The 144,179-nt window shown below is 35.7% G+C and overlaps 10 protein-coding genes and 1 long non-coding RNA gene across 13 annotated transcripts; 7 read left to right on the plus strand and 4 right to left on the minus strand.

The window, feature by feature from the left end:
• Window positions 1–7,623: 7,623 nt before the first annotated feature.
• LOC129940592 (abl interactor 2) lies at window positions 7,624–40,737 on the minus strand. Its single transcript, XM_056048976.1, has 7 exons — window positions 40,542–40,737; window positions 40,056–40,218; window positions 39,784–39,987; window positions 27,586–28,169; window positions 27,423–27,507; window positions 27,172–27,350; window positions 7,624–8,687 (listed from the first exon to the last, which is right to left on the minus strand). Exons 1-7 carry the CDS (start codon window positions 40,564–40,566, stop codon window positions 8,524–8,526), a joined length of 1,404 nt encoding a protein of 467 aa, XP_055904951.1. The 5' UTR covers window positions 40,567–40,737; the 3' UTR covers window positions 7,624–8,523.
• A 575-nt stretch (window positions 40,738–41,312) lies between these two features.
• Window positions 41,313–41,784, plus strand: LOC129941240 (uncharacterized). Its single transcript, XR_008780833.1, has 2 exons — window positions 41,313–41,450; window positions 41,522–41,784. It is a non-coding gene; the product is annotated as an uncharacterized LOC129941240 (long non-coding RNA).
• On the minus strand, window positions 41,444–42,552 carry LOC129941239 (uncharacterized). Of its 2 annotated transcripts, XR_008780832.1 has the most exons (3): window positions 42,368–42,552; window positions 42,027–42,277; window positions 41,585–41,712 (listed from the first exon to the last, which is right to left on the minus strand). XR_008780832.1 is itself a non-coding variant. In XM_056049825.1 (2 exons), the coding sequence occupies exons 1-2, from the start codon at window positions 42,295–42,297 to the stop codon at window positions 41,516–41,518; spliced, it is 468 nt and encodes a 155-aa protein (XP_055905800.1). In that variant the 5' UTR covers window positions 42,298–42,552; the 3' UTR covers window positions 41,444–41,515. The 2 variants fall into 2 exon arrangements, 1 of the variants encoding a protein (XP_055905800.1); XM_056049825.1 differs by having other exon boundaries at window positions 41,444–41,712; window positions 42,027–42,552.
• A 5,893-nt stretch (window positions 42,553–48,445) lies between these two features.
• Window positions 48,446–54,127, plus strand: LOC129940271 (glucosidase 2 subunit beta). Its single transcript, XM_056048555.1, has 4 exons — window positions 48,446–48,871; window positions 48,934–49,536; window positions 52,894–53,477; window positions 53,543–54,127. Exons 1-4 carry the CDS (start codon window positions 48,695–48,697, stop codon window positions 53,787–53,789), a joined length of 1,611 nt encoding a protein of 536 aa, XP_055904530.1. The 5' UTR covers window positions 48,446–48,694; the 3' UTR covers window positions 53,790–54,127.
• An 8,587-nt stretch (window positions 54,128–62,714) lies between these two features.
• Window positions 62,715–65,905, plus strand: LOC129939427 (wolframin). Of its 2 annotated transcripts, none has more exons than XM_056047432.1 (4): window positions 62,715–62,872; window positions 62,946–63,044; window positions 63,118–64,700; window positions 64,756–65,905. In XM_056047432.1, the coding sequence occupies exons 1-4, from the start codon at window positions 62,809–62,811 to the stop codon at window positions 65,596–65,598; spliced, it is 2,589 nt and encodes an 862-aa protein (XP_055903407.1). In that variant the 5' UTR covers window positions 62,715–62,808; the 3' UTR covers window positions 65,599–65,905. The 2 variants fall into 2 exon arrangements, with proteins under 2 accessions (XP_055903407.1, XP_055903408.1); XM_056047433.1 differs by having other exon boundaries at window positions 62,985–63,044.
• Window positions 65,906–79,336: 13,431 nt separating this feature from the next.
• LOC129940897 (GDP-fucose transporter 1) lies at window positions 79,337–88,061 on the plus strand. The gene is made up of 5 exons (XM_056049419.1): window positions 79,337–79,595; window positions 79,670–79,874; window positions 79,938–80,163; window positions 87,442–87,734; window positions 87,795–88,061. The coding sequence occupies exons 1-5, from the start codon at window positions 79,519–79,521 to the stop codon at window positions 88,002–88,004; spliced, it is 1,011 nt and encodes a 336-aa protein (XP_055905394.1). The 5' UTR covers window positions 79,337–79,518; the 3' UTR covers window positions 88,005–88,061.
• LOC129940896 (39S ribosomal protein L1, mitochondrial) lies at window positions 88,000–89,643 on the minus strand. The gene is made up of 4 exons (XM_056049418.1): window positions 89,360–89,643; window positions 88,980–89,289; window positions 88,402–88,707; window positions 88,000–88,341 (listed from the first exon to the last, which is right to left on the minus strand). Exons 1-4 carry the CDS (start codon window positions 89,548–89,550, stop codon window positions 88,078–88,080), a joined length of 1,071 nt encoding a protein of 356 aa, XP_055905393.1. The 5' UTR covers window positions 89,551–89,643; the 3' UTR covers window positions 88,000–88,077.
• Window positions 89,644–107,339: 17,696 nt separating this feature from the next.
• On the plus strand, window positions 107,340–132,571 carry LOC129938998 (uncharacterized). The gene is made up of 15 exons (XM_056046850.1): window positions 107,340–108,664; window positions 117,585–118,141; window positions 118,196–118,326; window positions 118,730–119,124; window positions 122,363–122,475; window positions 122,542–122,817; window positions 122,882–123,038; window positions 123,111–123,314; window positions 123,380–123,688; window positions 123,754–123,913; window positions 128,824–129,050; window positions 129,114–129,435; window positions 129,502–129,760; window positions 129,819–129,939; window positions 130,355–132,571. The coding sequence occupies exons 2-15, from the start codon at window positions 117,629–117,631 to the stop codon at window positions 132,436–132,438; spliced, it is 5,271 nt and encodes a 1,756-aa protein (XP_055902825.1). The 5' UTR covers window positions 107,340–108,664; window positions 117,585–117,628; the 3' UTR covers window positions 132,439–132,571.
• A 2,713-nt stretch (window positions 132,572–135,284) lies between these two features.
• Window positions 135,285–139,573, plus strand: LOC129942443 (uncharacterized). Its single transcript, XM_056051370.1, has 2 exons — window positions 135,285–135,371; window positions 138,528–139,573. Exons 1-2 carry the CDS (start codon window positions 135,285–135,287, stop codon window positions 139,494–139,496), a joined length of 1,056 nt encoding a protein of 351 aa, XP_055907345.1. The 3' UTR covers window positions 139,497–139,573.
• LOC129940622 (uncharacterized) lies at window positions 139,559–140,439 on the minus strand. Its single transcript, XM_056049010.1, has 2 exons — window positions 140,285–140,439; window positions 139,559–140,222 (listed from the first exon to the last, which is right to left on the minus strand). The coding sequence occupies exons 1-2, from the start codon at window positions 140,324–140,326 to the stop codon at window positions 139,581–139,583; spliced, it is 684 nt and encodes a 227-aa protein (XP_055904985.1). The 5' UTR covers window positions 140,327–140,439; the 3' UTR covers window positions 139,559–139,580.
• A 2,436-nt stretch (window positions 140,440–142,875) lies between these two features.
• LOC129940970 (uncharacterized) lies at window positions 142,876–143,997 on the plus strand. Its single transcript, XM_056049503.1, has 2 exons — window positions 142,876–143,005; window positions 143,070–143,997. The coding sequence occupies exons 1-2, from the start codon at window positions 142,961–142,963 to the stop codon at window positions 143,973–143,975; spliced, it is 951 nt and encodes a 316-aa protein (XP_055905478.1). The 5' UTR covers window positions 142,876–142,960; the 3' UTR covers window positions 143,976–143,997.
• The last annotated feature ends 182 nt before the right edge of the window (window positions 143,998–144,179 follow it).

A 144,179-nucleotide genomic window follows, 5' to 3' on the forward strand; every position in this document is an offset into this window, starting at 1 on the left:
TTATTTGGCTTCATTGGTAAAAATTAGTGGTATACCTTTTATTGAAGGAGGTACAATTACTGGGATCTTGTATTTCCGTGTGAAAAGGACGAGGTTTGTTTTTTGAGGATTAATACTAAGTCCGCAGTTATCAGCCCATCTAGTGAGCACATTGAGTGCATTTCAACGTTGTTGAAAGCGCCCTCAATATCCAAGAAGGCCACCATAGTGTATTCCTTTTTATCTAGGGAGTATTCGATAGTTCTTACCAGAGTGTGCAAGGCTGTTTCTACCGATTTCCCTCTGCAGTAAGCATGCTGAGACATTGATAGTCTCTTCTCAATGTTGTTACGTATATGGATATCGATCAATCGTTCCAGAGTTTTGAGAATGAAAGATGATAGGCTAATAGGTCTTAGGTCCTTAGGGTTGACATGCGAGCATTTGCCCGCCTTGGGAATGAAAACTACCTTTACATCTCTCCAGCGCCGAGGTATATAGACCAGATTTATACAACTTTTAAAGATCATCTCAATGATGGCCGAAGTTATATCAATGGTATATTGTAGCTCAGCTGGTATGATTTGATCTGGACCTGGAGATTTGTAAGGTTTGAAACTATTCAGAGCCCATGTCAATTTTTCTTTTGTAACCAGACCTTGAGGAAAAATTAAGTTAATATCCGACCCAGGACTGTATGTTGTATTAACGGATTGGGAGCTATCTGGGAAGTGGGTGTCTAATAGCAGGTTTAGCGTTTCTTCGCAAGAGTTAGTACATGTACCATCTGAGTTTTTAAGACAACTAGGCATGGTTGGACTTGTGGAGAGAATCTTCCTTATCCTTGATGCCTCCGCGGATTCTTCTATTGAGTTGCAGAAGGATCTCCATGAGGATCTTTTGGCTATTCTCAATTCTAGTTTATACTTTTTGAGAGATTCTTTATAGGAATCCCAATCTTGGGGATGTCTAGTCTTTTTCGCTCGATTGAAAAGCCTTCTACAACCTCTCCTGAGTATATCTAGTTCAGCAGCCCACCAATATGGTTTCTTCTTTCCTCGTGGTGAGGGGGCAGGCAGTTTCCATGGCTTTATTGAGGGCTGCTGTAAGTTCATCGACCTTTTGATCGAGTTCAAGAGCGCACAAAGGCGGATCCGAAAGTTCTGGTTTAATCAGATTTTTCAGAGTCGCTCTATATTTTGGCCAATCTGTTTTCCTATAATTCCGGAATTGGATCGGTTTTGGGGTCCCTTCAATAAGTGAGAATTGGATGTATCTATGATCGGAGACCGAGTTCTCCTTTGATACTCTCCAATTCAATATTTTATTTGAGAGATTTAACGAGACAAGAGTCAGATCTAAAACTTCTTGTCGATTTTTTGTGACGAAGGTTGGTTCACTACCTACATTACTTTCTACCAGATTACTTGTTAGAATATAATCAAAAAGAGACTCACCTATGTTATTTATATCGGTACTACCCCATGTAGTATGGTGCGCATTGGCATCACAACCGATAATTAGGTTTGTTTTCTGTCTTGTTGATTCAGCGACCGTCTTCTCAAGAATGGTACCAGGCAGTGGACCCTGGTGGTCGTGGCCCAAATATGCTGATACCAGCCAGTAGGTATGGTTGTCTATTACCATACTGGCTGTGGTGACGTCTTTATCACTGAAATGAGGGAGTAAAAATACATTTAGATTACATTTTACTAGTATGCAGGACCTTGGGTTACCTTTTCCTGTTACATATAGTACGTAGTAGCCAGGAGTTCTCAATCCTCGAATCAGGGATTTCACAATCCAAGGTTCTTGGATGAGAACGACATCTTCTCCAATTTTTGTCAGGCGGAGAAGAAGGGAGGCCGAAGCCGTTTTAGAGTGTTGGAGGTTAATCTGTAGTATTTGCAGCATTTTGGCTACAAATAGGCAGATCAACCTCCACCACTGTTAAATCCAGCTCATCCAGATCAGACGAAGAGGAACCTAATAGTTCATCTTCTTCCTCACTGGGAAGAGCTTTGTCTATTGAGTCATCGGTCTCCATTAGGGATAAACCTTTGACGTTTTTGGGAGAAGACTGTGCTGCGACAGAAGAGGGGCCCGCCACATTTTTATCCACATCCAAGGATGGGAGGGTGATGATAGCACTGGGACCCATCACGTCTTGCTGCACAGCTTCGGAAGAAGACTGTACTGCGACAGAAGAGGGCCCAGGTAGATCATCAACAACTTCCAAGGATGGGGAGGTGATTGCAGCAATGGGACTCACTATGTCTTGCGACACAGCCTTCGAAGGAGGTTGTGGAGGCTCGCATGAAGCGTCTGCCTCATCTTTTTTATATACGCGGAGCGTGACTGACTCGAAGCCGTATCTTATCACGCCCTTATCTCGCGCCAGAGAAGCCACAGAGTCTTTAGCAGGCGAAGTAAAAAGGGGGTCCATCTGTGCAGAGATTCGCTTACACAGATAAGGCTAGCTAATCCAGAGGTCGCCTGGTATCCGGATACTCCGTTAACGACTGAGTTATTTTTAAAAATTGGGCCCTCAACCTGGCTGATCATCGGCACGGGTCGTATAACACCTTAGTTCCAGCCCAATTGGGAAGTTGAAGGGAGGGATATGTATTGGAAAAGGAGAGACGAACAGCAATTGAGCCATAAGCGTCCCAGGAAGGAGACAGGGTATTGACAGACAGTGATGCACTATACAGTCAGGGAATAAGGAGCCATTAGCCAGCATAGTAGCACAAAGCCGATGTAGGAGTTGGTAAGGATTGGGAAGGGGAGCGGCGAGCGACCTTTAGTTTCAGGGCTCTTCTGGGGAAATAATTCCCGAGAATCATTGACCTTACTCAGCTTCTACAACTCGACAAGTTCGACGCTCAGGTAGAAGCCGTGCACACTAACTCAAATTTTGTCAGATTTCAACTTGGCAAATTTTGCGTCGGGACTTAAGCCTACACCCGCACAAGATCCAACTGACCCAAAAGCTCAAATTTAATGACCATAGACAACGCCGTTTGTTCGCTGACTGGGCTTCGAATTCTTTGGAAGAGGACCCAAATTTTTGTCGAAAAATCATCTTTAGTGACGAGGCACATTTTTGGATAAATACCTGTATTTACAATCAAAATTGCCGTAGGTATATGGGGCAACATCAACCCACACGAGGTTTACCAGCTGATAATGCATCCTCAAAAAGTTACCGGATGTTTGGCCGGTGCGCGGCGTAATTGGTCCGTACCTGTTTTGAAAACTACGTTAGTGATTCGGTCACCGTCAACAGCAAGCCCTACATAACGATGATAACTTATTTCTTATGGCCCAAATTGAACCATATGGACCTAGACGACACGTGGTTCCAGCAGGACGGCTGTGGCGGCGCTACGTGTCACACAGCACTCTATTGGCCCAGTCGAAAATATTGTTTCTACATTCTGGCTGGCTTGGGGATTAAAGATTATGACTTATGATGATGATGATACTTCTAACAAAGTGGACACCGAGTCACAAATTATTTAAACTTTATTACTTTATTGTGTTGAAAGATCATGCGATTCGAAGAAGTAAAATTTGTTTTATGCGGGTTTTTTGTAAGGATTATTCTGTGAGGCGTCTCAAACGACGGTGATAACGCGAACGATCTCCGAATTCTAGACGCATTAAAACAGAACTACTAGATCTATTCCAGAGATACCGCCTAAAATGTGCGAAAAAGTCATTAAAAAATAACCGCATACTAGAAATTTTGTATATATTGTGAGTTAATATTTCAATTCAATAATTTAGATTCTCTTAAAACGAATTTTAAATTAAGAATTCATTCAGTTACACCATTTTGTGTTCTTGAATGAAACAGGGACAGGTACATACTCAAATTAAAAACAAAACATATTTACTTTCGAACATGCACCAAGGTAATTACGCAATCTTCTACATACTTTATTAGAAGATGTCAATAAAACCTAGCATTGAACTTATTTAAGATTCGTTAACGTTCGATAATGTTATCTATTCCATAATTCTTAACCAACAACGTATAAGCTCATTTACCCCTAAATCAAATAACGTGCAACCTTGAAAAAAGAACTTAACATCTTTCTATGCATTTGGTAATATTTATTCAACTGCACCGTCTTCTTGTTTTGTGAATGTTAGTTTCAAGTTAAAAAGTATAAAAGCCAAAGAAAAAGTTTTTCTCAGCATAGTTACAATTTTAATTTTAGAGGTTGTTCCGAAAAAATGAAACAGCGTGTTCTGTGTGAATTAATCCTTGCTTTATTGCTTGGGAGTTATATTCAATGCACATCTCCAAGGGCAGTTGAAAATGAGGATACAAAAGTAAAAGGATTGCTGAATTTAAACTTTGGAAATAAAATTGCTGGACTTCTTCAAAAACAAACAATCACAAAAAACAACGAATATCCATCGCTTTTAAATAGATTTGCTCCGAGCAATAGCACCAAGGATGTTAAAGTTTTTGAGAAATTAAGTAATATGACAAGTTCGACTATGTGGGGTATAAAAACGAAGATCAACGAGTCAAAGACAGCAATAATGGATCTACTTTCAAGTAATTCAGAATATTTTGATAGCAAAAAGAATGATGCAACCATCATGATGGCCCAACTTGGCAATACTACCAGCCCCTTTGAAAAATTTGGAGACATGACTTCTTCGGCTATGTATGACATGATGATGAAGTTCAATGAATCCAAGACTGCCTTAATGGACCTGATTTCGAATAAAATGCAACAAATGTCAGATGACTCCGAAAATACAGACATTTTGATGGCTCAACTTGCAAATACTACCAGCCCCTTTGAGAAATTCGGAGACATGACTTCCTCGGCTTTGTATGACATGATGACGAAGTTCAATGAATCCAAGACTGCCTTGATGGATCTTATTTCGAATAAAATGCAGCAAATGTCGGTCGAATCCGAAAACTCAGACATCTTGATGGCCCAACTTGCCAACACTACCAGTCCCTTTGATAAATTCGGAGACATGACTTCCTTGGCTATGTATGACATGATGATGAAGTTCAATGAATCCAAGACTGCCTTGATGGACCTGATATCAAATAAAATGCAACAAATGTCAGTTGACTCCGAAAATACAGACATCTTGATGTCCCAACTTGCCAATACTACCAGCCCTTTCGAGAAATTCGGAGACATGACTTCCTCGGCCATGTATGGTATGATGATGAAGTTCAATGAATCCAAGACTGCCTTGACGGACCTAATATCAAATAAAATGCAACAAATGTCAGTTGACTCCGAAAATACAGACATCTTGATGGCCCAACTTGCCAATACTACCAGCCCCTTCGAGAAATTCGGAGACATGACTTCCTCGGCCATGTATGACATGATGATGAAGTTCAATGAATCCAAGACTGCCATATTGGACCTGATTTCGAATAAAATGCAACAAATGTCAGTTGACTCCGAAAATACAGACATCTTGATGGCCCAACTAGCCAATACTACCAGCCCTTTCGAGAAATTCGGAGACATGACTTCCTCGGCCATGTATGACATGATGATGAAGTTCAATGAATCCAAGACTGCCTTGATGGATCTTATTTCGAATAAAATGCAGCAAATGTCGGTCGAATCCGAAAATAAAGACATCTTGATGGCCCAACTTGCCAACACTACCAGCCCCTTCGAGAAATTCGGAGACATGACTTCCTCGGCTATGTATGACATGATGATGAAGTTCAATGAATCCAAGACTGCCTTGATGGATCTTATTTCGAATAAAATGCAGCAAATGTCGGTCGAATCCGAAAACTCAGACATCTTGATGGCCCAACTTGCCAACACTACCAGTCCATTTGAGAAATTCGGAGACATGACTTCCTTGGCTATGTATGACATGATGATGAAGTTCAATGAATCCAAGACTGCCATGTTGGACCTGATTTCGAATAAAATGCAACAAATGTCAGTTGACTCCGAAAATACAGACATCTTGATGGCCCAACTTGCCAATACTACCAGCCCCTTCGATAAATTCGGAGACATGACTTCCTCGGCTATGTATGATATGATGATGAAGTTCAATGAATCCAAGACTGCCTTGATGGATCTTATTTCGAATAAAATGCAGCAAATGTCGGTCGAATCCGAAAATAAAGACATCTTGATGGCCCAACTTGCCAATACTACCAGCCCCTTCGAGAAATTCGGAGACATGACTACCTCGGCTATGTATGATATGATGATGAAGTTCAATGAATCCAAGACTGCCTTGATGGACCTGATATCAAATAAAATGCAACAAATGTCAGTTGACTCCGAAAACACAGACATCTTGATGGCCCAACTTGCCAATACAACCAGCCCCTTCGAGAAATTCGGAGACATGACCTCCTCGGCTATGTATGACATGATGATGAAGTTCAATGAATCCAAGACTGCTTTGTTGGACCTGATATCAAATAAAATGCAACAAATGTCAGTTGACTCCGAAAATACAGACATCTTGATGGCCCAACTTGCCAATACAACCAGCCCCTTTGACAAATTCGGAGATATGACTTCCTCTACTATGTATGACATGATGATGAAGTTCAATGAATCCAAGACTGCCTTGATGGACCTGATTTCAAATAAAATGCAACAAATGTCAGTTGACTCCGAAAACACAGACATCTTGATGGCCCAACTTGCCAATACAACCAGCCCCTTCGAGAAATTCGGAGACATGACCTCCTCTACTATGTATGACATGATGATGAAGTTCAATGAATCCAAGACTGCTTTGTTGGACCTGATATCAAATAAAATGCAACAAATGTCAGTTGACTCCGAAAATACAGACATCTTGATGGCCCAACTTGCCAATACAACCAGCCCCTTTGACAAATTCGGAGATATGACTTCCTCTACTATGTATGACATGATGATGAAGTTCAATGAATCCAAGACTGCCTTGATGGACCTGATTTCAAATAAAATGCAACAAATGTCAGTTGACTCCGAAAATACAGACGTCTTGATGGCCCAACTTGCCAATACATCCAGCCCCTTTGAGAAATTCGGAGACAAAACAACATCGGCCTTATATGATATGATGATGAATTACAATGAATCCAAGACTACTTTGATGGACCTGATTTCAAATAAAATGCAGCAAATGTCGGTCGACTCCGAAAATACAGACATCTTGATGGCCCAACTTGCCAATACTACCAGCTCCTTTGAGAAATTCGGAAATTTAAACAGTCCAAAAGATATCAAAGTGTTTGAAAAAGTCGGTAACTTCACAAAGTCAAAGCTGCAGACGATGTTTGACAACAGAACTTTTACAAGGGATAAAAATGAAGTTTATGAATCTGACGAAGATCAAAACGCAGATGAAAAAGATTATATAGAAATATATTTAAATTAGATTCAAAAACAAAAGTTGTTTTTATTTGGGGTTTCTTTTCAACGTTCGTCTTTTAGATTAAAGTATTGTTGTAGGCTTTCCATTTTGTTGAATGCGGGTAGTAACGATGCTGTCATTAAACTCACCATTTATAGCAAATGTCATTATTTAATAATCGTTAATCTTGGATTAAACAAACCACTTTAACCTTTAAAGACTGTGCCCAGAAATACAAAAAATAAATAAACATTAGAATTACAAACACCAGCAGTTATTATCTCTGCATTTACTGATTTTATTTATTGTATTTGTCTAAAAAATTGTAAACCTTACGAGGCAACTTGTAAATTCTTAACTTTTTGAATATAAAGTGTATTTTTGTATTTTATTTTTAAATCTCATCGAGTCTATTGTTTGTGTAAAAACATATAATTGTATTTTTATTTTGTTTATTCTTTAAAGTATGGAATTAGCAAAATAATAAAGTAAAAGCTATTCGAAATGGTATTTTGCTAACTAAGGAGAGATATATTATATTTATAATATTTATTTAATTATTTACTTATTTATTTGTTGTTGTTGTTTATTAAACGAAGCTTAATAAAATATTTAGCTCACCTATTTGTTTAATTAAATTTCTTATTTTAATTTGCCAAACAATTAATAAAAAGCGCATTTGTAGAAGAAATTCGTATTTTTGAAACAACATAAAATTGTATGTTCTTTGTGTGTTTTAAAAAGCCTCATTCACCCTATAAATAATAATAATTAAACAACATCTACATATATTGAAAAATTGTTTTTCTTTTCTTTTGCTTTGTTTGTTAAAAAAAAGAACACTTTATCATCTTTGAAAAATGTATGTTAATTATTTAATTTGTGGTTTGAATATCATTTTACTGCTTAGTTATAATTTGTATGGATTTTTGTATAGTTCTTGGTTTTTAGTTCTAATTTGTTTATTTCTTTTTGCTTTTGAATTCCCTTGACTACTTTTATAAAAATGTGTTTATTTGAATTTGTTTTTAGCTTGTTATGTTTTTGTGTTTTTTTTTTAATTTTATTTTTAAAGGTATAAAATTGATATTGTCTAAATGCTATTTTAATTCATATGGAATACTGGAAAACATATAACGCTGTGTAGTTATGAAGCATTCAAACGCAAGGTTCGACATAATTTCCTGGAAATAGGCCGGTTACTCCGTCCATCACGCCCTCCCACCAGCCGTCATCGTTTTTCTTGAGCACATAAAGAACAGAACTCTCTTGGAAACTCAACTCGTCATCTTTGTCAGCATAGTAGTCGTAAATAGCCACAACTGTAATGAGAATAAAATTAATTATTGAATTATTTTTTTTAATATTACAGTTTGAAATGATTTGAAAATGTTTCATGATAAAAAAAGATGAGCTTAATGCAAAGCCGTTAAGAATGCAGGTATGAACTTTATAAAGCGTTATTTTTCAAAATCAATTCGTGAGCTATAAATGTAATAGTAGCAATTCTACAAGCAGTAACTATATTATGGAAATAATCCATTCTCATCAATTCCATGCTCAGTGGTAGGAAGATTCGAGCCTCTCTAGGCAATACAATCGCAACAAAACACGTGAGTAGTGGAACACCCCAGGGTGGGGTCCTTTCGCCTCTTCTATGGCTTCTGGACATGGATACAATTCTCGGCCTGCTCTTAGGAAAGCCTATAATATTGATAAGCTAAAGTAGGTTCAGAGAACAGCTTGCGTGGGCACCACAGGGGCCATGCGTACTTGCCCAACGAACGCTTTAAACGTTATTTTGGATCTTCTACCAATCGACTTTTTTATTAAATACATAGTTTCCTACAGGGCTATTAGGCTGAAGGAATCAAACAGCTGGTTGTCAAAACCTTATGGTCACAGCAACACTACGAAATTGATTCCCTCAGATATTATCTCGGTAGACACTGACTATTGCACTCCTACTTTGAGCCTTAGTAAGGGTTTTAAGGTTATTTTCCCATCCAGAGAAGATTGGGAGGATGACATCGTGTCGATAGGTTTCGACACAACCATCTTTACTGACGGCTCAAAGATGGAGTGCGGAGTTGGTTCTGGGATCTTTTCTGAGTCCCTAAATGTAGCCAAATCCTTTAGGGTTCCTATCTTTGCTAGTTTTTTTCAGGCTCAACTGCTGGCAATAAGGGAGACATGTAAGATACTTAAACAAAACCCAAACCAAAACCGAAATGTAGTCATCTTTACAGACAGTCAGGCAGCTGTCAAAGCCATTAACTCGGCAATATCCTCATCTAAATTGGTCCAGCAATGTCGCGATGAGCTTGCGAACCTGAATATTAACCTCGGTGTCACCCTGATCTGGGTTCCGGGCCATAGTGGTATCGTGGGAAATGAACGGGCTGACGAGCTAGCCAGGCAAGGATCGGCCCTTCATAGCTCACTTACGGAAATGGTTAACATTCCTCTTGGTGCTATGAAGGGTAAAATCTTTTCTATCTACCAAACTGAATCAAACCGAAGGTGGAGCAATTTACCCAACTGCATTATATCTAGAAAGATATGGCCCACCTATAACAAAACCCGTACAAACGATCTTCTATGCAGGCCAAGGCAAGACATACCCAGGTTTGTACCGGACATGCAGAGAAGTTGGGTATCTCTTAAAACACCTTTTGCCGTAGCTGTAGTGACCAAAGAGAAAGTGAAACCATAATCCATTTCCTCTGCAAATGTCCTGCTTTGGCAAACACCAGAATGAAATGCTTTGGAAAAGCATTCTTTCAAGAACTCGATGAGCTATCTGAGACAAAGATTAGAGACCTAATATTTTTTCTCAATGCGACAAAATGGCTCTAACATAATCACTATGAAGCTTCTCTATCAATCTATCCCTTTCAATCAAATGTCAAACGATTTTTTGGTATCAAAACGGCGCACTACATCGCTAATTGTATTCGATGAGTAATGACCTGGGGAGTCATTCCGTAATTTCCGGAACGATAATCGTCAAAACGATTATCATTAACGATATCGTCAATAATTTGCTTCACGTAACTTTATCACTATCGTCTCGTTCAATCGTTTTCGGTATAAGTTCGTTGGGTATATTATACTATGACTGAAATGTCAAAATGAACTCAACGAAAGATAATGCTTGTTCAATAGCTTGAAAATATTATTAAACTTTGTTTTTCTCTTTGAGAAATTTGGAAATTTGCAAAAAATTTATTGTTAATAAAGATGCCACCTATTTTGTGATGTTTATTCTTATTGTCACTTTTTGTGTCATCATTTATTGCTGCCGAAGATAAAACAATAATATCAAAATGTTTGTCCAATTACTGATATTTTTGTAAATCAACTGCAGTAATAAACCCAATTTTGTCCAGGGGAAGGAAGTGAAGACTTCATTTTATCGACAGGGAACATAACTAGGCTTCTAAAATATTTTTTTGTTTCCAAAACTAATTTGGATTAGTGCCTTGTGCAAGAGCGATACTAAAATCGTTGCCTGTCGAATATACTATATACCAATGTTCCTCCGCCCCAAAGTTTCAATAGTTACAACAAATTTTAATATTGAATTATGTACAACATTATGTATGTAGAACGACAACCGTCTGGCAAATTTATTGTTTATAATATCATTATAAAGTCCTCTTTTGCAATTCCAAAACTACAATTGTTTTATTTATTTAACAACAATTAAGATCCAATTCACCTCTTAATTTTCTTTGTAACAAAAATTAAATACACCTAAACTTTTTTACTTCAATTTTCTTAGTTGTCAATTGAAATAAATAGCAGACGATACCTACTTAGCTATCGTGCAAACGCTATGGTTTTGACGATATTACTTTGACGATTATCGGCTTACGTGAAGTGAGACTATCGTCGAAACGCTATCGTCTAACGATTATCGTTTTACGGAATGACCTCCCTGGTCAAACAGAACGCTGTCTGACGGGACGGTCAGCTGATACGTCAAGCAGAATATACATAGTAATTTTTCGGCATTCTAAAAGTCAAATCAACTTTTTTCTTTGATTTTATAATTTACTGCCACAACAAATAATTCAGCAATCAAATCTAAAAAATTCCAGTGTCCTTATAAATTCAGATTTTTCATCAACAGTGAGCAGCATTTGACATTAAAAAAGGTTGTGTTTGACCGTCGCGTTCTTTGTCAAAATCCGCAAATTCAATTTGGTCGTATTGTTTTTACTCTTGGCAATGGGAGCTTTGTTTTTAAACAGCAGCATATAATTTTCAAGACGCCCAAGGATGGACCGCGTTCTGTTTGAACAGGCCTTAAGCTGCGGAGAAATTATATGTCAGTGTTGACATTTTTGAAATAGTAAAAATGTCAATAAATTACTCCGAACTCATCTTCAACTATTGATTTGATTTTATAATCAATTTTTTTTTAGGAAAACGCGAGTAATATTTTTTTGAACTGGAGCATTAAACAAACCCTATATTTATTCTCATGGTTTATCAAACATGTCCCCATTTTGTAAATTATGCTTTAAATCATTATTGAAAAATAATAAAATACTTTAAAAAAATAATTTAATCTTGTAAATAAAAAATGTGTCAAATTGACAGCTGTCAATTATTCGTGAATGATATGACTATAAGAAAAGAAACTGATTTGAATTTTATGAATAAAAACGATTATTTCGAAAATAAACATTTTGTATCGAGACATCACTGATTTGGTATCAATCCCCCAAATAAGCTCGAAGAAGATTGGACATTACTAAGTAAAAAGTTGAAATTTCCCTGGTTTTCATAAGTACTGACGACAATTTGTCCTTTGCATAAGGAAAATTGCTTTTTTTTACAAACAAGCCTTTATAACTGTTTGCAAACAATTTGTAATGCTATCTTATTTATCTGTCAGTTATAATAACTATGAAAATTATAACAAATGAAATAGAAGGGTTTTAAGCGTGATGTTTTGGCAAATAAATCATGGCTTATATATTGAAGTGATTCGAATATGCAATTTTTACATATACAAACACGAGTACATACTTATACATACTTATGACCAACAGTCGCTTTGTTTTGAAATGAGCAACTTATTTTTGCCTCTTGTAAGGAATGATAGTTTAGTGATCCTTTGTTTTGCAGCTTAACCAATTAATAAGCAAAAAAAAATCAATTAACACTAAATTCGTAATTATTTGAATGCATTCGTTTATTCATTCGCTCGTTTATTCAACAATTAAACGTCTTTGAATAATTTTTTTTAATAACAACAGAAAGAAACTTAACTAATACGCTGAATAGCTTATATGAATGTATACAAACCAATTGCAATGTGAAGTTTCCTTAATAAAATGAATTAATCTTCCTGCGCAACAATTCGTCAATAACTAGTGTCTAGTGGCTAACGGCTTCCAAATATGCGAGTAATGTCAAGGATGGATGTGATCTTTAGTTTTTACGCTGAATCCGAACAACTTTGCATGACAAGAATTACTCTCGGAGAATTTGTAAGTTCCTCACAAGTACCCATGAAAAAAGCTTTAGGTGGCTAAGGCAGGAATTGACAGTTTACAGGTTTCTTAATAAGAGGTTTTATTTTGAATAGCCTGTTTATTGGAAAGCTCTTTTAACATTTGACAAGTTTAAACTACACCTTAACTAAAAATCGCAACGCTTCAGCAATGAAAAGCTGAATTTCATTAAAAGTCATTTACCTTTTTTGACAGCTAGCAATTAGACAAAAAGACATATTGAACAAATCAATTTTGCAGGTTTGAAAGTTAAATAGCAATCTCTTAGGAGATATCTTGTATGCTTATTAGGCATTTATAAATCCAGCGACTACGTAGTCAAAATTCAACTAGCTTTGTGAATGCATTTGGAGTTTTATTTTTTTAGTTCAGAGCAGAGCTCGAACTGTCAACAAAATAATTGTGTTTCTTTTTGAGCTCTGATCGTTCATGACATGACAGTTTAGTGCTCAAGTTGTTGCATAATTAAATCAGCTCTGAACATACTGTGCTCAGAACTCTACTCTACTCTACTCTGTTCGCTCAGACTCTACTCAGTGCTCAGCTCTGAACTAAAAAAGAAAAACGCCAATTGCATGAATTGTATATTAATGACAAATAAAAATGTATAAAATACGAAATATTTTTGTTTTTAGAACTATAAATGATTGATTTATATGTATTTGTATTTAAATACTGACAAAATTCATTTCATTTTGAATGTTTGCGTCCTTACCGAACAGCTGATTGTGAAACTTAAAAACCAGTGTGAACTAACTTTGTAGCCGAAATTTTTACACTACGTTGGAGGGGAAATTTTAACTACTTTTGTAGTTGCATTTAGCGAATCAGAATCTCTTGACTACGTAACCACTAGCATAGTGAATGCCCCCATTGTAATCTACAACATCTCGTTGGGAGTTAAATCATATATTCATATGTGAGGTATCAGTGAGCTTTGTCAGACGATTACTGTTAATTTAATCGCGCCAATTAAACAAAACAAACATGTAATTTTTTTTATTCGCACCATAGTAAAAATGTTAAAAAATAACTATGCATCCATCCGCAATCCAATAATTAGATTTTTTAATCGGCTCCCCATTTTGAATTGCAATTGCTGATTTTCGCAAACCCACCATACTTCAACTTTAAAACCATAAAAAATGTATTCACCTTTTTTGGTGAAATTCGCATTCGTATGTGTACAAAATACAAGTTGAGTAGCAAGTGCTCTATTCTTTTTTACTATAGTTAACTCTTGTTGTTATGTCAAAAAAGAGTACGAGTGTCATTGTTAGAAATTGTTTTTGGAACGAATGCTTTCAGAAATTGCTGATCTGTCAAATTAATTAATAATGAAGGAAAAATTGTTTCTCCATATATATTGGATGAAATACTTTTTTAACAGAATGATTTTTATGAGAAATTGCTTTTTAATTTCAATGCTTTCTTCCGAGCTAAACAAATTAAAATGTTTGTAAGCAAACCATTCACTTAGAAAGTATCGACTCATCTCCTGAGCTTTGTTGTGAATAGAAATATTTTAAATATTTTTGTAGAAAATGCAATTGATCTTGTGAGAAATATCCTTCAAGTTCCAAATTGAGGGATGTTGCCGTCAAATTCTTTTTTCGCGTCAAAACGCGCATTTGCTCCAAAAGATATTTTCAAGAATTTAATCCTAAATATCCATTTTGTTCAAGCACTGCACAAAATAAACATACAAAATACAATTATTTCATGAAAGAACCCTTTCAGAAATGAAAACACAGTTTTCGTGTCCAATTCAGTTAAACATAGCCATATCAGATTTAACGAATGTACCGTTTTGAGATTATTTTTATTAAAAAAAAACACTATTAAAATACGTTTTTTTTACGAATAATATGATATGTATTTGCATTTATATTTGCAATATCATATTGTATTTGTTAAACAAAATCTGAAGATATTCAACCCCGACCTTTCCCTATTTTAGCTACTACGCACGTTCAATAATCTGTCAAAATTTAGCTCAAAATAAATGCACCGAGCTATTTATTGGCCAGCACAATTTTGAAAGCTCAATAATGCACAATTGCACACTATGGAACAAAAATATGAAATTTTAGCTGAAGATGCGTATTACTCAGCTAAAATGGTTTGTTAAATTTTAGTTTGGAATTAAATTTTAGCTCCAGCTGTATATATTGTACAATGCTTAAGACCAGAGAACTGAGCAGAGCTTGAGAACGTCGAATAGGCTATGATTAGAGCTATGTGATTAATTTATGAAAAAATATTGAAGAACTGAACTGTCGATAGTGTTACAATTTGCCATCTGTCTCTTTCATTCCACACGAAACAAACGTGAAGAGCTCATGGAGCGAGATCCTAGCTAGCTATTATTGAAAACACTGATTTTTTGTTTGACAGCTCAATTATCTAATCTGATGAAGAAAATAACTAAATAAAATAAAAATGTTCTGTTCATAATCTAAAACATTTGTAGACCAATATCGAGAAAAATAAAAATAAAAGTAGCCAAATTTCAATTTAAACAACAAACAATGTGATACCTTCAAAAGAGCACTTACTCACTTAAGGTGGCGCTACAGTCCTGTGTGAACTAGGGCCTCACCCAACAAAGCTCTCCATCTAGCTCGGTCCCTAGCTGATGTCTCCAGTTTCGCGCTCCAAGTTGGGTGAGGTCACTTTCCACTTGTGCGCGCCACCTAAACCGCGGTCTTCCTCTACTGCGCTGTCCTGTGGGTGTGGATCCGAAGACTTTCCGGGTCGGAGCATTGGTTTCCATGCGCTCTACATGACCCGTGACCCAGCCATCTTAATCGTTGGACTCTTACCCTTCTGGCTAAGTCTATGTCGCTGAACAGCCTTTACAGCTCGTCGTTCCATTTTCTCCACCACTCCCCTTCGATGCATACGGGACCGTAGATCACACAAAGAATTTTTCTCTCGAACCGACCCAAGTTGCTTTTATCCGCTTTTGTCATAGTCCATGCTTCTACACCTTAAAGCATTACGAGGATGATAAGGACTTTACTACTCAATTTCTTTCTTAGCCCAAATAAACAGCGGTTAGCAAGAGTTATTCTGCATTTACAGCGGAGGCTAGGTAGACGAAGTGACGTTTTGACCTTGACGTCGGTGTTGTACGTCCTTTCTTGACGACTGCATGTACTTTGTTTTGCCGTCATTAGCCGTTAAACCCATTTTTGCCGCCTCTACGTCAATACTCACAAAAACCCCTCTGACATCACGCTGAGTTCTTCCCATTATGTCAATGTCATCAGCATATGCTAGTAATGGACAGACTTTTGAAATAGAGTGCCTTTAGTGTTGACGTTTGAGCTCTGCACTATTCTTTCAAGCACGATGTTGAAAAAAAAATCACATGACATCGCATCACCTTGTCTAAAACCTTTTCTGACAATGAAAGGTTCTGTTAAGTTGTTTCCAACCTTTATGGAGCAGCGTGAATTCTCCATGGTCATCCTGCACAAACGGACCAGTTTTGCGGGGATGCCAAAACTAGACATGACTCTATACAGCTCGTCCCTGTAGATGCTGTCATATGCGGCCTTGAAATCGATGAAGAGATGGTGGATGTCGATTTGGTGTTCTTGGGTTTTTTCCAGGTTCTGCCGTAATGGGAATATTTGATCAACTGTGGACTTTCCTGTTGACCTATCAAGTTGTCGACGATGGGTTTTAGACGTTCACATATTACGGCAGAGAAGATTTTATAGGCGATAAAAAGGGCATATTTACATTATAAAAAAAAACAACGGAATATAAAACATGCACATGACTTCAAAACATAATACAAAATTTTATATTTTTATCATTTTTATTAGTTCGAAGAAAAATATGAACCAGGACTTTATTTGGGGAACTTAAAGCCCAATTACTACTGGACTGTCATACTTAGTTTTTGTCCGCAATTTTGGGAAAAGAAAGCGTGGCAAGCCTATTTATTATTGTTAACGAACCGGGAAAAACAATTTTGCCCCTCGCGTTCCCTGTCTTCTATAGAATTATCCGCTGTTGTTCAGACAGACCGAGATTTAAGCCAGCGCCAGCGGTTAAGAATGGAAAGCGACGACCCTCAAATTGAAGCTGTAGATTGGTGCGTCTTGAAAATAGAGTTACACAATTATTCGAGAAGTTTGAAGTAGCTTCCTCAGCTTCTTCCAAGCTGTCACCACCGAATGTTCAAATTCTTTGAAGAAAAATTGTATCAAATTAATCTCTTGACATTCGGATAGCAAAGGCGACTTCCTTGATACAAGGGAAAAAAGGAGAATTGCCTCATTCACGAAAACTTTGAATTCTTCAGAATATTTTATCTAAATAAATTGTAAAAGCAAACAAAACCTGACTTTTAAACATCATGCACATGAGCTACGAACTGCGAACTGTGGATGTTCAGTTGTCAATTAATAATTACCCTTTTCAACAAATAAAAGAAGAGTGGTAAAATTTTGAGTTTAAGTTGAGCGCGCCAAACTGCAATTCGTTTCTACCAAATTGTTTTTACAAAAATGTCTTGTTTTAGACAGCAAAATGCAAATTTTATTAATCCTAAAATGAGTGTCAATTGGTTTCTTATAATTTAAATGTGATTTTGTTTGAAATTGACTTTTTGAAATGTGTAAAATCACGTTTGTTCGTCCATTCGTTATTCGCTTTCATGTGCAAGGCCCTTTAGAACTACATAGGTCAATAGAATACCGAATACTGACCGCGTTTTTTGTCCGAAAAAATCAAGAAGGGCAGCGGCACGTTCTGACCGTCCCACTGGGCCCCGTTTTGTTTGACCGAGCCTTTAACCATAGACAGCTTACTGAATTTTCGATGTGAAAATGTTTTACTCTTTCTTGTGAGCTAAGAATAATAATTATTTTTGTTTGACAGTTCCGGTTCAGAAAGACGCCATTTGTTTCCAACCAAATGCATCTTTGCCCTTTTCACCACACTACAATTCATTTCTTAAGTTCCAAAAATTCAGTTGGGTTCGGCTTCGGATTGAGAGTTTGGTTTCGGAAAAGCAAGGAACTGTTGATCCGTTATTCTCGTGAAGACGTATTTAGTTAGGACTGGACGCCAATAAATACAAACAAAAACAATATAAAATATTTGAATTGAAATAGGAAATAAGATTTCGGAATCTAAAATAAGAAAAATAATAAAAACAAGAACATGGATGAAAATAAACTAATTGCATTGGAATCGACTCAGTCCAATGGGGAAGTACAAGCAGCGGCGGCTGCGGCAACAAAATCTGATACAAGTGGCCAAAGAAAACTAACATCGTTATCGTTACAAAAGTTTATTACAACCCAAAGTCCACAACATTTGGAATCTGATTTGACGGATATGACTGGCACCACCAAGCAATTCATGCGATACGAACAATTTGTGAACGTTGATACTCCCACCAATCAGAGGCATTCAGTTGTGATCAAAAGGATTTCGTTGTCAAACAACCAAGCACTTGACGCCGATACCGAGGCCGACGCCGAAGCCGACCACACAAATCGAAATCCAATCGTAATTCAATGGCATCAATTAAAAGCGGCTTTGGATCTGATGACTGGAAGGGATATCAAAGTGAGTCGAGATCAAATTGATTCATTGCTATGCATCGGCCAAATGCCAAAAATGAATTGGTTACTGTGCCCGAATGGTGACGGACAAACAACTTTGAATATTCGTCTTGGAAGGAATGAGAAGTTGACAATTTGTTGCGATATTCGAAGCCTTTTAAGCGAAATACCACACTTGACACCTTCGCTAATACTTGAGTCTCAATTAGCATCGAGCTTCAATCGATTAAAGCTTCTGCCTGAAATGATGGCAAAACGAGAACAACAAAACGAAGGTATTGTAAAATGTTTGACACTAAAACTTTAATATGCAATTATTGTTTCAGAAATGTCCGCATCTTCCATAAACGGATCAACATTGACTGTAGCACAAAATGAGGATATTAGTGAAGAAAGCAACACACAATCAACACACACAACTCCAAATACTGGCATAGGTACGCGTTCTGTAGGAATAAACACCGAGCACAATCTGCCGACCGATATAGCTGAGAATAACGCAGCCTGGATTCCCCAGACTCTTAAATATTTTGGACACATAGACCCGGAATATACTGTAAACAAAATGCGTGGTATTTTCAACAAGCTTACACCGGCAAACTTTGACAAACTAGCACAAAGTGTTGCCTACTTGCCCATAAACTCGGTTAAAACAATCAAAAAGGTGGTGACTTTGATTGTTGAGAAGACAACAAGCGAGTTGGCCTTCGCCATGATATACTACAAATTTATTAAATACCTATTGTCCATGCAGAACTTAGGTAATACAATGTTTAAGGTAATGTTGATTGATAGCTTAGAGGAGGAGTACTTTATTCATGTTAACAATGTAGCCGAGGCAAAAGTCGCCAAACTAAAACCCATCATAGACAAATTGATGGCCGCTACAGATCCCAAAGTGATACAAGATATAAAAATCGAATTTAATGACGAGGAGTACCAGTTTAGACGTCGTGCATGGGGAATTGTGAGTTTTATTAGTGAGTTATGTAAAATGGGTTTACTAACAGCCCAGATAGTTTGTATGTGCATCGATAACCTCATTAACCCAATATGCGACGATAAGTTGGAGTTTATGTGCAAGTTGTTGGCTACATCTGGACATCACCTCGAAACCGACGGCCACCAGCAATGGTGGACAAAACAACGATTGGATGTAATTTTTGTTAAATTGCAACAAATTATTGAGCAAAGTAAACAAGGTACTGGACCAAAAATAAGTAACAGGGTTAGATTTATGATTCAGGATATTGTGGATTTGCGTGCCCGACGTTGGAATCAACAGCAAAACCAAATAGGGTCACTTAATGCAACAGCACCAGTTCCGACTTTTTCTAACCGAAAACAACAGGGAACTCGTACCTCCAGGGCTTCTAAGCCGGATCGCAGAAGGAAGAATACACAAGAAAGCAGCTCCTAGACTGAAATGAATCTATATATGTATATCTCTATATCTCTTGCACTTAATAATTTTTTATGAACTATGATTTTATGTTTTAATCGTCAATAAAATTTGTTTATTTATTTCCTTGTTTAAATTTTTTGATTTGAATTACTAAACAATGTACTTATGAAAGAAAATGGTAGATCTTAAAAGGATGAGCCAACACAAGACATCATGAATGAGAATTTTAGGGTTCTTAAGAGATTGCTTGCTCCCCTTATATGTTATAAACAACAGGGGTATGTTTAAAAATGTAAGTGGAAAGAAATCGACGTTGTTGGAAGCTTTCATTCAGCATTCTGTAAGCAAAACAAACAGAAAGCTATGAAAGAAAAGGACGGTATTTCTCGTTTAGAAATTTGCTAACGGACAAATAGCTGCTCGCAAAACTGTAATTAGTTTTGTTAAATTAAAATTTTATCAATTGTATTATTTTTGTTTTGAAGTTGAAGTTGATGCAGCAGAACGACAGTTGGCTAAATGGAATACAAAAGCTGAAAAACAAGCGTCTTCCCTCCTATAAGAGGTGGAGATGGTTTGCAAAAGATTTCAATTGCTTTTTCCATTAGTATACGCAAATTCTTAAAGTATGTTTTTATGAAATTGGGTGGCGCAACAGTCCGTTGGGAACCATTCCTGTGTGCGTGTATTGTTGTCAGGAATGGAAAGGACCTACAATTTTAGGCCGAATCCGTACAGCTTATTTGAGAAAGCACTTTTTCATGACAAGAATTACTCTTAGAGTATTTGTCAATTCCTCGCATGAGGCAGGTCCCGCGATTCAATATATAATGATTTGAGGGTGAAGGGGTCAGAAAAATCCCTAGAGTTCCTTCCTATAAACCCTAGCATCCCATTAGCTTTACTGACTATGTAATCGATGTGCTTATTAAACGAAAGCTTTTCATCCAATATAACTCCCAAATCCTTTTTTGCCGTAACCCTATCTAAACTCGTATTATAAATGTAAAGCTCTGACATTTGGCAACATTCAAGAACAACTTGTTGGATTCACACCATTCAGCCAGTTTTTGGATATCCTGTTGTAGATACAGACAGTCTGTAGAAGATTTTATAAGTTGGAAAATCTTAACATTATCGGCATACATAAGATAATCGAATATTTCAAATTTACCGGAATGTCATTATAAAAAGGATAAATAACAAAGGGCCAATATGGCTTCCTTGCGGAACACCTGAAGTTACATCAATACTTTTGGATTTAAACTTTCCCAATTTTAAATAGGAAGAAATCCATTTTATGAAATTAGAATGGAAACCTAGTTTTGAAAGCCTAAAAATTAGTATATTATGATTAACTCTATCAAAAGCTTTTGCAAAATCTGTAAATATAATATCAGTCTGTAACCCATTTTCGAAACCCAAAAGTACAGAATCGTATAGCAATAAAAGGTTTGTAGCAGTAGATCTTCCAGAAACAAAACCATGTTGGTATTCGGATATTAAATCCTTAACAAAAAATATAATTTTTTACAGACAAGCATTTCGAACATTTTTGGGATCACTGATAATTTGCAGATAGGCCTATAATTGGTCACATTTTTCTCGAGCCAGATTTAAATATTGAATTTATATAAGAGATCTTCCAGCACTCCAAAAACTGGCCACTTTTTAAAGACTGATTGAAAATCAAGCTGAGCGGGAATGCCAAAGAAACAGCGCAGTTTTTTAGTGCAACAGGGGATAGGTTATCTGGCCCAGCACTTTTATTTACATCAAGACTAGCTCGAGCTTCAAAAACATCAGAAACAGAGGGGTCAAAACGAGCAGAAGGCAAATAAACAGATTTAAAATAATCAGCAAATAAATCGCATATAACGTTCATATCAATAGATACACAATTGGAGTTCTTCATACAATTTAAAATTCCTAAAGACTTTCTTTTAATATTTATAAATTTCCAGAAGTGTTTCGAATCTTTTCTAATTTTTGGCTCAGCAGAGAGAATAAAATTATTCAAAGGAAAGCTATTGAGACAGTAATATTCAAGGTGGTACTGAATGTATTTCTGCTTAAGGGCCAGATTATCTTTTGTTGTTTTATAAGCTTTATATGCTTTATTTTTTCTATTTTCAGATTAGATAATCTTCTGTTAAACCAAGGTGGGTTTGAATTGGGTTTAACTTTTTTTTTAGGAGTATACATATCAAACGTTTCATGTAGATACATTGCAAATTTTTCAAACGCATGATCAAGGCTTAAATTAATCAAGGTATTATCAGAAGCAATTGACAAAAAATGTTATTGATTGCAACAAAGTTTGCACGTTTATAATCAAAATAAAATTGTCGTACATCAATTGTATCTTTTATATAATTTAAAAACTTACACTCTACATTAAGGCATATATGGTGAATTGAGTTTTTTATAGCAGGAAAATCAGTCTTATCGAAGCCTTTATCCACAAAAATTAAGTCTAATATACGATTTAGATTATTATGAAAGTTATTAACTTATAATTAATAAATTGGGTGGCGCAACAGTCCGTTTGAGCCTAGTGACTGACAATTCTCAACCATTTCTGTGTGCTAGTACTGTTGTCAGGGATGGAAGGGACCTACAGTTTTTTTTTGCGTTGAATTTGTCAATTCCTCGCAAGAGGCAGTACCCGTGAAAAAAAACTTTAGATGGCATAGGCACCGATCACACCCAAGACCTCTCGCATGACAGTCCAACGCACTAACCATTATGCCACGGGTCCTACTAGTTATTAACTTGAATCAAGTTAAATTGGCTATAAAAATCTATAACTGACGATTCTATTTCAGTATGAACATTGAATGGCACTAAATATTTATCGTCCAAATCTGGTTCCCAGCTTATATCACCAAGATTGAAATCTCCTAAAACCATATCATGATCATTTTGACTTAAGTTATTAAGGACTGATTGATATAACTCCAACGAATTTACTGGTCGAATATAACTTACGCTCACAAATAAGTTTAAGTTTCTATTAAAATTAATTTTAACTATCAACTGATCAACATCGAAAACTGATCGATTGTTATCGGAAATTAGTTCAACTTGACTACACACAAAATTATGTCTTACTGCAATATTTACACCCTCTCCTCTGTCAAAACCAGTTGTAAATGAACATCTATCTTTGCGTAATACTACAAATTGATTATAATTAAATAATTCAGAAGTATGATGATTCTCGCTCAACCAAGTTTCAGTAAGTACAATTATATGGTAATCTTGAGATGCAAAGTATACATACAGTTGACTCAATTTAGTTTGAATTCCTAACACATTTTGGGAGTAAATACATAGATTATTAAAATTTGAAACATTAGCAGGTCTTACAGCCACAAGAGAAGAAACAGGAATATTAGGTACAGCATTAACTAAAATTTCGTCGGTAGTTAAGTGCGAAACGCCAGTAGCAGGAACGAAATCGAATGCAGCAACTTCACTAATAGCAGGAACAGCACCAGAAATTACAGGTATTTGTGCAGAGGTCAGCGGTGGCTGGATCAACAACAGCAACAATATCTATATTATCTTCAACAACAGCAACATCATCAACAGTGTTATCAGCATCAACAACAACAACATCATCATTAACTTCATTAGCATTAGCATAATTATTAGCAATAGTTCAGATTCGATGTTTGGTTTGGCAACGAACGATAACTTGTAATAAGAAAAATTGCCTTTCTGAGGTCAAACACGAAAAGCGTGGCAAAATTACCGATGTCGATCTATTCGATGTTGACATTCTGATTTTTTCAAATAGATAAGCTGGGTGGCGTGTTTTCAAGATTTTAAAAAACAGTATCAATGTTCAAAGCTTCATGAAGCCATTAAAAGGCATACTAAGCAGAATCTCTTGCAAATGTGAAATATGGTCGTACCTTCTTAAGCCAAATATGTATCGAATGATACTATTAAATGCTATGTTTCATTTATGTTTGCTGATGGAATCGCAGTTATAAAAAATTTCGCATCCATGAGTGAGAACAGGTATTACAAGGGTCCTTGCAAGCATTAGTCTGGTTTTAAATGGAGTGATGTTTTGGGCGGTCCACAGCGTTCTAAGCGTTCCATAAGTTTTGCCTACTAATTGGTTGATGTGGTCATCCCAGGTCAATGTTTTATTGAAGATTACTTCTAGATTTTTACTGGAATTTACGAATTATAATGGATTCTGGTTTAGAAATATGGAAGGAAAGTATGTTAAGTCTAATTCTTTTCTTGATATAACCAAGCATTTGCATTTGTTTGCGTTGAGAACCAACCCATTGCACGACGCCCAGTAGGATATCTTTTCTAGTTTTCGGTTCAGGGTGAAAGCGTAGTCGTCAATTAAACCCAAAGAACAGCTTTTGTAAATTTGAATGTCATCGGCATAAAAATGTTTTGATACTTTATTTATAATGAAACCGATTTCATTCATATCTAATGAGAATATAAGGAGGGATAAAATTGATCCTTGAGGAACCCCTTGTTGAACCAGAAGAAAATCGGAGAGATTTCCATTTAAGAAAACGGCTTGCTTTCTATCATTCAAAAAGGAAGAAAGTAGTTTAATAGCTTCTGAAGATATGTTGAATCTGTCACGCAGTTTATTCAGAAGTATCGAGTGATTCACCCTGTCGAATGCTTTTGAAAAGTCTAATAGGACTAAAATAGTTACATTATCAATATCGAGTTCAGTCCTTATGTCTTCAATTATTTTAGTTAGTGCCGTTATACATATATGGTGCGAACGAAAACCTGATTGAAAATCGACTAAAAGGTTGTTGCGACTGACGAAGTTGCTTAATTGTTTTTGCATTATTCTTTCACAGACCTTAGACAGAAATGGAAGTATTGAAATTGGTCTAAATTCATTGCAGAGCGAGTTTTTGGGGATGGGAATTATTTTTGCTTTTCCATTGATGTAGGAAAATGCCAGTCGTAAGGTTTGAATTTATTACATGCGTAAAATAGGGTATAAGCAAAGGAAGAATAGCTTTAATGACAATAGGATTCAAATCATCAGCACCAGTGGTATTGGACTTTATACTTATGCAACTTTCAACTATGTCTAAGACGTTCACACAATCGAAATTGAACAAAGTGTCTGTAGAAGGTGGAGGTATGGTATTAAGAGATACATGGTCTCTTAGAGTTATTATAGGTGTAAAACAAATTTACTGTTTAGCTCATTAATATTCAATTCAGCTGGAAAATTATTTCTTTGCATGCCTATTCCTAGCTTGCGGAGGTTGTTCCATATTTTACGACTATCCGATTTTAGTTCTAGACGGTTAGAGTAGAACTGTACTTTTTCGTGTCTTACCTCCAGAACTACTTTATTTCGCAATGATTTATACAAATCACCGAGCTCGTAAACACGGAACCGTTTCCAGCGTCGGTATCCTAGATCACGCTGATTTATAAGTTCTTTAATCCTACTAGTAAACCATTGTTTATTTTCGCGGATTCTAGTTTGTGCTTTCAATGAAACGTGTCGATCAAATAAAATATTAATATTTGTGTTTAGAAACTCGACTTGGTCATTTAGTGAAGGCATTAGGAAGATGTCATTTCATGCTATCATGTTTATATCATTTTCAAGATGTGTTTTATTGATATTCTTAAAACCTCTAAACTGAATTCTAGAAAACACTTGGTTTACACTTGAATTAAAATCATAGGTAAAAAAAATAAGATCATGTCTAGAAAAAACTGGTTTTTCAAGCTGATAGTATGACAGTACTCTATCTTTTTCACTTACATAGTAGTCTAGTAACGTACAGGAAGACTGGGAAAAGTGAGTAGGTTGAGTATTGTTCACTGAGTGCAAGTCAAAGGATTTTTTCAATTAACCTTTTGTCAGTTAAATGGTCACAGTTAAAGTCACCGCATATAATAACGTTTGAAGAGATAACAGCAATTTCTTCAATAACTCTATAGATTTGTTCCAAATCGATAGACCTATTACTATTATTGACTCACAAGAAGAGCTGGGTGACGAATAGTATAACTTCTTACAGATAAGGTTTTCCTTAACATATATAGCAACACCTCCTCCGCGGTTGCAAGTATCAGAACAGAAGATCCTATATCCACTAAGAGTGTATGCTTTTGCGTTCTCTTTATCAGAGGCGCGAGTCTTAACACCAGACATAATTTCAAAGAGAAGGGAATACAAATATACGAACTGATGGAGTTAATGTACAGAAAAAAGAAGGCGCGTGACACTTGTGAAATTTAATTATTTTTACTTTGTTTACTAAGCGTACTTTGATTTCTGGGCAGATTTGTCGGTTTAAATGCAGTAATATCGTTTTCCGCACACACTTGGACTTGTAATGATACAAAATATGGGTATAAATTAAGCTGTTTTGCCGGACAGTACTATCAAACACGTCTATTCACTCATGAGAATGTATGAAAATATCGTTTGGGCTCATATTTCCGTTAAATGCGAATTTATAGTGGCTTTATCTGTAGTAAATGGTTTTGGTACTTAATTATTATCTCATATTTTACATAAAAGTTCCTATGTTTAATTTTTAATGACTGGATGTAAACTACCTCCTCTCGATTTGTTTAAGTTTAAAATATTCAACCTTGAGCATCTTGCGAGCATAAACTTAAGTGAGAAGAGAAGAATTTGCGTCCAAAGGACTAACTTAAAATAGTATCTTAAAAATAAATTTGACTTTTTGATCTTATGGTTATCCGATTCGGGAGAGAATAATTAAAACACCTTAAAGATAAATTCAAAGGGATTAAATGGTTTAGAGCAAAATACTTCGACTTTTAAGTCAAATAAAGAAATATTTTTTTTGAAAAAATAAGTTTCTTTTAAAACCCAAACCATAAAAACAATAATTTCATTTGATACAAACATTTTCTATAGACCATCCATCAAGTCTAGGGATTTTCTTTATTATCTAGATGATAATTAACTTGACGTATTGAAATCAGTATCAACCTTCAGTTCATGGACTACTCTTTGGAGAACAAGTAGTCAATATTAAGTTCATTAGGAATGATTCAAAGCATTTAGTTCATGAATTATTTTAATATAAAAACCATACAAAACAAACAATTGTATTAACAAAAACTTTTCAATATAAAACCTACATACATAAATATTTCTTAAGGAACATAACGTATATAAAAATGTCATCTTTTAGTTCATTAACATTCAAGACAAAAACATACAAATTTACACATTTAAGAGACCAAAATTAACTTCACAATATCAATTTACCTTTTTCAATATAGTTTTTGGGCACCCAACCTGGAAGATTTTGATCATCTGGCACAATTGGCGCTAATTGTCCATGAGTAGTAGTTGTCCGTGGTCTACCGAAGTCTTGATGTTCATCTTCTGGCGGTGGTGGCGGTGGCAGTGGTGGGGACTGCGATCCTGGCCGAGTGAAGTTCAAACTAAAAAATCAAAATTATATTAAATCTTTCAATCTAAACAAGAAAACGAAATCCCAAATAACAAGCAAATACCTATTGATATTCCTTCCCAGAGTGTGCATGCCAACGTGACTCTGTTCAGTAATCTCATGAGAAACAGTCAGCGGCGATGGTGGAGCTGTTTGAATTAATTAAAGAATAATAAAGTTAAGAACGACAATTTATAGATATTTTTCTATACGAAATTTAAACATACGAGGCATACTGCTACGATCGTCATAGGTCGTTGGAGGAGGTGGTGGCAACGACTGCATCATACCAGCTGATGGTAAATTAACATGCGTGGCAACTTGTTGACTTGGAGGCATTGGCAATGAACTATAGCCCGGAGCCCGATCACCACCAGCCGAAGAGGAGGAGATTCTCTTGGGATGTCCAATTGGATAGTTGGGAGCATAGTGCGATGGGACTTGTGGGGGATTCACAACTGGCGGAGTTCGATATTCTCGGGAACTCTTTCCCAGGGTTCCAGTATTGCTGACCGATTTTCCAAGAGTACCAGTATTTCCACGTGACATTTGAGGCGGAGTTGGGGGTTTTGTGGTCGGCGGTGGACCAACTGATACTGAATTGGTTGTAGCCAGTGATTGAATCGAACCATGCGAAGAGCCACGGTGCTTTTGGCGTTGTTGTGTTGAATTGATGCCGTGGCCGATTTCATCGAGAATCGAGTAATCAATTGCCTTGCGAACATACTTTATGGGCTTTTCTGGATTAATTGGGGCTACAATTTTGAATTGGCGAGAACTAACTTTGTTAGCCGTGAGTACACCAATTTCTCTGAAAAAGAAAATTAAATTATTTTATTTTTTATGTTTTAAGTTTAGTTTAATAATAGTTTAAGTTTACTAAATAGTAAATAGAGAGTAGTATTGAGAATTTTCAAACCCAAAGTCAACAAATCATCATGAATGAGAACAAGTAAAAAATATTGTTTAAATTTTAAGGGCCGATGTTACTTCTAGCATGAGAAGTTTTACTACCACCAGATCGGTGAATACAGGTACCCCCCAAGGTGGGGTCCTTTCGCCTCTTTTATGAAACATGGTAGTAAACGACCAACTTAAATCATTGGAAGCAGAGGGTTTCAGGGTGAATGCCTATGCTGACGACGTTGCAATATCTGTATCTGGGAAGCACCACCAAGTTCTCTCGGAACTCTTACAAAATGCCTTAAATAGGCTAACAAAATGGGCTAAGCAATGTGGCTTGGACATCAATCCACTTAAAACAGAATTAATACTCTTTTCGAAAAGATATGAAATTCCTCAGATTAGCCCAGTCAAGATTAAAGGAATACCATCAAGCTTTTCCGACCAAGCTAAATATTTAGACAAAAAACTAAATTGGAAGCAAATATTGATGAAACAGTAAAAAAGGCTACTGTAGCGCTTTTTACTTGTAAAAAGGTCAAAGGATCAAAATGGGGCTTCTCCCCAAAAATAACCTACTGGCTATACACTTCGGTAATCAGACCGATACTCATTTATGGAGCTCTCGTATTGTGGACCGCACTGGACAAGATGGAAAATCTAAATAAGCTCATCAAAGTCCAACAGTCAGCAGGTATGTGCATCACAGGAGCACTTCGCTTAACACCAACCGCAGCACTGGAAGTGCTTTTAAACCTAACACCTCTTGACATCTTCTGCAAAATGGTGGCAGCCAAAGTCATGTGTGAGGCTTAGAGCCACCTCTCAATGGAACAGTAACAATACTGGACATACTACTATTCTAGACAGTTTCAGATCCATCCCAAATCGCTTAGACTATACCACCCCAAAAATGGTATTCGGTAAAAGCTTCCATGTGTCCTTCCTTTCAAGATCCTCCTGGGAAGAAGAGAGACCCCTGGAAAACGATACGGTACACTTCTATACAGACGGTTCAAAGACCGATTACGGAGTTGGAAGTGGTATCTATTAGGAACAACTGAATCTCAGTCTATCATACAGACTTCCCAATCAATGTAGTGTATTCCAGGCAGAAGTAATGGCGATTAAAGAAGCACTATCATGGCTCAAAGAAAACGTTATATCTTGCAAGGATATACGAATCTTCTCGGACATCCAAGCCGCTCTTAAATCTCTCGCGTCAATATCCACAAACTCTCAAATAGTCCACGATTGTCGAACATCTCTGAATTAGATGACGGAACAGTTTAATATTCACCTCATTTGGGTGCTGGGCCACAGAGACATTTCGGGAAATTGAACTCGCCAAAAACGGAACACTTCTGCCTAATGTTAGACAAAAACATAACATAGGAACACCACTTGCTACATGCAAATATCTTCTCAAACAATATGCTCTAGAATCAACAAATGCTAGATGGCCACAGAGTACCACCTGCCTAGCAACCAAGCATAGACTTAAAACGGTCAAAAGGCTTGATATCCCTGAGCAGACAAAGTATAATCTCTACAGTTGGAGTAATAACAGGACACTGCCTCAAAGGAAGACATGCTCTCAGGCTAGGGGTCTACACAAATGACTTCTGTAGAAGCTGAATGAACGAGGAGGAAGAGGAAACAGTCCAACACCTTCTATGTACATGTCCAGCACTCTCCATAAGAAGGAATAACTTTCTCGGTAATCCCTTATTTGAATACCAGTGAACTGGCAACGATTGACACAAAATGTCTCTCTAACTTCATTAAAAGTACATAAAGGTTTGTTTAAGTTCATTACTCTCCCATGAGTAACCTCATTAATAGTATCACAATGCACCCTTGAGGTCTAGGTGGGTCAATGACTTCTGGACAGCCACTCCAACCTAACCTAACCTAAGGGCGGATGTTGAATGTGAACCACCCCGAAACGTCAAGTTTTGTCCGCATTTCTTTTGGCATTTCTTAATTGCAGACTAACTCAATTTGAATCATGAAAAGATAAACAATCGAGCAAAGCTATAAAGTCTACTTATTACGAAAAAAGGCGTCGAAATCAATCATATCGTGCATTTTTTGATTTTTCCGATCAATTCAATCTTCCAAATGTGCGTACAATCAAAAATATCGTGCAAAAGTTTGAGCAAACCGTACGAGATGTTAAAACACTAGTGCATACGGGTACAGCTAGTACTTCAAAAAATATTGCAGCTAACGAAACAATGGCTTTTCAGCGCGACAAATTTAATGAACGTGTTTTATCCCACGTGGGGTGCCTGCGGCATGGCAGATCGGGTAGTTGGTGATTGCCTAAAACTTGGCTTAGGCCAGCAATGCAACTTTCTTGCCATGTCGAAGTTCTTGCTTTGCTTCCTCGTGGTGGCCCCCGGGTAATGATTTGTGTACCCCTTCATACATAAGTTAGCAAAATTTGCAAGGAGGAAGTTTCTTGACACTCCAGGATAGGTTACGGAGATTAGCACTTTTCGTATCTGAACTCCATCCCGCTATGGAAACCGAAATTATGCATCGGATAATTAATGATAACTTGTTGAGGACTTTTGGCTATTGTATCCGGATAAAGAGTGGTTCCTGGAATGTTAGGACGCTTCCGGGCGAAAGAAGTGAAGGTCCGCACAATGCAAGATTCAATTAGAAAGAGAATTTTTAGATATCTTAGGGTTAAGCGAAGTGCGATGGTTGGGATCGGGCAGATGCAAGTCACCGCCACGTATTACTTTACTGCTCTACTCTGGTCACGATCCAGGAAACGCTCGAGAAGCTGGAGTTGGGTTGGGTTACTCCTTACAAAAATGGCAACCAAAATTCTTATTCCGCGAGAGCCCTTTAGAAGCAGATTACACAGAAGAGGCGCCGATATGGGACTTGCCTGTGACCACCACTTAGCTAACTTAAGATTGCGTACAGCTACAGTTCGAAGATCCAACGGAACAACACGAACCCTCAAATTCAACATCGCCAGACTAAAGGATGCCACGAACCGTCAAAAATTTAGGGACCACCTGCCACACGAAATGAGAACAATCAGCACCACAGTACATGACGACATCGAACACCATTGGAATGCTGTAAAAAAAAATTTCATTTCAGGTGCTGGCAGAATAGTTGGTCGGAAAAAAGGAAGCAACAACACTTGGCAACGAACGCAAACAGTTAAGGGCTCGAATAACTGCTGCACCTGAGAAATAAAGAAACGAGCCAGAGTCCTCGTAACGCATAAAAAAGAGAAGCGTAATTACATCAACGCATTGGCGCAAGAAGCAGAAAATGCTGCAAACAGGACCGACAGCAGCAACGTTTACATAATAACCAAAGGGCTGACTGGTACACACAGCTCAAAGCAAGATCTGCTGAAAGAAGTAGACGGAACAGTGATAAGTTCGGTGGATGAGCATTTCAGAAGATGGAAAGAACACCACACTGCAGGACTTCGAATTACAAAATTGGAGTGGATTTTGCGTTCTACCTGCCGTTGCCATTGAGGTTACACTCGATGCCGAACAAGCAGGATTCCGCGCTGAATCCTCTTGTATTGATCATATCAACTCCCTGCGAATTATTATTGAATAGTGCGTCGAATTTCGATCACCACTACACCTGCTGTTCATCGATTCATAGTGTTAACAGGGAGTATATCTGTTTAGCTTTGTGGAGGAGTAGCATCCCAGAAAAACTAATTGCTATTATTAAAGCAGCATATGATGGATTCAAGTGTCAGATGATTATGAAATCCAAAGAGCAGTCAGACAGGGTTTTTTTTGGTGATAAGCGATGTACTGCGCTCAGCTCTGTCAGGTCCGATGGACTTTGACATCCTATTTAAAGAACTTGGATTACGCGGACGATGTTTGCTTACTCTCTCATAGGATCATCGATCTCCATTAAATGACAGCAAGTGTAGAGAGAGAAGCAGAAGTTGTGGGGCTGAAAATTAACTCCGGCAAAACAAAAATAATCAGCCTCGGAACCAGACCATCCTCCCAAATAAATATTTTCGGCGTTCGGTATGCTGTCAAAAATTTAGAGGAATAACTCTATCAGCTTAAGAAATGTCGAATCTGTGCTTCTTTATGGGTGCAGCACTTGGAAGGTTACTTCAGCCATAACAAGAAAGCTGCAAACCTTCGTGAATAGATGTCTTTGTAACATCCTAAGGATTTTCTGGTCAAACCAGGAACCTATAGAATCTATAATACGAAGACGTAAGGGGCAATGGATTGGATATACCCCTCGAAAAGGTAACGACTGCATTACAGGCAGTAAGTAAGTAAGTGTTATCTCACGTGATAGCGATGTCAATTTTCCGCAAAGATCATGTGATTTTACTTCTTTCTTTGGGGTTATTTAAAAAAAAAAGGTGTAAGTCAATAAGTCAGCAACAATAAAGAGCAAAAAAAAGGAGATAATTGGACACATTAACGACATAGAACCGAGGCCACGAGCGCTGATTTGGCCTATATTTTGTGCTATTCATAATCAAACCGTACCAATATTATTATAACAAAAACAAATGACAATCATTTTCTTAATAATTTTAGTTTTATTCAAAATTAACATCGGTCCTTAAGAATGACAAAAAAACACTAATGAAGTTTCTGACAGTCTCATTAACATGGATAGGGGTAGACCAAAGAAATCCTTTTTTTTAATCCCCGGAATTATATAGAACTTCCAATAAGCCCCATCTTTTAAAAAGATTTTTTTTTCTTAAAGTTTACTAAAGAATCATGTCCGCAAAATGTATTGACGAATTAGGGAACACTCTGTATTTGCGACAAAGAAGGATTCGTGTAGCTTTAAAAATAACCTTTGTTCATCTAAACGGAAACATTACAAACTCCCTGACATAGATGTAAGATAATTACGCAAAACACCCTTAAAGCACAATTATTTATAAATGTTTGCCAAATTGTATGTTCATGTCGGTAGCACCACATTTGCTTCTTACGCTAACAAAAGAATTAACTCCATTTTACCCTAGGTAATTGTATGGATTCCACGTTCTCATGACATTCATTACAATGTATATTGGAGTTTTGGTAATAGTATGCCTGACCTTGAGTTTTGTTTCACATTATACGCCCAACATTATAATGTTTAGCACAGTACGAGTAATTAGGAAAGAGGAATAGGATTTTAAAGGATATACCAATGGACTTTGGTTTCGAATGTCTGCATACGGTAATGAATGGAAAATATTGAACCGCATTTTTTGAAATGAGAATAAACAAAGAATTGTTGTTCTTGGCAGTACTTCTTACCTAATGCAAACTGAATAATTGGACTCCTTTGTTTAAGTGGCGTTATTAATTCAGATTTCTTTAGCATTATGTTAAACGTATGATAGATCCTTGATTAAGCAAGCGCCGAGTTGTAGGACTTCGAATTACTAAAGGTTGATTTTTTAGCTATTATCTTTTTCTCAACACTGGTTTAAACTGGTTTAAACAGCACATTTCGTGTTTTGTTTCACTGTCAAACAACTTCAGTTTGGTCTATAATTTAACCATGAATTGTCTTACAAACGGATAACGCTTGCAAATTATTGAATTATATTATCATCGCGCGCTTCTTCCATTTATGGTCAGTTTAATCGACCCACTGAATCGGCTATTCGGCTAAATTTTGCACCAAATTTACATTGTTGGACATTAAACCGAGCTAGATGGAGAAGTTTGTTGGGTGAAGCCCTAGTTCACACAGGACTGCAGCGCCACCTTAAGTAAGTAAGTAAGACCTAATGCAAAGTAACATTTTTGGTGAATGGGCTCTTGAAAAGTTGGCCGAAGATTCACTCTTTTACCGAAAAATTGTGTTCTTGTTTTTTTTTCTCAAGGGGTAGGTAAATAAGCAGAATTGTCGATTTTGGAGTAAATATCAGTCAAAAGCATTGCAAGAACTACCAATGCATCCAAAAAAAGTCACAATTTGGTGCGGTTTATGGGCTAGTGACATCATTGCACCATACTTCTCAAATATGATGCGAATCGTAACGTAACTGTGAATGTTGAGAGCTATCGTGAGATGATATCCAATTTTTTTTTTCCCAAAATGCAAGAGCTTGACTTGCATGACATGGGGTTTCAACAAAACTGTGCCACATGCCACACAGCACTCCAGATGAGTCCTGAAACTAAAGGACGTTCTTATCCCTCTACCTTCCCAAAATCATCATCCATTCCCACATAAACAACGCATACCAGCATACGTTTATGTCACCAACTCCCATCCCACCTCCCACGTTGTAATGGCGAAAAAGCTAGCAGCGCTCCTATATGCTGTGCTCCTTCTCACTCTAGGTAACCTAGCTGAATTGCTGTTACCGAATCCCAATCTTTTCCTTACACATCAGAGTGATGAATTAACATCAACTGACTCCTCACCCTTTCTCTTCCTCCCCAACCACCTCTCATCTTTATTGGGCTGAATATAAGGTGTTAAACGACCCGTGCCGATGATCAGCCTGGCTGGGGGCCCAATTCAAAAATAGCCCAGTCCCTAAGGGAGTATGCGGATACCTGGCGACCTCCGGATTAACTAGCCTTTTGGTAATAGCATCTTATCAGTACTTACGAATCTCTGTGCAGATGGTCCTTTTTTCTTCGCATCTCATGGGACCAAAATGAACAAAACCAAAAAAAAAATTTAAAAAAACAAATGGGACCGGTTTCTCTTCAGGACCGGGCAGCAAAGCCTGCTGCCATATCTCTTGCGGCCAACACAGAGAAGGGAGTAGTGGCTAACTATGGACCCTCCTCTGCTGTTGGTAGCAACGAGAATATAAAGGTAGCGATACCTAATTTCAGTAGTGGCAGGATTGTGAAAAATGGCCCTACCACTACTCATGAGAGTACTTCCAGAAATGGAAAACTCTCAAAAAGCCTTTATATTTATAGACAAAGGCGGCAAGCGGCGAAAATCTTAAAGGCCTCTGGTGCATCATCGGGGGCTGAAAGGACACCGCAGCAAATCGGTAGCGTCGAATGGGCTAAACTCATACTTGCTACAACAAGGTCCAATAAGGACTTTTTGAGCATTTTGAGGGAGCTTCCAGGACCACTTCCTTCCAAAAGCGGTGGGGGTTGGCATCAAGGCCATGTCAAACTCATGGTTTGTGGCGACCAGAGATCTTGTGACCTTTACAAGCTTGCTGTCAGCCGGTTAGGCGAAGTTTGGCCAGGTGCGAAGCTCGAGGTTGTCGCTATGGAAGACATTCCTAGCAGACCTATAGCCCGCATTTGGATACCGATCGAACCTGCTGGTATCGAGGACATTTTCGAGATGATCAGAGTTTGCAACCCGTCCCTTCCGACGCATAACTGGAAGATAGCCCAGCCAGAGGATGTGAAGGGTCTTTATAGGAGTGCCATTGTGGTACTCAATAAAGAATCCTTGGCTCCTCTAGCCCTAAACGAGGGCTCCATAAACTTTGGCTAGGAATCCATTAAAATTCGAATCTATAAAAAGATAAGGTTAACGCGGAAAGCGGGCCTCCAAAAACAACCGAAGGTGAACTAGAGGTTGGTTGGCCTGGGACGTCGTCTTCTCGGACGAACTCTTGGGTTCATCCTCACACTCAGAGGATCAGAACAAAACCGTGGTGGAGGTTGATCTGCCTAATTGTAGTCAAAATGCTGCAGTTAGTACAGATTAATTTCTACCACTCCATAAAGGCCTCGGCCTCACTTATTCTCCGTCTGGCAAGAAACGGTGAAGACATTGTTCTGATCCAAGAGCCATGGATTGTTGTTCGAGGACTCAGGACTCCTGGATACTACACACTGTGTGTGACAGATAAAGGTGAACCTAGATCTTGCATACTAGTGAAACGTAGCATTATTGTATTTTTACTCCATCATTTCAAAGGAAGTTTCTGGCTTGTGTCGGCGTATCTTGGCCATAGCCACCTTGGACCTCTCCCTGGAAAAACCCTGGAGAATATCGTCGCTGAAGCGGAAAGGCAAAGGATCCGCCTAATTATTGGGAGCGATATTAAAGCTCATCACACAGAGGTGAGTCTCTTTTCGATTATATTCTTGGTAAGTAATTTTGGAAATGAACCAACCTTCATCACTAAAATTCGACAAAAAGTCCTAGACATAACTCTTGTCTCAGATACTATATGATCTTGGACTGGAAAGTATCCAAAGAACACTCGTTCTCTGATCATAGATATATCCAGTTATAATATAAATGTGGATGATAACCCGAGTCACTTGACTTTTCGAAACTATCGGAAAACTGACTGGGCTTCATACAGGAACTCATTACAGAGTTTACTAGAACCTGGACTATCTAGTCCTTCCTCTAACGCTAATGAACTTGACAACAAAGTCAATGACCTTACCTTAGCTATGAACAGATCGCTAGAAATTGCTTGTCCACTTATACACATAAGACGAAAGAGGAAACCAGGAAATTCTTCAACCGAGCCAAAGCCGAAAGACTAGCCTCTCAATGGGTCTCTTACAAAGAATCCCTATGAATTTACAAGAATGCACTAAGGAAATCTAAGCGATCTTCTTGGCGATCCTTCTGTGGCACGATAGAAGAAACTTTTGAAGCCTCTCGGTTACGGACAATTCTTTCAACGAGTCTAGAGATGCTCAAGTCCCGACACAACATACCCACAATGTCTGGTCACAAGGCACAAGCTACAATGAGCTCTCAGCTGCTTCAAACAACTTAAATCTGCAGGACCAGATGGAATAATACCAGCCGAGCTACAAAAGACTTCTGACATAATTGCTGTCTTTACCTAGTCCATGTTTCCTCGGCATGGTGAGAAGTTAAAGTTATTTTTATACCCAAAGCAGGTAAATGCTCCTAAGTCAATCCTTAAGATCTACGACCTATAATTCTTTCATCATTCCTTCTTAAGACCTTGGAAAGATTGATTGATATCCATTTAAGGGCACGTATCGATATCTCAACATGACTACTGTAATGGTAAATCAGTGGAAACAGCGTTACACACCTTAATACGCACCGTCGAATATTCCCTCCATCATAAACAGTTCACTATGGTCTAACAACGTGGACCCATCTGCAATCACATCTGCACTAACATCTCTAAATGTAGAAAGTTCGCTTCGGGAGTTAATTCATTTAATGCTTGCTAGCAGAATAATTAACTCAAAACTGGGCAACTCGACGTTTCGTTTGTAGAGACACCGCAAGGTGATGTTCTATCCCCTCTCCTCTGAAACCTAGTGGTGAATGAAATGCTAACTAGTCTGGATGCGGAGGGCTTTAGAGTGATAGCCTATGCGGACGACGTTTCTATAACAGTTTCAGGAAAGCACTTTAACAACTTAAAAGAACTCTTACAAAATGCCTTAGACAGACAAATACTTTGGGCTGATCGGTGTGGACTGGGTGTTAACCCACACAAAACCGATTTGGTCTTATTTTCGATGAAATACAACATTCCATTTGTCAACCCTCCCTATATTAAAGAAATCCAATTAAAATTCTCAGACGAGGCTGGGTCTTGTCTTAAATGAAAAACTAAATTGGAAACGCAACGTACAGGAAAGAATCAAAAAAGCTACTGTAGCTCTCTTTTCCGGCAAAAAAGCTATTGGTAATAAATGGGACTTACAACCCAGAATCACGTATTGGCTATGCACATCGGTAATCAGATAGATTTTAATGTACAGTGTGGCAGTATGGTGGACTACTTTAGAGAAAGCTATAAACCGAGATAAATTAAATAAAGTCCAACGTTCAGCTTGCCTATGTATAAGAGGACCGCTTCGCACGACCCCATCTGCGAAAGTGGGAACCTTGCTCTACCTAACACCTCTTGTCATATTAAGCAAACAAATAGCTGCAACTCTTCTATTCGTCTCAAAACTTCGTCGCAGTGGATTAACAACAACATTGGCCACTCCGTTATTCTTAGGTATTTAAAATCAATTCCAAAGCACACAGACTACACCATCCCCCAACTGCAATTCGACAGAAATGTCCAGATTTCTATACCTCCCAGATCTTTTTGGAAGGATAGGACACTCTTGGAGGATGAGTCAATGCATTTTTACGCATATGGCTCAAAAACCAAAGAAGGGGTTGGTGGAGGTGTGTACTCTGAACGACTGAAATTAAGTCTCTCATTCCGCCTTCCCAATCATTCTAGCGTGTTCCAGGCGGAACTTTTGGCGATATGAAATCTCTAGACTCTGTCTCTACAAACTCTATAACAATCCATAACTGTCGATCATCTCTAATGGAGATGGCGCAACAATTTAATATTCACCTTTGCTGGGTGCCGGGCCATAGAGACATTTCAGGTAAATGTAAGGCAGATGAACTCGCCAGGAACGGTACAGTACAGCCTATCCTACCACGTTTGGCACATACTCGCATACCAATCGCTACTTGCAAACTGTTGCTAATGCAAGACGCTGTGAGCAGGACAGGCACCAGGTGCAACAATTTGTGTCAACTCACAAAAAACATCTGGCCAACACTGGATTTAAAACGTTCAAGGTGCTTGCTCTCGCTAAGCAGATCGCATATAAGCTCGATAATAGGTGTCATAACTGGACACCTATTTCTCAAATGACTTTTGCAGAAGCTGTATGGACGATGAAGAGGAGGAAACTACTCTTCATCTTCTCTGTACATGCCCTGCTCTGGCTCGAAAACGCTTACTTACCTAGGAGAATTCTTCTTTAACGATCTAAATCATATCAATATAATCAGCTTCTCACGTTTCGTAAGGGACTCAAACTGGTTCCATTGAGCTTAGGAGAAAGCCTCAAGATTCCTGTGCAACTATAACCTAACCTACATACGTACATATTTTATTAAATGGCAAAGTTTGACCTTTCGTGGTTCCGCAGTCAGCAGTCAGCAGTTTGATCTTTCACGGTCCGGAAACGGATCGCGGTCTGCCTGTTGCTGAACGCTGGCATAAGCGTTTGTATAAATATTAAGTTTCGTTTCATCAAATGGGCCTTACCAATTAGGGTCAGGCATATTATCTTGATAGTAAATAATGAGTTGAGTCATAATAAAAGGGGACTAAAAGCTTTGAATAAGATAACAACTTATTACGGTCCATTTAGATTTAGTTTGAATTAAAAACATCGAACCGGAACTATACTACTTTAACAAAAACAACATCATCTAAACAACGCACTTTTATGTGTCAACAAATATGACTCACAGCTCACTTCTTTTAAATGAATGAATTTGTAGGGCATAATCTTGTGCAGAACCAGGGCCTAGTGAAATACAACGCTCAACCAACGAGACCTAAATAGCTTATTTGAGAAGTACTTTTTAAGCCAAGAATTACTTTCGAGACTTCCGTCAATTCCTCGTAAGAGGCTGTACCCATCATATAAGGATTGAACACAAACCTTTGGCATGACAATCATACACTAAGGATATTACACTTCTTCTAATTGTGAAATCAAAACGTAATCATTCTAAAATTCGACTTAAATATCATTTTAAATCAATATTCTTACCTTCGGGCAACCTTCTCCTTGTGAATCATTACTGTTTGAGCGATATGATTCATTTGCGACTCCATTTCATTCAGTTGCGTAGCCTGCAGCTCCAACAACTGCATGTAACTATACGCCAGCGTATTGATCTGGTATGCAACACTTGCCAGCGACTGAGTTGTGTAGTTCTTGGTTGCTTCCAACGCTGCTTTCTTATTGTCAGCTCTACAAAAAAAAAAATACCAATGTCAATTATGTCTTAGATAAAAAAAACCAGACTGATTTAAACAAACCTATAGTAAGTGTCCTCACAATAGTCAGCGACTCTTTCTAAATTTGTGAAACTATCCCTCAGGCTCTGGCGGCCATCGGGTATTTCGGTGCGAGTCAATGATGCTAATTCGTCCATTAGATTTTCACTGTCCATGACACTATGGTGATCCTGGTAGGAAGAATCTTTAAAAATATACAAAAACCACTAAAAATAGCATTTGGAAACGAGACTCAAGTCACAGAGTGTAGTTTAATTGGACAAATAGATTTAGATTCAGATTTAGATGGAAAACAAGTTCTAGATAGGTGGTAATTTAGTTCTAAAGTTAAATGGTAAAATGTTAAAGAGAAATTATTAATACACAAAAATATATTGATGGTTATTATTTAAAAATTGGTCATTTAGGGCTGCGAGGGCGACACCCAAAATTACCTCTAAATGCAATTACAAGGTTTTTGTGTTTTCTTTAGTTTTCTTTCTTTTGTTTTAACAAAATATAAATTACCTGTGTTGTATGAATACCTATTCATAATACAGACATTTATCAAGCTCTTTTTATTTATTTAATATTTTGCTTTGCTTTTGTTGGGGAAGTTTTGACTTTTGAGGGATTTAAACTTGAATTTATTTTAATAAATTTTCAGCTTCAGCCACAGGCGACATTTTCGATTTTCCGAGTTTACACCGATTTTTTGCTATTTTTGACGTCACTTTTCTTCTTTCATTCAAGAAAAAGAAGACGGAAGAAGAACTCACAAAAGAAATTTTGACTACTGGAATTTCAAAATTATTGCAGTTTAGTTAGGTCTTGGTTACACTTGGTTGGTATAACGTTCGCTCAGATGCAGTTTTAATGTGTGATTTTTAAGAACTTTAAATATTAATACAAAGCAAGAATATGGTTTTAGTAAATTTTGTATTGTGATAATCTGGTAGATAATTTCATGATATTTTGATTTTTAAATACAGTGGTCGGCAAAACTATTTTTACAGATTATGTATGTTTGAATTTTTGAGGCAATGTTCAAAATTCGCGCGAATTTTAAACATTGCCTCAAAAATTCAAAAAATTCTGGATAACTTACTTCTCCTTAACAAACTTATAGGCTTTTCACACCAACCCCAAAACCCGGTTTTCGAGAAATTATCGGTTTTCGCCGAAAACCTACATCGAAAACTCAAGTTTTCCCATACATTTTTGTAAACGACAAGGTTTCGTAAACAACATGTTTTATATAAAACCTCTCGAAAACTAGTTGGAATTCAAAGTTGAACAAAACAAACAAACCTTTCGGAACATTCAGCGATCAAATAAATGTAAACAAAACAGGCTGCTGTCAAAACAAATATTTTATTTTGAAATTTTGTTCAAAACAATTACATATATTCAAACAATCAAAACAATTTGGCCGTGGTAAGTAATATTATTTATACAATTTATCTTTACAAAATAAGAATTATTGCTTTTTGTTTTTTTATTTACAGAATATGGAAGAAAAAAAAAATAAAAAAAGGAAACTGTGGGGGAGCCAGGATGAGGAGTACCTGCTCGAACTCTGGGCTGAAAAGGAGTCTGAGCTGCGGGGCAACCTCATCCCAGTACGAAGAAGATGTAGAAACTCCGTCGGCCGAGTCTGCATCTAGTTCATCGCGGGCTACTCCGTCAAGGCTCCGGGCTGCAAAGAAAAGAAAAAAACTTTAACTCTATTTTTTTTAAATTGTTCCAAAAATAAAGTTTTTAAAATAAATGTTTGTTTAGTGTTTTTTTAGTATATTGAAAATGTTATATGTACATATGTATGTATGTACATACAAGAAGTATTTTGCGCGGGAGAAGACGGTGGAGTGTGAGCTATACAAATGCACCACTTCACCATGCGTCGCGACGTTGCGTTCGTCGATATGTTGCGTATTGTAGATATGTAATGTGTATATACTTAAGTATGTGCAGTATGTGTACATTTGTTGTACAGGTATTTTGTGATCTTACCTAATTGCATTTTGATGGCATTTCGGATAATGGAAGGTGTATTTCTTGCATCATCTACCTGTGTTGATTGTTCCGATTGCTCTCTATGCGAATTATTGTTTGCATTTTGCAAGCATTGAATGTTGATTTTATCAAGTCCCTTTCCGATTGTCCTAAATCTTGCTTTAAGGTGTCCGAAACAGTTTTCAACAACTCTTCGACATTTCGAAAGTGCGTAGTTGAAGTTCTTTTCTTCTTCGGAAGCTGTGGTACTGAAAGGAAATGGTTTCATCAAAGAAAAGAACACGCCAAACTTCCTGACAAAATGTTGTCACAATAATGCATACTGTGGATATTCCAACCCCAAAGATAGCTGAAACTGTCCTGTATTCAGCGGATGATCCCAGTGTATATATTGCAATGGCTATTCTTTTTTGTAATGGTATACACTTCCTAAAGTTTGTATCTTGCATTTCCAGATCCTTTAGTTCATTGCAGAGTATATTGAAAGTTCTGCGGCTCATTCTGAAATGTTGTTTGAAATACTCATCATCTTTTTCTAACATTTCATGTTTCCAAAACCTTACCTTTGTCCAAATCTTCATATTTTGTTCATCTTTCTTTTTATATATTAAAAATAATTTCAATTTTTCAGAATTCATTTTTTTCACAAATAATTTGAATCTTCACAAATTACAAAACTTTTTACTCACAAATTTGTTTTATCAATACAAAATTTGACAGCCGGTTTCAAACAAATTTAAACGTCAAATGAAAACGTGTAAATGTTCGGTGTGAACGATTTTCGTGTTTTCGAAAACTTTTTGCCGAAAACCAGGTTTTGAGTTTGGTGTGAAAAGCCTATTAAAGTTGACAAGTAAAGTTATCAATCATACAATTGCACATTGCTACATAAATGCACCTTTCTTATTGTTTGCAAAAATTTTTTTTCTTGCTCAGATAATAAAATATTGGGTAAATTGATGTAGTATTTGTGTTTTATTGACTTTTAACTGTTAAAAATAAAAAAAAATCTCGAATTTATTTTTTTTTTCGAGATGTTTTTCTAGATAGAGTCTTTCGATATTTTTGTTAATTCTGGATTTTTGTGGATTCGAGATTTTTGCGTTCTAGATAATTTTTTTCATTTTCGAGATTTTCGGCATTCGTGATGTTTGGCATTCTAGATTTCGTCATGATCCCTTAAACGTTGTGTCAAATGTGACATTTTGAGGTTGCTCTTGGAATATGCCCAGTCAAAAAAAAAAAAAAAACACTGGATTGCGGTCAAGATTGCGGAAGAGAAGTTGGATTGAATTTTATTCTTGTAGAGTCTCAGGGTAACCTCATGTCTGATTTGACAGAAAATAAGTTTTATTCTTCCGCTGAATGAATATGGTTGTTTATACGCTGAGAACAACGCTTAGAGAAGATGGCAATTTTGCCAAAAAAAATCTTCTTTTCAGGTGAAGTTTATTTTGATCTTGGCGGGTATGTAAACAATATACACCCCAAAACAAAACACTATTTGAGGTAGATTTTGGTCCAGAGCCATAATTGGGCCATTTTTCTTCTAAAATGAGCAAGGAGTGGCCTTTACAGTTAATGGCGATCGTTATTGCGCCTGTTGAAAGAATTAAAGAGCAGGATATTGGCAACATTTGGTTTCAACAGGCTGGCGCTAAGTGCCATACAGCCGAAGCTATATTTTTTCTGGCGTCTGAAGTTTCAATTTTCAAATTTCATAATTTAATTTTTGTACCCAAAATTTGAAAATTGAAACTTCTATTGGCTGGCTCCTACTAAACTACCGGTTTGATTGAAGTTATTCATAACTTTATAGAATACTGAAAGCATGTACCCCAGATTTGCATCAATTATTATTGCTTTTACCTCAAAGATCTAATCATAACAAGCATTTTTCATTAGAACAGAAAACAAATTACTTATAAAGCGAAGGGCTAGGTAGCGATTGTTGAGAGACAGGTTCTTCTGGGAATCGGCACAATTCTGCAACACTATCATGGCTTGTGCAAATAGTATCTCGAATTTCAAAACGAATTGATGAAGTTACTATTGAGTTTGAATTTTTGTTAGTAAAAAGGATACACACCCATTAAATTATCCGGGTTTATACTGCCATTCATAGCTTGGTTATCCACCGCTATAAGTTTCACACGAATAATAGCGAACTTATTCCGAGTGTCTCTTTAAATATCCTCACAATTTGTTTTTGGGATTTTGACAATTCTAAAGCATCTATGACACTTTTCTTCTCGTTAACGAGTCTGATGGCGATATCCATTTATCCTTCAAAAATATATTTTTTTTCTCTGTTCGAAATTTAAACACAACGGCAGGCACAAGGAACAATTTTACAGTTTTTTCCTTAGTTTTCTTTTGTCAAAAGATTTTCAACTGGAATATTGGAATAACTAACAAGTAGTTGGAATGTTGGAATAACTAACAACTTCGTATATTTATTTGAATAGTTCTATCATGAAGAGGAACGCTCGACCTGGCATCTTTTTACGACTTCCTATAAACAGTTCGTTCCACATGCTTTTTTCATATTATTAAAAAACAGAAGGTAGAAAAGATTATATACAAACTCAGCAAAAGTTCGAGGAAGGCAATGAAAATACATTTTGTTTTTTTTTTTGGTTTGGTTGATTGAAAAAAAAACACAACAATGCAAAAAAAGAATTAAAATATAAACTTTTTGTGATTGCCAATTAGAAAAATTATTTAATTTTTTCCAATCATTTTCAAATGAGACAGATATTTTTAAACCATGCCATTATGGTGGAAAGATTTTTTGTTTAGTTTTCTTTTAGGGATAAATAGATTAAAAGAATTACTAATAAAAGGTACATTAACATCATACATTTCTTGAGAAAATTCAAATGTTATTAACTTCCCAAAGGAAGTTATTGTAATTGGTCCGATTTGTCGAATTGAACATTTTGTTTAATCGTGTGATAGTCAACGTTTCAAGCATTGACGCTGACGTTGACGGTGCGTTGCACAAATGCACACCGACCATCTAGATGTTTTTTATGACGTCAGAGAGTCAACGCGTTGAAACTTTAAGTTGATTGTTTAATTCTAGCTTGAGTCTGGGCTTAGCTCCAAGTACGAAATGACTTTTCGCGAGCAGTACGATTTAACAGAACTTTACTTATACATTGTGAAACAGACCCTGAGTACAAAAGATAAAGAGTCGGATGATCGGCATATGTAATTCCCGCCACGTTGCAGTACAATCACGTTGTTGTTGCCTTAGTATTCAAAACCCTCTATTATTCTATACATGAGTAGGGTCATTTACTCATATGTTAATTAAGGTTCCTAAAGAGTCTCCATATTTCCGCTGAACTAACAAGGAACCTAGTAGCGTTAAGGATTGATTATATGACATCAACGTGAGTTTTGCTACTAGCAGTTCATATCTAGCAGATAAATGGGGCCAGGTTTATTAATTCAAAATAAAGCAGTTGAGCAAGATCATCATTCATTAATGTAAATAAAGTTTACATTAGAGCAGTTGAACTATTTGTTGGGTTTTAGAAATGGTGTAGTCTTATCTTGTCAAGTGTCAAAAAAATACAGCTTTTAACAGGTGCCTAAATAGCGAGTTCAAACATTTGAAATAAAAAACAGTGGGGCAAAATTTTTGACGATTTAGTACGATGTAAATCATTTTTAGTATAATACTAGGTTAAAAAAAGGATTTTGATAATTTTAAACGAGTTTAGTATCGTACTATCTTCTTAACATTTTACTAAAGTTAAAATCACCAAATGGCTACTTTATAAATAAATCTTTATAGATAAATCTGTATGACATATGTCATTTTTCTCAAATGTGAAAAAGTGTCTTAAAATTGATAAATTGTGAAATGAAATTTATTTATAGATATCATAAAAAGTTAATTAATTTAAAATGTTTTCGGAGGAAGAAGATTTTGAAATGTGTTGTGTAGGAAAGTTAAAAGCTTTAAAACTCGAGCTGGACAATGGTGAATTTTACTCCAAGTATAGATTTGATAAAACAACTGTTCGGTTCTTGGTTGAAAATCTTGACATTTCTTAAGATTTGCAAGTTCTAGTAATGTTACACTTTTTTGGAGGAAATGTCCATCAATCTGATGTTGGTAAACAAACTTTTCTATTACTGGTCAATAAACATGTACAACTTTTCGCATACTTTTGGAGCATTACATGGAATGATGCAGTCTATATTGGGAAAAATAATTAAAAACATCGCAAAAAGAATTGCTTCACTACTTCCACACTTTATAAAGTTCCCATTTTCCCCTGCGGAGTTGAATGACATCAAATCCGGATTTTACAATATCGCCAGGTTCCCAAAAGTCATAGGTGCAATCGATTGCACTCTTGTTCAAATCAAGCGACCAGCTAGGATTGTGGGACCTATTATGGCTGGCTAGTACATAAATAGAAAAGTTAGATATTACTTTCCTAACTAAAAAAAATCGATAGTCAAACATTAATGTCATTTGGTCTATGTACAAAACACTATCAATTTCTTAAAGGTTATTATTCATTAAATGTCCAAATTGTACCGGATCATAAATGCAGAATTATAGATATCATTGCAATGTCTCGTAGGTCTCTTCATGACTCCAACATTTGGAACAAATGTCGCCTTAAAAGTAAGCTTGAAGAAAGTATTAGCATCCATCAGGGTATCTTGTTAGGCAATGCTGGATACCCATGTTCCAACATTTTGCTAACCCCTTTAAGAAATCCGAGCTCCAGAAAAGAACAAAAATATAAATATTCTCATACTTCCTCAAGAAGCCGTATAGAATGCCTAAATGGGCAGCTTAAGTTCAAATTCAGGACTTTGCTAGCTCGGCTACGAGTGGATCTGGAAACGGCAAAAAATGTTGTTGTTGCTGTGGCTGTGCTTCACAATAATATAGCAAAGGAACTAAATTTTCCTTTTTTCCATGAAGATAATGAAGCTCAAGGCCAACATACAAATTCAATTTCAAATGGGAATAATGATGAAACTCAAACAGGAGCAGCATTATCAATAAAAACTTTTAACATTAAATGCAATTCGTAGCTTTTAAATTACTTTTTATTATTAAGAAAATGACTATAAGTTAAAAACGAAAAAAAGCATAAAACAACAAAACTCCATAAAACAAAAAAGTAATTATTTAAAAAAAAAATAGAAAATAAAGATTAAATTAAAACTTTCGCATTCTCTTTTTGTGGTATTCTTTCATTTGCTCCAAATCCAATTAATGCTTTTCACGAGCATGAGCATTAGCTTACTTGGAATTCAATAAGTGTTGTTCGTCTAGCACTGCTTAGCATGCTCGATCTGCAGCAAATGAAGCTGAGCTGCATGAGATGTACCCTCGTCGATTTGGTTAATTCTAGAAGTCATCACGTCGCGTCGGACTTTGTTGCCGCTGTTTTTGGCAGTTGTCTCAAGCTATAAAGCAGGTCTCTTCCAGCATGTGGAACCAAATTCTTTAAGGAGGAGCTCCTTTTCTGGACAATGCTTGTCTTTATTGTCGCAACCTTAGATACCCTCCTGAGTACCCACAACCACTGCTACCAACCTTCACACCGAAGCCAACAGTTGTAGCATTGTGTGGATATTGAAGATTCTTCACGGGGAATAGATCTATCGCAGATATTCAAAAATGTAATGCACATTTCATTTAAAATTTTTCACTAAACAATAATTCTTTTAGCTGGTAGAATACATTTTTAATATTATTCGCTGTTAATATCCAAAATAGTTGCAACGAAATTAATAAAATTAATTAATTAATAAAGAAAATACAAATTCAATGTTGTCACTTTGACATTTGCAAAAATATTAAGGTATGTTTTTTTTTGTTTGCTCCACAATCTGTCATTATTTAGATGTGTTTATGTTTTTTTTAATAAAATGGTTTTAGCATGATACTAGTTAGCAAAACAATAAAAAGTGTTTAAAATTAGTGAAAAGTTAGTAGATTACTATGTATATAGTAAATTGTTAACTAGTATCGTGCTAAGGCCTTAATAATAGGTTGTATAAAATTTTGCGCCAGTGTATTTCACTTATGGTTTTAAAATTGAAAATACTGCTTTCAAGCCAAGTAAGTCTTTGAAAAAATCGATTTCGTACCTGAAATTCGTTTAAATTTCACTTAAACCATGAATTTTGTATTTATATCATAAAATAAACCGCCACAAAGCTCAATATGAATTCTTGAGCTGCAAAGCAAACACCTTTTAGACCCATCTTTTCTATAAAATGTTTAATCAGGAATTTCAAATTCTATTCCAGTGTAAGGGGGGACTTAACCTACATAACTTTGTATTTCCCTTTAAAAATCATATCTCCATCTGTTGCCAAACTGAAGTAACTAGTAGATGACGTTTGCTCTGATATCCCATATCTGCTGATTCGTGATACTCTTGTTGAAGTGTTGCGGCGAGGAACTCGGAGAAGGTGACGATTTTTTAAAGAAAAATTTAAGTGCGATTTGTCCATCATTCTGAACCGGCTTAAAACTTTAGATATCGCTTCTTTTTTTTTTGTTTTTGAAAACCATTTGCATGACAAAAACCATTTACAAGAAACAAGAAAACAAGCAGATTAAACTTACCGCCGCCGTACAAAGGAAATTTGTAGTCTTCTTGTGATAGAAAATGCAGCGCTCATTCCACTTTGCGTTCGGCATTCTTTGTGTTCTTAGTTTAAGCAACAATTCGGCTTTGGGGACAATTCCACGTCCTCGAGGTGTTGCCATATCCAAAACAAGTCTCTACCCACCCGGCGAGCATTTCGTGTGTTTAAATGGACTGAAGACCATAAACTACCTCCAGGTGAGTTCGACGCCGACTTAACTTTATGATTTCTTGATTTATGACAATGAATGTTTACTTAGATAAATGATGACTTTTGCGACTGCTCCGATGGCAGCGACGAACCGGGAACGTCAGCTTGTCCAGACGGAAAATTCCATTGCACAAACGCTGGCTTCAGGCCGAAGAACATTCCTAGCTCTCGAGTAAACGATGGCATTTGCGATTGCTGCGACGCCAGCGATGAGTACGGCATTCCAGATAGCAAATGTGTGAATACTTGTCTGGAATTGGGCAAAGAGGAGCGCCAACTTAAGAAAAGCAGGGAGGAACTAGCTAAACGAGGAATTGCCCTAAAAGCAGAGCTCAGTTCAAAGGGCAAGACAATGCGAGATGAACGGGATGTCAGACTAGCAGAGTTGCAAAATCGAAAACAAGAAGCCGACAATATTCGGATAGAGAAGGAAAATATCAAGAAGAGAGCCGAGGGCGTAGAAAATGAAGCTCTACAAGTATACAAAGAAATCCAGGAAAATGAGAAGCAGGAGAAGACCCAACAACATGCATACGACAATACAAACGAAGCAACGGACACTTTTATTAAGTTCGACTCAAACCAAGATGGATTTATTGAAATTGCTGAATTGCAGTCAAGAGCCTCATTTGATAAGGATCGTAATGGAGAGGTAAATTTAATAAAACAAAAATGTTATATTCAGGCAACGATATAGTCTGCTAAAAATGTGGTCACTCTGGGTGATGCAGGTGACCTCTAAGTCACCTTGTCAGTCGTTAATAGGTAAAAACTGTGAAACTACTGGTAATCCAAACATATTACTTCTACCCAGCAAGAACATCGAGCAGCCTGTATTCGAAGACGAAGATGGTGTCATGCTGTATTCTCATCCATTCCTTCTTTGATGCTGCTTCTTGATAACAAATACCCTAAGAGTAATGCTTGTCATGAAAAGTCTTTTCCAAATTCGACGTTCGGATTCGAGATAAAAATTCGATGCTCGAGTTTACTATTCAATTGCCTTCTAAGTCCGAAGAAGCTGCGATTTTCAAGAGTTATTCTTCGTTTGATTTCAGAGCTGGTGTCGTTATCTGTTATATCTTTATAGCGGTGCCTATGTAGACAAAGTCCTTAACTACTCCGAAGTTATAGCTGTCCGTGGTGACGTTTTGTCCAAGACATCTTTGTTCAGTGTCCTTTTTTGATGACAGCATATACGTGGTCTTGGCCTCATTGACCACTACACCCATCTTCTTCGCTTCCGTCGCAATGCTCAAAAACGCTCCACTGACATCACGCTTTGATCTTCCAATTATATCAATATCATCTGCGTATCCGATTAATTAGATGAAACTTTGAAGATTGTGCCTCTAGTGTTGACGGTTGAGTTTTGCACAATTCTTTCCAGAACGATGTTGAAGAAGTCGCATGGCAGTGCATCGCCTTGTCTAAAACCTTTTTGACATTAAATGCTTCGGTGAGATCTTTTCCAACCTTGATAGAGCAGCGTGCATTCTCCAAAAACTAGACATTGCTCGGTGAAGCTCTTCCCTATTGATGCTGTCATACGCGGTTTTAAAATCGATAAAGTATCGATGTATCGATTTGAAGCTCTTGGGATTTTTTTTCAAGACCTGCCGTATTGTGAATATTTGGTCGATAGTGGACTTTCCTGGTCTGAAGCCACACTGATAAGGACCTATCAGGTTGTTGACGAACGGCTTCAAACATTCACATAATACGGAGAGGATCTTATATGCAATGTTAAGGAGACTGATGCCTCTGTAGTTGGCGCAGTTTAGAGGGTCTCCTTTCTTATGTATCGGGCATACTATGCTGATTTTCCACTCATCGGGCATGCTTTCCTCCGACCATATTTTGCAGATGAGTTGGTGCATACTCCCTACCAAGTCATCACCTGCTGAAGAGTTAGTCAGCTCCAGCGGCCTTGTTTGACTTACTTTTAGTTACAGCTATTTTCACCTCGTCAAGGTCGGGTAGGCGGAAATGTTGATCTGCGTCGCCGATGTTGAATGGTTCTATCTCCCTTACAACGGAATTCAGTTCGTCATCGCCGTTATATAATTTTGAAAAGTGGTCTTTCCATATTCTCAACATAAACTGCGGTTCCACTACCATGTTCCCCTGATCGTCCTTACAGGCTTCGGTTCGTGGCTTGTTCCCTTGGTAGGTTTTTTAAATCTTTTGGTAAAATTTACGAACTTCATTACTGTTGTGACATCCCTCTATCTCCTCGATCGTCCGGTTCTCGTGCTCTCTTTTTTTCCATCTGAGAAGCCGGGTTCCTCTCTCCTCTTCTGCTCGTAGAGCTAGCGAGCAGCTCTATTCCTCCTGTGCAGCGCTGTTTTGTATGCCTGTTGTTTCGCTGCGTGCGCTTGCCGGCATTCGTCGTGAAACCAGCGGTTTCACTGTGGTGGACGTGTGAAATCTAGCACTTTAGAGGTGGCATCTCTGATGGCTGCAAGGCAATGTTGCCACTGGTTTTCAATGCTTAATGCAGGCAGCATAGGACTCCTTAAGAGGTTATTAAAGACTCGATCGGCAGTCTTGCGTCTAACGTCGAATCTTTTCACAGTACTTCCTTGTTTTGGCTTGGATCGGGATATCCGTAGCCATACCTTGGCTACAACGAGGTAGTGGTCCGAGTCAATGTTGGTCCCTCAGAATGTTCGGATATCCTGTATACTAGAGAAGTGTCGTGCGTCGATCGCAATGTTGATCTGGTTGACAGTTGATTGATCAGGAGATTTCCATGTCCCCTTGTGGATATTAAGATGTATGAACTGCGATCTAAGTACCAGAACGTCTCGCCCCCCAGCGAAATCGATCAGCCTGAATCCGTTGTCGGAGGTGGTGTCGTGCAGGCTGTATCTCCCGATTATGGCACCAAAGATGTCTTCTCTTCCTAGCTTGGCGTTAAAATCTCCTAAGATAATTTTAATGTCATAGCCGGGGCACTGCTCATAAGTCTCTTGGACAACTCGAAGAATATTTCCTTGTGTCTTCATCTTTCTCCTCTGTTGGGGCATGCGCGCATATTAGGCTTATGTTGGCGAATTTAGCCTTGATGCGTATTGTCGTGATGCGCTCGCTCACACTGTTGAAACTCAAGACTTTTTGCCTAAGTCTAGTTTCAACAACAAATCCACACCCAAATCTGTATTTGTTCTCGGTAGCAGTCGCCGTAGTATATATCGCAGTCTTTTAGTTTGCGTTTGCCCGGTCCATCCCATCGCACTTCTTGGATGGCTGTAATATCTGCCTTGCAGCAGTTTAGGGCTTCCGCTAATTGTTCGGCTGCACGTGGTCTGTTAAGGGACTTAACATTCCACGTACAGATCCGAAGTTCGTTGTCCTTATTTCGTTTGCTTGGGTTGTCACCAGTAAATCTGTCCGTATCCGAGGCTTGTTAGTGCTTGGCAAATTAGGTATTTTTTACGTGGTCAGGAAGTCACCCCGACGCGTCGGCACAACCCCCAACCTGGAGGGCCAGATCCGTAGTATAACTCCAAGGACGGGAAGCAGGATAAAACCGCTCCTTATTGGCCTGGGCTCCGAATAAGTTGTAGAAGCACTATTAGGTGTTCACTAAGTAGTTCATCCTTACTGGAACTGTTGATTCCATCTCGAGAATTCGTCCGCTGCCGTCTGAAGTCCACATCGGCAAGAGTCGGTACATGTTTATTTAGCTTGTATCGGTCCATCCCATCTCTTGTCTAAGTCATAATTCTTTTGTAGTAGTCTAAGAGTCATTTGCCTGAACGAAACTTAAGAAGCTTAGGTACAATATGACGACAAAGTAGAACATAACCTCTAAGGTTGAGCGTAAATAAGTTTATTTTTAGTGAATGGGCCTAAACCATCTTATGGTTGTCCAATTTAATTGGTAAAAGGTGCCAACCTGGCTTATGTTTCTCTCTTTTTGTCCACCTTTTCAAACAACAATATTTTCTAACACATTCCTTTAATAATTTCCTGACTTTCGCTTGGTTTTGTTTCCAAAAAGGTATCTGAAGAAGAAGCTCGTTTATTCCTCGATGAAAAGGATCGCGTCGATATAGATCATTTTATATCCATTTGCTGGTCCAGAATCAAGCCATATCTCATGTTGGATGCCGGACTCTTTAAACCACCACAATTTGATGCCGAAGAAGTCGATGATCAACATCAGCAGGAAACCGATACAGATCCATCGTACATAGAACCCTCTCATGCCGATGAGCATGAAGACGAAGGAGAAGCAGGATATGATCCCGAGGAAGAAGAAGAAGAAGAGGGCGAAGAAACTGGTGAAGGCGCTGCTGAGGAAGTCACAACATCTGCACCAAATTATGACCCCGAAACCCAGAAGATTATCGATGAAGCAAATGCTGCAAGGAACGAATTGTCTGAAGCCGAACGTCAGTTGCGTGAAATCGAACAGGAAATCAGAGAAATCGAAGAGCAAATCAACAAAGACTACGGTGCTTCAGATGAATTTGCTTCCCTGGAAGGCCAGTGCTTTGCGTATGAAGATCGTGAATATGTCTACAAGCTATGTCCATTCGATAGAGCATCACAACAGCCAAAGAGCGGTGGCTCAGAAACAAGGTAAGAATGACAGTACAACATTTCTTTGTTTTGTGGTGAATTGAATGAATTGATCTTTTTTTTAGATTGGGATCATGGGATCGATGGTCTGGATCTGAGTATAAGTACAGTCATATGCTCTATTCTAATGGAGCCTCATGCTGGAATGGTCCACAGAGATCTGCAGTTATTCAATTAGAGTGCGGATTAGAACACAAGGTGACCGGAGTGTCTGAACCAAATCGATGTGAATATCATTATGTTTTCGAGACTCCAGCTGCCTGCGAAAATCCTAATAATTCCTCTGATGACGATATGCACGATGAGCTCTAATACTAAGAATATTAAACCCAGTTTTCATTTCTTATTTATTTTAAACAAACAAACAGAAAAGGTCAAGATGGTTTTGAAAATCCCACCATCATTAATTTATCTTTTTATCTATCATTCACAAGAAAACAGTTTTTTAAGAACTAAATTGAGTTTTACTTTAAGTTTCTTTTCATTTCAGTTTTTACTTTATTCGGTTTTCTTCTATTTTGTAATCTTTTCAACAAAAAAAAAACAACAAAAATCCATTCCTTTGTATACTTCAATTAGTTTATGTATACTTTGCGTAATTAGCTCATTGTAGAAAAAAAAACAAATAAACTGTATTTTTCCTTTTTAAATTTCGTGTATTTGAATTTAAAAAAAATGAAGAATTTAATTTACAAAATTATACTTAAAAACGTCGTAAAAATGTTATTGTTGTTTCCTTAAAAGAATGGAAGAAGTTATTTTTGGTTTTTGCTTTTAAAGGGCAAAAGGAGGCAAGACATCTAGAGAAGCGTTTTTTGATTCATCAACGCTATCGTCTTTACTTTTCATGAGTTTGATATATTTGAATTGATGCAGTGATTCAAATGTAATTTGGAATAACATAATAGATAAAAGGAAAAAAAGGTTTGCTGCAGCCATTAACACAATTTCTACATAAAAACATTATAGGAAGTGCTCATAAAAACGATAAGAAACAAAATTGATAAATCATACTCTTTACTATTTCTACTAGGAATGGCGTTATTCAATATAAAGATAGATATTAGGTAAACTCTATTTTCTTCATTGATCGCTTCTAATTAAAGAGTATCTCATCTGTTGACTTAATGTTTCTCATAGGTACCTCAGTCTATCTATGTACATTAGTTTACCCACTTTTATGTACTTTAGTGAAAAAAAAAGAAATTTAATTAACCTAATTTTTCTTTGTTTTGGTACAAGTGTTTTTTTTTTTTGTTATCTAAAAATTCCAATAGATCATCAAAACAGTAGATGACGGTTATGAGAATGGTGAAAATTCCTAAACAAAATTCTATCTTCGATGTTTCATTTGAATAGGTATTCGGCTAGGTCCATGGGGGCGCTGCCTGAAAATTAAGTTTGGAATCTAAGAGCGACTCAAAAAAATCAAATGGGGTGGCGCAACAGTCCGTTGTGAACCAGGGCCTAGTGACTTACAACTCTCAACCATTCCTGTGTGCGAGTACTGTTGTCAGGAATGGAAGGGACCTACAATTTAAGGCCGAATCCGAACGGCTAGTTTGAGAAAGCACTTTTTCATGACAAGAATTACTCTTGAAGGATTTGTCAATTCCTCGCAAGAGGCAGTACCCGCGAAAATTAATTTTTTAAATTAAGCTGGAACAGGCAGGGATTGAACCCAAGACTTCTTGCATGACAGTCCAACGCACTTTTTTTTTCAAATTCATTTTTATTTATTCGATCTTAAACCTATCTTAAAGCTAGACAAAAATTCATAAAACTAGCCTAATTATCCATAACTTACAACTAACTTAATGGTCCCATACGGACACTCTAATTTAAACTATAACACTTAAAACTAATGCCTTTTGGCCCTAAGATCTATTTTACTTCATTTAAATTTCATTTCATTTATTTTTGTATTTATTAGAAAAGTTTGAGAAAAAAAAACTAATATCAATATCCTTTTTTACTTTTGCTTACAAACTACTTAAAGTTAGGTCCTTAAATAAAACTTAAAACTAACTTAAACTACCTATTCTACCTATAAACTACTTAAAACTAGAACAACCACAGCAGCAAATCTAACATTTTTTGTTTTTATATTTTATTGTCTTTTTTGTACGTTTTTTAATTTTTTTTGTTTTTTTGTTTTTTATATTCCTTGTTTTTTTTAATTTCTTTAGTTTTTTTTTTGTTTGTTTTTTTTTTTGTGCCACCATGCCTATTCTACTTAAAACTAAACCCTAAAACTATAAAGCAAGTATGTAGGCCGGCCAAGGCTTAAAAACCCCATCCCGACTACCCACTATCAAGTGCCGATTGAAGCCACCAAAACTGGTTCTCCTGCTTCACCCTATCAGTTCGGTCCCGCTCGGACACAGCCCTACTGAACCGAAGGAGCTCCGCTCCACCTTGTGCCAAGACGTCCCGATTGTACGGGAGTCGCCTATCTACGGTTCTTCGTCTGACGTGGTAGATTAACGGACTGCCAATCTATCCTGTATCAGACCGCATTTGTCTAAAAAGAGGAATGCCTCTGGTGGAATGAACCCGCTCAAGCGTGCACTTTCAAAATACTCGTCGTTCGGATAGAACGCCCCGAAAATTAAATTGTTGGTCGAAGACATAGCTCTTGCAATGTGACCTCGAACGAGTTTTATCACGAAATTGTCAATTCTGTTGATTCGAGCCCCGTTGTATAGGACCTCGTTTGAATAGTAATGCACATAAGAAGATTCGGCTGTTCGATATAAGCCGGTACAGCGTCGTAAACACTGCCGCTCGAACACCCGAAACTTCTCCATCTGGGAAGGTCAACGTTGAACCACACAGGACAACCATAAACGATCATTGGCCGTATGAGGGCCATGTAGCAAATTACCTTCACTCTGGGGTCAACCCGACTGCTAAAAAACAGCCGTTTCGTCAGAGCAAAAGCTCCTCTGGCCCTGGTCAGAGCAGCATTTATATGTCTGTCGAAATATAAATATACTGATCTAACCAGATACCGAGGTACTTCACTACACTTTTGCTCGCTAATGGCTGCCCGTGAAGATCAACGATGACCATCTTGCGCCAATTCTTGCACGTATCCCTCGTGGCCCTAGCCAACGGAGTCCGGAACAGAATTGTCTCCGACTTCTGGACATTTATTTTCAGTTTCCAGTCGTCGCAATATCGCTGAATCTTGTCGAAATCACGCTGCAAGAGAATTCTAATAACCTCAACCTTTCGGGCCGTTCTGTACGCAATTAGATCGTCGGCGTACGCAATTGCCTTTGTAAGACTACCTATCAGATCGCTGGTGTAAATGCTGAAGAGAATCGGCGAATTCACCGCTCCCTGTTGAAGACCATTTTTAAGTAGGAATGTTGTGGTAGAAGTTACATTGCCACTTTTGACAATAAAACTTTCTACCGTTGAGCATATCATAAAGTATATACAACAATAGCTTGCTTATGCCAAGCCTGCTCAGTTTTAGGTAAAGACCCTCTAACCATACGGTGTCAAAGGCCTTTTCCAAATCAAGCAGAACAGCACCTGTGCATTGTTGTTTTGATTTATTCCATTGGATATCAGAAACGAGTTTAGACGCGGCATGAATTGTGTCATGACCCGCCTTGAACCCGAACTGTTTATCCGGAATTATTTTGTTGTCCGCAGCCCACTTAGTCAGAGCCCTATTAATGATCTTTTCGAAAACTTTGCTGATGCTCGGAAGAAGACTTATCGACCGAAGATTTGACGGGTTGGAGTTGTCCTTTCCCTACAGTCCAACGCACTAACCATCATGCCACGGGTACTACAAGCTACTAAGAGCGACTAAGAAGAGATGCATATACGTACATTTAGCTGTATGTGTTTTAGATTTGTTAGCAGAAAATCGTATTAATTTGATTTAAGATTTTCTATTTTTGTGAAATCTGAAAATTTTAAAGCAACGTTTTCAAATGTAAGTTTTGATACAATGCTTCGTTGCCATATTTTGAATTTTTTCATAGCAAATTCATTTGATGTAGGTCATAAAAACATCTAGATGTTCTGTGTTCAGCACACCGTCAACGTTCACAGCGTCAAGGCTTGAAACGTGTGAAAGAATGTAAAAATTAGTACAATATTATTGCGTAGTACCTACATAATTGTAGATCTAAAATTACGTTTACATTAATCTTCTAATAGTAGCTTCAGAATTTTTTCTTTAATATTTTGCAGTGCGAAACAAATGTGTTAAAATTTAAAAAATTGAGAATTATGCATATGTATATCCTTTTGGAAGCAGATAGGTAGGTTTAAATAGAATAAAATAAGTACGATAGCATCTGTTTAGGTTGGCAGGTTGTTGCGTAGATAAAAATGTAAGGCAGTTTCTACCAAAAAGGAAAACAATTTAATTTAAGAACCTACAATCCTCCTCACCCTCATTTTGGTTGTTTCAAAAAACGGACCAATGGCCAGGGCCGTCTTTACCCTTTTGGGGGCCCTGGGCACTTTATGAAAATCGGGTCCCTTTATGATTATATAAAAATGTTATGTTATATAATAAAGGCATACAGAAAAAATCACATAGCTTTGAATTGATATTAATTCTTTTTGTTTTTGAAATAAATACATTTTTTTAATTCATTAAAACATAATCATAAACAAAGTAAAAGTAAATATTTCATATAAAAATTCAAAATACATAAAATAAAAAAAAATTTAATGAAGGGGTCTTTTTCTTGATTTGAGAATAGCAAAATCATTGATTACATCTTTAAAATCTATGCCTCTGAGAATGTCGCTTTCTTCACATCAGCGACAAACATGTCAATCTTTCTTGAATCATTGTAGCTCTGAGCTCGTTTTTGATTTTTTTTAATTTAGAGAAGGAACGTTCCACACTGCAATTGGTCAACATCATACTGAAGAAAATTCTTAGTGTAATTTCAACATTTGAAAATTCATATTCAATTTCATTAGTTTTTAAAAAATTATAAAGGTCTACAACGTTGTCAGTTTTTTTCATTTTCGTGTCAACTAATTTTCAAGTAGTCTTTTAAATACATGCATTCAGCATATAGCTCATCTCCGTACTCATCTTCGGTGTAAAATTTAGCAAAAGATTTTCAGTTCTCTTTAAGTCTCCTGAATTCAGATTTTTTAATCGAAAAAAAAGTCAAATCGTTGGCCAGTCTTCGTCTGTTTCAAATGAACGATTAGTGTGTCGACAATGGAAAGAAGGGTTTCAAATTTAAATCTTTCTTTCCCAGTCAGAATTACTGAGGGTCTAGAGCCGTCAAAAAAAGTATGGCGTGAGCTTCTGCACCTCATCCTTTCAGAAAGGTCCTTATATTGTCTGGTCGATGAATCAAAGACCTGAGCCCAATTATAGATTCATCTATTGAACTCAGCAAATTTATTGCAACATCCAGGGTAATATTTTGGTTTTGAAGTAAAGTAATTGTTTTATTAATTCTTTGCAATACCGAGTTCCAAAGTTCTGTAAGTATGGTAAATTCAAGCTTGGACATTTTTTTGCGAAGACTATGCTTCCTCTCTGGCCTCTCGTGCCTGTCCTAAATCGTTCACTGTAGACATCAAAGCTTCTTCAATTTCAAGATGACCTTTATGTAAGGAGCTTACTGCATCAGCTCGCGCCGACTATACGTTGCTTGATTTGTTTTATTAAGAGCAGCTCTGTTCTGAATTTCCATACAAACTAACATCATAAATTGGTGTATCATTAGAAATCCCTAAATTATAATGGAATAGCTAATTCCGAATTAAATAAATAATGACGACTTATTGGAAACCTCACTCTTTTGGATTTCCGAAAAAATAAAAATTTTATATGTATATAAAAGTAAAACTCACAATAAGTCTGAACACATACGAATACAATGATGTTTGTTATTCATAAATGAAAATGTTCCTTGTATTATAATTTCACATTGTAGCTGCATTAATTGAGATTTCATGTTTGTGTCCACGGCACTTTATTGCCGAAAAATTTAATGGAAAGTCTATTTGTCTAAAATATGGAAAATTGTTATAGATTCTATGGTCATTGGTAATGCAATGCCGAATTTTATTCATAAACTCATAATGTGAAACCATTTTTTGACTATGTAAGTCCCCTTTTCAGTAAGGTGTAGATAAGTGTAGGGATTAATGTATTGATTATTAATTACTTGCAGACGTTTCTCCTGCAATTGAAGTGAAATACGATGTCAGTTTTGATAATTTTTCAATTTATTCTTCCTGTTGTTTAGATTTCTTCCTTTTCTCGGATCCACATATGTACATATAATTTCGCAGGGAATGTGATTTAAATTGTTCAGCAAGGAAAGTACGAATTCTGATCATTCATTATGCATCTAAAATTTTATCTAAATATTTTTTTTTCTTGAAAATAGACCAATAGAGGTTAAGTAAGGTTTCAGCAATGTGGGGGCTCCTGGTGATTGCAGGGCCCTGGTAAAGAGGGGTCTAACAATGGCTAAAGATAGTGTAATAGCTTTTTGCGTTCTTTCTTAGGAAAAGGGGCATTATACAAACAATCCTTTTTAAGTAAAAAATGTACAATGATTGTCTTGACTTAACTTGATTTAATGAAAAAATTATAGTTAAATTCAAAATTAAGATTTTCTCCAAAATTGGAATAACATTTTCATTCATTTAAATTTTTTTTTTATTTTTATTTTAAGCTATTGATTTTCACGGGTTTTTCAATGTTCGCTTGAACTAAAATGACCCTTTTATGTATAAATATGTTAATTGAAATGCAATTTTATCGTTCACACAGCATTTTTAAAATGTTTTTAAACAATATGATTTAAAATCATGAAAATGAAATCTTTATTTTTAAAATCATGAAATGAAAATAAATATAAAAATAAACCAGCATAGGTGTTCTTATATGCGTTTCGCCCCGATGTAATGGTTGGGCTCATCGGAAGATGACCATTACATCTTGTCTTGACGCATATTTTTAAAATGGTTTTGTATGTCTGTCAGGTGTATTTAATTATTTAAATAATCACGTTACAAAAAATGTCATTCTAATTTTATTCAATTTAAGTTAGGAATTAAGATCAACAAACCTTAGAATTTAAGAAATGCACTTCAAATGTTATATTAAAATTAACTTAATTCTGTACATCTAACTAAATCTTCGTCAATTTTAATTTTAACCTCAATTATTATTGATTTATTTGTATGGTGCTAACATCACATCTACTAAAAGGAGTTTTTAAATAAGTGACCATTAAAGCTGTTATTTGAACATGAATGTATGTATATATTATATAAATATATATTTAAAAAAAAGGCTGCGATGCGACCCACACTGATAACTTCCCATTCCGTTTAATTATTCTTAAAAAAATAAACATTGAATAATATTTTGATTTTAAACGCGATTTTAGTAAAAATAATTTACCAATTTTAGTACTATTTTTCCGATTTTTCTTATAATTTTAATTATGTTGAAGAAAAAATATTTCTTTTCAGTTTTTTTTATATTTACGAAAAACGGTTTTTTTTCCAAAAATTAACTGGTTTGGTATCACGTAACAATGTCATTGGTTCACTTTTTTTTAAATTGCTATGGTAGAAAAGCACCCACTCAATTTATTTGAGAGTCCTTTCTGCATGATTCTTCATTATTATCTATATAACAAAATTTATTTGAAGTCAATATCTCCCTTGGTTCTTGAGCTATGGGCGACGAAAAAAATTCCAGAACTTACGGAAATACGGACGCTTTTACGTACGTACGCACAGACATCTCTCTAAAAATCTTTTATTTCGACTTGAAATGTCAACATTTTCAATTCGACAAATTAGACCAATTACAATAACTTCCTCTGGGAAGTTAATAACATTTACATTTATAAATAACATTTTTTTTGTATAAGTCATTGTTTTTAACTATATATCCCTAAAAGAAAACTAAACAAAAAATATTCCCACTATTATTAGCATGGTTTAAAAATATGTGTCTCATTTGAAAATGATTCCAATAGGTACCTACAACCTTAATTTTTATTTTTATTCATTTTTTTGTATTGTTGTGTTTATTTTTTTTTTTAACAAAAATGTCTTTTCATTGCCTCCCTCGAACTTTTGCTGGGTTTGTATACATTCTTCCCTATCTTCTGTGTTTTTAATAATCTGGAAATTTATTATTTTATATTGGAATTTTCGCTGATTTCCACTCACACCCCAATACATTCCAGAAGCAAAACATGTGGAACGAACTGTTTACGAAGTCGTAAAAAGATGCCAGGTCGAGCGTTCCTTGTCAAATATAGATTCAAAAATGTTTCCAGTTCGATTTCAATGACTGGTATATGAATTGTTTTTTGTGGCTTGGGAGAAATTAATAAACTTAAAATCAATTTGTTATTTAATTGGACCACTTATTATATAATACTTATATTACATTTCTCTTGCGCTTTATCTTTTAGCTGAAAAAAATGAACATTTGATTCAAGATAGACTTGATATTAAGGGAGATTTTTCTTGACTAACTTTCCAGTCAACTTTACGATAAAGTTGCTTTAACTGGAAGGCTTTTTTATGTAAGCTGGCCAGTCAGATGCTAGAAACTTCCCTTACTTTCAAGTCCCTTATGTCGGCTAAACCTGCCCAGTGAAAATTGATCAAGTTTTTTCGTTCAACTGAAAGCTGAACCCAATTATTGTGAAGTAAACCAGAAATTATAAAGTCATATAGAACTACTTGACTCGTTGATACCCCAAGCACTGTATAGCAGTATCTTGGCTTGTTGGCTCGGGCTCGTTGTTTTTAACTTGCTGAAAATGCAAATGGATCAACAGAGCTAAACCGAGCTACTTCAGTTTTCTAACACATATTCGAATTTGGTTCGGCTAGGGTCCATATGGCTCTTTGCCTTATGGCAAATTATAGGAACTCAAAAGGAGGATACTATTGAGCGCTTTATGTCTGCAGTGTAGACACATGTAAATCCACTTAAACAGATTTATGACTAATTGAGCTTTAGACTCCAATCAATAAAGGTGGTCAAGAATTTAAAAGAAGCACTGTTGTTAAAGCTAGTTGTTTGAAATTAAAGTGATTCGTATTAGGTCCATACACTGCTTTAAACAAAAATTCACCACACCAGGTTATTGGTTAATCTGGCAGTACCTCCATCAGCTGCTTTAATGGGCTTCATTTCCGAACGTTGTTTCCTGCTTTGCCTTCACCTGTTATCTGTCAAAAGTGTCTAGTACAGAAAAAGAAAATAGAAAATTTGTTTTGGAATTTTTAGGGTGTCGTGTTATGAAGTGCTTCTGTTTTTCTTTTACAAATTCCATTAATGGCTAATTGGACGAAAAAACCTCCAGCGGGTTCGTCCAATCGCAGAAAATGGAATCTTGAAGGTAACCATTGCCCATGTCCATGTCCACGCCACATTCAATTATTCTTTTGCTTTGCTCCCATTTCCTCCACCAGACCGAACCTCGCTGAATAATCTCAAATACCACTTTGCAGCAGATGGTTGTTCCGACGTCCAATACGACCTGGCCAGGCAGTTATTAGATACTAACATTGGTAACTATAGTTGGGATTTTTTGTTAAATTTTCTATTTACGACGACTTTCCTGTCTTATTCTCATTTGTGAAGAGCACAATGAATCTTCATCACATGTCCAAGGCGTTCATTGGCTGCTGTGTGCTGCCCAACAAGGTCACGAAGACGCCCTGCGCTTGCTACAGGAGTGTTTCGACAGTCGCCGAGGCATAAGCGATGCGAACATCGATGACGTAAGAAGCTGTCTGGGCATGACTACTGGCGAACGAGCTGCCCGCAAAGCAGCCCGAGATCTATTCGCGTGTCTGTCGAATGGTGGCGAACACATCACACCCAAGCAACTCGAACGCAAAATGCGAGAAATATACAAACTCCAAAAACGACGAAAACGCCACAACGATTCCACCTCTGAGGAAGAAGACGAGACGGAACAGCTGGAGGACGTGAACCACGCCAATGGCGACATCTACCCCTGCCAAGGTGCAGACCTGAACGTATCCCAGCCTGAGAGGGTGATAACAGAGGCAAACCTTGTCACCGCTGCTGTGAACTATGCGAATGGCCGTTTGCCCGCAGTCAACGACGAGCTAACGCTGTCGATTCCTCATCCAAACTCTCTGGACCACGTTCCGTGCTTCCATCGTATTATTTTCCATCCGATTGTGTTCTGCAGATTACTCTATCATCGCCTGATTAATTTGATTGCATCGTTTCCTGGAACTCTGTCACCCAGCATGAAGCTGGCCTTAATATTCCTCGTTTACATCGCGGTGTCCAGCGATAATCTCACAGTTTACCTCCCCATCTGCTTCTACTACCTGTGCATGGGAGTGATGGTCTGGTCAACTTGCAAGATGCTCAAGTCCAAGCATGACTTCATAGATTTCCGGATCTGGTCGGGACTGTTCTTAAGCTATGGGGACAACAATGTCGAAGCAGGTATTTCCGAGAACCGTTTCTTGAAGAACAATATGAAGCCCTATTTGTATTTCTTCTGTGCTTTCGTGGGAAACCTGATCGTGTGTCCTTTGATCAGTTCTGAATGGCTGCCTCATTCCGAGATTACCATTCTGTCTTTTATAATGGTGTTCATCTCAATGGTGGCATTTATGTACACGTCCACGCAGCGCAGCTTTCCCGACGTCCTTGTGCTCTTCTCATTCGGAATTAATGTTCTGGCCAAGTATCCCTACGAAATGGATGAGGTGGTTAGCACGGGTTGGAGATTTCTTGACTTGAAAGTTCCAACTTTCAGCTCATTTGTGATTGGCAACGGGATTGAGTTCTGTTTGAACTGTCGGACGGTGTTGTACTTGATGATTCCTCTGTTTCTCGTCCACCTGGCCAAACGGGCAAACTGGCATGGAACGTACACATATCTCATTCCACATTGCGTCACTCTAAGTTGGCTCCAGCTGTGCATCACCAGCTCACAGAGTGCCACCATGTTTGGAGTGGTGCGAGCAGCACTGGGTTTGGCTGGAATCCTCTTGTTTCTGCCGCTCTTCGGCATCGTGTCGCTGATGGTGCCAGTGTTCCTGGCTGTTGAATACGTTGGCTTGACAGATCCGCGAATGAGGTTGGTGACAACAATTGTGGCCGCAGCTTTTGCTCTCCTGGGATCCTGCTGCATGGCTGTCAATCAGAACACACAAAAGTACATCACATTCCTTCAGGTGAGCTTTCCCTCGGCTAATAGTTGAAAATTGAATTGATTTGAATCGTTCACAGGTTGCCGTGAGCATTGTTGCTGCCGCTATCCTCACTCTTCCCTATATGACCTCCAGCTTCAAGGCTGTTCACACTGAGACATCACTCTACTCGAATCTGATTAACGACAAACCGATCATCACGTCCGAAGAGGATACCAGGCGTCACATATCTTGGGAGAAATTCTACCATCTGTGTGGCCAACCTTCGTGGGAACAGAATAACAAAATAAAAACTCAACTGCGTTGTTCGTATCTTACTGGAGCCACCATCTCATGGGAGGGCACAATCACAGAAGTTCAAATCGCCAGAGTTCATAATTTAAGAGCAGAGCTCATCAGAGACTACCTTCCGTCGTGGCTGGCTAACATTGTCGAGTGCGTTTATGGGGAATCGAACCGGCTGGAGTGTTCGAAAGCAGACGCCTTGTGTGAGGAACTGCGCAAGACAACGAAGCTTCAACATCGGTGCAATTTGAATCGTTGGAACGTCTATGAATATGAGATGTTGCTGCGAATGAACTCGGGTCTTCTCAGCAAGCCCATTGATGTCCGTGTGCATGCAGATGATCGCTTCCGGAACTTCACCACACTCTTGCGTAGCGGCGATCGAGTTCATATCTATGGCAAACTTATGAACACCCGGAAGCAAGCGAATGAACCGAGGGAAGATTTCGTTCTTGGCTCAGGAAAACCCTCTGTTCAGCTGACAGGTATCGAGTGTACAGTGTGCACTGAGAAGGATATGCCGGCCTTGAATTTCAACCAAATGACTTCAGCTGTGGACGCAAGGATGCGTGATCTTACTCGAGGGATCAAATATTTGCTCAATGTTCTCCTCAATCCATTGATTACCATCAAATAAATTGGTAACACTCCAAAGGGATTCCCATGACAAATGGCGAGGGCTTAATTTATAATTATTATTACAAATAGTAATTACATTATATTATGGTAGGTAATAATATTATTATGTACACGCTTCACGGAAAGATTCCAAGATAACGTTTTTTGAGTTTTACATAATGTACACATGCAGTGTTTTGGAGTTTTGTAGACTTACATGTTTTTTTGTTGTGTTCAGGACAAAACTGGATTACTTAGTACCTAATCTGCTTCTATTAAATTAAATGTCTTATTTTAGTGAAAATAAAAAACAAAATATTTGTGGATGATTGTGTATTGGAAATAAAATTATTTAACTTAAAAGATGATGACTTCCCAGTGCCTGGCGACTTATAACGCTCAACAACTCCTGTGTGTGTTTTAAGACGAAGCCGAAATATCAATAAGTAGTGTTGTCTAGACTCAGACTGATGAAGGGGATTCTGGTGCTAACTGCTAAGTCGTACAAGAGTCACAATATTCTACTCAGAAATTCTCAATTTCAACAGAATAATTATCTTAGAAAAGGGAATTCTGTTAACGTTGTATGGAAACTTCTTTTATTACAGTGAACTATTCGCAATCCTAAGCTATCAAGAAATCACCTAACAACCACTTCTAACTCTCTTGGCAAATAAATCTGATAAGTGTTTGTTTTAATTTAATTCCAATCTTTAGTTTTGTTCTTTGAAGTTTACCCAAGGTTAACTGTGGTTTCATTTTCAGCCCCAAAGTAATTATTCACGAACTTTTTCTTTTGTCAGGTAAATATTTTATTTTCTGCAAAGATCTGGGTTGAAGAAAAGTACCTATTTGCTTCAAAATATTTATTTATTTTATTTATTTATTTATTTATTTATTTCGTCAATCAAGTTACAAACTTTTTATAGACTAGACAAGAGATGATTATAGTGTTTTAGTGTATAAGGATCCCAAGAAGTTTTGAATTTCGAATTATGAAGCCCAACATTGAGTTAGCTTTGGAAATGACGTGATCTATATGAAATGAAAAACTCATTTTGGTGTCAAAAATCACTCCTAAGTCTTTCTGACTATCAAGTCTCTGCAAAGAATCAAACCCAAGTTTTTATTCAAAACACAAGGGATTAAAGATTTTTAAATAAGTAACAACACTACATTTACTGTTGTTAAAATTAAACTCATTTAATTTACACGGCGGAGCAAAATCGCATCGTCACCTCCAAGTGGTGCCCGCTGGATAACCGTAAGGTGAACTAACGACGAGCGTTGGATCTATTGAATCCAAGAGCTGAGACACCTGAGCTACCTTCTCAGGAATTAGGAGCAAAAGATAAGATAATCGCTCTGAAGAACCAGTTCTGCAAGAAACCTAAATAGAAGAGGTAACTGAGCTATTTATGGAACTAAACAAAAGTTACAAAAATAAAAACAAATATGGCAATGAGTAAAACAAATAGATATAATACCCCAGGTGGCAATCCAGATAAACTGGTAAATCCACTCTCTTCGGAGATCGGTCCTATGGATTCTGGGGAGGACCAATTATTGCTTCTAGGAAATAGACGGAGTTCAAAAACACTAAGAACTCCACCAAAAATATCACCAAGGGTTACTCCATCGAAACCCCCAACGCAAAAATCAAATGACATAGAAGTCATTAACGAAAAAGGAACCATCCATGAAAAGATCGAAACAAAAGATCAGCAGTGTTTCACAAAAAACAACGAGATCCACCAAGTTGAATCCGAAAATTATTTCGATAAATGGCAAATAGAAATCTTAGCCAGAAAACAACTTGAAGCCCTTGTTGAAAGTCTTCAGCAACAAGTGAAGAGACTCGAAGAAAAAGTCAGCTTGCTCGATAAAAAGTCCGTGAAAGACAATATATCAAGTCAAAAGTCACCAGTAGTGAAAAGCCCACAAAAAACTGCTAATGAGTTTCATACTGATGAGGAAGAGCTCCTCCTTGAAACTGAAGGAAACCGAAATAAACGTAAGTCAAAGAAACGAAAAGCAGAGAGTAGCCCAGAGGCTGTTATAAAATGTCAGCAAACAGGTTCAAAATCAGATACTGCTACAAAAATGAGAGCATCCAATAAAGAAATAAGAGATTTACCCCAAAATAAGTCTCACGTTAAAGGTACCAGGCAAACTGCCCCACCCCCAATTATGATCTCCGGATTGGCAATGTTTGGCGAGCTAAAGAGCATAGTAGAAAAATGCACGAATAAGGCATGTAAATATACATCATACAATAAAGACAATTGGAAAGTCATTGTTGAAGACGCCGATGCGTATAGATCTGTCACTGAAGAATTGAACAAAAAGAAAATTCAGTGGCACTCGTACGAAAACAAAGCTACAAGATCGATAAAAGTAGTAGCAAGAGGCCTTCACTCTTCATGTGTTGCCAAAGAAATTGTCGAAGACCTTATACAAAAAGGCTTTCAAGCTCTCGATGCCAATAATCTTATTAAAAATGAGATAGTAAAAGACTCCACTGGGGTATCAACGACAAAAAAGAGATCTCTACCTTTATTTATGCTCACGTTTGAAAATAAAGAAAGTCTCGATAAGATTTACAGTATTAAATCAATTATGGGCATAGTTGTCAAAATTGAACCACTGCGAAAGTCGAAAAGTGTTCCACAATGTAAGCGCTGTCAAGCCTTTGGGCATACACAAAAATACTGCAATCGCGAGTTCGCTTGTGTTAAATGTGAAGGCAGACATGCAACCAAAAACTGTCCCATGGGCAGAGAACAGAAAGCGAAATGTGTTAATTGTCAAGGCAATCATCCTGCAAGTTACAGAGGATGTCCAGTAGCAAAAAAGTTCCAAGACACAAAAAGAAAAAACAAAACTGGGAACAAGTTTAGAAACTCAACCAACACAAAACCAGTAGTTGAAAGCAAAAAAGTAACGGTCGATAACATTACTAAAAATCAACCGGGAAAAGCAATTGCACTAAGCAAAAGTGATGAAAATAAATCCTATTCCCAGATTGTAAAAAATGTGCGGAAGAATGAGGAAACTTCTATAAAAGAAATGCTGGAACTCATCCTGAAAAGGATTGACCAACAAGATTTAAACATAAAACAGCTAAGCGAAGAAGTCGCTCTTAAAAAACAATGATGGACAGAACACTCAAAATCGCAACATGGAATGCAAACGGTCTCTTACAGCATGTATCAGAACTAAACATCTTTTTAGACATAGAGCATATAGACATTTGTTTGGTGTCCGAAACCCACCTCGCTATTGAACAAAATCTTGATAATAAATTACCAAACTATACATGTTATCACGCTCCGCACCCAGCTGACAAAGCTAGGGGAGGATCAGCAATACTTATAAAAAAGTGCTTAACACACTTTGAAGAACCAAAGTTTACTAAAGAAAACATGCAAGTAACAACAATTAGTATTGGTATAAAAAAGAAAGAATTCAAAATAGCAGCTATATACTGCCCTCCGAGGCGCTCTCCAACTGAAGAAGACTATGCAGAACTCCTACATTTGTTAGGACATAACTTTCTTGTTGGTGGCGACTTCAATGCTAAACACACCCAATGGGGATCTAGGCTCATAACAACAAAAGGTAAACGGCTATACCAAGCAGGCCGAAAATACAACTGCGAATTTTATTCTTCTGGTTCGCCAACATATTGGCCATCTGATACTAACAAAATACCAGACCTTATAGACTTTTTCGTAGTTAAAGGTATTAAACGAAATCATATAAGTGTCGAAGGTAATTATGATTTATCATCAGATCATACTCCAGTAATTTTATCACTGAGCGAAACAGAAATAATAGAAAAAAGTAATCCCAAGCTCGTGAATAACAGAACAAACTGGAACGAATTCAGAGACAAACTTGAAAATTTTATAAACCTAAGATCCCCTATGCAAACAATTGAACAAATTGATCATGAAGTAGAACAATTTATTGCTGATGTGCAGCAGGCTGCAGAAGAAAGTACTCCAACTATTTCGAATGCGAGAGAAAAAGAAATAAAATATCCTATCGAAATAAAGGAGTTGATATTGGAAAAAAGAAGAGCTAGAAGAAAATGGCAATCCACGAGATTCCCAGATGATAAGGTAGTTTTTAACCGTCTTAACAACGAATTAAAAAAAAGAATCTGTGAGTTTAAAAATGATTCACTAAGTAGATTCCTGAAAAGTCTGACGACGGATGCTTCTACAGAATACTCCTTATGGAAAGCAACTAAGCGTCTAAAAAGACCTCAGACACAAAACCCGCCGATAAAATCTCAAGATGGTAAATGGATCGGAAACCCGAAACAAAAGGCTGATCTCTTTGCTGAACATCTCGCGAATGTTTTCAAGCCATTCCCAGCAAGCACAGCTACAGATCCCTTACAGTTTGTTGACAGAAACGACGAATGTGAAATACCTTTTGTCACGCTCAAAGAAGTAAGAAGCATGTGTCAACATAAGCTGTCAAACAAAAAATCACCAGGGTACGATCTTATAACTGCTCAGGTTCTGAAAGAAATGCCTCTTATAGCCTTCAAGAAACTCCAATTTATAATAAACGCATGCCTTAAACTAAGATATGTGCCACATCATTGGAAAATTGCGGAAGTCATTGTTATACCTAAACAAGGTAAGCCACCAACAGAAGTTACATCTTACAGACCAATATCGCTTATACCAATCATGGCAAAAGTTTTTGAAAAACTGCTACTTAAAAGGCTTAACAAAATAATTGAAGAAAGAAGACTAATTCCGAGCCATCAGTTTGGATTTAGAAATAAACATTCCACGATAGACCAAGTGCATCGAATTACGGATGTTGTGGAAAAGGCACTTGAAGAAAAACAAGTATGCTCGTCTGTATTCTTAGATGTTGCTCAAGCTTTTGACAAGGTTTGGCACTTGGGACTTGAGTACAAACTGCATAGGGACTTCCCCAGGCAGTACTACGAAATACTGAAATCCTATATTACGAACCGACTCTTTAGAGTACGGTACGACCAAAATTACTCGGAACTTAAGAAAATTGAAGCCGGTGTACCACAAGGAAGTGTCCTAGGACCAACCCTGTATCTGTTATATACAAGGGATATTCCAGTGGACATCAACGCTATCATGGCCACCTTTGCTGATGATACTGCAATATTGGTGCCAGATAAATCCGTTACGAAGGCTACACAAAAATTGCAAAATGCAGTCGATAAAGTTAGTGATTGGACGCACAAATGGCGTATCAAATTAAACGAAACAAAATCGACGCATATAAACTTTACAAACAAAAACATAAACAATGTTCCAATTTTTATAAACAGTACAGAAGTACCTTACTCCAATACCGCCAAATACCTTGGAATGAATTTGGATGCAAAGCTTAAATGGAAAGAACACATCAAAAAGAAAAGAGAAGAACTAAACTTGAAGTACAGAAAAATGTACTGGTTAATAGGAAAGAACTCTGACCTATCTATCCAGAACAAACTAATGTTATATAAGCAAGTATTGAAACCCGTTTGGACATATGGCATCCAACTATGGGGCTGTACAAAGAAAACAAATGCTGAACCCATCCAAAAATTCCAAAGCAAGGTCCTTCGTGGAATAATAAATGCCCCTTGGTATATAAGAAATAGCGATCTACATCGTGACCTTCAAATTGAAATGGTTACAGAAGTGGTTAAGAAACACGCTGTATCACACAATAAGCGGCTGCAAAGTCATACTAACTCTGAAATGGAGACCGTATTAAATGTACGAGACAATGTTCGGAGATTAAGAAGAACCAAGCCTCATGAGCTGATGGGCTAAAAGCTACGGGAAAGTGTTATAACCTTAAACTTCCCCCAATGCGATTTTAAAAATTAAGAAATAAAAATCATTTGTCGATCTTTCATAGATTGGTCCTGATTCACCGGTGGTTTTAGTGCGGTAAGAGTCCCACACTACTCGGTACCGATTCTTACCGAGTGTCTTTTGAAGATTTCCATCGGATATAAAAAAAAAAAAAAAAAAAAAAAAAAAAAATTTAATTTACACCAAAAAGGACTTTATTTAGATCATTCTGGACATTTTCCGCATCTTCAAGACATCTTATACTGCTAAAGAGTTTAAGATCATCAGCATAGAAAAGACATTTTGTGCGTAGAAGATATTGCGGTAGGCCGTTAATAAAAATAATAAAAGGGAGCGGTCCAAGATGGCTACCTTGTGGAACGCAGGAAAAGTTCATTATTTCTTTAGAAAACACAAACTACTTATAGGCCCCATACACTACACATGCCTGCATGCGCAAGCACAAAAATGCGCAAACACTCTTTCCCCATACACTACGCATGCAAACTGTACAAAATTCAGTTTTGTGTTCACCGCTGAACAGAAAACTTTAAAAAATGTCAAGCTCCGACTCCGCTGCTGCGGCAATTTTGATTGCTTTAGCCCTTGACTGAGCAAATGTAGCACACACACCACTCATGCTTGCATGCACAAGCAAGAAAATATCAAAATTTTTTGATATTGCTCATGCCGCTTGCACAAACACACAGTTCACATCATACACTGGCAGTTTGCATGCGCAAGCACTGTATGCGCATGCAGGCATGTGTAGTGTATGGGCCCTATAACCGAGAAAGCAACCGTTGTAGATTCTCATCGAAACTTTACTCTTATACATACAAACATGGTTTCGACAAGTTGTTGGATGTGTTTCCAAAACTTGCCGAAACGTAATGGCGAGTTCAGACCCCTCTTTCAACTAAATTTTCTTTCGAGAAAAATTGAATAAAAAGAGAATCAAATCGAGAAGGGGCCTTAATTAGGCTTTTTCCTACTACTGTATTATTAACGCGGAATTCGAAGTGGGAATTCAATAAAAATAGGTTTGGATATGTAGAAAGGATTGTTATATAAACTACCATTTTTTCTAAATGTCAAAACTCATTCTTACTATTAAAATTTACCGGCGTCAAAACCCATTTTGTACAATTCATAATTTAAGTAAATTTAAATGAAAAAATTATATACTGCTTTAAGTTTATCACACAAAAATCAAGAACATTTATAACTTTTCGGCTCGTCCGCCGGAATAAAATATGCTGGAAGGCGAGACCGCCCGCCCGTCCGCATATCAATTTCGGAATCACCCGTTCCATTTGGTCATCATGATCGCTGGAACACCTGTTTTATTGCTTTTGCAACATATTGGCTAAGTACACCACTCGCTGATGGAACCATGGTTGCCCTCAACCTCACCAATATTTTGCAGCAGCAAAGAAAGCAGAATAGGGAAGTCAAGGAATCGAAGGCTAGTCATTGTTGCGGTAAATTTTACCGTAACAACAATACCAATTTTAACATATTGTTTTCGCCCAACTACGTAACTTTGAATTCATTTAAGAAGAACATAGTGAAATCCAAACAATTCAAGTTTTCTTATTAGAATATTATGTTGCACATGATCAAATGCCTTCAAAAAATCGGTATAGATAGTGTCAACTTGTAATCGTTTTTCCATACAGTCAAGGCAGAAGCTTGTAAAAATTGATAAATTAGTTGCTGTCGATTTGCCACTCATAAATCCGTGTTGAAATTCAGAAATATAGTTCCTAAATAAAGAATATAATTTGGTTTTTCACTTTTGCTTCAAATACTTTAGGGACTAACTTTAGCTTAGCAATAGGTCTATAGTTTTCGACAGAGCTTTTAAATCCTGCTTTATGGAGTGGAGTGATTATAGAAGACTTCCACGTGTCTAAAAATATTCCTTGGCTTAAAGATAGATTAAAAATGTAGCAAAGTGGACCAGCAAGGTTGTATCTACACTCCTTTAAGAGAATTAGTTTGAAATTATCAGGTGCTCTTAATAAGCTTTTAATAAACCAAATCGGTCTTTTAGAATTTTTAATTTTTTTAGAGGAACGAAGTTTGAAATAGTTTAATCTACAGTATTCTGAAACATAGTATAAATTCTAAATTAGTACAATGAAAAAGTTGTTGCCAGTCAATTGATTCTAAATAAGTATTTATTGAGGCATAATCAGCATTTTTAAAATAATATTTTTGAACATAGTTGCAAGAATAATTTGATTCATTTAAGACAGACTAATTAAATGTAATTTCAAGTGCTTTGTGATGGACACTATTTTCTAAGAGTTTAAAATTTAAATAAATATAAGATCCAAAATACGACCAATCGAGTTGTAAATATTATTAATTTGGTACATATTTAAACTTGTAATATTGTCAATCACACTGTTCTCGAAGTTTTTATTAACATTACAAGGAAACATTTTTTTGAAAGTGAAGAAATATTAAATTTTAACAAATATTTCAGCGAGTATAACTTACACTGGCTACATGCCACTCGTGAGCACAATTTCAGTAGAGCTATAGGTGGATCTTTGTTTGGCTTTAAAAGTAATAGTAGACTTTTTATGGAAATGCGTCAAATAAACGATCTTTTTATTCTTAATGGCTGTAGTAAAAATGATTCACTCAATTCAATTGATTTCTGCGCAATTCCAAGTGAATGGATACAAATCACATCTTTCGAAGTAAGAGTAAAAACATTCTCATTTAGTAGAACTCAGCCTCAACAACCCCTCATATCACTACGAAATAGCGCTACCCCCAAAACTCGTATGGAAAGATAGTTAAAAGAGATTTACGCAGCAAAGTTACTGCACCAGATCAACATTACCTTTTTAACTATATTTGAACTTTGAAACGAGGAAAAAATACGTTTTTTAAACAACTCTATAAAGGAAGTCGTACACATAAATTCTATCCCATCAAAATCTAATAACTACCGTCAAAAATGGTTCCACCAAAAATGCTTCACCGCAAGAAAGCTATCATTTGATCTGCTTAGAAAATTAAGGACCACCATCGATCATAACGAAACCCTAAGAGGAAAATATATCACCGCAGATAAAAATTATAACGAATTATGCCTTCATAAACGCAGACATTACTACAATGCAAAAGCTATAGAGCTCTGCTGCACAAGAGATACCAAAGGTTTTTGGGCAAAAATAAAGTCACTAAAAGGCTTAGACTTCGTTTATGGGATACACTTAAAGGCAGGAAAATTGGCCAAACACTTCAAACTATTGCTGAATTCATGATACTTGGAAGAGCACAACTTTCACTACGCAGAACTACTTTTTGAAGATGATCTACTTGATCGGGAAATAACTCTAAATGAGCTACAATTGAGCTTGTATAACTCTAAGAACAGAAAAGCACCAGGTCCTGATCGAATCCCTAACGAATTTTACAAAAATGCTCCTATCGAGTTCCTAACGCACATGCTTGACGCCTTCAATTTCATCTTCAGAACCGGTATGGTGCCTCTGGAATTTAAAGATGCTGTAGTGTACCCGATTTATAAAAAAGGTAATTTTAATTTGGCATGTAACTACAGGGGTATATTGTTTATGATCTCACCAGCAAAAATTTTCTCTGCAATTCTACTTAATCGAATAAACGAATGGATAGAAAAAAAAACGAAGCATTGAGCGAGTATCAAGCAGGTTTTCGTAAAGGCTACTCAACGATAGACAACATTTTCACTGTGACGACCATTGCTCAACATTTTCTGAAACAACATACAATATTGTACATGTTTCTTGTCGACTTTAAAGCAGCTTTTCACTCTATTGATCGCAATGCATTGTCCTGCAAACTGTCACAGAAAGGATTGTCTACGAAGCTGTTAAAAGTCCTAAGAAATATGTACCAAAATACTCGACAATCGGTGTGGGATGGCAAAAGTATGTCAAAATGGTTTAACACAACATCCGGAGTGAAGCAACACAGTAGACCTGCAATAAATTTAGAAAAATCAAAAATTATGATCATTCGCAACAGGCAAACGAAATTGGGAAACGGCGAAAAATGGTGTCTAGATGGTGAATCAATTGAAACAGTCACAGAATATAAATATCTTGGTGTTATACTGCAATCAAACATGAAGTTTTCTTTTCACCTTGAGAAAAAACTGATTTCCGCTAAAAAGCTTATAAATTCTTCCTGGCAAGATATAATCGGGAACAATGAAATTAAGACCTCCATGAAATACAAGGTTTGCGCTCTGTTGTGTGCTATAGTTGCCAAACTTGGGGTTACCGTTCATATGAAGAAGTTGAATAACTGCTACGATATTTAAAAAAAAAACTTTTCCGCCTACCGATGAATACGCCAAATTACGTTCTTACACTAGAAACAGAAACACTATACTCTCAAGCTACATTTTGATTATATCCTAAAAACTCTTGGATCACCAATGCACAGAATACCCAATATTCTTAAAAAGTTTGTAATAATCAGGAAGGTGGAATGGGTTCACGAATGGAAAACTCTGTCTGAATGTGGATTCAACTTAAACTTGCAATACGAAGACCGGGGTGAATTGAAGCAAATTCTGTATAAGTTACTCGATCTTCACGACACTCATCAGCACAACGAATGCATTCAACAAGCTACCAACTCTTACTCTATCTACAGACCGATCTACCCAGAGCTCAGCTTTAGCCTAAACTGCAACAACTATTTTAACGAATCGAATAACATCCAATCGATATCTTTAATTTGCAGAGCTAGGTGTGATATGCTTTATGTAAATGGTTTAACATACGAGTACATAAATAAAGAAACAAATATATGCACAATATCCAATATATCTACAGAGACTTAAGATGCAATTACTTCGGTGAGTTGACTTTATTTATGTATTCAGCTTAATACAAGCTATCATGACTTAACTTAACTTAACACTAGCTTAACATTTTTTTTTTTGCGGTTATTGTTATCAGTTTTCAACATTAATTCATGTGGGCCTTAGGGCCACATTAAAAACTATTTAATGTACAAGAACTAACAATTTTGATTTTATTTGACTTAACATTACAAGGGACGAGGAATTCGGACTCAAAAAGGGAAAAAGTAGCGGGTATCTTTCAGATGGGATTTGGAAATGTTGAAATCGATGACTACCATATCAGCGTTTTTGCGTCTAATATATAAGGGCTGCCAACTTATCAGTTTTAGTGGATCGACATAAGGAGGCAAGTTGCATGTGTCATCCCAGGGGAGGCCACGAAAGGCAAATCGAACGAAACGTCTTTGAACATTTTCAATTCTGAGTGAATGGTTTTCATAAAAGGGAGACCATACTTGGCATGCATATTCAAGATGGGGACGGACTAGGGAAATGTAAAGCGCTTTAGTTACATAGGGGTTGGAAAATTCTTTTGACCATCTCTTAATAAAACCAAGAGATCTATTAGCTTTATTAATAATTTGGTCAAAATGGGAATGGAAATTCAGGTGTTTGTCACACATAATACCAAGATCTCTAATAGAATCGACTACGTTGACGGCGTCATTAAGGAAGTAGTATACTCTATGAGATCGTCAAACAGACAGACGATCAATGAACAGCGATTCAGATTCAGAAGAGATGTTAGTTGGAAAGAAGGATGTCTGATCATCTGAGGTGGACCAATTGAGATGGGGAAGATTAAAGTCTCCAAGAACGATGATTAAATCATTAGGTTGCACTAGTTCAAGCAGATAATCAATATGGCATTAACAGCGGCTTGGTATGCTTTAATTTGCTGGGCTGGTCGAATATAACAACAAAGGACAAAAAGACAAAACTTAATGACTGTAACCTTAGCTGATACACCTTCAAATTCGATTGAAGTTGGAATACGGAGTAATGAACTTTCAAAATTACTAGTGATAGCTAAAAGCACACCACGACCATGTGTATTACTCGCATATTCCACGTCATCCATTCGATAGATGGAATAGTAAGGGCAAAGATGTCATAAGGAAGGTTTTGGGAGTTATTAAAGATGGCAGACGTTTTAGATCTTAACCCTCTTACATTTTGATAGTAAAGGCTAAGGCATTTAGGTTTAGTTGTCTTTAGGTTAGGAGCGATAGTATTTCTTCATATCTGTACGGGATTTTTGGATATGAGATAGACGTTTTTAAGAGATAAATGACGCAAAAGAGGTTAGGTCTTCTCTCACGTTTTGAGGATAAATTTCAAGAATATTTCCATAAGTGCATCACGTTTGGTAGAGAGGGCTTCTTGCGAGATTAAAACCTTAATGTTTGTATTTGTTTTACCTTCAAAGCAAACAGAATCTGGTTTGTGGTGCAGGAAAGCTAGGTAAAGACGAACATTATTGTAGATTTTGTGGTCTCTAAGACGGGACATAACATACCGAAGTTTCCCGTTTAAGGGACGAAAGTTGGTTAGAGAGAGAAAAGTTTGGAAAGACTTGTGTTTTAAGAGTCCAGTTAGTTTCAATATTTTTTTGGGATTGGGTTGGGGATAAGGTTTAGGATTAGGTTTGGGATTAGGTTTGGGATTAGGTTTGGTATTAGGTTTGGAAATAGGTTTGTAATTAGGTTTGGATTTGCTAGAATTAATTAAATTATTATTGCTACTCATTCTGGAAAGCCGCATTCGACCAATTCGTATATATCCTCTTTAGTGAAGAAACATCCAGTTATATTTGGAGGGAATCAGGAACTTGAATCTTCTTTTGACACAGAATTCTCGTTTAAAATAGGAGCGAATCCATGTAGCATCAGCATATCCGGGACAATTATTCAGCACGAACCATGTATTATTAGCAGATTAAAGCCTGCTTAGTCTCAAATTCCAGTCCGATAACTTCCAGGAATGGCCACATTTGTTGATTATTTCGTCCTACGCAATGGTATTCACTGAGGTGGTTTGTTGCAGAGAGTCAGCAGCCAGGTTTGCCGCATGAATTTCATCAAGAATGGATACGTTCGCGATATCACACGACGGTTTGCCGGGTTGTTTCATGATGTCGTAGAGAAGCAATTCAATTTTTTGAGATTTGACCAATGGTGGAACAAACTAAAACCAAATATAGACCCTACATAAATACTGAATTTACATAGTAGTTACATCATGTTCTTGCGACAGGTACTTTTCATCACGATTTTAAATTTTTGTTCATTTTATTCTTGTAAAAGATCCAAAATGAAATACATATTCTCTTGTTTTTTCTCTTTTTTATTTGTTGTTTAATTACAAAATTCTGAATTAGAAGTTTTAATTTTCATTTAAATTACTTTAAATTTTGTTGTTTATAATACATACATACTTACAAAATGTTTAACGAATCAATCGGGCAGACGCAATGCCACACCCATAACTTTGTATTTACTAAAATTTGAATTGTAAATTTTGTAAACTTTATTATTGAAAAAATAAAAAATCTACTTCAAAACATCAAACACAAGCAATTCCAACACAAACTCGTCAGCCAAAGCAGATATTCTAGAAAACTTCAATCCAGAAAACATCACAAAAATACATAATTTTAAAATTTAAGTTGGTAAATATATGTACCTATTACATCTTCTTATTCCTTAGAGTCAGAAGCCTCAGCAGCGAAGTCTCTTAAAAATATTAACATTTATAGATTTCAGTTTATATTAAATAAAATATAATAATTATAATATTATTTTGAAGGTCGTTGTTATACTGTAAAAATAAAATTGCTACGTTATGTAGTACATAAATAAGTTGTTAACAATAATTTTTGAAACATTATTTCCGGTTTCCGCTTATTAAATAATTTCACCACTGTGTAAATGAGGTGAGTAGCCAGCGGTCAGCTGATAAATTGTTGCTTGACACTGACAGAAGTAAACGTCCAGCCTGCACCTCGCCCTGCGGCGCGGCTGAACACTCGAACGAAGTCGACAAAAGTAAATACACAAAACTGCCGCGGCCGATGGTGAGGTGTTAGTTTTCTCGATGTAAAATAAAAATCCGACTTTAATTGAATAATTTGAGAAAGAAATGAGCTCAACTTAAAAAGTATAACCCATACAAAAAGTGAACTGAAACCACAACCAAAATGTACAAACCATTGGGAGAGCACAACAGACTAGCATTTAAGTATTTCCAAATATTTATGGTCGTAGCTTTATATTGGTAAGAACCTCTTACTAGAACCTAACTAATTACACGAACAAATCTTATTTAATATTATTTATTCTATTTCTTAGGATAGTTTCGATATTGACAGTGTTTGTAAACAAAGCACTCCTAAGTAGCAAGGATATTGATTTGGACGCACCACTTTTTGTAACTTGGTTCCAATGTGTGGTCTCGACGATAATATGTTTTGCCATGAGCCGGTTGGCGCTCATATTCCCCAATACAATACGATTTCCCGAAGGAACGCCACTTGAAATTGATACATTTCGAAGGGTGATTTGAAAATGTTTGACTATCCACAATAATACTTACTTATTTTACTTTACATTATTCTAGATGCTTCCGCTGTCTTTCGTCTTTACATCAATGATAGCCACAAATAATATGTGCTTGAAATATGTGGGTGTTGCATTTTACTATGTTGGACGATCACTTACGACAGTCTTCAACGTAATTCTGTCGTATATTGTTTTAAAACAGAAAACAAGCTTCAAGAGTATATTATGTTGTGCTGCCATAGTTCTTGGATTCTTTTTGGGTGTTGATCAGGAGAGTCTAACAGGTTAATTTATTATAAACTTTATATAATCTTTATTTATTTTTTCTGCCGTATTGCGAGCTTCACCTGGTAAATAGGTGTTTCTCCAAAATATGTATGTTTTCTTTGCTCGAAATTTTCAAGAGTTACTTTGAGTTTCACCTGAAAGAAATTTCGCTACAAACTAGAAATAAGATTGTGATGAATCAAATGTCTGGGTTTTCGTACAATTACAATTACATAAAGTTCCATTTGTAAGTTCGATTTGATAAAACCAATTTGCTAGCAGCAAAATTTACTGTAAGGGGGTATTCTGATCTAGAAATAAAAAAAATCGATTTTTTTTTTCATATTTTCATAGTTTAACTATTTAAGAATATGTCTACGAGAGAATTTTCCCAAATTCAAATTATTTTCGGGGAAAAAAGTATTTTGCTGAGCAGGAATCCAAATTGGTTGGGCTCCAACTAATCGAACTATTGAAAAACATAAGCAATCGTTTTTTAATATTTAATATTATGAGACAATTAGTTCTCACAAATTTTATAATTCCGATTTAAAACGTTGTTGATACAACATCTTTCTTTCTAATAATTAATAAATATATTATATCCTGTTTGTAAAACAACCAGACTCTAATAGATTATGGGCGAATCAAAAGAGTCAGTTTGTGGAATTCCGCAATTCAATGGAAGCGGATTCGATGATTGGCAGTTCAGAGTTCCAACACATCTGGACTCGCTTAATCTGGATGATGTTTTAACGAAAGTCGTAATGCAGGATATGAAGAATTTTCTAGAAGAGATAAGAAAGCGAAGGATAAAATCGTAGCGTTTGTGCATAACGACTGCTTAAGTTATATCCGTGAAAAGAATACTGCTAAAGACCTGTGGGAAAGCCTTCAATCATATTTTGCAAGAAAACCGGTTGTTAACCAACTTTTGGTACGGAAGCAGCTAATGAAGCTTCGCATGAATGATGGTGATTCAGTAGCTAACCACATCATGATTTTTGAAAACTTGGTAAGGCAACTGAAGATGTCTGGAGCATCACTAGACGAAAGCGGTATGTTGGCTCAATTCTTCTTAACACTCTTTGAAAAGTTCGATCCGTTAGTTACTGCCTTACAAAACTTAACGGGTGGAGAACTTACGTTTGGAATTGTCAAAGATAGGATATTTTTGGAAGAAGCGAAATTAGAAGAGAGGGAAGGTGAAGTTTTTCATGAAAAATCGGCGTTCGCTGGGAAAAAATACCCAAAGAAAAACTTTAAGTTTCAAGGTAAATGCTTTAAGTGTAACAAGGTAGGGTACTTAGCAAAAGACTGTCGGAAAAATGAATCCTGTACAATAGACCATAAAGGAAGTGCGGGCAAAATGGAAGTTGATGCTATTGTCGAAATGTTCTGTAGATCGGACAAAAAAATACGGCGTGAAATACGTAAAGTATATTGGAAATAGTGACACTAAGACGTTCAAGGGTATACTGGATATGGATCCTTACGATGTTGACCCACTTTTCAAAAAAAAAAGAGTGCGTATGTCTGCAAGGCAACAAAAAACGAAAAAAGAAGGCAAATTAACGGATAAAGTCATCAATAAATTGTCTTTATACTATGGCTTACGGATTCGCCGGCATCCTGATTCTGTTGAGAACATGAGAAATGCAATTTGGGCAACGTACTAACATAATAGTTCTACAAATAAAAACCCACAACATATGTATTGCCCACCTGGTGCGGAGAGATGGTGTAAGTGTCAAAAAGCTGCATCTGAATGTATATTAGACGATTTTGACCACCAAAATCCTCTGTGTGATAAAGTTTTGAAAATTATAAAGCCAATTTACGAGAGTTTATCATCAGAAGAGTTATTGAGTCGATGTTTGGGTTCAGAAACTCAAAATAATAATGAGTCTCTAAACTCGCTGATATGGACTATCGCTCCAAAGCATATCCATTCCAGGTCTCAGATCATTGAAACCTTTATTGCTGTATGTATTTTTAATGAAGGCTTTATACATGCATTTGCATCCGTAAGTTGCCATAGTACTTGACATTCACAAATCCCATAGATCCTACTCTGAAGAGGTTTTCTTCAAAGCTCTTACATCTTTTTAGTCTTTATCTCTCTTTCTAAGGGTATGGAGAATAGTAGCATTCGCTAGGCTGTCCCTAGGCTGTCCATCTCTTAATATCGTCCAATCGCACTTACAAGGCTTCTCTCCTAGGTTATGGAAAAGCTGATCAAATTTTTTACCTTAAGAAGTATCTTAGAAAAAGAATGCTTCTTAATGACCGTCCGCATAGTTTAATCCACTTGTGATCTCATGGATTTTCTTACCAAAAAGTGGAAGAAGCCATCACATTGTTTTAGAGAAAGTACTATTATTGCACTTGGTATTTAAAGGCCTTTTGAAAGAGTTTTGCTTCAAGCTCTTTTTAAAAAGGTGCATTTGGTACAAATCCCACCAGTTAACATATAGATTACTTACATATTTAGTTTTGTACAGCTCGCTAAGGCGTAAAGAATCAAACTGTTAGTTTTCCAGACACTATGTTTAAGGGTAAAGATTTTAAAGTCATCTTTCCTTCCAGAAAGGATTTGGAGGATGGCATGGTAACGAAATACTTCGCTACTACTATCTTCACTGACGGATCAGAGATGGAGTGTGGGCTTGGGAATCTTATCTGAGTCTTTATATGTCGCCAAGTCTTTTCGGCTTCCTTATTGTCCCTAGCGTTACAGAAGCATTCAAAATACTCAAATCAAACTTAAACAAAAATAGATTAACGGCCATCTGCACTGACAGCCAGGCGGCCACAACATTTTCTATACTGGTCCAACAATGTCATTATGAACTATGCAGCCTCAACATCAACCTCCGTGTCACTATTATTTGAATTTCAGCTCATAGTGGCAATGATGGCAATGAACGGGCTGATGAAATAGCCCGCGGCAAGGATCGGCCCTTTATAGCCCTCTTGCGGAAATAATAAATATTCCTCTTGGAGTTATGAAGAGCAAATTTTTCTCAATTTTTCTGACAAATACCAACCGCAGGTGGAATAGCCTAGCGGACTGTACCATATCCGCGAAGATATGGCCTACCAATAACAAAAACCGTTGGATGCAGAACCAGGCATGAAATAGCATCAAATAGTCAATATGGAATATGCTCCGAACAAGCAAAGCTGGATATCTCTCACAACACTCACTGCCATAGCTGCGGATACAAAGATGAAAGGGAAACTGTGATTCACTTCTTTTGTAAATGACTTGCTCTGGCCAGTTTTAAAAAGTTAAGCTTCGGAAGGGCATTATTTAAAGATCTTTATGAACTTTTCGGGATGGAAATCAAACACCTGTTTTCCTTTCTGAATGCGGCGAAATGGCTCTAGGATCACTAATTTTGCTAACATAAATCCTTCATAAGATTATTTTTATTTTTCATTACATAGGTCCAACGAGTTTATGGTATCAAAACGTCGCTTTTTGATTCGCGCAGCAAAGGTTACTTGTGACTGTCAATTTACCAACCTTCCTGGGTTAGAAATTAGCCTTGGAACTGTACAAGTAGTATTGGATGGGTTCATGTTTGACATTCACAAAATAATCGCTGGTGTGCCCCATTGCTGTATTTTGTCTCCGACACTCTTCCTTATGATTATAAATGATGCGTTTTCAGTGACAACAGAACCTTAGTCTTTCACATTTCTTTGTATGTCTGCATCCTTACGTCCATCATCAGGTTAATCCTAAACTGTGTAAAAATGTTCTGTAGATCGAAAACTTCGAAAACTCAATGTTATCTACTGTCACTAAGGGTAATTTGTTTGTGCTTGCATCGAAACGATTAAACAGCTATCAGTTCTGTTCTCCATCAAGTTAACATCAACAATGTGAATAGGGGTTTAGGTTTTCCTCGACGATGCTAGAAGTTTTTTTTAACCATTCTGATCTAGGTGTAAACTATAGAGCTTTTAACCGTCCAAAACCCGAGTAAAATTTTCATACTTATGCAAGTGCACCAATAACTTACCGGAATCTATAATCATAAGAGACGATCGACAATCAAGGACCGATTGAGATTTGGTTGAGACACCGTCAAGAGATTTAATAGCAGCCTGACTTTCAGAGAAGATGCGGATATCAGAAGTTGATATCACGTTTTCTCTTAGCAAGGAGAGAATCTTGGAAGACGCTACAATGATTAGGGAGGTGGATTGAGATGCTTAGATTAAGCTTTTCTGAGTACACAACACTACCAACTCCTTCATTTGTCCTGGATCCATTTGTATAAAAATGAATACTTTTGTTATCCAGGAGTTTTTTGTCTTCCCATTTATCTCTTGATGGAATGGATACCTGGAAGTTTTTTCCAAATAAGGGTTTAGAAATAGTGTAGTTTATGTACTTTGGTATAGAACCAAAAGGGGTTCAAAATGATGGAGTGCCTCAAATTGTTGTTGGTCCATTGAGATGAGGCGTTGAGTCTTATCGCTGTACTCGCTGCCACTTGTTTACTGAAGATGTCGAAGGGTGTCAGATGGAGGAGAGTGTCTAACGCTGCTGAGGGTGTGGATCTCAATGCCCCGCTTATGCAGAGACATGCAGTGCGTTGGACTCTGCTGAGTTTGTCGTAGTATGTGACTTTCTCCAGTACAGTCTACAATACTGCAACCCCGTAGATAAGTTTTGGTCGGATGACCGATGTGCATAGCCAATAGGTTATGCGAGATTGAAAACCCCATTTGCTTCCTATGGCTTTCTTGCAAAGGAAAAGAGCTACTGTAGCTTTTTAACTCTTTCCTGAATGTTAGATTTCCAACTTCATTTTTTGTCCAAAATCAGACCAAGATATTTGGCTTCATTGGTAAAAATTAGTGGTACACCTTTTATTGAATGAGGTACAATTACTGGGATCTTGTATTTCCGTGTAAAAAGGACGAGGTCTGTTTTTTGAGGATTAATACTAAGTCCGCAGTGATCAGCCCATCTAGTGAACATATTGCGTTTTGTAGGAGGTCTCTCAGTGTATAGGATGTTCCCCCGTGACGGCGATAGCAACATCATCGGCATATGCAACCACTCTGTAGCCTTCCCTCTCAAGGGATATTAGTAGTTGGTTAACCACTATGTTCCACAAGAGAGGGGACAGAACACCACCTTGCGGAGTGCCTCTACTGACAGACCTTTTTGTGCAAAAATCTCCCAAACTAGAGCTGATGATCCTGCTTTTTAGCATTAGATTAATCAACTCACAGAGTGAGTATTCGTCGTTTAGGGTCGTCATAGTAGAAGTGATAGCGGATGTGTCAACGTTGTTGAAAGCGCCCTCAATATCCAGGAAGGCCACCATAGTATATTCCTTTGGCTCTAGGGAGTATTCGATAGTTCTTACCAGAGTGTGCAAGGCTGTTTCTACCGATTTCCCTTTGCAGTAAGCATGCTGAGACATTGATAGTCTCTTCTCAATATTGTTACGTATATGGATATACGTATCTGGATCAATCGTTCCAGAGTTTTGAGAATGAAAGATGATAGGCTAATAGGTCTTAGGTCTTTAGGGTTGACATGCGAGCATTTGCCCGCCTTGGGAATGATAACTACCTTTACATCTCTCCATGGCTGAGGTATATAGACCAGATTTATACAACTTTTGAAGATCATCTCAATGATGGGTAAAGTTATATCAATGCTATATTGTAGCTCAGCTGTTCAATTTGATCTGGACCTGGAGATTTGTAAGGTTTGAAACTATTCAGAGCCCATGTCAATTTTTCTTTTGTAACCAGACCTTGAGGAAAAGTTAAGTTAATATCCGACCCAGGACGGTATTAACGGATTTGAAGCTATCTGGGAAGTAGGTGCCTAGTAGCAGGTTTAGCGTTTCTTCGCAAGAGTTAGTCCATGTACCATCCGAGTTTTTAAGACAACTAGGCATGGTTGGATTTGTCGAGAGAATCTTCCTTATCCTTATAAGGACACTTAAACTCATTAGAATTTCTAAACAAAAATCCAAGCATAGAATTGCCTCTAGATACAATATAGTCAACATGCATTCGGAAATCAAGCCTGGAATCAAAAATAACTCCTAAATCCTTGTGAACAGAAATTGAACTACGTTCTCAGATATGGAGTAGTTAAAGACTATCGGACTATAACATCTTGAAAATGTCATTATTCAACATTTTTGTTATTTAAGTCAAGGGCATTAAACATACACCATTTTGTTACACAAGTTAAGTCTTTTTTAAGTTGCATACAATCAGAGAGCTCATTTACTGATCGAAATATCTTAAAACCATCAGCAAAAGACAGGCAACTTGATTCTAAAACAACATTAGGTAAATCGTTAACAAAAAGTAATAACAAGAGGGGCCCAGGTGATTGACTACCTTGGGGTACTCCTGAGTAATTAAAAATTAATTCCGATTTAATTCGACCAACTGATTACACTCTGTTTTCTAGATAGCTTTTAATCCAATTTAACATCTGAGAGTGAAAACCCAAATATCTAAGCTTTAACAGAAGAATTTTATGGTTCACTCTATCGAATGCCTTTGAGAAGTCAGTGTATATAACATCTACTTGGCTTCATTTCTCAATTGCATTGATACAATAGTTCGTAAATAATGTGAATTTTGTTGCTGTGGATTTTCCACTGATAAAACCATGTTGATAGGGTGAGATATGTGCTTTAACAGGGTTATAAATTATAGCAATCAGTTGTAGCTTTGCAATCGGTCTATAGTTTTCGATTGATTACTTAAAGCCGGATTTAAAGAATGGTGAGATGAAAAAAAGTTTCCAAGAATCGACTTAAACTCCGTTTGAAAGAAACTGATTGAAAATTATTTGGAGTGGTTTCGATAAGTTGTACTTACAATTTTTAATTAAGAGTTCAGGAATATTTATCGGGTGGGAGACTTAGACTAAAACTATTATTCAATTTACCAAGCGCCGACAGAATTTCTTCCTCTGATTGAGAAATGATACCGACATCAGTTATAGAGATTCAGTATTTAGCAGCACTACACGAATGTGTAGTATAATCTTTTTCTTTTTATATTTCGCAATGTTTTCAACTTGGTAACACCCTGTGTGCGTTAAGGATGTACAAAAAGCAAAGTTTTCTAAAACCTTGAACAAATTATTGCTTTTAGAAAAAGCCAGACTCGCATTTTTGGCATCACATCTGTCGTAACAAGAGTTTTCCAAAAAATAAACGTGAACTTATATTTTGTAAATAAAGTAATACAAATAAATTCTCATAAAAATGTTCTTTCTTCCAAATCAGACAATTTTTCATGGCTTGGCACGTTCTACGGAGTTGTTGCATCACTTAGTGTATCAATGTTTTCCATCTACACAAAGAAAGCATTGCCACTAGTTAATCAAGAAATTTGGTTACTTAGCTACTACAACAACTTCTATTCGAGTATATTGTTCCTGCCGTTGATCATAATTAATGGTGAATTAAACGCCATCATAACCTATGCACATTTGTTTTCGGGATGGTTTATTTCGGTGATGATAGTTGGAGGAATATTTGGATTTGCAATTGGCTATGTTACATCTCTACAAATTAAGGTAATTATCTACTATTATCTCCATTAAATAAATAAAATGCTTATTGTTGTTAATTTTAAGGTAACTTCGCCCTTAACGCACAATATTTCCGGTACAGCCAAAGCTTGTACCCAAACGATTATAGCAACTCAATGGTTTAACGAAACAAAATCGTTTCTATGGTGGATTTCGAATGGCATAGTCTTATTGGGGAGCGCGAGCTATGCTCGGGTTAAGCAAGTGGAAATGGAACAGCAGCACAATAGGTCATCAATATCACAAAAAATTTAAACAAACAACAAAATTATATATTTATATTAAACTGACTTCTTTATGTCCTAAATGTAATTAATTTGTTTCTCTTTTAATTAGTTGCTCGAACAGGTTCTGCTGCTTCTGATTCATCGTCTTCTTCTACAGGTTCGGTTGATTTGGTTTTCCTGGAATTGTTGAAAGTTCCTTGTTCAGGCACATAGATGAAGGGATTGATTTTCAATTGTTCACTGCTTGGAGGACTCTTTAGAAGAACTCGTGTTATGAATTTTCCTTCACGTTTAGGACGCATCGAATTGACATCTTTCAATAACGAAATAAGGTTCTCTTCAAGATACTTTTCGTCCATATCCAACTGTTATTTGAATTAATCAAAAGGTTAGATAAAAAAGGTGGTAAATAGGAAAATAATTACCGTTCCAATACATGTTGTGATAATTCCAAAATCTTGTTGATGCTCGTCTTTTGTGGCTGCATAGCTAATACCATCCGAAAATTTCTTGATCATTTCGGTGAGATTTGTTCCCAAGGTTTCACTTCGTGGATTGGGAAACTTTCTCTTCAACAAACCTCGAAGACTCACAAGTTCGGGGAGGATGTTCGTATGGGCAATTATGAAATCGTAATCCGTGAGTAATAGGTCTCCATTTGTTATGTCTTTGATTAGCTCTACACCACCGACAAGGCTTGCTCCAGCTTGCCTAGCTTCTGCAATAAGATCCTAGAAAATGAAGTAATCAAAAGAAAGGGAATTTTAATTAACTGGTGCTTATTAAGAAAGTTGTAGAGTTGAAATAAGTTATTCTCTTTTCTTTAAGTCAAGAAGAAAGTCAATTAGCTTAGGTAAGCTTCTAAGGGGTGATGAATCAGCAAAGGCTCAAAAACAATCTATTTGGATCTCTGTGTTCCCCATGATATGAGCAGAAAAGTGGGTAGAATGAAATTTAATACATCCTGATTTAAAAGACTATTTTCCTTCATCAGATTACTTACATTTTCTTTTGTGAAAGCAAGAATCTTCCTTTCATCTCCGTGATCGAATTTGTGTGGGATCATAGCCATGCGATTGAAGTTGTCTACAAATCGATTAGCCTTTTCTGCCTGCATATTTAACTCAATTTCAACATTGAGAGGTGCATTAGGGACGTTGTACATTGAAGGATGATGAGTTTCTCGATGACATTGAATTGCTTCGGCGACAGTGTATTCAGCCCATCGATAGTATTTACCAACATAGCAATTATCTTTGGGAATAGCCTTCCACGAGTCATCGATGTGTTTGTTGACTTTACTCAGATTAAGCCTGAAAGGACGAATACAATATCAGAATTTAAAAATGACATCTATATTTGAGCTTATTTTATAATTTTTACCCCTTGTTCCTTTGATTGTGTGGAATGAATCCGACTTTCTTGACTTCTACTTTGACTTTCTTCTTACGAGCCTTCTCACGGGTACCTTTCCTGGCTGCTTCGGTGACAGCAGATAAATGAAAGTCGCGGGTGGTTTTTGTTAATTGCGACCTAACGGTCAGTGATCGCATTAAAGAAACTATTGTTATCATTTTGATTTCTTTTATAATTCTTATTTAAATTCTAATTATTTATGTGCAGCAATGAACGACTTGGTGATGAAAAAAGTAAATTGTTCTTCTGCTCCTGAAATGACAGGTGACATAAGACATAACCTACCAAAATATTGAAATGTCAAATTTGCGGTATGTTAAAAATGATTCATCTAGCGCACGGCAGATGGCGAGACAAATTTCAAATGCAACGTAAAATACGTAATGTAAGTTTAAAAAATGTACCTAAAAGGAAGAAAATCTCCGGAAGTAACACTTACGATTTCAGGAAATTTTGAAATATATAAAATAAGAAACATTTTTGATTTAATAACTTTAACTTATCTTTTGTGTTTTTAAATTCAATAAAATCAAATTTAAGACACAACTTAAATGATTTTTTAAATACTAAACGATTTATTTTGAATTCGTGTGTTTTTACGAAGCAGCTAATTGTGAAACATCAAAATTATACGTCGATATTATCCACAGCTTAAAAGAGATGTTGTTAATAATAATTAATAATATTAATTAATTAATTAATAATTTTAAATGATATCTATCTCATTCTTTGAACTAAATTCAGGGGAATTCATTACTGTTTCCCTTTTCTATGTTTTCCTAGTTATCATATCTTAAAATATGCAGACAAATTCTAAAAAAAGTAAATTCTAAATGTCAAAAGAAGAGAATTAGTAGGTTTATTTTGCGAAAGTAAAAATATTAGAGCACTTTATTTGAAGACACTTTACAACAAGTCCACATCTATAAATATAAATTAAATTAAAGCATTACGTGCTACAATTTAACTTTTCTTCTTTAACATTTTGAACTACATTTTAAACTACATATCTGGTCGTATAAGTGCATCTTGTAACATAACAGATGTAAATAGTACACCGGATCCTATTTTGTAAATAGATACAAGCTTTAAAAATAGAATAAACGAGCATGTTTTTCTGCATTTAGTTCATAATTTTACTAATTTTTTGGAGTACCTTAATAACTTCAATATTGCAACCATTATTTTGACAGTAAATTGATTAGCCGAATTGAAATTAATTGATTTAAATTACACAGCTATTAACTTGTCCTAAATAAGTTGACAATGGGAACCTTTAGATAATATAAGGGCCTTCATTTGCAATCAACTACATTCTTTGAACGAAAGTTTTGACAAAGGCAACTAGCGAGTTTTTTTCAGTGTCAAAAACAGTTTCAAACACGGAACTTTATTTCACAAACCTTTAACTTCTGTTAATATTGGAAAAACTACCAAAACCATAGTTCAATACTAAACACTTCTTATGCAAGCTGCTTTAAAGAGCTCGGCATTCAAGCCATCCGCTCCAGCGCAGCGGCTTTATTAGACTTCAGCTTACATATGGCAATCTTTACTTCGTCTAAGACGGGAGGACGGAATTGTTGGCTTTCGTCGTCTATTTTAAATGGATCATCCTGCCTGACAGCGGAATTTAGTTCGTCATCGCCGTTATACAGTCTGCAGAAGTGGTCCTTTCATATCCTCAGAATTGAGTGCGGTTCCACTATGATGTTTCCACTTTCGTCTTTGCAGCCTTCGGTTCTAAGTTTATGTACCTGTGAATTTCGTTTCACCTGTTCATAAAACTTTCGAACTTCATTCCTGCTTTTAAACCTCTCAACATCTTCGACCGCACGCACCAGGGGTTCCTTGTTGGTGGCTGTTTGAAACCCAGCACATGAGAGGCGGCTTCTCTGTTTGCATCTTGGCAATGTTGCCACTGGTTTTCGATACATTGTGTTGGCGGCAGAGAACTTCGAGAGAGTTAACTTGTAACTCGGTCGGAAAAGGATTTGGCGATCTCTGGCGATTGTAGCCGTTCGACGTTGTACTTGGTGGAAAACCGAAGTGCTACCTTGGCTACAACGAGGTAGTGGTCCGAGTCGATGTTAGCTCCCCGGAAAGTTCGTACATCCATTATGCTGGAAGCGTGTCTGGCGTCGATCGCAATATGGTCAATCTGGTTGACAGTAGATTGATCTGGAGAAGTTCAAGATCCTTTGTGGATGTTGAGGTGTGGAAAAAGCGTACTGGCTACCATGACGTTTCGCCCCGCAGCAAAATCTATGAGCCTGAATCCTCTGTCGGAAGTGTTGTCGTGCAGGCTGTTCTTCCCGATTATTCCACCAAAGATGTCTTCCCTTCCTAGCTTGGCATTAAAATCGTTCAGGACTATTTTAATATCCTAGCTAGGACACTGCTCATATGTTTTGTCTAAGAGCTCGAAGAACATATCTTTGGTGTTGTCGTCTTTCTCTTCTGTGGGGCCGTGCGCGCATATCAGGCTGATGTTGCCGAATTTAGCATTTATGCGTATGGTCATGAGGCGCTCATTGATGCACCTATAGCTCAAGACTTCTTGCCTAAGTCTGGCTCCAATGACGAAGCCGCATCCAAATAAGCGCTTTTGGTTTTCGTGGTAGCAGTCACCATAGTAAATATCTCAATTTTTCATCTTTTTTTTGCCCGGCCCATCCCATCGTATTTCCTGAATGGCGGTGATGTCTGCTTTATAACAATCTAGGGCCTCTGCTAATTCTTCAGCCGCACGTGGTCTGTTAAGTGTAGACTGAACTTCTTAATTAAAAGTGTTTTTTTACACTGTTTTAAAATTTAATTGTTAAATTGTAAGTTTTTTCTTATTCTTGTTGTCCACAATATTGTACTATGTGTTTTATATTTCATGTGTAATAAAGTTCCCCTGAGGAAGGCAGCAACCTCTGTCGAAACGTCGGGAAAAGCTAATGTAACAACCTTGTTTCATTGCAACGATCAAAGTGACCAAAAAAGCCGAAGGAAAACCTAACTTTATTAGTTTAATACTAAGTCCGCAGTGATCAGCCGATCTAGTGAGCATATTGAGTCAGTTTTGGTGGAGGTCTCTCAGTGTATTAGGATGTTCTCCTGTGACGGCAATAGCAACATCATCGGCATATGCAACCACTCTGAAGCCTACCCTCTCAAGGGATATTAGTAGTTTGTTTACCACTATGTTCCACAGGAGAGGGGACAGAACACCACTTTGCGGAGTACCTCTACTGACAGACCTTTTTGTGCAAAAATCTCCCAAACTAGAGCTAATGATCCTGCTTTTTAGCATTAGATTAATCAACTCACAGATTGAGTATTCGACGTTTAAGGTCATCATAGCAGAAGTGATAGCGGATGTGTCAACGTTGTTGAAAGCGCCCTCAATATGCAGGAAGGCCACCATAGTATATTTCTTTGACTCTAGGGAGTAATCAATAGTTCTTACCAGAATGTGCAAGGCTGTTTCTACCGATTTCCCTTTGCAGTAAGCATGTTGAGACATCGATGCTATTACGTACATGGATATCAATCAATCGTTCCAGAGTTTTGAGAATAAATGATGATAGGCTAATAGGTTTTAGATCTTTAGGGTTGACATGCGAGCATTTGCCCCTCTTGGGAATGAAAACTACCTATACTTCTCTCCATCGCTGAGGCATATAGACCAGATCTAGACAACTTTTGGAAATCATCTTAATGATGGTTAAAGTTATATAAATGGTATGTTGTAGCTCAGCTGGTACGATTTAATCTGGACCTGGAGATTTATAAAGTTTGAAACAGAGCCCATGTCAATTTTTCTTTTGTAACCAGACCTTTAGGAAAAGTTAAGTTAATATCCGACCCAGGACGGTTTGTTGTATTTACGGATTTAAAGCAATCTGGGAAGTAGGTGTCTAGTAGCAGGTTTAGTGTTTCCATGTACCGTCTGAATGTTTTAAGACAACTAGGCTTGGTTGGATTTATCGAGAGAATCTTCCTTATCCTTGATGCCTCCGAGGATTCTTCTATTGAGCTACAGAAAGATGTCCATGAGGAGCTTTTGCTTATTCGCAATTCTTGTTTATACTTTTTGCGGGATTCCTTATAGGAGTCCCATAGTCTTGGGGATGTTTAGTCTTTTTTGCTCGATTGAAAAGCCTTCTACAACCTTTCCTGAGTATTTCTAGTTTACATTTACAACTGAAGGTAAATGTTTGTAAAATAAAAGTCCAAATGTATATAAATTTATTTCGCAAGATTGCAGTTAAATGCATATGAGGCCTGCAATTGTCTTCTGATCGTGTCAATTGTAGTCTTTTATTGCTAATTGAAGTAAAAAGTAATTACTTCTATTTCTAGAATAAAAATTTATCTGCAGGAATATTTTATGTTAACATAAAATGGTTTGCATTTTTACATAAGTGCTCAAATAACATATCACTCGATCAAGAGCTCGACTGTATTTACACTGATTATTCTAAAGATTTTGACAAACTTTCTCATGACATGACATTTAGGCTGAAGGCAATGGAGTTTTCTCCTTAGTTTATCTCACAGATTTCATCTTATCTTCAAAAAAGGTCTTATCAGGAGTTCCCCAGGGTAGTCATTTAGGATTTCTACTTTTTATCTTAGCTATCCCTTTGTGTACAATACAGTAACATTTTAATTTAGCGGATAACATGAAAATTTTCAAAAGCATAAAATCTATAAACGATAGATTGGAAATCCAAGAGGATATTAAGAGCTTTGTTATTTGGAGCAAAAAGAATGGGCTAAACCTAAACCGAATTAGGTAATGACTTTCTTTTTAAAATGTACTCTTAATTTGATTGAGTATTAAATATACTCTATAAAACGCGTTCATAGTTTAAAAGATCTTGGAGTTCTTTTTAATTTGAATCTCCATTCCACGGAGCATATTAATTCGATCGTCAGTAAAAAGAACTTTATTTTAGGATTTTTTATACATTGGTAAAAAGAATTTAGGAATTTCAGGATCTTTAAGTTACTTTCGCTCTTCTATCCGACTAGCATGCATCCGAGGTATGGACTCCTTTTTGCGAGCTTCTCAAGAATAGAATATGATCTGTTTACAAAATTTGAAACGTTTCTCCTTAAGAGGGCTATCTTGGTCTGATCCTTATAACCTTCCTCATAAAATTCTTTAAAAGCTCGCTCCATGTATAAACTTATACACTTTATTTTCATATTAACGTTTAATTTTATATCCAAAATTTACCAGGTAATATTAGAGAATCACTGAAAACATACATACATACATATAGGTATTGTTTTGTTCAATAAAAAATCAAGAAAAATATCAATTAAAGTCTTTGTTTGCATAATAAAATGATTCAAGAAAAAATGAGTAAAAACTAAAATATAAAAAGGTTACTTATCACTTAGATGTTGCCATTTCTTTTAAACGTTTGTTACGAATATTGTGATTCATTAGTTATTCAAACTTCAGAATGCTTCTCTTGCGAAATGGGCGATAGTAAAGTATAACAGCCAATTGTTTATTATTTCGGCCAAAATTTATGTTCGGTTTGGCTAAAAATATCGCCAAAATCATAAAGATCCATTCGAATATATGCATATTGGTTTATACATTTATAAATTCCATATGTAAACAGTATTAACAAAAACACCTATACCGCTATACCTAAACTCGTACAACATCTTCATGACTTAATTTTGTATAAATAATAAAAACAAAAATTATTCAATTCTCGCAAGAATAGAAAGAAATTAAAATGTTAACTACACAACCACTTCACTCTAAATAAACAATTATTTTGAGAGGCACATCACAAGAGTGTGCCTTTTCAGCTAGTTTTTAATATTAATTGCCAATCTAGAACCCAAAAGTCTAATGTCGTAGTAGCCTAGCCTAGCCTAGCCTATCGTAGCCATGTCTATTTAGAGAAGTCTATAGAGGTATACAATACTCTTATTAATAATCTCAGGAACTGGAACTGGACAATGGAATGTACATACATATATCTCGATCAGAATAATGTTTTTTTTTCTTTTGTTGTTCTTTTAATAATCCTTCCTATGTTTATAATTCATTTTCACTAAATAAACAATCTTATTCGACTTTGTGTACAGACATCATAAAGTCTTTGGTCGATGTCGGAGCAGAGGACAGAAGAAAGGACAGTGGAGAATCGCATCATCGAAAGAATCGATGGATACTCAGAGGAAATAATATCTACACACATAAATATCTCGTTCTAATTTTATATTTATTCCGAATGTTTATTCAAAGAGTGTTAAGTTATTGGCAATTTATACGCTTTTGCGTGAATTAATATAGGCTGTTATACCCAAGCGTTATACGCTATAAGCAAAATTATGTTCGTTTTAAAAACAAATATTGTAATGCAAAATTGAAAATTTAAAGGAAAAGTAAAATTTACAAACTTATAAGTGTAGGTAAATACAATAGGGGGATTTTTCGCTGGCAATTGAAATTTATTTGATGAACAATTTTTAGAAGAAATATTTGCAATTTGGAATTATAATGACTTGGTAATATTTATAAAATAAGAGAATAAAATTTCCCCATCCTCCTTAGTAGAATGATGAGTGTTTTTTTGTTTTTCTGTTTCGAATAAATCATCGAAGGTATCGAAAAAGTTATTGTTCAAAGAACTATACTGCTGAAGTAAAATGGCGCAGACGTAAAATCCACAATAATCATGTGACTGTTTTTATTCGAATTCTAAAAGGTTGAAACGGCTAACATAAAGGGTGATTTTTTTGAGGTTAGGATTTTCATGCATTAGTATTTGACAGATCACGCGGGATTTCAGACATGGTGTCAAAGAGAAAGATGCTCAGTATGCTTTGACATTTTATCATGAAAAGACTTACTAACGAGCAACGCTTGCAAATCATTGAATTTTATTACCAAAATCAGTGTTCGGTTCGAAATGTGTTTCGCGCTTTACGTCCGATTTATGGTCTACATAATCGACCAAGTGAGCAAACAATTAATGCGATTGTGACCAAGTTTCGCACTCAGTTTACTTTATTGGACATTAAACCAACCACACGAATGCGTACAGTGCGTACAGAAGAGAATATTGCGTCTGTTTCTGAGAGTGTTGCTGAAGACCGTGAAATGTCGATTCGTCGTCGTTCGCAGCAATTGGGTTTGTGTTATTCGACCACATGGAAGATTTTACGCAAAGATCTTGGTGTAAAACCGTATAAAATACAGCTCGTGCAAGAACTGAAGCCGAACGATCTGCCACAACGTCGAATTTTCAGTGAATGGGCCCTAGAAAAGTTGGCAGAAAATCCGCTTTTTTATGGTTGAATGGCTACGTAAATAAGCAAAATTGCCGCATTTGGAGTGAAGAGCAACCAGAAGCCGTTCAAGAACTGCCCATGTATTTTTTCAAAGATGCTGTTGGACGCAACGTTACGGTGAATGGCGATCGCTATCGTTCAATGCTAACAAACTTTTTGTTGCCAAAAATGGAAGAACTGAACTTGGTTGACATGTGGTTTCAACAAGATGGCGCTACATGCCACACAGCTCGCTATTCTATGGCCATTTTGAGGGAAAACTTTGGAGAACAATTCATCTCAAGGAATGGACCGGTAAGTTGGCCACCAAGATCATGCGATTTGACGCCTTTAGACTATTTTTTGTGGGGCTACGTCAAGTCTAAAGTCTACACAAATAAGCCAGCAACTATTCCAGATTTGGAAGACAACATTTCCGAAGAAATTCGGGCTATTCCGGCCGAAATGCTCGAAAAAGTTACCCAAAATTGGACTTTCCGAATGGACCACCTAAGACGCAGCCGCGGTCAACATTTAAATGAAATTATCTTCAAAAAGTAAATGTCATGGACCAATCTAACGTTTCAAATAAAGAATCGATGAGATTTTGCAAATTTTATGCGTTTTTTTTTTAAAAAAGTTCTCAAGCTCTTAAAAAATCACCGTTTATAATACAGTGTTGGAAAAATAATAAAAAAAGAGGCAGGAATGAAACCCTTCTGTCAGTTTGTGTAAAACTTAAACAAAATATTAATAACAATATTTTGTATGAGCTTTAAAATTCCAAGGCAATATCTTTCTTTGCTCTTAAAATACTCGAGTCGAAAACTACTTTTTATCACTTTTTTGTTGTTTTTGTTGTTTTTTTGTGTTTTTTTTAAGTTATCAATTGATTTATTCTAAAACCTTAACTTAAGGCAGTAACTATATTTTGCATACCTATGATAAACTAAGTTTGATTTCAAAGTCTATTTTTGGTCACCATATTTTTCGTCGAACCCAGTTTTTATCTATTTTAGCACAATTTTTTGAAAGTTTTGTATTAACTTCCCATTGGAAGTTATTGTAATGGGTCCGATTTGTTAAATTGAAAATTTTGACATTTTTCGACGTTTCAAGGTCCCTAGAGTCGAAATAAAAGATATCCAGAAGAGATATCGACTTCAAATAAATTTTATTATACATGTAATAAGGCAGTACCCGTGGCATGATGGTTAGTGCGTTGGACTGTCATGCAAGGGGTCTTGGGTTCAATCCCTGCCTGTGCCACCTTAATTAAAAAAAAAAAAAAAATTTTCGCGGGTACTGCCTCTTGCGAGGAATTGACAAATCCTTCAAGAGTAATTCTTGTCATGAAAAAGTGCTTTCTCAAAACTAGCCGTTCGGATTCGGCCTAAAATTGTAGGTCCCTTCCATTCCTGACAACAGTACTCGCACACAGGAATGGTTGAGAGTTGTAAGTCACTAGGCCCTGGTTCACAACGGACTGTTGCGCCACCCCATTTGATTTTGAATAAGGCAGAAATATGCAGAAAGGGCTTTCAAGAAAATTGCGTGGGTGGTTTTCTTACCATAGCAGATTAAAAAAAAGGTGCACATTTTGGTTAACCCTTAATATATTACGAACCGAAAACACAAGAGACTTAAATTCAATTTTATATAATATATTGTAACGTGATACTAAACAAGTACCTATATTTTTTGAAAAAAAAATCCTATTAGGAGTTTTTTTTATAAATCAAAAAAAATTGACAAGTGAAAAATTTTACGAATAAAAATTTATTCTATCTCCAAAACAATTTTTGCCACGAAAAATAAAGTTTTTAACATCTGGTAAAATTTTGAGAAAAATCGATTTGACGATTTTTTTTATAAAAAATTAAAATCCAAAAAAATTGATTTTCGACTCAAAAATTTGAGTTAGTGGCTTCCCACTAATTTTTACTTATAAGAAATATTGTTTTCAACATTCCTAAAAATTTTGAGAAAAATCTATTTGATAGATTTTGACAAAAAATAAAAACCTAAACAAAAAAATTAAATTAATAAAAGTTGGTAAAAATTGATTTTCGACTCAAATATCTTTTCAAAACTTTGAGATATTGGCTTTAAACTACTTTTATCTTTTAAAAAATATTGTTATCAACACTTATCAAATTTTGAAAAAAATCAAACCGACAGTTTGTTTACAAAAAATAAAAACCTAAAACAAAATACTAAAACTTGGTAAAAATTTACGAAATAGCTTTTTGATATTCAATAGTTTTTTTTTATAAAAATCCAAAAGTCCGTTTTTTCATAAACAAAATTAAATCTACAAAAAATAGTACGCAAATTTGGTACTTTGGTTCGGTTCTTGATATCTCTCAAATTAATTTCATACATCCAATTTGTAAAAATTTAAGAAATGTTTTTTTTTTTTCGACTTAAAATCTATTTAACATATTTTTATGAAAAATATTGTTGGTAATTTAAACAATTGTAAGAATAATTCAACTAACAACTTTTTTAACCCAACACGAAAACCTACAAACTTTTAAGCAAGACAAATAGATAGACGGGATGCGAAGTGTGGTTCGCATCCCAGACTCTTTTTATACAAAAATACCGATTGGGGTTTTCTAAGAACATTATCTCAGGTTGACAATAAAATTTAGCATAGAATGAAATAGTTTTATAGTTAATACCTTCATCTATTCTCAAAATATTTTAATTGATCGTCAACCAACTTTTAGAAGTTTTCTTACTCGTAGTTTTATTATAAACATTTTGCCAGATGTCAAAAACATTATTCTTTGTCGCATAATATTATTCCAAAGGTAATTTCATTTTTGGTTAGTAAAATATTCGAATTGACACATATTTTTGATTTATGTATAAAAAGAACTTTAATTGAATTTTATTTAAGACTGTAGTAATTTAGTATCACGTCACATTATAATATAAAATTTAATTATTGAAGTTTTAAGTTTTATTGGTTCGCGAGATATTTGGGGTCAACCAACATTTCTTTGAAAGTCTTTTCTGCATCTTTTGGTGTTGTTATCTGTAAAAAAGAATTTATTTGAGATGTTGTTGTTGAGATATGGACGACGAAAATTGATATCCGGAATTTACGTACACACGAATAAAACATCGAGAAATGTCAAAATTTTCAATTCGACAAATCTGACCGATTACAATAACTTCCTTTGGGAAGTTAATATTTATCAAACATAAGAAATAGAAAAGAATAAAGATTTGTATTGTATTTTTTTAGTGAGGTTATTTAATGTTGTTAATCCTTAAATATATGATTGTTGCACCTAAGTAACAGAAGATTTGATGGAAAAATTTTGCACACAAGTCATTGAATAAAATAAAGTTAAAAAGGTTTATTTGTTTTACTAAAATGTTCAATTTAAACCGTGATGCACTTAGAGCGATGAAACAATAATTTTGAAATGGATGGAGTAATACTTCTACGCCCAATTAGCAAAGCGTTGAACGCCAATTTTTTGAACTTGCAAGCAGGGCCGTCGAGAGGAATTCCGGGACCGGGACGGAATAATCTCATACTTACCATTTTTTTCCTACTGATATGGAACGTTCTTATTTCATTACGAATAGCATGAAATTGGTTAAATTAACGGAAATACAAATTTTTTGTTTGCAAAGTGAACCAAAAAAAAGTTTAAATCATAAAATCAATCTCATCGTCCAGTTTAGTTGAAATGGAGGATGGATAAGAAACTTTATAAAAAAAGAAACCGAAATAAAAATTTATTGTTTCGTTTTAAGTTGCGGCCCCATTTTTTGACTTTTAAAATTTTCAAAATTAAATAAATTTAAAGAGAGGAGATAATAGAAAGAACCTGAATAAAACAACAACAATTACAATTAATTTCGATGGAACGAAAAAACCTGTAATTGGCTTACAACTTTCATGTGGGTGCGGTTGCGTAGTGCGTAGTGCACTAGCTCCTGTATCTGGTTAGATCAGTATTTATATTTCGACAGGCATATAAATGCTGCTCTGACCAGAGCCAGAGGAGCCTTCGCTCTGACGAAACGGCTGTTTTTTAGCAGTCGGCTTGACCCCAAAGTGAAGGTAATTTGCTACATGGCCCTCATACGGCCAATGATCGTTTATGGTTGTCCTGTGTGGTTCAACGTTGCCCCTTCCCAGATGGAGAAGTTTCGGGTGTTCGAGCGGCAGTGTTTACGACGCTGTACCGGCTTATATCGAACAGCCGAAACTTTTTATGTGCATTACTATTCAAACGAGGTCCTATACAACGGGGCTCGAATCAACAGAATTGACAATTTCGTGATAAAACTCGTTCGAGGTCACATTGCAAGAGCTATGTCTTCGACCAACAATTTAATTTTCGGGGCGTTCTATCCGAACGACGAGTATTTTGAGAGTGCACGCTTGAGCGGGTTCATTCCACCAGAGGCATTCCTCTTTTTAGACAAATGCGGTCTGATACAGGATAGATTGGCAGTCCCGTTAATCTACCACGTCAGACGAAGAACCGTAGATAGGCGACTCCCGTACAATCGGGACGTCTTGGCACAAGGTGGAGCGGAGCTCCTTCGGTTCAGTAGGGCTGTGTCCGATCGGGACCGAACTGATAGGGTGAAGCAGGAGAACCAGTTTTGGTGGCTTCAATCGGCACTTGATAGTGGGTAGTCGGGATGGGGTTTTTAAGCCTTGGCCGGCTTACATACTTGTTTTATAGTTTTAGGGTTTAGTTCTAAGTAGAATAGGCATGGTGGCACAAAAAGAAATGGAAAAAAAAACAATTAAAAAAAAAAAATACAAAAAAAATAAAATTAAAAAAAAGAACATTAAAATAAAAAAAAAGAAATCATGGAATACAAAAATAATAAAAAGACCACAAAATATGAAAAACAAAAATGTTAGATAGTTAGATTTGCTGCTGTGGTTGTTCTAGTTTTAAGTAGTTTATAGGTAGAATAGGTAGTTTAAGTTAGCTTTAAGTTTTATTTAAGGACCTAATTTTAAGTAGTTTGTAAGTAAAAATAAAAAAGGATATTGATATTAGTTTTTTTTCTTCAAATTTTCTAATAAATACAAACATAAATAAAATTAAAATGAAGTAAAATAGATCTTCGGCCGAAAGGCATTAGTTTTAAATGTTATAGTTTAACTTAGAGTGTCTGTATGGGACCATTAAGTTAGTTGTAAGTTATGGATAATTAGGCTAGTTTTATGAATTTTTGTCTAGCTTTAAGAATGAATTAATAAAAATGAATTTAAAAAAAAAAAAAAGTGCACTAGCTCCTCACACGCTAGATCGCTTGTTCAAGCCCAGCTCGGGCAAAAAAGTTCTTTCAAAAATTAAATTGAACATAAAGCGATTAAGCACCACTAAAAGGAGTCTGATTATCGGGTTGGTCCCCGTGAAATAGATATAACTCCAGCCTATGAACTTGGTGGTAGCACACACAAGTTATTGTTGTTTCATTCTAAATATTCAATTGTAAATAAATTTAAAATTTACGTTAAATTAAGAAAAGCTAAACAATTTATTATAACTTGCTTTCAATAGTTCAGAGCTGCCCAATTTTTCATTAAATATTAACAAAAATGCACGCCAGTAATAATCAGGATCCCAGATCGGCAAGCTTGTGACTGATAGATTGGTAGATAACATGCAACCAGGGACCGATTGCGAAAGCAAGAATGATTTTAATTTTCTGGCCCCTAGAATAAGCATGAATATGTAGGTTTGTTGATGATAAATGTAGAGTATAGTGAAAAAAAACACTTCTCATTGCTTTCAATTTTACGAGCCCCTAGAAATTCTCAGGCCCAGGGGTTTCCCCTTCCCCCCTCTCGACGGGGCTGCAAGCAAGATATAAAGTTAAAGCTACTTCACTTAAGTATGTCCAATTTTGTTTATATATAGACTGATGAGAAATAAGTTGTGTGTTGACAATAGACAAACTACAGAATGCTTCTTAAAACCAATATATGATGAATAAATGGTAAAGAAGCATTTGGTATTAGGAAACAAAATTCATGTTTACATGAGCACAAACTTAAACTGAGTAAACATGAGCTCTGCATCTGCAACAAAAAAAAATGAACCTTTCAAAAATTATCACTCAACTGTGGTTCTTAACTAGTTCAAATAATTTTCCGATCATAGTTGACTCTATGACAAATATAATTAATTTATGAATCTTTCAGAAACGGATTAAAATATCTTCATAACCAATAAAATTGAGCTTTTTTTGTGCTATTGATAAACTACTTTTTTAATTTTATAAAATCGATACCAAGTGGTAGGCTGGGACGCATACGTACTTTTACTTCCAAGTAGTAACATAAGTCAATAAAGGCTCATAATGGCGTCAATTAGGTATCATTTAATATTTTCCGCCATTACATTATGTATATATTATAAAATTTTCAAAAAGAAAATTGTTTTAAATAATCTTCAAAAATATTGAAAAGCCCATTTTCAACGTTGTAGGTACAATGATTCTTTCACTTAGGTTTCCAAAGTTTGGTAGAGCTTTTATTTTTTAACAGTGGAAATCTAAGTGAAAGACTCATTGTACTTACATACGTTGAAAATAGACTTTTCAGTATTTTTGAATATTATTTAAAACCATTTTCTTTTTGAAAAATTTTTATATAAAAAAAAATTTTATGTAAAAGCGGAAAAGGTTAAATGAAATCTAATTGACGACATTATTTTTTTTAATGATAGAATTACTGATTTCTAAAAAGCTCGTGGGTTGCGTGAAGTCGAGGAGATCCAGGGATGTTTTAACAGGAAACAGGTGCGGAGCTTTTATAGAAGAGTGAAGAGTCAAAAAAATAAACAACAGGATTCGCTAGCCGCCCTGGAGCCTGCAAAGATAGGAAGAAGAATACCGTAGTGGAGACGCAGTCAATGCTAAAAATCTGGAGAGATCATTTCAACCAGTTGCTTAATGGTGATGAAGACCAGACACCAGAGTGATATCAAACTAGCCATCACCAGGCTGAAGTCAAACAAAGCGGCCGGTAAAATAAATTGCAATACAAGAAGTTTCCAGTTGCTTCCATCATTTAAGATACTTATAGTGTCTGATTCGCTTATTATTGACTTAAAACAAATCTTATTTCTTTTAGAATAGGGCACACTGATAAAAAGTGATAACAGAGAGAGCAAAAAGTTGGTCATTAAAATAAGGTTTGTAATTTAAGTCAAGAAGCTCACCCCTAATGCGACAAATGATAGAAATGTAAAATAAGCTCAATTTGTCTGTAAAATAATTGAGCTCATTCAGAATATAATTGAGCTTTGGATATAGAGATCTACGTGAGGAGCCTTTTGCTTCCTCAATTTGTCTTATTTTGTCATCTAGCTTTTCGAGAATACAATTGATCTTTTCTCTCATTCTCCACTCTGGTTATATCCTCCCATTTTCTGAACCAACTTATATTTTTTTGTATACTGTGTTTTGCTAATAATTTTGTTAATCGATTATCATCATAAGAAAGTATTTTGGCTCCATAATCAAAGTGCATTTTCAAGGTGAAAATAAAAATAGGAGGAAGACCTGTTTCAAGCAGCAGCATGTAATTAGGTGTTCATTTTGGTAATCTAAATAGTTTTTTTAAGAAGAACCGTTGCAGTTTTTCAACCTCGTCCTACTGCTGATATCCCCATACCTGACATCCATAATCCATATATCATTATAGTTCTCAGAGCCGAATCAAACACTCTAAATTTGACACCATGTGCAACATTTGTGTTCCTAAACAAGTTTTGCCAGATTGAGTTTATAGCAGATAACGATTTCTTCAGTTTACTTTAAAAGTGTTTCTTAGGGTTGAGTTGGGGTGTGAGAATCATTCCCAAGTAAGTAAATTCATTTACAACTTCAATTTTTTCACCATTTAAAAACCACCTTCAATTTCTACTGTGTCGTCCTCGACCTGTTCTAATTATCATAACCTTCGATTTTGATATATTTATAACCAGATTCTACATTTTACAGTACTTAATAGGCTAGCTATTTATCATGAGCTGAAGACTTTCTGGGGAGTCTGCAAACAATACGACATCAGCATATAGAAGGCATTTTATAACAAGTCCTGCAATTTTAATACCGTTTGGCAAAGCGTCAACTATGTCTTGATAAAAAGAGCAAACAACAAAGAGGATAAAAGAAAACCTTGACGTACTCCACTTTTGGTTTCAAACCATTCTTATATTTGTTCACCGTCCCATACAGTTGATGTTGTGTTCTCGTAAAGTTTTCTTAGTACTTAAGAAATCTTTGAGGGTAACCCCAGTAGATTTAATTTGTAAAAAAATGCTCCTTGATCAATGCTACCGAAAGCAGCTTTGAAATCAATAATTATTGAATACAGCTTTTTCCCATTTTCTGCCTAATAATCTACGATATTTTGGATGGAGAAAATGTGATCCGTTGTTGAATAACCTGCTCTGAAACCTGCTTAAAATTTGTTCCCTTTTCAGGATAATTCCTGTAAATATCTTCGAAATAACATTTAGGAAAGATATGCCCCTATAATTTTCCACATTATTTATGGCCCCTTTTTTGTGTATTCGAAATACAATTGACTTTCTAAAAGTTTCATGTACTTCAGCAGTGTGCAATATATTAGAATAGGTCCTTGCTAAATTTTCCAAAAAATCGTTTGGGTCGTTTTTGAAAAATTTTTGAGGAACTCTATCATACCCTGGGGCTTTGCTATTCTTAGCTTTATGTAAAACACTGAATTTCTTCTAAGGTGATATCAACATCTAAACAGTCAACGATTATGAAATTTTCAGCGAATTGTATTGGTTCTTCAATCTCTAATGGATTAAGTATATATTTAAAATGATTTGCCAAAATATGAGCATCCAAATTGTTACTAATTTTGAATTTTTTCCCATTCAGTTCCTTCACTACTTTCCAAAATTCAGAAGAATCCTTATGGCATTATTGAAATTATTCGCTATTTCTAAATAGTATTCATTTCCCATTATTTAAATTGGGTGGAGCAACAGTACGTTGTGAACCAGGGCCTAGTGACTTACAACTCTCAACCCCTCCTGTGGGCGAGTACTGTTGTCAGGAATGGAAGGGATCTACAATTTTAAGCCGAATCCGAACGGCTACTTTGAGAAAGCAAATTAAGGTGACACAGGCAGGGATTGAACCCAAGACCAATTGCATGACAGTCCAACGCACTAACCATCATGCCACGGGTACTATTTCCCTTTATTTGGCAGAGTTTTTTATATTCTTTATTTGCCTGAACATAAGCCTCACGGAAAAAACTTCAGTTTCTCATTCGTGCTAGTTTTAACAGTTTGAAAGATTTAGCTCTGGCTCTTTCTCAATTTTTGACTAACCACTTTTGTTTGCCTTTAGCTACGTCTCTCCTTTCTGCAAAGGAGATAGAGTTTTTTATAGCCTGGATAAAAGAATCAATCTGGTGGCTCGTGCTTGCTTGACTTAAATCAGTTTGTAAAGTAAACTGACTAAGGTTGGCTTCATACCTCTCTTTTTCCCTATCGTCCCAAAATAGTCTTGACAGAAGAACAATGCTTTTTGGGGCAGAGGTTTTTTTATGGTCAGGGCTACTGAGATTGGCAGAAGATTTGAAATGTTCTAATAGTTTTTTACCTTTTCCGTTCAAAACTTTATCTTTTGAAAATCTAACCGATTTGAATTGCTCGCCAAAAGTTATTGTGCCACTTTCTATCTGATGTTCCTCCACTCGAGCATTGTAATCTCCAATAACCATTTTATTGCTAATATTTGAACAATTAAGAAAGCGTTCTAAACTACAAAAATCCTGCTCCCAATTATTACAATTTAAATAGATAGGGAGAATATAGTAATATTCATCCTCAGAGTTTACTTTAAGAACCGTATGGTTCCCAATATAAACAAAACTACAAGAAATTGAAAAAATTGATTTGAACCCAAAAGGTATTAAAAGTATTAAAAAAGAAATGCAAAGCTAATTTGATTCCAATGCTGGGAATGAATTCTGAATTCAGTTTGTATTGCATTTTACTTCTTTGTCAAACTAACTTAGTAAATTCTCAGAAATCTAAAAACTCTTAGAGTGTCCAATAAAAATATCTTAAGTTATCGGTTTATGAAGCAATGAAGTAAAAAAAAAACAGTTCTAACTTTTTAATAAACCGAGTTTTACGACAAGAAGGTCAGGTTACGTTATAAACTTAATCAGCGTTTCAGTTTAAAATGCAAATTCTTGATTTATTTACATAAATTCTGTTTTAAGTTAAATGAAAATCTATGTTGCAATGTTATTATTTTTTTATTTTTCTATAAATCAAATGATTTATTTCATTTAAATGAACCAATTACTGTTTTGCAAAAACATTACCCCAAACATGAATATAAATCATTTCCTTTTGTTTCCCATTAATTATTTTATATATATTTTTACAAAATAAATTTTCGAAAAACCTCATCAATATCACTGTGATGATCGAAAACTCTTTACACCATCGAAGTCCGAAGACTTGTTGTATACATCGTAAAATACCCTTAATTTCAAATCCATTTCCTCTAAAACTAAACAAATTTGCTCTTAATATCGGAAAGTGCCTGTCTGGCATCCGTACGCATCGGCATCAGTCTGCTTCGAAACTTCGTCGGGTTTAGTATATTCGCTTTCGCATCCAATACCGCCTCGAAAAGTGTATTTCCTATCCCAAAATTAAAATAAGTTCATCACACAAAAACACCTCCCAAAACCGTCTCTCGCTCTCTATCTCTTTATTGTCTGAAAATAGTTTCGTACTCGCAGAAAAAAGAAATAAATAAACAAAACCGTTTTCTCGCATGTCGCATTGTTTTCAAGTCATTACAAAAATTTTTCTTTTTAACTGTGTTGTGTTTTCAATTCCAAGAAAATTGGTACATGACTTAAACCTATTGTAACCAACCTATCAATTTCGAAAAGTCAGTTAGGAAAAATCCACATCTGAGCTTATAGAGTTTATTTCTTGTAAAACACCTCGAAACGGTTGATCTCAAATGAATCGGTAGACCGGTGGTGGCGGCTAGGCGCGCATGGACCGAAAACGAACGACACCGAACGGGCGGCGCGGCGTACTAAATATTTATTTGAGAATTTATTTATAACATCGAAATGATGCGCTAAGCTTTTTTCGAAAGTGGTCAAATGATTAACACGTTTAACCAATTTTCTCTTTTTGTTTTCTGAACAGCAGCAATTCAGAACGTTCACTGCTGGAGGCGTTTAGTTCGGTCCCGTTTCTTTTTACTTAATTTATTTTTTAAAAGAAAAAAAAATATTTTATCCTCGGAAATACCTTTCTGTCTCCAATCCAATAAAATTCCCAAATTTACGAATTATTGATAAATCCACAGTTTTTGAAAAATCACTTTCCCCGAAAATACTGTGTGCTGCGGTGATTTTGGAAATTTTTGTGTCTGATTTTGTGAAAAAAAGAAGAAAATGAAAAGTACTCGCTTTTCGATTATATAAAATTAGCTCTCTGTTTTTTGGGTGTGTGCAAAAGCAATTCAAAATACGAAGAAAGAAGAAAGTGTTCCTAGTGTTCGAAAACTCAAAGAATCAAAAAAATCATACTACTCGTTGCTCGTTGATTTGGAGAGGAATGAAGATATTTTTTTTGTATAAGAAAATAATTTCTCGTTTTTGAAAAATGTGTTCTCCTCCGATACTTACAATGTTTGATCTTGTGTTAAGAGGTGCTGTTGTGGTGAATTATGTTGATGGATTGTTTTAAATTTAGGTCATTGTTTTTAATTTTCTGTTTTTTAATATAAACTTTGTGTACAAAGAGTTTGCTATTGCGTTGGAATATTTGCGGTGGCCAGGCGACTACGAATACTACGACCGACGACCGACGGAAGGCGGCGGCGGCGCTGTGGCGGTTTTTAGTTATACTCGGCATAATCCGAGTTCGAGTTGAGATAGAGGTATGTATAGGTGGAATGTTGTTTAGATTTTAATTGAATTCTTTGGAAAACCGAGTTTGTTGATGAAACACTAAAATATATAAATAATTATTAGATATGTACATATGTAAAGTATCTATGTACATAACATGCCTTGCCTACCTTTGTTTATAATAGTTTATCACGTAATAATGCAGAAGAGACTCATGACTGTGAGACGTACAGTCTTGAGAGAGTACGGTGCGTTATTTCTGACTTTGAGAATGAGAAATAGGATGGACGGAAAAGCGAAAGTTGTTTTGTTAGATTTCAAATACACGCGGTGTTTGAAACTATGTATATTCGATTGTAAGAAAAGATATAAATATAAGAATGAATACTTTTATTGTATCAAAGCGTCCGAATTTCAGACAAAAAGCAATAAACTATTCGGCTACACTCTCTACAGTCCACGGAGCTTCATGCCATTATACCCGTGAACGCCAATATTTCTGGGCTAAAGATTTTCATCTTTGCTTTTGCTTTCTCCAAAACGATGAAAATCAGTGATTTCGAATGCATTGTAAACATTACTGTGTGTTGTTGATATAGACTAAAAAATTGTATTTTTGCAATAATGTGGGCGTGGAATTTTTTTGTTTGTTTCTAAATTGGAACATGGAATTCTTTTAGTCGAGAAGTTGAGAAGTGTTGACAGGTCTATTGAGCTAATTCTAAATATTACAAAATTTTTGTGATTAATGGTATTGGAAACTAAAATTGGCATTTTTGAAAAATGTTAAATTATGAATATTAATGTTACATGTGTTAATTAGGTGTGTATTTTATATCATATAACACTTATTATATTATTAATATATAAACAAAAGGCACGTAAGTGAACAAAGTTTTCCTATAATTTTTAATAAATTGGAAATAATAAACAGAACTGTGACACTATGTAAATATTAAATTTAATGTGAGGGTTTTTACAATTGAAGTATGAATAACATTATAATTTTCAAAATATTCAAAGACTGATTAATAACTATAATTATTGCGTCATTAAAAAATCAATTCCTTTCAATGGGCGGTAATCAAATACGTTTTGTTTTCTCAAAGAAAGCGTTCATTAAATAATATTGTATTTTTTTAAAAACATTTTCAAAGTTGTTCATTTTATTTAATAATTACAGAATCCAAAATCTAACCGTTCAAAATTAAACCTTAACTTTTTGTATTCTTCTTGATACCTAAGTCAGTGTTTTTTGGAGCAACACTATCATATTTTTAGATACAAAACATTTTGAGGAACAAACATGATTTTTTTAATGGAAAAATTATGATAATTGAATTTGTTTGGTTTTAAATAAACCATCGTTAAAATTTGTGCTAAAACGTGTTTTTTTTTCATATGTGAAAACCATTTTTTTTCAATTACTAGGACACGATAATTTTTCAAAAAACATAAACCCTCTGCTAGGTTCTACATTTTACTTTCACTCATATAAATTATATTTCTGAAATTCACTTTTATCGATTTCTATTTAAAGTTTTTGTCAAGTTTTAAGTTTAGCGAAACGAAGTAAATTTACGTGTTCTTCATTTCGATTTTTGTGATTTTCAAGTGATTACCAGATAGGTTAGGTTAAAGTGGCTGCGGATTCATAATCCACACACTTAGGCCAAAAGAAAAGGCCCATTGTGATACCACATGAATCTAGAGAAGTACTTCCCACTAGTCGAACCATTTTGAGCTTTTTAAGAAACGAAAGAGATATTTGATATCCTTTTTAGCTAGTTCACTGGGATTATCAAAAGAGTATTCTCCATGAATCGACCAGATTAAATTGGTGAAATTGAATTTGACAAGAGAAATTCAACTTTCCTAATCTTTACTTTGAATTTTAGGGAAGGGAAAAAGTATTTAAGACTACTTTTCAACACACCAAGTGTCTCCTCTATACCAGAAACGTTTAAGACACATTCAGAAACTTGACTTCGGAACCAGAGTCTTTACCAATCGATATTTCAGAACTTAAGTTACTAAACCATTCCTGTGTGCTTTAGTAATGTTGTGGAAGATGAAAGGGGACCTATAGTTTAGCCGAAACCGAACGGTTGATTTGAAAAGCACTTTTTACGACAAGAATTACTCTTGGGTGATTTTTCAATTGCTCGAAAGAGGCAGTACCCGTGAAAAATAGATGGCATAGGCAGGGTTTGAACCCAAGAACACAGTCCAACGCACTAACCATCACGGCACGGGTAATGCATAAAAACCGCTTATAGCAAAAACCCCACATCTGCTGCAAATGTGCATCTATATATAGTGCAAATAAAAACCACAAATATTTTATATTTAATTTATTGAAATGCACAGAACAAATATAAATATAAAATTTTATACAAATTTATGACAATCAACTAAACTGATGTGATTTATGTCAGCTGCTTTAATTTTACTTGAAGTGATTTCGAAAAGTATTCGAAGCTCTGAAATATGCATGTTTGTATGTACAAAGATGGAATGTAAGAATTTTAAAAATAATTACAATTTTAATTTCTATTGACTCAATAAAATGTAAAGAAAAACCAAATTGACAGATTTTTTATAGGAAATGAAAACCTAAAAAAAAAAACATTACTAAGACCTGGTAAAAATTGATTTTCGACTCGAATATCTTTTTAAAAATTAAAAATATTGGCTTAAAACTAATTTTATTTCATAAAAAATATTGTTTTTAACATTTAGTAATTTTTTGTATAAAAATCCAACTGTCAGTTTTTTCCATCAAAATAAAATCTGAAAAAAAAAGTTTGCAAAATTGGTAAGAATTGATGTTCGGTTCTAGATATCTCGTGAATAAATGGAGGTATTGCCTTCAAAATGATTTCATTCTGTGATAGAATTTTTAAGAAATAGTCTGTATTTGTTTATAAAAAAAATAAAAACTTTTAAGAAATGCAGCTAAAATTGATAAAAATTAGTTGTCGACTAAAAATCTCGTAAAAAAAATATGCAAAATATTGTTGGTAATTTTTAGTTATTTAAAAAAAATCAACTGACACATTTTTTGACGAAACACGAAAGCCTACACGTTTTTTAAGCAAAACTTACCTAAAGACGGGACGGGAAGTTATCAGTGCGGGTCGCATTAAAGCCTCAAAAATTAAGAGAAAACTTTTTTTTCATGTGATATTTTTTCAAGAAATCAAAATTATTTACACTCGCAGCAACATGAAAGACATTTTCCTCAAACTCAAACATGGAAAAATGAGTTCTGTACAGCTCGTAGACTTCTACCAAAGATCTCAATATTAACTGCGTTAGCCACTTGTTGTGTGGACTTATTGACTCTTGTAGATATTTCAGAGTCTCAGATTGTTTTCTTCAACGCTAGGTTGGAAAGGAGCTGGGACAGTACATTCCTTTGTCAGAGTTCATCCGGATTGATTTACTGGGCTTGAAATGTTGCTCATGGTTTGGCCATCATACATAATTTTATAAATTAATGAAGAATTCTATAATGGCTTTATAAAGTTTAACCCTGGACTATCATAGATGGCTTGTCCATTATGGAACACTTAGGACAGTTTAAAATACCATTGTGATACCACATGAATCTTAAGGCTTCGTCCTTAGTTTAATGAAACCAGCTTGAGTCCCTTAGTTACGATAGTTATAGATAGTTATAGAAGAATTCTCCTAGGTAATTCTTGCGTTTTTGAGCTAGAGCAGGGCATGTACAGAGAAGGTGAAGAACTGTTTTCTCCACTTTCTCGTCCATACAGCTTCTGCCAAACTCATTTGAGAATACGCCTAGCCGCGTGGTGTTTCCTATTAGACAGTGCCCGGTTATGGCACCTATTATCGAGATTATATGCGATCTGCTAAGAGATAGCAAGCACCTTGATCGCTTTAAATCTAGTGTTGGCAAGATGTTTTTTGTAACCTGGCACGTGTTGAAGTTGGTCCACCTGCTGTTTGCCTTCTTAATAGCGTTTTGCATTATCAACAGTTTACAAGTAGCGATTGCCAATCGTGGTAGAATATTAACTTAACCAGGTCACAAATATGCAGGTTCCAAACGATTCTTCCATTTGCCTTCCAAATCTATCCAAAATATGAATCTTTAATTGCAATTGGTGTTTAATTTTGGAATCGACAATAGATTTGTTAAATACGTTAAGCTTAAGTTGCTGTTCGATTTTGGATCGTTTTGAAAAAAAAAAAAAAAAAAAATAAGTTAGAAAAAGCAACATTTGTAGAGTTTTTTAAGAAATACAAATTAAAAAAAAATGAAAATGCTTTTAACGCTTATCGAACTTGCTCCTGTATGTTGAAAAAATATGTTATGCGATAATCTATCACTTGGCTTTGAAGTAAATTCGAATTTTCGAATTTGGACCAAAACAAATTACATGGGAACTACCGTCATTCTTGATTTTCAGAAAAAACTGAAAAGCTTCTAACGCTTATCTGCTTAAAACCTTAACTTTCGAGTTTGAACTCAATTGCCTATGGGCTTAGGCTATAGGAGCAACGACCGGCTTTCGGACGGAATCGTAGGACCCACTTTTTCTTACTTCTTTACCATCTCAATGTCATGTTTGATTACAATCTCGAGTCCGGAATTTGTACGAATGCAAATCTTGCCAAACAGTTCCTTGCCGTCTTCAAGACATCTTGAAGAAAAATTTCAACTCTATTTTTGTTCCAAGTATTCTATTGGGCTGTTTAACAAATCCTTAAGTATTCGTTTGGATTGGATCTTCTTTTTACGGAAAATATTCAAAATAGATTGAAGCCGACAAAAGTCTACGCACGACAAATTTCTTGCAGTTTAGTCACTAGAAAATTAAACAAGGAATATCACTTTTTTGTAATACCTTTAACCTACATTGATCAAGACGAGAGGCTACATACGAAATGGACAATTTCTAAATATAAAAAGAGGATGGGATGCGACCCACACTGATAACTTCCCATCCCGTCTGTCGATTTGTCTTGCTTAAAAGTTTGTCTATATGTACTAGTATCAATTTTACCAAATTTGCGTACTATTTTTTATAGTTTTTATTTTTTATGAAAAACAGACTGTTGGATTTTTATATAAAAATCACTGAATATCGAAAACAATATTTTCTGTAAAATAAAATTAGTTTGAAGCCAATATTTTATAGTTTTGAAAAGATATTTGAGTCGAAAATCAATTTTTACCAACTTTTGTTTTTTTTTTTTTAGGTATTTAATCTTTTGTACAAAAACTGTCAATTCGATTTTTCTCAACATCTTTCAGAATGCTTAAAACAATATTTCTTATAAGATAAAATAAGTTTGAAGTCTAACTTTCAAGTTTTTGAAAAGATATTTGAATCCATATTCAATTTTTACCAACTTTTGTTAATTTTTGTTCGGTTTTTAATTTTTTATAAAAAAACTGTCAATTCGATTTTGTTCAAAATTTTACTGAATGTTGGAAATAATATTTCTTATAAGATAAAATAAGTTTGAAGCCTAAATTTTAAGTTTTTGAAAAGATATTTGAATCGATATTTAATTTTTACGAATTTTGAGTAATGTTTTTTTTAGATTTTTATTTTTTATAAAAAAACTGTCAATTCGATTTTCCTTAAAATTTTATCAGATTTCAAAAACATTATTCTCCCTTGCTCAAAATTGTTTTGGAGATGAAATCATATGTTAGTCGAAAAAAAAACCGTTAGATAGATTTTTTTCAAAAAATATATTTCTTTGAGATCACGTTACAGTTTATTATATAAAATTAAATTCAAGTCTCTAGCGTTTTTGGTTCGTAAGATATTTAGGGTTAACCAAAATTTTCACCTTTTTTTAAACTGCTATGGTAAAAAAACCACCCACGCAATTTTCTTCAGAGCCCTTTCTGCATCTTTCTGCCTTATTATCTGTATAACAAAATTTATTTGAAGTCGATATCTCTTCTGATTCTTGAGCTATGGACGACGAAAAAAACGTCGCGAACGTACGGACGTACAGACGAACTAACGTACGTACACACGCACGCACAGCCATCTTTCTAAAAATCTTTTATTTCGACTCTAAGGACCTTGAAACGTCGAGAAATGTCAAAATTTTCAATTTGACAAATCAGACCCATTACAATAACTTCCTAAGGGAAGTTAATAAGTGAACATCCATAATTCGATAGATGTCAATTTTATGGATCTTGCATTGCAAATTCTCCCATCCCAGCTCAATGATATTTAAGCCTGAGCTGATCTAAAACAAAGGGCGCATTTGGTATGCGGACTCTTGTCACTATATTTTTAAAGTTGTTGGTCAAAACAGGTTGAAGGTCTTAAAGTGATGTTTTTTCTTGTAATGTCAACAAAATAGACTGTGTAAACGTAACTGGCTCGAAGTCACCAAGGTTGCAAATTTCAAAATTGGTTTTAGGAAAAAAAAAAATGGAAGCTATAATGATGACTTTCAGCTTATACTGTTGCAAAGTTTGTATATTATTAAACTTTGACAGGGCAGCGCACATTTCTTTAGTAATATTTTTTAGTATTAAATATCTTACAGAAACCATCAATTCGGGAACGTTTTTCTAAGTTTGATAACATTAATAAGAACATAAAAAAGCACATAATTTAAGCTTTGTTTAATAACATTGGTATATTATGTATCTATATTAAATAAGCAATAAGGAAAACAATACATACAAAATCTTATAGAAGGAAAATACGTCTCATCATGTCCGGGAACGTTCCCGAAATGACCGTTCACGAAATGACGATTTCAAATAAGAGCGCCCTTTGATTATACGGGGCCATTTTAAATGCGATATGACTTTGTCAAAAGAACATATTTGAAGTTTCTTTATTATTTCGAGTCGAAAAAAGAATTTCATCAATATTTAAATGTAATAAATGCGTTCACGGATTGACAGACTATTGATGTACGCTCTAAGAATAATTAATAGAAAGTTACTTAACATTTATATATTTATTTGACGAAAAATAGTCTGACAGCCGGCTTTGTTACTGTTCTCTTCTTCGACTGACGTTTGACACCAAATGGCTGGATTTACTTAAAATTATTTTTGATCGACTATCAATATGTTCACTGAAATGACTTGTGTGGTATTGGACAAACTATTTTTGCATTTTTATTTTATTTTTACGTTTTTAAATCATATTTTGGGCTTGTTGTTGAAGATTGTACATTAGTACGTGTTTCCGAAATGATTTTCTTTGCGAGTTTATTGATTTAATTTTCATTAATTCACTTATTTAATAAATTCACTTTATTAATAAATTATATTTTGTTTGATGGACAAACAAAACAGGTTAGTTTTAGTATTTATTCATCTTTTTTCTCGATTAAGTCTAATTCTAAGGCTAATTCTGCACCTTGATGATTTAAGGCCAACTACTTTATTAATCTTACTTAATTTGTAAGTGACCAAACAGAGACAAATTTGGTCGTACGTGGGCTTCATAATGATATTATTTTGTAATTATTTCTAAAAAAAACTATGGAAAGTTAATATGTTTAAAATCTTGCACTGAAATTATAAACGAAAAATAAGGTATTCTTTATTAATCCTTTGGGGAAGTGACAAGTTTTATATTTTACAATAGCAACGTACTAGTCTTCACAGTTCCCTTCTTTTTATAAAAAAAATAGATAGTTTTTTTTTGAAAGTAGTATAAAAACTGAGCTGAAGTTTTTTGTACGTATGTTTTAATTGTGCCGAGATGGGATGAGGCCATACTAATTGTGGTTCTTATAATAGGTTAGGTTAGGTTAATACATTTTAGGAAGAAGATAGGTTACTGGAATACATTTTTATATACGACGTTTTTTGTTTTTCCTTTCTTGGCCAGAACGTAAAGATTTTGTGGGTTGGAGACTCGTAAGCACGCTACATGTAATTGTCCATGGGAAACACATTTTTTCCAAGTTTAAACCTGCAACTTTCAGCGTTTGCAACTGAGCTTTCAAAGGAAAGTGCACTCTTTTAAACTGAATCGGCTAATCGGTGGGAATTATCGGAATGCGGAGAATTAAAATATATTTTCCTTTTTCTTTTCCAGTCATGATTTTGGCTTTTATAATATTTCGTCCTAGGTGAGTAATCTGTAGCGGTGGACCATTATATAACTTTGGTGCGTCAAGATTTCTCATCAACATAGGACTGGAACACCAACATTCAATCTCAACTTATGAGAAGGCAAAGGCACTCCTGATAATTTCAAACAATTAAGAAACTCTATGGGGTATGATGATACGTGCTCCGTGTTCATAACGTTGTCTACTGAAAGGTACTCGACGATATCTCCCTCCACGTCCCGCGTGCGTTTAACGTTGAAGGCTTGAGGCAAGTGGTGTGCGAATCCCGCGTTAATATACGTGTATGATAAGTTTAACATGTTTGACAACTTATTTTATAAGGGTTGGGAATGCGTTGTTTTTCCGTAATACCAATTTTATCCAAATATTATTCAAATCTTTAATAATTTAGGAGTGAAAGCGATCAAATTTCCCGAAAAGTTATTTTCCTATGGGAATGCGTTGTTTTCCCGAGGTCAAAAGTAACTCGTGTCTTTTCTTAAGTCTCAAACTATCTCCTTACCAAAGTTAATTTAAATCTGTTCAGTAGCTCAGGCGCAAAAGCGATCAGCCCACCTGAATTTTCCCTTGGGAATGCGTCATTTTCCAAAAAAAAGAAGCCTATGACCTTTCTCGGGTATCAAAATATCTCCATACCAAATTTCATGCAAATTGGTTCAGGAGTTTAGGCGTGATTGAGTAACAGACAGACAGACATTGTTACTTTCGCATTTATAATATTAGTATGGATAACATGGATTAGTATGGATTAAGTTCGACTATTTTAAATCGTTTTTTCTTATGTCAAAATTTATGTAGGTATCTATTCAAATGAATTTAAATAATTTTTCTTTACAGATATTTTAAATTGCATTGAGAATTAAAAAAAAAAAAAAATCATCATGGAGAACGAAAAACCTCGTTCAACACCGAACAGTCAAAGATCCTCATTTACAAAAGATAAACCTTATGCGCCAAATCCCGAACAAGAGTTTTCTGAACCCATGCAAAGGATTTTAGGTTTTGACGAACGTAAGTCGACTTTCTACAAGACTCTAGAGGAAGCTTTGGCTGTAGATTACAATAGAATAAGAAATGACGTCGAAAACGACAGAATACCAGCCCATTTACCTAAATATCCCACCAAAGAAGGAGAAACTCCTACAATCGAAGAAAAAACTAATTATTATTTCAATCTGTTGAAAAACGAATGTTACGAATATATTGAACCATTGCACGAAGGAATTGGACTATCGATTGGTGCAGCAATCGAAACATCAACTGCTTTCGATCATTTGAATAAATTGCACGATTTACTGGACAAAATCTGTGATATGTTAGATCAAAATTATAAAATGCAAGTTTATATGCATGATTTGAAGACTTTAACTGAATTGAAAAATATTGAAAAAAAGGTATGTAAACTTTGTGTTTAAAAATTGATGTTTATGTAATGTAATTAATTTCAGGATCTTAGTGAATACGATGATATTGAACTTTCTGAACCGGAATCTGATCTTGAAACAAATATTTCTCTTCTTAGCTCGATTTTGGAGGCGTCTAAAAGTACACCACTAAAAAGGACCACAGCAAAACAAGGGTAACTAAAAGATCCCTCACAATTTATTTTAGTGGGAGAACATTTCTAGTGGCATTTGCCTATTTCGAAGGCAGCAATTTTATAGCTTATTCTAATTGCTAAAACAGACTTTCTTACTTTGTATCATTTCTTCAAAATTCCTTGGAAACATAATTCAGAGCAGTTTAGCATTTAAACTAAATAATTCAATGTTTTCTTTTGATAAGAGAACATTATTAAACTCGTACAAACAATTTTAACAGCTCTTATAAGATATGTATCTCCCACTTTGTTAATTTAAATGTTGACATTATCGACTAGAAATAAAAGTTCGGGGCCTTTAAATCAACACTGTCTCAAAACCAAACTAAATTATATTCCCTTTATTGTTATATGGGTCAGTTAAAAAAACTCTATATTTTAGATCCCGAGAAAGAAGTAAATCAGTGTTTGTGCCAGGTGCTAATCAGCCCACTGAAAAGGACCCCAAACCACCACCTATTCGACGTCAAAGTGTCTTTACCGAAGGCAAATCAAAAGTATCGAAATGGACAAAAGTAAAAGCGGCCTTTAAATGGGAAAAGGCAAACGTACCCGCACTTAACGAATGTAAAAGCTCCGATTCTGGTATTGGACTTCTGCCTATAAACCATGAAGTTGCCAGATATTTGAGAGTCCCATCGGTTCCATGCGGAGGAAGTTCAGCTGATAGTATCCTCAGTTCATCTTCGGGACATCTCCTAAGCGAGACTGGCACACCGGGCACCATAAGCTCGGCTAGCTCTGTTGATGATATCGAACGTGCTATTCAAACATCGCGTAAGTATTTTCACCTACCAACATATAAGTATGAAGTTTTGCATTTATGAACAATTATTATTATGGATTCATTAATTATTTGATACTCCAGCAATATGCACTCGTGCCTTTTGCAATAATAATGAATTTGAAGAACCTATTGTAATAATAATAATTCTTTTGTAATTTATTGGAGGAGGAAATTCATATGGAATGTTTTAAATGAACGCAATTTAATTTAGGTAAACAGGCTAAAACTCAAAATAAATATTTTTAGAACTTTGTTTGATTGAATCGTTTTGTGTTTGCATGTGCTGAAAGCTAAAGCGTGCATTTTTGTTCTTAAAATCGGTGAAAAGTCTAAACAATTAGAAGGTATTTTGGTTGGTAAATATATATTTATTATTATAAACAATACATGCTAAGGATCTTTTTTACTTTTGTGGAAATAATTTTGTTTCTATTTTTGTATCTGATATATTCTTGCAAATATGGTGTTCATTTCATGATATCTAAAATATTAAAGAAAGCATTCAATGATCACCTTCTTGCTGATGTTTAACATGAAGTATTAACTTCATTCATTATTTAAAAAGGCAATCATGATTTCATTGAATTCGTTAAACACACTAACGTAGGAGCTTAAGACTAATATTACATTTATTCTTAGATTTATAGATTTACAATGCTTTAAGCAATTTGCAAACAAAATCTAAACTAAAGTATTTGAAAAAAATTAAATTTTCACTTTCACTTTTAAAATCGTCGCTTACGGAATATAACAAAAAGTAATACTTATTTACTTACTAAAGGTGACGCTACAGTCCGGGGCGGACCAGGGCCTCAACCAACATGCGTCTTCAGCCAGCTCGCTGTCTACAGTTTCGCACGCCAAGTTGGTTGAGGTCTTCACCCACCTGAGTCGCGCTCTTCCTCTACTGCGCGGTCCTTCGGGATTGAATTCGAAGACCTTCCGGGCTGGAGCGTTGATGTCCATTCGCTCTACATGACCCAGCCATCTAAGCCGTTGGACTTTAATTCTGCTAACTAGGTCAGTGTAGCTGAACAGCCCGTACAGTTCGTCCTTATATCTCCTCCTCCATTCTCCATCTATGCATACGGGACCAAAAATCACCCGAAGAATTTTTCTCTCGAAGCATCCTAAGCCACTCTCATCTTTTTTTGACAGCGTCAACGTCATAAATGAAAACCGTGATGAAGAGTGTCTTATATAGATGGTTATTTTAGATGCTCGAGAGAGGACTTTACTTCTCAATTGCCTTCTAACTCCAAAGAAGCAGCTATTTGCAAGAGTTATTCTTCGTTTGATTTCAGCGCTCTTGTCGTTATCTGTAACATCTTTATAGCGGTGCCTATAGGCAGACAAAGTTCTTAACTACCTCAAAGTTATAGCTGTCCATGGTGACGTTTTGTCCAAGACGTCGTTGTTCAGTGTCCTTTTTTGATGACAGCATATACTTGGTCTTGCCCTCATTGACCACTAAACCCATCTTCTTCGCATCCGTCGCAATGCTCAAAAACGCTCCACTGACATCACGCTTTGATCTTCCAATTATGTCAATATCATCTGCGTATCCCAGTAGTTGGATGGACCTTAGGAAGATTGTGCTTCTAGTGTTGACGGTTGAGTTTTGCACAATTCTTTCCAGAACGACCTTTTTAGACATAAAATGCATCGGTGAGATCTTTTCCAACCTTGATAGAGCAGCGTGCATGGTGGGTATCGATTTGAAGCTCTTGGGTTTTTTCCAAGATTTGCCGTAGTGTGAATATTTGGTCGATAGTGGACTTTCCTGGTCTAAAGCCACACTGGTAAGGACCAATCAGGTTGTTGTGACATTCCTCTATCTCCTCGATCGTGCGCTTCTCATGCTCTCCTTTTCTCCATCTAAGAAGCCGGTGTTTGTCTCTTCTCTTCTGCTCGTAGAGCTCGCGAGCAGCTCTGGTCCTCCAGTGCAGCGCTGTGAACTCTAGCAATTCAGAGGCGGCATCTTTGATGATTGCAAGGCAATGTTGCCACTGGTTTTCAATGCTTAATGCATGCCGCATACTCCTTAAGAGGTTACTAGAGACTCGATCGGAAAAGGACATGGCAGTCTCTTGCGATTGTATCCATCTAACGTCGAATTTTCTCACAGAACTTCCTTGTTTTGGCTTGGATCGGGATATCCGTAGCCGTACCTTGGCTACGAGGAAGTAGTGGTCCGAGTCAATATTAAGCTTATGTTGGCAAATTTAGCCTTGATGGGGATTGTCGTGACGCGCGCTCACACTGTTGAAACTGAAGACTTTTTGCCTCAGTCTAGTTCCAACAACAAATCCACACCCAAATCGACGCTGTTTTCGTTCTCTTATAGTTTGCGTTTTCCTGGTCCATCCTATCTCACACTACGGTAAAAACCGTGTAGTGTGAAACGAGCCTTAGACTAGTAATTCTTCCTGTGGCTCAATTTGATCGATTATTTTGTCTATCCAATTAATTAAGTTTAAATAAATGAACTTTTATGCAAATCATGTCGTGTCGTAGAATGGTTATATTTTTGTAGACCTTATTGATCTTTGTCCGTAGTGCGTTGACAGTTTGATAATATATTCAAATTTTTTGAAGCTTCTTCTTTGATGATGTGGTATTGTCTGGATATTGACAAAATGGTTAGAAGATGATATTCTTGTGATGATTTGCTTATTTTCAAATTCGTGGACTATTATACCACTAGGCCACATAGAAACTGATCTGAGAAGTCCAAAGATAGAGTCGGGAATTCTTAGTTTGAAAGATGCATATTTCGAATAGTTGCGGTGGATCAATTTCTCTTCGTTGTAGAGAAACCAAACTTTTTCTGTTAAAGGGTATTCAGTCGGTGTTGCCATAGGTTGTTGAGAGGTTGATGAAGGGTGTATCAACACCGTTTCTTCGGATGTTGGCTGCTGTACGGATTCAGTTGGCTATTTTCTTTGGAATCGATGTCGTCAATCTTACTTTTTAAACAAGCTGAATCATTTGAAATATTTGACATTTCTAATTCTTTATTAACTGCGTTATGAGTATGCATGGACTTTAAATTGTCCACCTTTTCTGATAGTCTTAGTACATGCGAATGCAATTTGTCAAGATTCAATGTATTCTGCAGTACATCACGAAAAATTTCCATGGTAAATTACGAAGTCAAACAAATTATCGGCAACTTTATAAAATAACATAAAATAAATTATAATTTTATTTTCGTTTATTTTTAAGGGCGTGATTCATCAAAAAGCGACTCCAAATGTGAATTCCGAGTTACAGTCGAAAGTGATAACCATCGCAGCCATTCCATTGATGGAGAACTAGGATCACTTTATAACAAACAAGTGACTAAAATAAATTCATAAAATTAATCCTATTTTACACTATTACTTTTGTATCTCTATCTCTAGGAAATTAAAGATTCTTCACCATTTCAAATAAAACACCAAAGAAATATAAGCGAAAGTTCAGAGCACAAAAATAGTCCAACGACAAGTCAAAGCTCCCTGGATCGACTTGTTGATTCAGTCAAGAAACCAACAAAATCATCCTCTCTGAAGGGCATTCGCAAGAGTAAAATTGTTTCAGACTTTGAAGCTCTTCCCGAAGATGTTATTGTTGATATAACTAGCAGACCCAAACGGGAAAAAACCCTCCCAAGTCCGTTGAATTTGAATTTAAGACACGTTAGTTTGACATGAATTGTTGATTCTTTCGAATCAAAATATCTAAACATTTTTGGTTTTAAAGGACTTAAGTGAATCAGATTGTGCGGATTACTCCCAATCTCCCAGTGGAACAGCTAAAAGTCCTTGGGAGAAAACGAAAAGCCGAAAATTCCAGTCTCCAGGAAATTCTTCGGTTCCCAGCAGTCCGTCAAGACACTCTGAATTCTTCCCAGAATTTGGTAAGTTTATAATAATTTAAAAGATTCAAACATATCAAGTGTTATTTTTGTATTTTATTTGATAAATTAAAGAAAGTGAAGACCTATCGAGTGGTGATTTCTCCGAACCGACTACTCCGCATAACAAGCTATTTTCGAGCAATAGTCTGCACATGCAACAGGAGGAGATAAATCAGCGCTATAATGCCCTCAGAGAACGGCTTAAAATGGAATTTGAAGCAAAACGACAAGAATGGGATAAAATACGAAACATGTACAGCAATAACAAGACATCTGGTTTCTATTCACACACAATTTAAGTCAAGTGAGAAATGTTTATAACTTCTAGCTTTTGATTGCAGCTTATCATATTGTGGGTAAGGAAGATCCACCACAACAACAGCAAGCGAAGATTGTATCAACCAAAGTTCTTGAAGAAAATTTGACACCCGACTTTAAAAAGAAACTTCACAAGTGGCGTGTTAAGAAGCAAATTTCCCTTCATGGAAATGCATCGAACAAAGAACCACAAATTTCACCAACAAAAGATACTGAATGCAAGAAAATCGATTGGAATTTATGGAGGACTGGCCAAATAAAGCTGGAAGGTCAAGGACTTAGTCCATTGCCAGATCAGAAAGATCTTCCTGAAGATTTCCAAAGAAAACTCGGTAAGAAAATATTACATACATAAGCTCTGAGATAATTTTGTTTTGATCTTTTTAACTAACTTAAGAACAATGGAATAAAATAAAAAGTTCAGGACCAGCTCATAGTGGTCATGATTTTACACGACGTTCAACGAAATGTGAATTGGTCAAGAAGCCCGGTGAAGATGATAAACAAAAATCAGAGAAGGAAAAACCAAGAACTCACGAAAGAGATAAGCTTGAAAGGTAATATTGTAACTGTTTGTTTTTTGAAACTTAATAGACCTTAAATTTCAATTGTCAAAGGTGAAAGTTTAAAATTTATTCGCTCGTACAAAAAGTTTATTTTTCTCATTAAAGTTTCTGATAACAACAAAACAAAAACTTCATAAAGTGGCTTCTTTTGCCTTTTTTATTTAAACAACACAAAATTCGTCTGTAACAACATAAGGTACGAAATTTCTTCATTGTATTTTATTATCGCCAAAAGCCATTTTCGTCGTTACGGTATTGTCCTTATGAACCGTAGTTGTAAGAAACGAAACATAAACGAAACTTCTCCCGAAACGAACACCAGTAGCAAAAAATACCCTTCATCAAACGAATTTAAGATGGTAGTAGGTAATCTATCAATCGATGAACTGAAAGGCATCCTCAATGATATCTTTGCCGAAAAACTTAAAGATCTTGCTACAAGGGATGATCTAACGAGACTTTACAGCGAAATAAATTCTCTGAAGGAAGAAAACTCGCAACTTAACAATCAACTTCATGTGATGTCGGAAAGATGCGAGCTTCTGGAAAACCAACTTGAATTCTTATCACGTAAGGCCAACGAATGCTCCATTGTTGTACACCTTCCCATAAACGCAGAAACCAATGCAACTCAATTCGCTATACAAAGTTGCAAGGGGCTTCTTAAGCTACAGGAAAGTGATAGTTTTCACATTAAAAAGTCCCGCGAAATTCACAACAACAACGCACAACGGGGAACTGTTGTCCTCGAGCTTCTTTCGGCAGAAATCGTAGACAAGATTATAACCGCGGCGCACCATCTTAAAAACTCGGGCATCAGTATCTTTCGGGAGCAATCACTTTTATATAGAAAAAAGAGGCAAACACTATTGCAATTCCGAAGCAAACTTCTCGAAATTAATCCGAACGTGAAAATTATTGTCAAAGGCGACAAAATGCAAATTAATAGCCACACATTTGTTTACAAATATTCACGTGGACTTAATGTCAAAAGTTCTACGGAGTTGACATTTATCAAGCAGATGTTTGGTGACAGATCGTCTGAATTTTTTGACTGCGGCGAGGGAGTGAAATTTGCACCAACTTCGATCTCGCCATTTTCTTTACCATCTTCCTCTCAACCGATGATAGCGCCACCTGTGAGTCAACATTCACAAGTCGTAAGGGGGGGTTCGCAATAGGAAGAATCTGTCGTCTGCCACAATATTAAAACAAACAATAATTTACAAACTTTAAAAATTTTATCATATAATATTACAGGTCTTAGAAGTAAGCTTGCACAACCTGATTTCTTTAACTTTATTCAAGATTTTGATGTTATAATTTTATTAGAGACTTTTTTAGAAGAAAAACACGAAAATGATTGCATAAAATATTTCAAAAATTTCAAAATAATGTGTTCACCTGCAACTAGAACAAACGTCCACGGTAGAGCTAGTGGAGGAATTTTATGTGGTGTCAAAAAAACTATAAACAGCAATTTTGTCAAACTTATTTGTTTAGAAAATAGAATTATTTTTCATATTTTTAATGATAATTTAAAATACTCAGTAATTCCGGTGTACTTGAACTGTAATAACTGGCAGAGTGACTTCGACTGCTTAATTGATTACGTGAATAACAATAATCTGGAGAACATCATGATCATTGGAGATCTAAACGCACGTATTGGGAGATATCAGAATCCTTCAAATTATGAATTACTGTCGCTAAACTTACTAAATGTTACTAGAAACTCCAAAGATGAACAGTTTAATAGGAACGGACGACTTCTTACCGAATTCTTTGAAAACTTTGGACTATTTGTACTGAATGGTGCGATGACAGGCGACGAATATGGAGAGTTTACCTTTATCAGCGGGCAAGGACAGTCAGTGATCGATATTTGCGCAGTATCAACTGGGTGGCTAAATACAACCCCAAACTTCAAAGTCGGCATAGCGAACTTCTCTGCACACCTTCCAATAGAAGTCAACGTTAAATTCTTTAATCAAGCTAGCCAAAGCATCTCAAATAATTTCCAAAAGTTAAGGTGGAAAGAAAACAGTGCTACCGTTTATAAATTTCTCCTGGATCGTTACTTTAGCTCCCTCCCTCCCCATGCCACAACCGGAGTAGAACATTTAGATGAACGAATAACGAGTGTAATTCATATCTCAGCGCCATTTGCCAGTAGCAATAACAACTCTAACTCTTTTACTCCTAAAAACGTATGGTTTGATAATGATTGCAAGAAGCTCCGCAAACTATCATTTGTGTATCTCAAACTATTTCGATCCACAAATGCATTGTTCTTTAAAAGTATTTACCTTCACGTAAATAAGGAGTACAAGACTTTATGCGCAGCAAAAAGAAGAGATTACAATACTAGTCTGGCGAAGAAACTGGTAGATTGTAAAAACTCAAAAGTTTTCTGGGATAATATTCGCGAGCTAGGAGGACGTTGTCGACATTCGGTGAATACTCTCGCAGCTGAGACACTAGCGACTCATTTTAAAACGCTTTTGTCGGCTGACGTGAATCTCCATACCTTCTCTTATGCTCTCCCCAACTTTATAGTCGATGAACTGGATGGTCCAATACTGTTACGTGAATTGGAATCAACTTTACAAAAAATGAAAAATAATAAAGCACCTGGTTTCGATGGAATTCCAGTAGAATTTTACAAAAATGGTACTGAGCAATTGAAAAATTATCTTCTTCTATACTTCAACCGATTATATAATGAGTCTCATGTTCCAAACAATCTAAACAAAGCAGTTATTTTTGCAATTTATAAGAGTGGAGATGTGAACCAGCCAGAGAACTATAGAGGCATATCTATTCTTAGCTCATTAAGGAAGATCTTCACTTCAATACTCTACGAACGGCTGACCAATTGGGTTGAGGACAAAAACCTTCTCAGTATGTTTCAAGCCGGTTTTCGAGCGGGTTACTCAACGCTGGACCATATATTTGCGTTAACAAGTATTGCCAAGAAATATATTGATAAAAAGAAAAAATTATACGCTTGTTTCGTTGACTTCAAAGCTGCATTTGACAAGGTGAATAGACAAGCATTGTTGTACAAGCTCTCAATGCTTGGAATCTCTCGGAAATTCTTGCAGCTATACTTCAATTTCCTTATCTCGTCGACTGCTTCGGTATGGGATGGATCGCATCTATCAGATTGGTTTGAAACGACAACAGGTGTCCCACAAGGCTGCATTCTAAGCCCAATCCTCTTCGCTTTATTTATTGATGATATTTCCGATGTTCTTCCAGGAGGAATATCTTTTGCCGACATACAAGTAAAAGTCTTACTCTATGCTGATGACCTAGTATTGCTGGCTGATAACCCTTTCACTCTACAGCTGCAAATAAACAGGTTAAATACATTCTGCGAGAAATGGGGGTTAGCTATCAATACTAGCAAAACTAAGGTGATGATTTTTGAGACTCGTCAAAGAAGAAGGCTTCCCGAAGAGAATTGGCAACTAAATAATATTGCTATTGAAGTGGTGCAGGAATTTAAGTATCTGGGAGTTTTAATCACACACAACCTTAACTTCGCAAAGCATGTTAAGAATAAAAGTAATGAGGCTAAATTAGCTTTGAGCATAATGTGGCCCAAGTTCTTTGCGAACCAAGAAATTGATCTGTTGTCAAAATACCGTGTGTTTCGCGCGACTGTGAATACATGCATGTGCTATGGTACCCCGGTTTTCGGACATACTTATATAGAGGCGTTCGAAGCAGTACAAAGATATTTCTTCAAGCGCTTATTTAGATTGCCAAATTCAACGCCAAATTATGCCATCTACGTTGAATCAGGATTATCGCCTCTTTACATTGAAAATCTAAAATCAAACTCCGACTATTTAATTAGAGTTATGAGAAGAACCGGAAGAAGTCTTCATAAATCAATTATGGTAAGATTGTTGCAAACGAGGGCTTCACCATTCAAGGTTTGGAACGAGCTAGCCCTAGCCCACGGAACTAATCTTCCCCTAAGTGAAACAAACGCTGATGAATGGCCGGGGCTTTTTGCTAATGTAATCGCTAAAATAGATGAAAAAATTTACACCCAGCATCTATCTAGAGCAAATGAAACTACATCTAGAAATATGTATAAGAACCTCAATCACCAGTTACCCTCGGAAGCGAATTATTTCTGTACTGAATTTTCGGCCGAAGCTATAAGCTATATATTCAGAGCTCGTGTCGAATTGTTAAACTTAAACTTTATGCCCCACCGAGCTGACTTGTCACAAATTTGCGAGCTTTGCAACAGACGAGAGAATGAAGATACAATCCATTTTATTGCAATCTGTCCAATGCTGCAGGAAATCCGACGATTGTATTTCGAATCAAGTCATCTCACCCTAAACCGACTCTATGAAATACTCAATGGAGCCATAGGATGGTCTACCCTCTATAAGTACTGCAAACACGCCTTAGCATATCGCAATAGTTATGTAACTTAAAACAGCAGTTGTTGCAGTTCAAGCACCAAAATTTTTGTTGATATCTTTTGTGTTTCAAATCACTTTAAAATTAAAAACGTATACAAATATATTTGTGTTTCAAATCATTTCAAAATTGGATCTTTTTGTGTTTCAAATCATATTAAAATTGTTAAATTTCTCAATTAAATTGTGTAAATCTAATTTTAGTTACTTTATGCTTTTTTGAATTTGTATACTATAAAAAAAAAACTTGTTACTTTTATTTATTTTATTTCATTTTTATTCTTTATAACACTAAATGAAATGTCATAACAGGCAGACGGCAGAATAAGCCATGTCATTATTCTTAAGAAAAGAAATATTGTTAATCAAAAATTTTTGTTAATAAAGAAGTTATCTATCTATCTATCTATCTAGACCTTAAAGAAATACAAAATTGAATTATTATTGTAGGCTCTCTAAACTAAAAGCCATTGTTGCTGATCCTCGAGCTAAGGAAATTGAAGTCAAAACAACAGCTGGAGTAATGAAATTCGAAGGAATCTCAAGAAAATTCACGCGAAAATTATACGAGTGGGAGAAGGCTCGAGGCATTGGACCGGAATCATCGACTTTTGCTCTATTGCATCCCGGTTACTGTCCAATTGATGTTGGGAAAATTCCAAAAGAATGCAAAAAGAGTAAGAACTTAAAATTCAATTTTGATGCAAACTAATTTAAAATTTATCAAATCTTTATTTTAGATGAAAATTCACCAACTTTGAGTAGATCACTGTCTCTAGACAGTGTAGCTCCCAATGTCTCACTTCCAATGATATCTCACCAAACATCAAGCTTATCCTTGAATGATGTTAATGATTTGAACGAAGCTGAAAGTACTGATGCTGAATTAAGAGCCGATTGTGATTTGAAGCAAAGGGATTATCCATATGAGCCAGAAGCTGTTATGGTTGAAGTAGAAGATGATATTGTTGAGACAGCATGTCCCTTAGTTGCAGTGTTGCCGATGGTGGAACAGCAGACACCTGTCTACAAATACGCAGAGGTTACTTGCAGTGATTTTTGGTATACAACTAATTTCGTTTGTTAACCTTCATTTATTTTTTTTAAACCTAAATTTTTTAATTTTAGCAAATCGCGTAGTGTACAAAGCTTTGAGTCCCATCATAGTAACGAAGGAGATAAGATAAAGACTCTCAACTACATAAATGACTTGTGGCTTCAGTTGGAGAGTAGAAATCAATTTAGCGATGAGAATTTGAGATATTTCCAAACTGTTTTTGCAACAATGCGAGGCTCTTTTTCGGAATTCGAAAGCAATTTGAATAGCACCGGTGCTAAAATGTCTTTCATCAAGGCCAAAGAATTAGTCGAAGATTTGTTTACAATCGTAAGTATACTTAACTTTTCTCAAAATCGTACGAATTTATAACTTTTTTCTCAAACAGAATAATTTGCTGTTGCAAGACGAAGCTTGTTGTCAAGAATTGATAGATGAACGACAAATGATATTTCGAAATAAACTTGATGAACTCCATACAACTCTTAATGAGGTCCGGCAGTTTATTGGTATGAACAGTACATATTTGTTTAAACAATAATAATTTGTTTTAATATTTTGAAAACCAATAAAGTGGTTAATTTTAATCACAAAAAGATTCATTGTTTAACTGAGAACCACTTTTCTAACGTATTTTCTTGGAAAATTCCAAATAACCAAAAACTTTTCTTTTATCTCAAAATATTTCGAAAACCAGATTTCTAAAAATTTTGTGGAAGAACTCCGCTAGAAAATGTTATTCCAGATAACCGCATTAAGTTTAATGCACCTAGTACTGCTACTTTATTTTTTAGTGATTTTGAAAGCCCTTGCTTCCTGGTCCTTATCGGTTTATTGGTTTTAAGTGTTTCACCTTAAAAACAAAATTTATTAAATAAATAAATGAATTAAAACATTATTTTAAATAAACAATAACTATTTCAGAATCTGAAAGGAACAACACCCAAACTGTTCCAGATATTAATGTAACCTACGATGACGGAATAGACGATGATTGCTTCAGTGTGTCTTCAACTCTGGCCAACACAGCTATGGCACTAGCAGCTGCTGCCTTTTCAACAACCGTTGATGTATCTGATGATGTTGCAACACCAATTCCTGAAACTCCAGATCTAGAAGCTGTTCGAAAAATTGGCAATCGTAATGGAAGTACGAAGAAGAAGCTACGCCTTCGTAAAATGGGCTCGAGACAGAATAGCAAAACGGAAAGCGACAGTACTGATGGTGAGTGTGGAGGTGTTGTTGAAACTCCACGAAGAATCAAGCGAAAACCAAGTAGTCGTATAAAACAGCGATCTTTTGACGAAGATAGAAAGTCTGCAGAGGAAAACCGGCCTCAAGATGACACCGTCAATGCCGGCGAAGATATTGTGTATGTTTTAAAGGTAAAACCGGGTCAGCCGATAGAACAGCAAGAAATCTGCCAAGAAAAAGCATCTAAGCTCTTGATATCGCCCACTGAATCATGCGTGCAACTAATTCATAATCCTCAACCAGAAGTTACTGCAACAGCAACAAACAAATCGAATGTTTTCGTCAAGACAAAACGAAAAGTCTTTACTGCTGTTGAAGAACCAGGTTCGGCTGATAAGTTGACTGCTGTTGCAACAGAATTAGCTGAAAATATTCAAAAACCTGAAATCGTAACATCGAATATCACACCAGAAAATCAAAATGCTCCTACAGAAAGCTACAACACTAATAATTCTAATAAACCCTTAATTTCTCCAGGAATTCAAAACATGATAACCAAACTTTCAGAAAGTATGCCTTTAGAGAAAATCGTAAGCTCCTCAAATCGAAGAAAATCTGATTCATTTCGGAACGAACATAGCCATATTTACAAATCTGTAAGTGCCAGTAGCATTTTTGCAGATGTGCCAAACGATATTCAAAAGAAACCCGAGAGCAACTTGACTGCCAAATCTTTGAGCTTCGCCAACCTTAAAAAAGGCTGGGAGTTCTATCAAACTACAAACCATGCCTCGCATCCTCTCAAAACTCGAATACCTCTGGCAAATGATAGCTTTAGACTTCTTAAGAAAATAAACCCAACACGAGTTTCAAGAGGATCACAGTCACCTAGTCAATTACCGGAAAGACGAGAGCATCTATTTCGAAAGAACAGGTCTGGTAGTCCGGTGGTAAGACTTAGTGCAAAAGGAAAACGCATAGAATCTAAACTAGCAAAATCTGTAACCTCAGCGGAGGTACCAGGATACCCCTTGTCACCTGACAAATCCGATAACACAATCCCCAGAATAACGAGGAAACTAGAAAACAAATCCCTAACTCCGACCGCAAAGAGCACGAGCTTCTTTCAAGAAACAGTTCCTACACCATCCGCATCGGCGCCCACCACACCGATGACCGATATACTCGAAAAGCCACGAACACCCTTGTCCGAGAGAGCTATACGATTGCAAAAAGCTAAAGAGGAATTTCTTAAGAGTGGCGCCCTTCCAAAAACCACCATGCGCCGAGATGAAGCCGATGTCCAACGAACTCGTGAAAAAACCGAAAATAGACGCAGCCACCAGAGCATGTGCAGCGATGTTAGCGGGAGCGGCTTGGATGAAATGAGCTATCTAAAAAGCATAAGTGTAGGAACTCTCCCTGCTGACTCTGATTGTTCAGAGCAACAACAAAACGAGGGCTACGATTCGTTACCACGTGCTGTGAGTCGTTCGGCCAAGCTAACAAGCAAATTGGGCTTTGCAACATTAGCATCAAAATTTAGAAAGGTCAAATTGCGCCGAGGAAGTAAAGACAGCTCTTCATCCCAACAACCCATTAAAGAGAACACCTTGTCGATTTTATGCAGACAAAGTCTGTTTGTGGATCTAAATCCAGTCACGCAGCAGAATCTCATGAAATCTCAAAGCTCACAAGCTGCCATTGGTGGTATGAGAGCTAAGCTGGAATCATCAAATGCTGAATCAGATGCTCTCAATAAATCAAAAAGCGAACATTTTTTCCCTCACAGAAAAAAAGAAAGCTGCGTTTAAAATAATGAGTTTAATAAACAAATAATATTTTATATAAACGTAAATAATAACTAATTTTTTAAGGTTTGATATTGTAACTAATTTTTATTTTGATTATTGTGTAAATAATAAAGCCAAAGATATTTAAAATTGACTCTTGATTTTGTAACGAGGTGGATTTAAAGAGTAAAAGCTATTTGCTATCCTTATATAAAGGTCTTACAAATATTGGACAAATTAAGGAAATATATCAATGTGTAAGTTATGTTCAAGAATCTTAATGAATTTTAACGGAATTTACGGGCAATGGGTAATAGAGAAGTTCAAAAACAATTGTGATTGCTCCCGAAAGTGTATAGTCAGAATCATAAAACAATATTTGCTAAATTTGCTGACAAAACCAACTTTTTCTCACTTCTTCATTATAAAGGCTTCAATTTTATTTAAAATTTCTTGCTTCCAACAAAAAAACAAATTTTGAATTTTTTAGCTACTTACTTAAAGAGCAAGTTGGTGCGATCCAGTCATTGATTTTATTTTCCTTATCATGATTTGCTACCCGTTGTAAAATCCTTTGATAAAATAAATAAGATTACGATAATCGAAAGCAATTGATGCATAGATAAGGCAAATTGATATCTTCAAAAACTTAAAATTCCAAAATAAGTGCAATAGTTTTTGTTCGGATCTCTTGGGGCAAGCTTGTTTTATTTAAAACGAAAAAATAAAGTGTTTCTCTTGGAATGATGAAGTGGTTTATTGTATTAATCATAGCAGCTATTACCCTTCGGGTAAGTTAATAATATTATAATAAAATAATTTAAAATGGAAAGATATTGAGTGAGGTACTTGTTTTAATGTTATTTTTTATTTAACATCTTTCATTCTTAATCAGCTATAGTCTGGCAGGTTTTTTTGTTAGCCGTGGTTGCGAGTTATTCAAAAATAGCAACTCTTTCGATTTTGAGAGAAAAATGATAACCACATAAGTGCTACATCAAAAAATCAGAAAACTTGCCCTGATTAAAAAAATGTATGTCCAAAACGTTTTGGTTGCAGCCAAACGCATTTTAATAATTTTTCAATTGCCCTGATAACTATTTTCCTACGAAATGTAACCAAAAGAATGATACATCAACATATCCACTGATTCCAAAAATATGTGTTCAAGACGTTTTACTTTCGGCTTTTGCTTGTCAGATGCATGTTAAGCTTTTTTAAATGCATTTTTCAACTTTAAACCCCGATCACGTTTTCCTTACAAGGTATAACCAAAGCATCAAGAATTTCAATGTAAATTGTGAGTTGTTTTACAAAACTATGGAAAATAATTTAAAAAACATTTAAAGTTAGTTACGAGTTGTATACATATATTTCTGTAAAAGCTTAAAAAAACTACCTCCACAAGTGGAAAGTGCCTATTACCTACATTTATATCCGTATAAACAACATTAAAATATTGTTTAAATAAGACTGTATTACCTTCGGAGATGTTAGAACCGTTGAAATCCCTGTTTCATCCAAATTGAAAATACTCCTGTGTTCAAATTGGTGCTTTTCGTAGTTTTTTTTTTTTTCAAATTTGTAAAAAAATTCCTGCACGGCTTGCTAAGCTTATATTTTCGAGCCTGAAGTGACTGTTTCTATTTTGCTTCTTCCACAGCCTTTAGAAGAGTTATTTTTTTTTTGTATGATAAGAAAATAAAGAAATGTTTTTTAGTTACACGGGACACATTCGACATTTATCGAAAGTACTCCACGTCAATACGTCGAAACTGCCCACTCTTCGTTTTGATTCAAAATATTATTTATTGCAAAATGTACAAAAGCAAATTGACGAAAAGCAAAAAAATCGAATGTGGATAATACATTCTACCACTTAAATTAAACATCCATTGAATTCATTTATTGTTAAATTAAAAAAGTCTACACTGCACACTGCATTGGTAGAAGTAATAGAAGAGGCCAAAAATTTTATATTTTTTTTTTTTCAAAGCCACCTATGCTTTTACAATTGCGAAAGTCAAATGTGCCACACCGTCGAAAGTCCCACAACTACAACTATCCTACTTTATTTTGTATTATTTGTAAAATTTGTTTGTGAAAATCGTACCAGACAGGAACACCATACAATAATATATGTAGGTTGAAAAATTGTCTTAGTATATAAAATAAGTTTGTTCTCTGTTCTTAGCTTTGAATCTCGACTGAAAAATGGGTATAGTATTCTAATATACAAATTGATTTTGCTAAGAGTAACTGTAGCATTATTTTGAAAAGGTAACATCAAATAATTACATTGGCTTTCCCACTGTATATTATTGGTGTTAGAAAACTTATATTATTATAACCACTGTATGAAAATAAATTTTTTGTTATGATTTTTTTTAAACTATGTAAAAAGATATATTTATGCTTTTTGAAACACATGTATTAGATGAGGAAAATTATAAATTTAAAGATATATTTAAGAATTATGAATTAAGTTGGATTGCAGCAGTAAAGTCAAACGCATTTGGGAAAGGAAGTGGTGGAGGATTATGGGGATATCGCAATGGAAGTATTGGAGCTGGTTCGGTGGTCCAAATTATACCCATTTATCTGAACTGTTCACACTGGATGCGAGATTATAACAGACTGCGAAACCCTACAAACTTTAGGTTTAATGAATGTAGTTCTGATTGGAAATTTTAATGCTAGGGTAGGTCAGTCGCAAAATAGTTTTATTAGTGGAACTGCGTCAACAATCTTCAACCACTATCGCAGATCTAAAGATGAAATAAGTGATACGAAAGGCGCTAAAATATTGGAAAAAGCCGATTTGCTGCATGCAAGGATGCTTAACGGAAGCTGCAATGGTGATCAAAATGGCGAGTATACATTTATTCTTGGAACATCGTGTCTACTGTTTAGCAATAGACTATCGCTTTCTGTCCGGCAAATGGAATACAATTGTCAGTGATTTTAGTATAGCTGAACACACTTTTTCGGACCGCATGCTTTTGGAAGTGTCTTGTATAGTCTCTGGTACCGAAAATACAACCAACACAAAACAACTGAGGCTGCTTCCAAAGCTGAGATGGAAAGATAGATTTCTAACATTTATCGTAATAATATAAATTCGGAACTTGCATCACATATGTTGCATAACCAATTACAACTAAAGGACCTCACTCAAATGATAGTTAAAGCTGCCCCAGCAGGAGTGGAAGTTAAGGTTTAAAATATTTTTAGGCATTAATGGTTTGACATTGAGTGTTTAAAAGCAAGATAAAATCGTTCGCTTTCTTAAAGCTGCTGAGGAAATTCAACACATCTTTTTTCAAAATAATGTATGCAGATGGCAATACAAAATTTAAACAACTCTGTTTTGAAAAAAGAAAAAGCCTGGAGCTTCAAAACATTAACGTTTTAAATACGACAAAGTCATTCCCAGAATTTTGGAAAGCCGCCAAATCTATCAACGGAAGAACCAATTTAATTGCTGCATCACTGAAAGCGACTGAACTCCGTATTCATTTCACGAAATACTCAATGCGCCGCAACTTGCACCGCTTCCACAGTACGCAGTTCCGTATTTCAAAGATGAATTTCTTGATGCACCATTCTCGACTATTGAGCTAAAAAATTTAATTGAAAATGCCAAAATGGGTAAGGTGAACACTGAATTTCAGTAGAGTTTTTTTAAGAACTGTTCCATAGAATTCTTATCCGTACCTATTGACAGAGGAGTTGAACAGGACTTTTGAAAGCGCAGACGTCTCTTAAAGCTTCGCGAGGTCAATAATATACCGCTTACACAAAAAAAGGGTCTTATGATGTACATACTGAAAAATTATAGGGGCATCTCCTTCTTGAATTATTCCGTAAAGCTTTTCAGTACTCTAATTTTTAATAGGCTTACAAATTGGACCGAGGAAAAGGAAATTCTTAGTGCGTTTCAAGCAGTATTTAGAAAGAGCTATTCGACAATATTCAGTTTGATAAACATTGCAGAGGACTTCAACAGAAGGAAACAAAAACTTAACGCCTTTTTTGTTGATTTTTGAGCTGCGTTTGATTCAATCGCGCATAAAGCGCTTTTTTATAATCTTTATAAGCTTTAAGTATCAAGTAAAGTCGTTACCCTTTTCAAGAAGTGGGAGTTAAACAAGGCTGTGTGTTGAACACACTATTATTTGTTTTGTTTATTAATGATATCTTGGGGGAGGTCGGAGAAGGAATCCACTGATATTTGCGGATGATATAGTTTTTTTTTTATCTGAATCGGTGGAAGGGATGCAGCGTATGGAGACATACTGTACAAATTGAAATCTGTCAGTTAATTTACAGAAGTCTTAAATTATGATATTTCAGGCGGAGGAATAAGATATGCAAATAATGAAAAGTGTATGTAAAAAGGCGAATTTTCGAGAGTACAAATACTTAAAGGTTTTAATAACTTATAACCTCAACATAAAAAAAACATTTTGTGTCCAAGCTAGTGGAATCCAAAAGAGCAGTTACTTCTGTGTGGGAACGTTGCATCGATAATAAAGGTGTCGAGCATAGTTCAAAGCTGAACATTTTTCATTCGACAGCAGCTTCTATAATGCTTAATGCATAATGCTATTGCCAATACGAGGAGGTGGAAAGGTTCCTCAAGTATTTCTTTAAGCGCATTTTTCGGCTACCAATTTGCACTCCAATTTATATGCTACATTTGGAAACAACTCAACCTCCATTGTTCTTAAGGACCTTAAAGCTGCATTTTGACTACATTATTAAGGTGATTTAAATGAACGAAGAAAGATTGTCTAGATAAGTACTTAAAAAGATTTTGTCATCCAGAGGTAATCTAGTCAAAAAGTGGGAGGAGTTGGCTCTTAGCTTAGGTGAAATTATCGAATTTTTACCCGGTATAAGCCTTTCAAATTTAAAAGGCAATTTTAAAACAATAATAGAGAAGTGCAGCCATATCGCGTATAGAAGTTTTAATGAGGAAGAGGAATAGTTTGATAATTGCTAATTTTAAAACCATTTTTCAATAAAAGTTTTTTTAACTAACTAATTACCTAAACACTGTATATTATTGGTGTCTTAAAACTTAAGTTGATGTTGTAATATCTTTAAGTGATGCTCGCAATGAATACATAATATTTACAGGGTTTATAGTTATACAGTATATTGCAGTATCATCTGCCAACTTTACTCAATGTGTATTGGGACATGTGACCCTAAAATGTGACACAAAAATACTGAAGAAGATAGGACCCAAAACTGATCCTCGAACGGCACCAAAAGGAATATCCAAATATTCTGAACTATTATTACGATTTCTAATAAACACAACAAAATGCTTCATGCAAAAACAATGTCTGTAGACATTTTCGAGTCCGAGTCTTGTTTTATATGATTTTTTAATTTAACAATTTGTGCTATTTCCCATTCGAAAGCCAAATTTTAGTTTTTGTTTTGGCACTACATGATATTACATTATGTGGAATTTAATTTCCAAGCAAATTCAGTTTTAAAACCATATCATTATAACAGATCTGTCTGTATCTTATCCAACATCTTCTAACTTCTCAAAAGCATGGGAACCAAAATATTGATGGGTTAAGTAGTTTCTGAGTTGTTCGTAAATGTTCTTTGAGAAACAGATTTATCAACTTCATCATTAATAATGTCGACAAAGTTTTGTAAATAAATTTTAATTTGATAAGTTTGATTAATTTTATTTAGCGCTAAATTTTGTGTATCGATATTATTTGAAACATGCATCCTATTCAGATTCCAATTAGCAGCTAAGAATATTGTATGTCTTTTTTAAAAATTTGAACAAAGAAGCTGTGCCTGGAAATGATGTGTGAAATGAAATGAATGAATGATTCTTTAAAATATCTTTTTCAAACAAAATTTTTCTTTCGGAATTACTATTTTTATCAGCAAAATAAACGAAAATATATTTTCTCTTCTTTCTATTCTTAACCCAACATATTTAACAATTTTTAAATTCAATGTTCCTACCATTTGTAGAAAAATTTCTTTTTCGTGCTATTTTGCTTTAGCACAAGACTGATAATTACTTTAAATTCAAACTAAATTTTATCAACTTCTTTTTATTTCAGCAATCTTTCAGTATACCACGTGTGACTTCCAGCAGGATTAATTTTTATGAAGAAGCAAAGGCTGAAAACTTCAACGAACATGAACTTGAAATTCTTAAGCCACTAATTAATGTTCTACAACTGCAATATACCAAAATCTCTGCTTCCAAAGATCTTAGCAGAAGCTTTGAAATAGACGGTGGTGTAAATGATGATCAATCATTTATAGAATTGAACAATCTCTTACTTTCAATTCAACCAGAATTTTCAAATGATAGTGAAGAATCTAAATTCAGTTCTAACGATAGTCTTCCAAGTATCAAGAATTTAAACGACTCTCTGTCAGGAGTGCTTTCTTTAAATGAAGCAAATGATATTCAGGATATTTTTCAAGAACAAATAGATGAAGCCTATCAAACAATTCATAATCTTATCGACCTTTGCAATGAAACCGAAGACCAAATAAGACGTATATCGATTAACAAAATAAAAATGGTCAAATTTATTTACAAAATGGTACAAAAAGTCTATGCTCTAGGAATACGAGCAGGGAGAACTGCGTATTGCACATATTCAAGTATTCCAGTGATAAATTCAACACTTACAGAAGGAAACCACGAAATTTTGTCTTGTTACAACTATACCCAAACATCAATCACCCGTCTTCGAAAAGATGTGAGAGCAGCTATTAAGGATATTCGAAGCAATACTCAAGAGTTGATTGATATTTATAGAAAACTAACAAAACGTCATTCATTGCTTGGAAAAATTATTACCATTTTTGTAAACATCCGAAAAATATCCAAAGATATACAAGAATCAAGTTCAATAGCTATCGAAACGATAGAAGAAGTCAAGACAGATGCACCGATCATCGCCTCAAATACAAACGAATGCGCCACAGTTTCCATTTCGAACTTAGTCAAAAACTTAAATGAATACTTAACTGATCTCAACACATGTATCAAATTTGTAGATGACTCAACTTAAGGCCCTGGAAGTTTCGAAAGAATGTCGGGAAATATTTGTTTAGATATAACTTGCATATCATATACAATAAAAAATGAATTATATTTATTGTTTGTAATTTTTAATACAAGTACGAATCTTATTATAAACTTCTACAAACTCTTTGTCGAGGTCCTGGATCCCCTTGCAAGTTTTTGCAGCATACATTTCAACTTCTTCCAATCCATGATTGATGAATTTCTCAACTAAAAGATTGGCTTCCGCAGTTAAAAACTGTATTTCAGCAATACGTGTCACCACACAGAGTGAACTTGCTGCTAAATCTATTTCCTTCTGGGAGAAGCATTCATAAGATATGTCCTCAACTTTACGAGGAGCATTCTTAATTAATGACACTGAATCCTTCATAGATGTCAGATTATCAGATACAAGTTGTTTCACTTCTTGAGAGCACGAATCGTAGGTTTTAACAAGGTTTCTCGTGAATTGAGCCAAAACTAATTCATTTTCTTTGATGCAATGATTTCCTTCGGCTTGAAAGGATTCCAGTTGTTTGGTAAAAGCGTTATTGTTCTTCCATTGTTCAACTTTTTCCTTGATTGCAACAAAGGTTTGATTCATTCGGTGTGTTAGATCGTTGGCGAACATTTGGGTGTGTTTTGCTGCCTCCTCGAGCACAGAGTAAAGGCCGTCATAGACGGGTCCATTTGGGTTGTGCTTAGATTCGAGGTGGCACTCAACTAAAATCTTGTTGTTTTGAGAATATTTTATTGTTAAAACTTTTTAAGAATTTAATAATAAAAACTTACAAGAAGAGAACAAATAATTGCAGAAGTGCAGAAAACTTTCATATTTATTTTTGGTAATTTGGTCGTCAATTAAATAAAACTTGATCAAAAATAAATATCGTTACCTTTATATATGCTTATGGGTGACTGTTTTTTTCAAAATTGGATTATTATCTCCTTCAAGAAATGAAAAGAAAAACAATGAGTGCTTTGATCGCTAGCAAGATAAAAGGGAATCGTTGTAAGACATGACTGATAAGAGTTTTGTTTAGGGTGTGATGATTCAAAAGAACTAATTTAATCATAATGATACATTACCTTGATTTTTGGATATTTTTGTTGATATTGTTTTTCTATAAAGTCAATGATTCAGAATGCCGATTTTGAATTGAATGGTCTTTAGAAATGCATAAAAATCAAATGCGCTGTTACGATACTGCACATTTTATGGTAAAAATCTTCCAAAAGCTCAAAATAATAAATCTTTCTATATTTTCAAAAAGACGAACAACTTTGTTTTACGTAATGCGATTATGACATTCCATTCTTTTATGTACTTTTATTCAATTCCATGCTTTAATTTAATTAAGTTGTTCAAATTACAAATAATAATTGTTGAAATAGATTATAATATTCTTTAGGTTTTAGGACAAACACTAAAAACATGTGTCTTCTTAACCAAAAATTGACTAACACGTAAGAATAAATAAATTAGGCCGCGTAACAGTCCGTTAAAAACTAGGGTTTGTGTGCGAGTACTATTATCAGGGATGGAGGGGACCGACAGTTTTTTGCCGAATCCGAACGGCTAATTTGAGTAAGCACTTTCAAGATAAGAATTATTCTTGGAGGATTTGTCAATTCCTCGCAAGAGGCAGTACCCGTGAAAAAACTTTAGACGGCACAGGCAGAGATTGAACCCAAGACCTCTGGCATAACAGTCCAACGCATTAACCATCATGGTACTACGCATAAGCTTTACACAAACAGTTCTGAAGACAATCACTTTGTCTAGGATAAAATGGTTGTTGTTGGTTCTAATGCTGAACAGAACTCAGAAATTTAGGCCTCATACTACTCCAAAAAAGGGGGTTGATAGTCTTAAACGAGCATGTCACTCAATTCAAAGTAACAATCTATTGCAATGCCAAACCGTTTCATGAATGATGAAGCCTGATTTACAAAATCCAGACAACATCATTTGATTTTGTATAGCAGGACGCGGATGATGAGGGTCTTATATAAGGACACTTTGGTCCCTCGAGAGAAGGTTTAACTATTCAATTGCCTAAGGAATCAGTTGTTAGCAAGAGTAATTCTGCTTTTGATCTCAGCGCTAATGTTGTTTTCTACGTTCATAGCGGAGCCTAGGTAGCTAAGGTAGATGAGACGTCGGTGTTGTGGGTCCTTTAAACCCATTTTTACTTACGCATCTGCCTTAAATGCTCGCAAAAGCCCCATTGACATCACGCTGAGTTCTTTGGATTATGTCAATGTCAACAGCATAGGCTAGTTATTGGACAGACTTTTAAAAGAAAGTGATTCTAGTGTTGAAAAGAGAGCTTTGCCAAAACAAGACATGGCTCTATAGTTCGTCCCTGTAGATACTATCCCATGCAGCCGTGAAAGCGATGAAGAGATGGTGTCGATTTGATTGAGAAGATGTTGTAAGTGATGTTAAATCGACTGATTCCTCTTTAGTTGGTGCCGACAATATCTTGTAGAAAAGTTGGTCCATGCTCCTAACCAAATTATTATGCTTTGAAGAGTTCGGTATTGAAGCCATCTGCTTCAGAAGCTTTGTAAGGCTTAGATATGCCAATCTTTACTAAGTCGGGAAGAGGGGATTGTTGGCTTTAATCTTGCCTGAATTCGGTTCGTCGTCGCCGTTATACAGTCTGAAGAAGTGGTCCTTCCATATCTTCAGCATTGATTGCAGTTTCACTATGATGTTTCCACTTTCATCTTCACAGCCTTTGGTTCAAGGTTTATGTACTTGTGAATTTCGTTTTATCTGCTCATAAAACTTTCGAACTTAATTTCTACTTTCAAACCCCTCAACATTTTCGACCGCACCTTTCTCATACTCTCTTTTAACCTTCTAAAAATTCGGTGTTCCTTAATCTTCTTCTTCTAATAGAGCTCGTGAATAGCTCTCGTCCTTCTTTGTATGCCTATTTTTTGGCTGCATTCTCCGGCTGACATTCCTCATCAAACTAAGGGTTTCTTGTTGTTGATGGCTTTTTAAAACCCAGCATGTCAGTGGTGATGATAACAAGTTCCAGTATTGCAATATTTTGTGTATTGAGCACTTTCTCCTCATTATGTATTTATGTCAAATGTTTAAAAGTATCCTCTTTAAGATGCGCTTCATCATAACATGTTCTCAAGGAATATTTACATGTTTTTTAATCAAAACCTTGAACTCAAAACTAGTGAAGGATGGGCTATAATGTAAGCAATGTAAACATGAATTTTTCATTACCAAAATATATCATAACACATCATTTTTGTTTTTCAAGTTTCAAGTTAAAAAAAAAAAAAAAAAAATAAACGCGATAAAACAAATAATATCTTTAACTTATTATCTTCAAATCGTTTGATATTTCTGTTATCTTTCTATCAAATTTCTTATAAAAGGGAAGAAAACTTAACTCATTAACTATAGTTCAAAAAAAAGACAATATAAAAGTGACAATGCAAATGAAAGTCTTATTTTGTGTACTTTACGGAATTTTGTTCGTAAGTTTAAATAATTTTTATATCTGTTCGTAACAATTGTTCGTAACTTTTTAATATTTCCAAGGTCAAAGGTACACCTTTTCATCCGGAGTCATCTATTGATTTATTAAAATTTAACGAGGTCCAAGAACAATTCGAGTCCAACTCGAATAATGGATCTTTGTTAGCTTTAAATTCAAATGAAACCTTAGAAGCTACAAGACCTGAAGAAAACATTCAAGGAGGTATTTTTGAATCAACAATAACTATTGAAACAATTCATGGTCATGTTCAAGGCCATAATCATAGTCATGAACATACTGAAGAACACCATGCTCCAAGTAGTATGGGACCAGTAGAATCGGGCCTCAGAAATGTTGTTTCCGCATCAGCTTTAGCTACAGAAGAACTTTTTATGGAAATGGCTGCTTTGAGTAGTGAAACTTCAAACACAATCAACACAAAAGCCGAGATTTTAATGTCTCATGCTATGAACGAAATTTTCAAATCACTATCCAAAGCAGAAACTGAAATCAAGAAGAACCAAGAATGTGGCAAGCAGTTTGTCAATTCTTTTAATACAATCCTCTCACAAGTTGATAGCAATCTCAAAACTTGTGTCTACAATTTAACTCTTATTGGAGTTTTCTATAAAAATCAAACTACACAAATTTTAGCCGATATCTCAAATGTTGCTGAAGAAATTGATAGTTTGCCAGATTCCTGTGAGATTCAAGAAAATTTTGCAGTAGGAACATTCTGTACTGTAAATAATTTGGCTGAAATAAACGCTCGAGTTGTGATGAATGTAAAAGGGATGAAAATGTTAACCGCTGTTGCAACGGAGAAAGTTTCCAAAGCTGCTTCCTCGACTGTTATTTGTCATAAACACTTGACCGAAGTAGTTCTTGAAAAGCTGAACAATCTTGTTAGAGAGGTCGGTGTAAAGTGCAACCAACAGCAGACCAAGCCATTTAATAATGAAATCTAATAAAATATTCGTGTTTATCTCATATTTTGACAAGTTTGCATATTTACTTATGGTTTTTAATATTTATTCTTATTGGAGTTTATTATGAATCTTTAAAACGCACATCTTTGAATTTGTCTGAAAACACTTACAAGCAAAGTCTTAAAGCTAAATATTATATGTTGCAATATTTAATATACATAATAGTGAAAAATAAAGCCTTTA

This window comes from Eupeodes corollae, chromosome 1 (assembly GCF_945859685.1).
Source record: "Eupeodes corollae chromosome 1, idEupCoro1.1, whole genome shotgun sequence".
Taxonomy (NCBI): domain Eukaryota; kingdom Metazoa; phylum Arthropoda; class Insecta; order Diptera; family Syrphidae; genus Eupeodes; species Eupeodes corollae.

Excerpts from the sequence above, each read along its gene's own strand:
- LOC129942443 (XM_056051370.1), top strand. The coding sequence starts at position 135,285 with ATGGCGAGTATACATTTATTCTTGGAACATCGTGTCTACTGTTTAGCA. Across the intron at positions 135,372-138,527 it reads CCGGCAAATGGAATACAATT|CAATCTTTCAGTATACCACG; the intron begins GTCAGTGATTTT and ends TTTTTATTTCAG.
- LOC129940896 (XM_056049418.1), bottom strand. The coding sequence starts at position 89,550 with ATGATAACAATAGTTTCTTTAATGCGATCACTGACCGTTAGGTCGCAA. Across the intron at positions 89,290-89,359 it reads CACAATCAAAGGAACAAGGG|GCTTAATCTGAGTAAAGTCA; the intron begins GTAAAAATTATA and ends TCGTCCTTTCAG. Across the intron at positions 88,342-88,401 it reads TCACAACATGTATTGGAACG|TTGGATATGGACGAAAAGTA; the intron begins GTAATTATTTTC and ends TTCAAATAACAG.
- LOC129940970 (XM_056049503.1), top strand. The coding sequence starts at position 142,961 with ATGCAAATGAAAGTCTTATTTTGTGTACTTTACGGAATTTTGTTC. Across the intron at positions 143,006-143,069 it reads TACTTTACGGAATTTTGTTC|GTCAAAGGTACACCTTTTCA; the intron begins GTAAGTTTAAAT and ends AATATTTCCAAG.
- LOC129939427 (XM_056047432.1), top strand. The coding sequence starts at position 62,809 with ATGGCTAATTGGACGAAAAAACCTCCAGCGGGTTCGTCCAATCGCAGA. Across the intron at positions 62,873-62,945 it reads CAGAAAATGGAATCTTGAAG|ACCGAACCTCGCTGAATAAT; the intron begins GTAACCATTGCC and ends TTCCTCCACCAG. Across the intron at positions 63,045-63,117 it reads GTTATTAGATACTAACATTG|AGCACAATGAATCTTCATCA; the intron begins GTAACTATAGTT and ends TCATTTGTGAAG.
- LOC129941239 (XM_056049825.1), bottom strand. The coding sequence starts at position 42,297 with ATGAAACCATTTCCTTTCAGTACCACAGCTTCCGAAGAAGAAAAGAAC. Across the intron at positions 41,713-42,026 it reads TGCCATCAAAATGCAATTAG|CCCGGAGCCTTGACGGAGTA; the intron begins GTAAGATCACAA and ends TTTTCTTTGCAG.
- LOC129940592 (XM_056048976.1), bottom strand. The coding sequence starts at position 40,566 with ATGAATAGGTATTCATACAACACAG. Across the intron at positions 40,219-40,541 it reads TAGGTATTCATACAACACAG|ATTCTTCCTACCAGGATCAC; the intron begins GTAATTTATATT and ends ATATTTTTAAAG. Across the intron at positions 39,988-40,055 it reads TGTGAGGACACTTACTATAG|AGCTGACAATAAGAAAGCAG; the intron begins GTTTGTTTAAAT and ends TTTTTTTTGTAG.
- LOC129940622 (XM_056049010.1), bottom strand. The coding sequence starts at position 140,326 with ATGAAAGTTTTCTGCACTTCTGCAATTATTTGTTCTCTTCTT. Across the intron at positions 140,223-140,284 it reads CAATTATTTGTTCTCTTCTT|ATTTTAGTTGAGTGCCACCT; the intron begins GTAAGTTTTTAT and ends CAAAACAACAAG.
- LOC129940897 (XM_056049419.1), top strand. The coding sequence starts at position 79,519 with ATGTACAAACCATTGGGAGAGCACAACAGACTAGCATTTAAGTATTTC. Across the intron at positions 79,596-79,669 it reads ATGGTCGTAGCTTTATATTG|GATAGTTTCGATATTGACAG; the intron begins GTAAGAACCTCT and ends TCTATTTCTTAG. Across the intron at positions 80,164-87,441 it reads TGATCAGGAGAGTCTAACAG|ACAATTTTTCATGGCTTGGC; the intron begins GTTAATTTATTA and ends CTTCCAAATCAG.
- LOC129940271 (XM_056048555.1), top strand. The coding sequence starts at position 48,695 with ATGCAGCGCTCATTCCACTTTGCGTTCGGCATTCTTTGTGTTCTTAGT. Across the intron at positions 49,537-52,893 it reads ATAAGGATCGTAATGGAGAG|GTATCTGAAGAAGAAGCTCG; the intron begins GTAAATTTAATA and ends GTTTCCAAAAAG. Across the intron at positions 53,478-53,542 it reads AGCGGTGGCTCAGAAACAAG|ATTGGGATCATGGGATCGAT; the intron begins GTAAGAATGACA and ends TCTTTTTTTTAG.
- LOC129938998 (XM_056046850.1), top strand. The coding sequence starts at position 117,629 with ATGGAGAACGAAAAACCTCGTTCAACACCGAACAGTCAAAGATCCTCA. Across the intron at positions 123,315-123,379 it reads CAGCAATAACAAGACATCTG|CTTATCATATTGTGGGTAAG; the intron begins GTTTCTATTCAC and ends TTTTGATTGCAG. Across the intron at positions 129,436-129,501 it reads GTTACTTGCAGTGATTTTTG|CAAATCGCGTAGTGTACAAA; the intron begins GTATACAACTAA and ends TTTTAATTTTAG.